This window comes from Gymnodraco acuticeps, unplaced genomic scaffold, assembly GCF_902827175.1.
Source record: "Gymnodraco acuticeps unplaced genomic scaffold, fGymAcu1.1, whole genome shotgun sequence".
NCBI classification, from domain to species: domain Eukaryota; kingdom Metazoa; phylum Chordata; class Actinopteri; order Perciformes; family Bathydraconidae; genus Gymnodraco; species Gymnodraco acuticeps.
This window is the reverse complement of record NW_022990015.1, coordinates 1,668,527-1,812,705: the sequence shown is the minus strand read 5'-3', so window position 1 is coordinate 1,812,705 and position 144,179 is coordinate 1,668,527. Positions and strand designations below refer to the sequence as shown.

The window sequence follows — 144,179 nt, the reverse complement described above, 5'->3', positions numbered from 1 at the left end:
TGAAAGCCGTGCAAACGTACAGAGCAACTACTCAGCAGCTAAAGATGCTCGTACGTTCCGCAGAGTATATGAAACCCGATGGAATGAACTGATTTCTGCCGCATCACTGAGAACCCTTCAGGAATCCAAGTGGAATGCTCCTCAGTTGCTTCCATTTACAAAAGATGTCCAGACTCTCCATTCTTATTTAGATGTGCAACAACAAGAAGTTCACATTAAATTGTCTGCAGATAAATCTCCCCAGACATGGTCACAGTTAGCAAAGGTCACTTTGACACAAGTCATTTTGTTTAACCGACGTAGAGCAGGGGAAGTTTCAAAAATGCCCCTATCTGCATATTTGTCTCAAAATCCATCACATCCTCAGGAAGATGTAAATATTGCCCTGTCAGAACTAGAAAAGAAACTATGTAAATACTTCAGGAGGATAGAGATAAGAGGAAAGAGGGGAAGAAAGGTCCCTGTGCTTTTGACCCCAGCAATGCAGCAAGCACTGGATCTGCTCGTCGGCACACGGCAGGAATGTGGGGTTCCTAAGGAGAACATTTACTTGTTTGCGAGACCATCTGCTTTCACCTGCTACCGCGGTTCTGATTGCCTTCGATACTTTGCCAAGGCCTGTGGTGCAAAGAATCCTGAAAGTCTCACCTCTACAAAACTACGCAAGCAAACTGGAACTCTGTCTCAGGTTCTTAACCTCACCAATACAGAGCTGGATCTGTTGGCAGATTTTCTCGGCCATGACATAAGAGTGCATCGGCAATTCTACAGACTTCCTGAGGGCACCCTTCAGCTTGCTAAGATCAGCAAACTTCTCATGGCCTTGGAGCAAGGACGCCTGGCAGAATTCCAGGGCAAGACCCTGGATGACATCAGCATTGATCCTGAGGGTAAAATCTTTTTTTACATGTTCATACATGAAATACCATTTCTGTTTCCAAAGTAATTGTACTTGTATATAAAAACATATTTTTCTAGGGCATTATTGGAGCATGTCAGACTACATTTAAGTGCATTGTGCTTTTACTAATTAATTCTTCATTCTCCTTCCTCTAACCCCAAACTTACAGAGAATGTGCACATGGACAGCGACAATGAGACAGCGTGTGAGTCAGACTCACAAGGTAAATATTATTTTTAAGTGGGACCATGCTATGTCCCATTCAAGTTTGTGGGATATGATCCTGATCTTTAGTACTGTACCATTTTGTATCAGCTGTATCGGCAAGTCAGATTGTTGTAATTACCATAATTTTGATTAGATTTTTGAGCTACTTCATAAAAATACATTAAATATTGCGTCATAAATACAAAATTGTAAGACTTAAATTACTGATGTGATATGAATGAAAGATTACTTTGATATTACAAACCAGTTCACACTGTAGAGCTCAGCTGTAAATAAAAGCAGCGTAGAAATACAAGTTTGTTTGGATAGACAAAAGGAGGGAGAACACAGTAAAGAAAGGATCAGATTTAGTTTTTAGCCATTATACACCCATTAAAAAAGCCGGATCAAATCTTCGAGTTTTAGCTCGGGATATATCTAATTTTCTTGCAACACCTAATTGATTATTTTGTATATCTGGTTTTCAGAGGGTCAAGTCACATCCACTCAGATGGAGAATAAAACATCAATGAGAGATGGGAGCAATACAGATGAAGCATCGCAACAGGGCCCTATGACACCTCCACCAGCCGCTCAACCACAGACCGAGAGAAGGCAAAAAGGTCAACTTTTTAGACCATACTTTGTTACTGAATGCTCTTCCATGGTTGATGTAATGTTTCATGGTTCTACACTGACATATTTTAGATCTGCTTGTGTATAATGTTAACTCTTTTGAATATATAACATTACATTTGCATCTTCTATTTGCTCTCTTGCATTTTCAGTTACTGGTTAGCAATTTTTCTTTGTTTCAATCCAATGTAAAGGGGTTATTTCAAACGCATTAGAAAATGTATACCTAGTTTACCACCAGGATTATGCAGTAGTTTTGGTACGTTCATGTGTGAGGTTTTGAGATATTCTCCTCTGAAACTTCTGCCACCATGCCCTTTATATCTAAGGTCAATGGAATCAGAATTATTGCTGACATTCTGGGAGAATGTCGTAAAACTACTTAATGTGTATTATTATTTATTATTATGTTTTGTACCAATCAATATTGATTTATTACAGAATCTAAAATGGAGACAGACATATATGAATAACAACAAGTAGCATAATATGTAAATAAATTCTATCAACTTTTTCTCTCAAATAACTTTTCCATAGCAGTTCCAGAAAAACACAAAATAATGTATTTGTCATTTTTATACAGGTCGGCAGCCTTTCAAGAAAAAGCTGTGGGAAAAGACGGAGATCCAAGCTGTTGAGAAGCACCTGATGTCTTTCATTAACACATGTCGCGTTCCGCGGAAAAGCGACTGCGATAAGTGTCTTAAAATGGAAGGAGAAGCACTCAAACAAAGAAATTGGTTGGCCATAAAGTTTTATATAAAGAATCGGATCACAGCTCTCAAGAGCAAAATGTAAAGTGATCATTGATGTCTGTTGACACCATTACTTTTTTTTGTAAAGTGTAATGCTTGCAAAAGTTAAATGTTTGATGTAAGCCGCTATACAAATATATAGATCATACTTTATTTCTTCTTTCACCCCTCATTGATGTCCTCTTAATACCTCCTTTTCTTTTATCTGAATTATTCACAATTTCCTCTTCAACCTTATCTATTTGATCTTCTCTTACCTCTATGCTTTTTAAATCTCATCTCTTTTTTGTAATCTTCCTTTTATCTGAACTACCTTATCATCTCTTCTAGTTTCTCATATTATCTTGTTTTTTTCTTAACACAATTTAATCTTGTCCCTTTTCACACTTTCAATTTCCTCATTTCTTTCAATATCATCTGGAAATACATTATTATATATATATATTTATATATATAAATAATAATGTATTCTAATGTATTGTATGTAATAATTAAAAGTCTAATAACGACAATCTCCTTGTATTTACTGGAAAGCTCTATAATAACATTGTATTGCTTAAATGGAAATTACAATGACTATTTAAGCAGAATACCCATATAAGCATGACTTGTATGGCTCCAATAATTAACACTTAGAACACAAACCCCTCTTTATTTAAAAAGAAGGAAACTGATGCAAATTCAGTAAATGTACTGTGAGTCTCATTCACGAGTTCAGACATCCCTGTGTCACAGTGGTTAAATAGACTAATAAAAAGCATTACTATAATAGCTTAAATATTAATTAAAATGCTATCAGTACATTAGAATTCAATATAATTGTGTCACAACAGAAGCTACATGTTGACACTAAAGGTGAAAATCCTTCTGCATCATGATAGCCCTCACTTTGACAGTCAAAGGTGTTGCATTGTTACCTAAAGTAAGTTTAGTAATAGTGTGCTAAGTGGCCCCACTAATGTTTTAAACCAGACAGTGTATTTTTGGAGCCCACACATGACTAAAAGCCAGACAGTGTGTATATATGGACCCCTCCTGTAACTCTGTACCTGACAAGACCCCATGAAACGGGTTATAGTCCGGTCAGTGACCTCTACTTTCTCTGATTGATAATTTGAAGTGAAATCTTTGTTTGAGTCCACTTCAGGATTCTGCCTGATTTTTTACAGTGCTGTACAACCTTCAGAAAGGGTGGACCCCAAAAGGGATGGTCTGGTCAGGTACCCCCAGAATGTAATAAAGACAAGGGGGTGTGTGTGTGTGTGTGTGTGTGTGTGTGTGTGTGTGTGTGTGTGTGTGTGTGTGTGTGTTCTGAAATGCACTTCAAATGATCACTTTTCTCTTGATTTCCCTTTGATATTTTCTTTAGGTACAGTGTTACTTGCAGCTAATTGATTGATTGTGTTATGGGTATTCTGTGTTGAGATGGTGCAAATATTTTTAATACATATCCAATATCTTTCTAATACATTTCTCTTGTGTTGTTCTTTCACATAACTAAGACTATAGAAGTGTAAAAAATAGGCTACGTCAGATTATTCCAAGGGACATACAAGTCAAATCAAGTACATTTTTATTTATATAGCCCAAAATCACAAATCAGAATGAGGGGGTCCTTGGTGTATTCTCTATCTTGTAAGGGGTCCTTGGCTGAAAAATAATTGAGAACCTCCGAATTCACTTTCACTATCCGATGTGTTTATGATGCGCCAGCGGACGTCATTTTGTGCGTCTGCTGCTGTGGGGAAACTATGGAAACTACCGTTTTCTATACAGCGGACTACAACATGGATGTTTAATAAGAACAAGGGACTACTGTAAACTCATCTAGAGACTCTGCACCGTGCTCTGATGCAGTTGCTTTATGAACGGGGACAACAGAGAAACATATTCTTCATGACCAAAGTTGGAATTGAAATAAAAAATGAAAGTGAAACTTATGCTCGTCACCCTCTCCCTCCGGTCCACATTAATACAAATGATCCCAATACGTATGATTGTATGAACTATGAAAAGATCTTAAAATCAATACAAATGTATTTATTATAAACGTTAGTCCTTAACATCTATCACTGTGTATATCACCATTCAAACATCTTTTAAAAGTTGAACAAACCCCACACAGCTCAGTGAAATGTTGACTTTATTTGATCATTTCAGTAAAAACTAACGTTCATATTTCTCTTTTTGATTATAATACTGATGAACGTTCAGAACAAAGCACTTTGGCAACTTACCACATACGTTTTAAAATGCTTAATAAGCACCGTAACTTTCATTATATAATTTCTCCATCATAATCGGTTGTTTCCGTGAACGGCCGACTGTTGTGTGACGCAAATGCTGCGGCTGCAAGGCATTGTGGGGCAGCATTTTCTCCTCTCCTTTCGGTTAGGGAGGTCCAGTGGTTCCTAAGCTAAAGGAGGTTATAAAGGAAGTTTGAAACCTCCTTTCCTATCATTCTAGAGAATTCGAATGGCACTTATCATGGCTGCCACTGAGGGACTTCCGGGTAATTTCACACGGTTAGGAAGGTTCCTAAGCTAAATGGACTATTCGACTTCAGCCCTAGACTCACATTTTTTTTATTGCTTCTCAACACATCCTCAGCTACACCTGCAACATGCGCCACACATCCGGAATATTGGGTAAACATTTTTTTGAAGTCATCTGTTTTAGTTTCTAATAATAATAATAATTCCTTACATTTATTATAGCGCTTTTCCAGATGCTCAAAGCGCTTTACAAATATAATATATTCTAGTCTTCTGTTTATGTGCATGACAGTTTCCGATAGGTTGATGATACTGAAGGAAACAATGGGAGGTTCTTATCCAAAAGATTAAAGCCCCCTTCGCTCCCTGAAGAAAGATCACCTTTACTCAGGTGGAAAAGCACTCACCAAAATCTGAATCTGATCATGACTTTTGCATCATCCTGGATTCCTTCTTCCAGTAGGTGCAGGCGATTGGAAAATGTTTGCTGCTGCGGGCCAAGAGCAGAAGGTCCTTCACGGCTCAGTCAAGTGTGCAAGTCTCCTCACCAGGACTGGTTGTGATTTTGAGTATGGAAAAAGACAATAATTTAGATATTTTTCCACTCGCTTTTTCCAATCTTCTGATGCCATGAATGGAGTGGCTTATTAGGTTACAGACTTCCATACCAGGTCTGAGCAGTTTGAGGATGAAAATGTTGCAGACATATATTCTTTCGTACTATACTCATGCCTCCCTATAGAAAATCATGCGCCTCTGTACATCAGACCGTTTCTATATGAACTATATACTGATGCATATATGAAAGTATGCCTCTGACTTCTGACACGGCTCCCATTTTGGAAATGCATTATGTGCCTGTCAGGATATGTGGTAGTGCAGCAAGTCTGGTTTCCCTGCCAGATAAACGGGCCCAACTCTGCATTCTGAAGAAAAGTGGAAAATATGATGTATGGAAATATTCTTCCAAATATTCACACAGTTTCTAAGAGGTCAAAGGCTCAATTGTGTTTCACTTGTGCATCCATTATGTGCTCACACGCTTTCTTTTTCTTGTAGATAATTGCAGGTCGCTCTGTCAAATTGCTGATAATAATATTAAATCATACATTTCAAAATCACAGAATTTCTTGGATCAGCTCTGAGGATTACTTCATTGCTGATTACTGTAACAGTCGTGGTTGCTGCTAAAGAACTAAACAATGTTTAAACTTCACATACTCCCACACATTGCAGGTGAGCAACATCTGTGCATCTTTCTGCATCTACGGAATAAAAACGTCCAAAAACGACATACCAGTCAGTTCTTTACACAGGCCAGGACCAATAATTCCTTTGTGAAAATGAGAATTACAACTGCAATATGATGACGTTTGATAGACAGTCCACTAGTTCAGCCAACTGCCATGTGGCAATCAGCAAATCTTTCTTTTCTGGAAAGCCCACGGGGACAGCAGTATTGTGGATGATGAAGCAGTAGGATTTAGGGGGACAGAGAAAAGAGACAAATATAATTCATCAACTCTAAATTTGTCTCAGAGAGCACAAGAGAGCGACCAAAAAGCTCAATGTGGTTCTCATTTTGTGTGCCTTTCTTTGTATATTTTTGGTGTGCACGCTCACTGTGCCTGTGCAAGCCTGCATACTTTATGTATGCAAGGGTGCTTAACGGGATGGATCCTCCATCTGAAAGATAAATAACCACATTACATGGGAGGATCAGGCATAAAGCTTAGAGCTGACAGCAGATAGGATACTAGACAAATCCATGGGCATTAAGCAAGAATCTGGCTCTGATTTGCCGATACAAAACACACAGATGTCTGCATCATAACTTTTTACACACTTTCCACACTGCTACTGCACCGTTATTATACTCTCAATATTTTAACAACTTGCAATGAAAATGTGCAGACTGGCCTCTGTTACACATATGCTCTTCTTTCCTTAAAAGACAAAGAAATATTTGTCATGGTAATGTTTGTCTGTGTCTGCTGAAGGCAAGGCAAGTCAAGGCACATTACTTATATAATACAATACATAAAACATCAAAAGCATTAACCCAAAGTGCAAAAAACACCACAAAAGGACATTCAAATACAATAAAACAATCAAAAGAGGGAAACAAATATGTGAAGTGAATATGTGACTGCATGCAAGTTTAACATAAAAAAAACTATGGCCTGAAAGTGAAGACAGTTAGCTTAGCTTAGCTTAGAGAAAGCAAGCACCTATAGAGCTAGCTGACTAGCTTACTAGATATCTTTGAATAACTTGTCATTTTACACTTTTTTTGTACGGATAAAACAAACGATATAATGTGGTAAATTGTGAACTTAAGAGATGCTGGTAGGTGCATTTTAGCTTTGGACAGAGCCAGGCTAGCTGTTTCCCTGTTTCCTGTCTCCATGCTAACTTTAGCCATCAACCGTTGGCTCTAGCTTAATCTTTATAGCCCAACATACCTTAGTTTGGTTCCTACGGAAGAGGATTAGGGCCACATAAAACATTTTTTTGTGAGGATTTGAAAAAAATATTATTATTTTTTGTTCTGAGAAAAAAGTCAGAATTCTGAGATTAAAGTCAGAATTCTGGCTTTTTTTCTCCCAAAAAAAAAAATTTTTTTTTGTTCTGAGAAAAAAGTCAGAATTCTGACTTTTTTCTCAGAACAAAACATTTTATTTATTTTTTTTTAAATCCTCACAAACATTTTTTTTATGTGGCCCTAATCCTCTTCCGTAGGTTTCCATTCATGTGTATCAGATTTTGAATGAACATTTGTGAAAATCTGCAAAAGAAAACGCAAATAAAAAAATGTTTCGATTAACTATGTTATGCGATAATAACAAGTTGGTTCATGATGATAAGCAGTAAACTAGGTTTGGTGCAACAAGAGGATGTCATTTGAAAGGCTTCTGTTTAATCTCAAATGTTTTACCTTAGTAAAGCTTGAAAACATTCTTGCAATATGTCGAGATATGTTCTAATTTAGTGTGCAAATTGTGCACATAAAAAAACGCATCAAAGCAGATGGATGGAAATACACATAGTTTCTCGTCAAATGTATCAGGAAGAATTTCCAGGAAGAGAAATGTCTCCAACAACAGCCAAAACTTAAACTACTCAAGCACACTTTACCCCATAGCCACCATTTTAGAAAAAAAAAGCCTAGCATTAAAATGCAGTCATCTTTAGCTTAATGATTAATACGCTGCCAACACATCAACATATACAATATGTGTTTAAACCTAGATACTTTTTTTTTTTACATGACAGCCGATATAGCTGACATCTAGAACATTTACTTTGACAAGCAAAAAACGTTTTTTCGTAAAAATGTTTACTTACCAGACCACAATGAGTATCTCTCTTTCACAGGCAATGAGAAATGGGTGGAGCTTGCATAATTTCTGGTCACTTGATTACAACTACTGTATAAGGCGTTGCCTGGTTACAGGGGGTGGTTCAATTTACCCTCTGGCTCAATTTACCCCCTTCTCGCCTATACATAATGGGGTCAGCTGTGGCTCAGGAGACAAAGACTAGCGGATTGATTCCCAGTTTTACCACTTCAAATGTCTCCAAAACTCTCCACTGGCAAGGTACTAAAGCCCTATTTACTCCTGAAAGCATATCTATCGTTGTCCATGAAGTCCATATACTATCCATTTACCAGGGCCATAATGAAAATACAAACATAACTTCAGGCTCAATAAGGTGTTTTATAACAATTAACCATATATAAACATACATGCAGCATTCTCCATTACTCCACCACTCCATCAAGCATCAAATGCAAAACACAGACCGGTCAAACAGGGAAAAAGGGGCATCCTTGACAACAGTTAAAACAGCTCTACTTACATAACACATTTATGACTAAAATCACAAAGCAGATGCACATCATGCTAAAGTCATTTTTCAAAGCCCTGACACACTGAAAACCGCTCACCTCTGCTTCATTTCAAGTAAAAAATCCAGCGTCATATTCGGTTTTTGAGGTTAAGACACATTTCAGAAATAATGTTTAATGGTGGAACATTGGCGGGCTGTGAGAGGGCAGCCGTGTACTACACAAGAGCTGAAGAATGGGTCAGTGTGCACACGGCAGAGAAAACACAGGAGATGTTCTGAAGCCAACAGATAAATTGTTTGGATGTGTTTGTACACATCGCTTAATTCCTTACCTGCACTTCATCGTTTGTGTTATTGTGAAAGTTGACACGGCACTTTTGTCTCTGAGAGTAAAGCAAACACTGAGATGACGTAACAGCTACAGTGTCTATTGTCCCTAGATGAACAAGTGTTGGCAAAATATAAGTTTAATGTATTTTTAATGTTTTCTTATCCCCAGGACAGTCACTTGACGACGGGAACATTTATTATTAGAAAGCGATTCAGTGAAAGACAGAAAGAAAAGAGCAACTTGTGATTGAAGTGTGTTTCTTTTCCTGGCTTGGTAATATGATTGTTCTAAAGCCTTCCTTGGTCTCGGCCCCCTCTTTGTTCCTCTGGGTGATTAAGCCAAATAAACCACGGGATCAAAATAAGACAGGATCTGGAAGACAGGAGGGGGGAGAGATTTGGACATATTTAGCTCAGCTCAGCTCAGTAGATGAAAGCAAACAGGATGCCAGTGCACTGGACTGTGGAAAATAATCACCCCACTCTACACCACATCATTTCACACTTACCGAACAAAATACACAGTTTACAGTAAATGATGTAGCAGCCTGAAAATCCACACTTTCTAAAGAAACGAATGGCTCCTTCTTTCCATTTTTCTAACCCTCTTTCATTTATCTGTTAAACCATCTGGACTGTGAGGTAGAAAAAAAGGGCTTTTCCAATGAAGAAATGTACTTGGATTTGAACCAGAGTGAATCAACATGTGACAGATGAAGTAAGAGGCACTATATGGATACACAGCAGTCCTTGTTCGACCTCACAGGAGATACATCTAACTCTCAACAGGTGTCTCTGTAGGGTTTCATCAATTCGTCTTGATGTCAAACAGTGGAAGTTTAGAGAGCTGGTTACTGCATTGTGTGCTGGCGTTCATGAAATGATAGATTGAGGGAACGAAAGAAGAAGAGACGGAGAGATTGTTTAAGCCATAGAAAACAATATTTAGACATGCTGTGCCCAGTGTGAAACAGAAGTATGAAACAAAGCACATTTGTTCCTAAGATGGCCCTAAAAATATAGGAAAAAGAAGAATCATACATGATTCTCTGCACATAATACTAAGATGACCTTCTCGTAAATACTTTATTTTAAATATCGAAACACCACAAACACTATGACATTGCTGTGTGAAGTTAAACCACCAATAGGCAGTAATAGAAAAAGTACTCTATCACATTCAGTGCAGAAATACTCTGTTACAAGTAACGTAACAGTCCTGCATGCAAAATGTAACATTTTTAAAAGTACAAAAATGAACAGCATCAAAATATTATAAAAGTACTTAAATTATAAATTGAAGTTCTCATTGCACAAAATTGCCCCTTTCAGATTAATATATATCATTAGATAATATATGAATGGATTAATGTGCACATCACTAATGTTGCAGCAGGTAAATGCAGGGCCAAATGTATTCTTTTATTAGATATGACTATATATATATATACTATAGGGTAGCATGTACATTTCCATCAATAGTCCTTTTGATTTAATTATATCCTGATTTATTTGCTGATTTATTAATTTAAATGTTGAAATTACCACAAGTTTTTTGTCTCTGATTTGGAGTGGATTAAAGTAAAAAAAAGTAAAAGATTCTCAGAATTGTATTTATTTACACATACTTTCGATCATTGCCCTCTGAGTCTCAACACACACTGGATGCAGGCTGAAGTCTAAGTGATGAGCTCATCAGGGACAATGCAAAGTTTTTTAAGTGAAAACACTCCTCATAAGCAGCATGTGAAGTGAATCAAAAGGACAGCTGATGACGATCCACTAAAGCTCAATCGTTGCTTGAAGCAGCATTCCTGTGGCAGAGGGAAATCCTCAAACTGACAGGGAGGCTCATGAGCCAGTGGTCTGCGGTTGTTTATTATGTTTTCAATCTCCCCTAATGACGAAAACACTCCATTCTCATCCACATGGACTCACATGGAGAGTGGATTTTCGTCTCTGCAGGGGAGGATTACAAATGATACAAGCTGGGGAAGAATTGGCTTCCTCGCCATGACCGAAAGGACTGGGCGCATTCGGAAAATGTTCAACTGATGGAACTCAGCACCATCCTGCAGCTTCAAGAGCAGCAACAAATCATTTCACAGAATGCAAATGGATGTGAGGGATTAGAGACTGTTTTACAGTGACAGCTAATATTCTGGGTTTATAAATGCTTTGCCAACTCCCGTGGTGACTTTTACCATCCTGCAAAGACCTTTACAGGGGGAAAACTAAAGATCACAGCTATCCTACCTCATGTAGTATAAACTCAAAGCTGAGAGCAATGACTCTTAAGTTATTATTAATTATTTGATCCATAAAAATAAATGACATGTCGGTGGTTCTGCATGTTTTACTCCATTAACTGCTGTTTTACTTTCCATTTTCCAAAGCACACCACAAGTTTTTTTTAATTGATTTTCCTCCTTTTCCAGGGAGTCGTTAGTTTCAGTTTGCTGAAAAAAAACAACTTGGAGAAACTTTCAATTTGCTTGAGATGTAATTCATCATGAAGAACATTTAGCTACCTCTACAATATTTTTTTTGGAAGTTCTCAGTAAGTTATGTTGACATTAAGTTTTACATCGTTTGTTAGCAGTAGTTGTTTTAAAAATGTTTCATCCAAGTTAAATTCTGGTTATACTATGCAATAAATTCCCAATATTCTATTCACAACAACTACATGTACTATTAGTAAATAAAACAACGATCACTACTTGTATCTGACAGTGATGTAACTCCAAGGTGCTCCTGATGCACAGTTAGGAAACCGCTGTCACCAAAAAAGGAATGAATTCCCCAAAAGTCGAGGCACATTTCTTCATACGAGTTTAACAACCCTTATTATGTGGCTTCATGTTTAGAAATCAATTCATATCCACCACACATTGGTCTTCCTCGGGGTGAACTAATCAGACACAGAGGAAAGGGATTAATGTCAACAACAACAATACCATTAACTTCATCCATCGTCAAGATGGAGGAAACACACGAGAAAACCATCAGAGATTCCTGGAACAAATCTACACTTCATCTAAACGTTCACAAGCTCCTCCAGCACCGAGCAGAGGAGTGAATGCTTACACACCTGAAAGGCTGCCCCAGTTAATGTACGTAGAAAAGACTGCAGTGAACTGCAGATAACCTGATTTTATGTGCAGCATGTGGGAGACATTCTCCATGGCAGCAGTCAGGGCCAGCTCTGTAACGACCATGCTAATGCCTGATTGCATTTAATTTGATACAAATTAGTACATTATCCAGTAATTTAGCAGGAGCCATCATTACATAATACCTCACTTTATTAAGAGGCGGGGTCTTATGACTGGCATGTCACATCCAAACACAAGTGTCCTCTCTCTCTCTTTCTCTCAGGGGATTAGATACTCTGCTGTGGAGAGTAGATGTGCTGCTAGCGTAATAAACATTGATTCCACGCAATACTGCTGAAAGATTCCCGACAGAAACAGGCCAACATCTAATTGGGTCTGGAGAAGAGCGAAGTTCTAACTCTCAACTCTTTTTTTTATTATCCATCCCTGTGTTTCTCATTAAAAATAGTTTCCAGCCATTGAAAAGAGGATTTGAAACAGCCAGCCTCAGGTAGTAGCCTACCTGCTGAAACATTTGCCAGACAGTCAGGCTGAACTCTGGACCCTGGTTCTGGTGTTGGACTCTTTCCAAAAACCTTATAAACTTTCAGCTATAAGTCTGAGTCTGTACCATTTAGTTATTTCTCTTTTTAATACAACAACCACAAATCATTCTGCATGAAAAAGAACCCTTTGTTTCAGAAAATGTGTGGTAATTATGATCCAAATCAGATAGTAAAAGTTGAGGATTACATTAATTTATTGAATCGTGTTAGTGAAGCTGAAAGAATGGTAAATTGATTGAATTTATACTGCGTTCTTATCGTCTTTACGACCATTAAAGCCCTTCGAAATGATGACCACAGGAAGCAAGGGATCTAATAAAAAAGCAAATCAATCAAACCTGGATTTGGAAGAAAAACTGATGTGAATGTATTCTCCCGATTAGTTTCTCATAATTATTATGTATGGACTACAATATGGCATTAACTAAAGCATAGCAGGGGCCAGTGGCTTACTTTGGGGATTCCAAATAAATTAGTCTTAATATTTATGCACTGTTATGACCAGCTCGTAGGCCACAACGGAAAGATGACAAGAAGTGCACGAGTTTCCAAAAACCACGGCACATTTATTGCGGTTGTTCAGTATAAAGTACAAGATGGATGGACGAGGGGAGAGGATCGCCGTGTTACTCCTCCTGCGGCCGGCTTGGAGAGAGTCAGGGCCGCCATGTGACTCCGGGCAGCTGGGCTTAATGGCACCTCGGCTCCGGCCAGGTGTCCGCGATCGCGCTGATTGGCCTCTTCAGCTCCACCCCACCGTAAGACCTGTAACACACCTGCACACAGGCTCTGGGGCCGTCACAGCCCCCCCCATAAAATCAGGGTCCCCATCGGAACCCTGGTACCTACACACAAACGAAAACACCCCACAAAGAACATGGCGCCCACAACACAGCTCAGCGTGAGAAACCGACCAGGGAATCTCGAGACACGTCACCCCATGCTGAGGTGAGGCCTTATCGATTTCAGCTGTGCTCATGACCTCTGTCTGCCCACGTTTCATTCCCTGTGTCACTGCGCATGCTTTAAACACTCAGTTTCGCTCTTGTCTGGCTTAATACTAACCAGGGGCACTAGCGCCATAATAGCAGGAGGTGCCCCATCAGCCCACACACGACTACCTGCAATGTCGTTACCCAGGATCATCGTGACCCCATCTATGGGCAGAGCGGGCCGCACGCCAACCGCTACTTCACCCTGAAACAGATCCGAACACAGCATCATTTTATGGATAGGCACCTGAAGAACATTTAATCCGATTCCAACTGTCGGAATGTACAACCCCATGTATGTGTCCTCTGACAATGGTAAGGCAGATGCCAAAATGAACGAATCAAATGATCCAGTGTCTCGTAATAGTTTCACCCGCACCTTCTCATCACTCCCCACCAGAGAAACAAACCCCTCAGTCATGAAAGGCAAATAAGACTGTAGTTCTGGGCTCGACCCCTGTGGTTTCAACTCACCGTCTAAACACCCAGTCACCTGCTCAGCGACAGGTGCCACGAACATTGCTGGCCTGGGACTACCACTAGTCCCTTCCTGCTCAGCTTTAGCCCTAAATGCATTGCAGTCTTTTCTCCAGTGCCCTCGCTCATGACAGTAATGACACACATTGTCAGGCTCACGTGCACCACGTACATACCCACTGTCCTGCCCAGCAGGTCTCACTGGACGACCAGGCCACGCTCCCACACCCGAGGAATTTCCACCGTGACTGCCTTGTATGGCAGCACCTCCACCAACGTGTGTCAGAACATAGTCTTCTGCTAACGCAGCAGCTTCAGCAGCTGTCCTGACTGCGTGCTCACTAATATACACTGCAATGTGCTCCGGTACAGAATTTTTGAATTGCTCCAAAATAACGAGATCCCTCAACGCCCCGTGAGAATCAACGTCAGTTGCCGCACACCAGCGATCGAAATGAGTGGAAATATCCCGAGCAAACTCGAGGTGAGATTTAACCGTCAGGGCCCTGTATTTTTTAAATGTTTTTAAATATTATTTTTTAGAATATCTTAGGCCCTCTGAGGGCCTAAGATATTCTAAAAAATAATATTTAAAAACATTTAAAAAATACATTATTTTTTAAAAATATATATTTTTAAAATATTATTTTTGTTATATTTTTACCGAAAAAACTTGATTTAATTGTATTTAAAATAAAATTTCCAAAGAAATAAATCCTTCGAATCTGCCTGTTCAGTTTCTGTTCGAATGTGAAGGGTTACATGAAAAAAGCTCGTCTGGCCCTCTATGCGATTCACAGAGGGCCCGCTATAGTAAAACAACGAGAGAGTAATGTCAAGTGACAGTACAATTGACCAATCATATCTTCCCTCTAAATGGGAGGGCTTTATTATCGCGGACTTTATGACAAGTTCCGCCCGCTGCGCTGCCAAGTTTATGCATGTGATATATCAACGGGTCAAGCTAGGCGGAATTAGCATACGTTCATTCACGATGGCTCACGTTAGTGATAGTAATGACATCGTTGCGAAACTACTAACCGAGTCTTTTTCAAGAATGAGTTACACGGATAAATTGGAGTTAATTACCAAAGGGCGACCAACACCACAGCTTAATTTGGTTCAAAAAACCAAACGGTTCGAGAGGCATTTTTAATATCGGCAATTACGCCAGATACAACTGGATGACCGGATCAACCAGGGAACAAGCTGTACTGCTGGGATTGCTTGCTTTTTGGAGCGGACAGTGGGTCATGGGCCAGAGATGGATATTCTGATTTAGGAAGTTTATCCAAATCAGCACATCGCCATCAGAATGCTTCAGGTCACCTCAGAGCTACTATTCGGCTTAAAACATTTGGGGACACCAGGATAGAGCTCCAGCTGGATGAGCAACAACGCCGGGGTGTCATCCTTCATAATGAAAAGGTGAAGAGGAACCGAGGAATTTTGAAACGCCTGATAAATTGTGTGGTGTACTTGGGCAAGCAGGAGTTGCCGTTCCGAGGTCACGATGAGAGTGTAACTTCATCAAACAAGGGGAATTACATAGAGTTGCTGGATTTAGTGGCAGAATATGACAGCGACCTGCACACACACCTCGCCACATCAACAGTATTTACCGGCACATCTTCAAGGATTCACAATGACCTGATCAGCGCTCTTGCTAGTGTAATAACGGATAGCATGAAAGAGGAGCTGAGGAAGGCACCTTTTGTTGCGGTCATGTTGGATGAAACGACAGACATTAGCAACGTGGCGCAGATGTCATATGTGCTTCGATATGTCACTGACGATGGGATAAAAGAGCGTTTCTTCAAGTACGAAGATGTGACAGAGGACAAACGAGCAGAGGCCATAGCTACACGGCTGCTGGAGTTCCTGAGGGAGAGTGGCTGTATTGACAAAGTGGTCGAGCAGTGCTACGATGGAGCAGCTGTTATGGCCTCTGGATTGAATGGGGTGCAAGCGAAAGTTAAGGAAACAATTCCACAGGCCCTTTTCATTCACTGCTATGCTCACATCTTAAATCTCGTTTTGTCAAATGGAGCTTCCAAGATAAGACAGTGTAAGGTCTTCTTCTCCCACCTCTCTGGCTTGGCCACCTTTTTCAGCCGCTCAGCAAAGCGCACCAAGCTACTGGATGATATTTGCCAGCATAGGCTTCCACGGGCAGCTCCTACTCGCTGGTGCTTTCATTCTTGCTTGGTGTGCACAGTGGCAGATAAGACCAGGGAATTGAGAGAGGTAAGATAATAATAACAATGAACGTAATGGAAATATTAACAATAATAAATAAATGATTTAGTGTTGGAAACTACCCACTCATAAAAACATGAAGGTAAAGAACTATGCTAGTATTACATTAAATGAAAAGCTAATCTTAGTGTTTACTGGAGGTCTATAAGTTGTTTTTTCTAAACTAAGCATTACTCTCGTAGGTGTTCGAGCACATCGTAGACCATCACACAGAGTTTGATGACGAAACTGTTCATTGCTCTGATGGATACATCAGCCTCCTTACCAGCTTCGATTTCAGCTTTTGGTTGAAAACCTTCCACGCTATCTTCTCCTACTCGGATGTTGTTTTTGAAATACTTCAGAACAAAGGTTTTGATATGCAGTTCTGCCTGGCCAGAGTGGATCAGCTACAGCGACAAATTGAACAGGAGAAGGGGAACTTTGACAGCGTCTACGATGAAACCCAGGCTTTGGTTGGTCCTCCGCGCGGCCGTGGAGCTCAAGGAGACGTTCGTGCACGGTACAGGGAGCTCCACTGCAGCGTAATTGACAGCCTGCTAACCCAGATTTCCAACCGCTTCAGTGACCACAAAAAGCTGGAATTCCTGGCCCTTCTGGACCCGCAACAGTTCGGGCATTACTGTAACTATTTCCCAACTGCTGCCTTGAACAGTTTGATGGAGAGCTATGGCGGATATTTCGACCAGCCTCGACTGCACACGGAACTCGCCGTGATGTACGGCATGTCTGACATTTTGGGGAAAAGCCCAGCCGACATTCATCAGTTTCTCCTCAAAAAAGGACTGAGTGAAAGCATGAAACAGGTGTACACCCTCTCATGCATCATCCTGACAATACCTGTGTCCACTGCCTCTGTGGAGAGGTCCTTCTCTGCGCTGAAGCGCATAAAAAGCTACTCGAGGTCCACGACTGGGCAAGTCCGACTGTCAGACTTGGCCTTAATTTCGATCGAGAAGGAATTGCTGATTGCTTTAAAAGCAAAGGATCACCTGCATGACGACGCCATCAAGTTCTTCATCCAAAAAGACAGGAGGATGGACTTTGTGTTTAGGTGATTTGATCATCAAAGGTAAGTCAAAGTGATTTTCAATGTGGGCCGCCGTGCCGACTTAATTCCTTTGTAATTGTTACTTGGCTGTGGGTGGGTGCCCTGTCATGATAGGTGTTTATATAAATGGTGTTGTTTTGTGTGGTAGAGGGTCGCTGTCATTGATGCATTTTGCACCCCGGGCCGCTGTTTTGATATTCCGCTGAAGTCTACTATAGGCTGTGACGTAAACACTTTTTCTTTTTTTTTTCGAGGGAAGAGGGGGGTGGGGTCAGAGGGCCTAGGTAGAAAAGTCACGGCTCGCCACTGGATTTAACACCTCTCTTCCAATTCCTAAACCGCTGACGATAAGCTTCAGGCACCAGCTCGTAAGCCCTGAGAACGGCAGATTTAACTAAATCATAGCGCAAATAGTCACTGGCACTTAAAGATGAATAAGCCTCCTGAGCCCTCCCGGTTAACACACACTGTAACAATAACACGCGAGTGGCCTCAGACCACCCCCTTACACCTGCGAGACGTTCAAACATTGAAAAAAAAATTCCGGATCCTTCTCATTAAACCTGGGAACCAACTTCAAATCATTTAAGTCATCCACTGACCTCCCTGGGGCCCCGCTTTGACTAGCTGAATAATCAGGTAACAGGACATCAGCCGCTACTTTGCCCTCTCTAATTAATTCCAGTTTCTCCCTCTGAAACTCCAACTTAGCCTGCTCAGTTTCCTGCCTCAATTTCTCCAAGGACACCAGCTCAATGCCCTGTCGCATCTTCTCCACGGCCAACTCCTTTTCCGTCTCCAACTCTAAGCGTAATCTGAGTAACTCCTTCTGTTGCTCGAAACCGCACTTTGACCCGCCATTTATTTTGTGCGCCCGGGGACAGGAGTATCAAACACTTTACTTTTCAACAAACAAGCCCTCAAATTCGCTTTCACCGACTCTTTCACTCTTTTATCGCCAACTTCAAACCCATAATACTGAGCTATGTTCACCAATTGATCCTTGGTGCACTGATCCAAGAAACCTTCAGAAGGTGCAGCCACAAACGCCCCCACAATATCCTCCATATTTACCCAATAATAGCTATTTACACAGAGGAAATGCAATTTCTTAGCCCACCTGTGCACACAGTAGGAATGAGCAGCCCCGCTAGCTGACTTCCTAATCACAAACTTACTACATAACTCCCCCCCTAGTCTTCATGAGGCGTAGCGGTGGGTACTTATGCACTTAAAGCCCGCTGGACCGAGAGAGGCGACCAGGTAATCGGCAACCCCCCTGAACCACGGAAGTGCTCCCGAGCAAGTTAAGGGAAAAGGGAAAGTGAAGCTCTAACCGCCGTACCTCAACACTATCAAAGCCCCCCCAGACGAAACCCAAAGGGGAAACGCCTCTTGAACCCACCAGGGGAAACACTCCTACAGGTATTGTATACACAGGCGGGACCACTACCTCCTATTTTTCAGCGAATATTCAAGAGAACAGATCACCGCTATCGGACAAAAACACATCTCATCAAATCCCACAAACCTGGGACCATACGCGTTCCAAAATAACGCCTAGGCACCCGTAGAGTGCATCCACAACACCATATAAGGCCACATACATCACACACTGTCCTCAGAGGGAATCCTATGAGGGAATCATACTCCTCCTGCGGCCGGCTTGGAGAGAGTCAGGGCCGCCATGTGACTCCGGGCAGCTGGGCTTAATGGTACCTCGGCTCCGGCCAGGTGTCCGCGATCGCGCTGATTGGCCTCTTCAGCTCCACCCCACCGTAAGACCTGTAACACACCTGCACACAGGCTGGGCCGTCACATGCATCAAACAGTCAAATCAAAGATTATTTAACTAGTCTAAAATCTAGTCCTAAACTGATCTCAAACTACATCTAGAGCACTACTGACAAGACTAATCAAAGCTGTATAAACCTTCTTGAAGGCTTTGAGAGATAAGATGAAGGATCACAAACTGAATAAGTAGCTCAAGAGGATACTCTGAGAGAGTTTTATGTCGTATTGAAAATAATGTGCTGCATGTTGGAAAGAAAAACCATAAAGCTAAATTCTTTGACGTAGAAGTGTGTTTCTGAGATGCAATTTATTGCTCTGCTTCCAGTCGGTGACACACGTCTGGACAATGATTATTGAGGCCGTAGAAGGAGAGAAAAAGAAAGACATCCAGGTCTAATTGTGAGCAGGTGACTGCCGGTGAACAGTCGACAATTCGGAAAAACTGCCCCCACTTTCAAATGCCACAGCCACACCGACTGGCCTGTTTCCCTCACAGGCCTTTTTAATTTCCCATAACATTCCTTAATCGACCTGGCCGACTCAGACACATGCAAACATACTGCACACACTTTCACATTTTGTAGATGGATATGTCTGGGCAGCTTTCACTGGTGCATGATGCACGCAAACATAGCGCGAGGCAACAAACAACAGAGAAATATCCACAACAATCAGAGAGTCAAGGACACACAAAGGGCTAAATTACATACTGTAGGTATTGTGTTACATTATGCATGGTTCAACATACAAGACTGGGTTGTTTATCTTCAGTTGACAGGTTGGTGTGTAAGCCACAATCTCTTGATTACACACATTGGTTAGAACCTTGAAAGACTTGTTTTGGTAACGGACCATCTGGTTTCCATATGTCTGTCAGAAGCAACTCTTACTTTTGGCGGGAAACCAAAAAATATCAGCATTGCTAAGCTCAGCACTTGGCTGAGGGGCTCGTTGCTTCCTGAAGAGAACAGAGAACCCTCTGATCTATTAAAAACCTATATACAGTCCATGTTAAAAACCCAACACGAAGATGGATGCTTCATGAAAGCGTTATTGCAGCCAAGAATTGATTTTAAATGAGTGTAGCTGAGCTTTAAAAAAAAAAGTCATGTTTTGCACATTATCTAACTCTGCACCATCCCCCATCAATTACAAAAGTTATTATAAGCATATGTTTTTCTATTATTGAGTGAAATGAGAACATTAATACAACTCTCATGTCTGTATGTTAGCTACTGTATAAAGCTACAGCAATACACTGGTTAGCATAGCTTAGCACAAAAACTGGCAACAAAGTGACACTGCTGGTCTTGGGTAGGTATTCAACACACTCTCACTCCCTAAACGTCCAGGAGCGACGTTTGGTCAGTGTCCGTGGCGTCCAGTTGTGACGCTCCTAGGCTCCTTCAGTGTCATAAAGGGACGCAAATAGCTTTCAACTGATTGCAATGTATTCCCATCTGCAGCGGGATTTGACGCTCATGGAAGCACGGCATTCGTTTGTGTCGGCTGCCCTTAAAGGCAATGTGAGCGTCCATTCCCCATTGGATAACGGAGAATTGTACACCCGGAAGTAAGTATTCCTCTTACTGTCGATTAATTTTACAGTGATATCTGCACTACTCATTGACTAAAAAACACCAAATTATCCTTGATAATTACACAACATTGATTGGTTTAAATTGTGTGCAATGTTTTTGTATTTTTCCCCTTCGATTCGGAGAAACAAATATTTTTTCGGAGTAAAGGATGGCAGAAGACACTACACTACCCAGAATCCCCAGCTATCGTTTGGACTACACCATGGGCTCTGTTTGACAAACCCCGTTTTTTTCACTATTCATTCCAATGGCTGGCGTCTATGTCATGTGATCTTCAAATTTCTCCCTGCAGAAAAAGAAAACATGGCCGAACTTCGTTTTATTCTCGGTGGAAAATGCCAATTTTAAAGTTAGTTTGGCCATTAAAATGCGTTTTGATGTCATTTGATGCGAGAAATATGAGTTGTTATTTCAGATTATGTGTGCAGTGGATGTCCATGATCTTTAGTTTGCTAGTTATTACGAAGATTACTTCAGGAAATCGCGACGTTTTCATTGTTACCAAGGTGGTTGCTAGGGACGCTGCTATCGATATTATTTCTGTTATGTTGTGTAACTGTTTAATGGTGTTATCTTTATTGCTACCCCCTTCCCCGTCAATGTATAGTGTTGGTCCACAGCGCAAACATATTAGTTTAACAAAATCCGCATCTAAAGATAGCCTACGTTATTTTCCCCTGTGCAATTTCAGTCTCACATCTCACATCACATCGTCATTAACAAATACCGGAAACAGACCGAAAACTTTTTTTAAAATAAAATAATACTTTATTCCGAGTGTGCTTGCTTTTCTCTTTGAAAGTCATCACATAACGGCATTGTAATACACGGTTCGGCTGCATTAAATATTACATATCTGCCGTAGTTCTGTATTTATAGAGCCCTGATGAGAAGACTTCTAGACAAACATGAGGAACTGAAAACGTGACGTGGATCATAAATATATCAGCCATTAAACAATATCTTACATTTCTTTTCACACAATACGTCTCCTTGCAGTATCAACACTAATTCGGCTGACTTTTATATTTGATCCAATTGGTAGATAGGCTGTATTTACACAATAAAGTTGCAGAATTTGTGTGATTATACTAAATGATTTACAAATAAACACCACTGCATATTTACAACTGTTACACATGCTGATGTAACGCAAATGTTCCAACTTGGGATCAATAAAGTATATCTTATTTTAAGCTGATCGATGGCTACTGCCATATTTGCAAAATGTGCCTCTGAACCTTGACAAGTGCATGTTTCAGGTTTATCAATGAATGTAATGTAATGTTATCAATTAACAACAGGGGTCACAAACATAAGACCAGCTGTTAAATAAAGCTCTTCTGACCTTAGCTGGCATGTGTGTATATATATTAATGCTGCCCATTATGGGCACAAGCAATTTTCACCCATTTATTAATTATATGTTTTCAATTTGAGTGTTTCCTATCCCCTAAACCTCCAGGGATGTACACAGTTTAATACTGGCAACTTCTTATTATGGGAAATACGAAAACGTCTTTTAAAACTACAACTCCCAGTAGAGACGTGCCATAGATAGAGAACATGTTGCGAAACAGAATAGCCAGCATGTGTAGTTCTGGGGATGGGGTGGGGGAGGGGGGGGGGACGCGGTGGACCCGTTCAAATCCAGTTTTGGACAGTCTGCCGTGCATGGTTCCATCCCATTTCAAGTGCTGTTCGAGAATCGGCGTAACCCTCGGAGCACACTCTCCAATCACAGAGCTTGAGGACTATCACGGGGTTTGTCAAACAGAGCACATGCCAAACGATAGCTGGGGATTCTGGGTAGTGTATTGTCTTCTGCCATCCTTTACTCAGAAAAAACATTTGTTTCTCCGAATCGAAGGGGAAAAATACAAAAGCATTGCACACAATTTAAACCAATCAATGTTGTGTAATTAACAAGGATAATCTGGTGTTTTTTAGTCGATGAGTAGTGCAGATATCACTGTAAAATCAATCGACAGTAAGAGGAATACTTACTTCCGGGTGTACAATTCTTCGTTATCCAATGGGAATGGACGCTCACATTGCCTTTAAGGGCAGCCGACACAAACGAATGCCGTGCTTCCATGAGCGTCAAATCCCGCCGCAGATGGGAATACATTGCAATCAGTTGAAAGCTATTTGCGTCCCTTTATGACGCTGAAGGAGCCTAGGAGCGTCACAACTGGACGCCACGGACACTGACCAAACGTCGCTCCTGGACGCTTAGGGAGTGAGAGTGTGTTGAGGTATTAAGATATTCCCCACGGCTACTTGACATGTTCAATAACAATAAAGTGTAAAAGAACACATTGTGGGTTTTGGGGGGATTATGTAAGATTATGTGTTGGGTTTTGGTTTCCTAGAAAAACAAAGTCACAAAATTCTCAGAAACTGTTTTTGCTTTCGTAGGTGGATATTGTTACCTCATTAAAAGGAAGTCCATAGACCATTACCAAGAACTGTCCATGAAAGTTGGACATTTAAGTAGAGTAAACAAATATGTGCCTTTCTGTAGACATATACTGAACTTTAAAAGGAAAACTAAATTGTTTCAAGAATCTGATTGTTTTGGCAGTTGAAAAATGAACACAGATACAACTTTTATTTTATTCCTTATTTCCATTAATCCCTGAAACAACACAAAGATTATTTGAAATCAATGATTCGTATGAGGTTAAGATTAGTTCAGGCACATGCTTTGAATAATATGAGTCGCCTCTGATCTCTAAAAGCAAAGCCAGATCTGTCCTCAAAGTTATCTGATTGGAGATGTCGTGTCACCCGGCCACTTGGACCTGAACACAGCTGGGAATGTGCCTGGCTACAATATCCTTTTAGACTTTTAAAGCCAGTGGAGAAAATGAAGTAGATAGGGAGGTTAACACAAGAATAGGAGGTAGAATAAGGGGTGAATCGGTCCAGACAGAGTTGAAATAAAACATAGAGCTCTTTGAGAAAAAAGCTAAGTGGATCAAGAGATTCTCTAAAAAGTAGTATTGTAATCGCAGATGATTTAAAACATCCTCCACTTGTGGCGCTGAAGTTTATTTCTGCTTTAGATTTGTTACCTCCTCACAGGGCCATGTTTCTAAAACATTATCGCTGAGGACCACAGATATGATGAATTGCCAAGCAAAACAAACTGAGGGAATGAAACTGAATAATACTTTATAATCCTTTTGGAGAGATTATTGTACTGATTACCCGGAGTCTAAATGCCTTCCCTTTTTAAGTATGTTTTAAAAAATGGTTTGACAGTTTGAGTAGTACAGTATGCATTGTCAAGAGTTTGATAAGAAGGTCTAAACCACTCATGTCAAATGTGAAGCTACAGACAGTTAACATAGCTTAGAATTAAGACTGGAAAAAGGGAAACAGCTAGTTTAGCTCTGTCTCACCTGTGAGTCATTGACATTTCACTTATTTTTACCTAACTTTTAATGAGAAAAGGGGCACAAAAAAACATTTGCTTTGCTTGTACTGTAGTTGTAGATTTCAGCAGAATATTGCCTCAGCTTATTAAGGTAGGACTTTAGATGCAGAACTATTTCTTGGCATGGTGCAGTGATTTCCTGTCTTACCATTATGTGAAAGGTTACATTTCCCTTGGAAAAACTCTTATAGATTATATATTATATATATATATATAATATAATTATTAGCTGCTTAAGGAGACAACAATTAGATTTTTATAACGTTACGAGTTCTTTCATATTTGTAGTTTTGGTTTATTTTGCCTGCATGCTTTGTAAAAGCTTTATGTCTAGTACATGTTGATGTAAATGAAAATCAGTCCCTTCTGTAACGGATTTATCACGAATTTGACATAACTCACTGTTATGTAAAGTATCAGATTGAGAAAACTTGGGTGTGGGTCAGTTTCAATCACTTTAAAATAATCTGTTCATGAGTATGAATAAATCTTATGCAACATTTTGTGTGGTGTACGACAACAAAGATAAAATACTGAAACATTAAGCAAAAACAGTCAGTGACCTAGCATCGCTGCAGAAACCTGTCTGTTATTGTATGTTAAATGTGATCTTTGAGGGGCCGTTTTACAGACGGCCTCACAGGTTTAATAACTGTTCTCAGGCCCAGAAAGCAGCTTGTCCCAGGAGAAATGTAGAGAAACACAATGTGACGTACAACTGAACTCTCCGCTCTATGATTTAACACAACTCAGTCTTTCAACCTGTCATGCCGTGGATAGTCCATTTTTTGGTCCTATGAGTAAAAGGCATTTACGTTTTACTAATTTATTAAATCTCACGCCAGTTGTCCAATATTATTTGGTTGGATAAACAGCTCAACAACCTGGGTGAGCAGTTGATCCACAACTTAACACCCTGGAGGATGCAGGATTTGACTCTTGACAAACATTAAAGATGCAATAAGAGTGCTTTTGACGCATGCAAGAAGAAACCCTTTGCTTGTTGAAAAAGATGTGTCTGTCCTAAGGCATTTGTAACTATTGTTTTACTGAGTAACCAACGTAATTGTTTTTCATTTCTATATACGATGCCTCAGTTGAAACTGTTTGGAGTCCCCCCTTAAGGAATCCTGTGTTCAACTTTGAAAATGTCAGTACTAAAACATACTGGTGGTTTTTCTTGTTCTAGCCCACTAACTATAAACAGTGTTTATCTTACTGTCTGAGCATGCAGGATTTCAGATTGGCTTCAATTTCAGGCACTGTTGTGCATTCATTTCATCATTTCAATTTCATAAAAGTGGAGCTCACGGAACCAATCGATTACAGGGAACATTTATCTGGCTTCATTTTTTGCCAAAGTTACATTGATGCTTGATGACACGGTTTGAGCTGGGATTGTTTTGGAAAATCTCCCTTGAAAATGCTTTCGAGGACAACATTTTTAATGCAAAAAAGCAACAAGCTCACATCATCATTTATTGTCTTTACTACTCACTGACTAAACTACATATAATGACAATGACCAATCATCTGTGGACTTCTTTATAGTCTTGTAATTACTACTGCTATAAAACACTTATTCAATCTACTCCTATTCAAACTATTGTAATCAAATGAAGGCGGTTAAGGTTAAGAACATTAAACTTCTTCAAAGCTGTCAAAGCATTAGGACAAAAAAGACAGAAACCCCCCGAAGACAAAAAGCCAACGAATGTCAAGAGGAACTATTTTTTTAGATTAAAACTAGCCGATTTCGACTGAATGCTTAAAATGTCATACATCAAGTAGCAATATTCAAAATTACAGAGGAAAAAATATATAGGATCCTTACAGGAAAAATATTTATAGAAGAAAAAATCCTGTAAACATTGAGAGGAAGTTGAGTAGAAACATATTGAGTCTCTGCCTGTTGATATTATATCCAATGGCGTTTGTGTTTGGTTCGACTTGTTGCTGATGATGAACAGTCTGATGGTCCTGCTACTGTCTGCCATTTACAGACTTACAGTAAATTAGACTTTCCAGCTGCTCCCTCCACATGAGCAGAAGGTCTCAGAGGGGCTTTTGGTCCTCTCTGGTTTCTACACCTGCAAGCTGTCTCAGACTGTTTTCCTTTTCCACAGTGTCTTTCTCTTCCAAATGAGGCCTTGAAACGTCTGCCAGCAGGTCAATCATCACACACACAAGACACACATCTGTTTAAAAATCTAAATGGTAGGGGCGCCCAGTAACTGAGGCTGAGATCTTAGAGGCCCGGTTTCGAAATCGATCTGCGGACCTTTGCTTCATGTCTTCCCCTCTCTTTCCCCCTTTCCTGTCTATCTATTGCTGTGCTATTGAATTAAAGCAAATCAAAGCCATTCAAAAATACTAACTCATACTTTATTTGGGGCAGAAGTTTGTACTATTAAGGTGACTTTCCGGGCTCTGTTCCACAAGTAAGAAATATCATTCAAACCCCATTGTTTTCTTAATATTTTTAGATAAAGGTGATACTTAAAACAATAACATCTTATAATTGTTAATTCAATATTTTAGACTTTTAGTGAAAAGTAAACCTCATTAGTTTTTTTGTATGCTTGCAAGGTCATAATTTAAGTTTTACCTCTATTATTAATTGCTGTAGTTGGTGCTGAATTGTCTCAGTGTATGGAAAGTAAACCCCAGCAGAAACACACTTACACATAGGATAATTGAATGCTGAATAAGAGATTGCATTAAGTTACAGAAGCTAATGCAACAGACGTAACACATGACGTTATGACTTCGGCTCTTTACGGTTTAGCGGGAGCTGCCAGTGTCAACAGCCTAATATTTGGGTCAATGTGGTGAACAAACAGCAGCTCGAGTTTGACTTTGACATCAAAGTTTCTAAAATGTGAAATGATCAGAGTACATTTGGGAGTGATTGAGTGTTGTTATTCGACGAAGAAAGACAACCAAAGAAAACAAGGGGAGACATTTATGACTTTGATCTAAATGTGTCCAGAATCCTGTCTTGTCTTCCCTCATTAACAGTCAGAACGAAGCAGGCAGTTATGCAACAAAAACAACAAAGGCTTCTGGATGATCTCACAAAACCAATACCATAAAATCATAAACACATAAAAAGTATTTATTTACCATAAGGGAGTCATTTTTTTCCTAAAAGTCAACACTGTGGCCACTAAAAGGGAATGAGTTTTGGAGCTCAGTGGATATGAGCAGATCCTTCCCAATCCAGAAAGGACATACCTGTCCGTCGCTAAATGCCAGAGTGTTGGCGGGTCAGAAGAGATTTCCCTGCTTCATTCATTCCCATGTGAAGAACTGTTTGTTCCCACATGCCCCTGCTGAGGTCTCTGCTGACAGAAGGTTTGGAACAAGACAGCTGAGATCATGTTTTTCACACATAGATTTAGCAGTTCCAGCGCAGTTATGAATAATGCTCCATTACTTTGAGAAATGAAGAGTGTTAATTTGGCTTTTTATTTACGTCAATGGGGACAAATGCCTCATCGCATCAAAGGTTGTTTCACACCGCCTGTCTAAGCCTATTATACTGGAGTTTGAGTGTTTGTACAACACAACAACAATCACCAAAACAGAGAGATAGCCAGCGCCAAAAATTAAACTGATACGAGCGGATACATGGCCAACTGGTTAGTGTTGCTGCCAAAGAACCTGTTGTGAATCTAGTTCTGATTAAAGAGGGATGACTTTATGGGCTGTTTTTGACTTTTAGATTTATTCTGCTGTATGAGAGCTCAGGTTTTGATTGAAAATGAGTTATTCTGCATGGAAATATATGACATCAACAACCATTTTGATAAAGGAGAAATACCTTCATGTAAGGTCCTAAATATCTGAAAAGTTGCTGCTAAAAATATAAATTACAATTGGACTATACACAACAATTGAGACAGCAATGCATGCACAGCACATTACAATTGAGTGAGCACAACAACGAAACTATTTAGCAAGCAAGCAAACAAAGCTAAAAATAGTTTACAATTTAAATGTTTAGCTAGTTATGGATTTACAGTAAAAAAAAAAAAATTATCTAAAAAGAGATAAAACACGGATTTAAAAAATTGGTAAAATAACAAAAAAATTATGAAAATGTAAATAGTTCTAAAAGTAATACATAGCTTAAATAAATAGCTAATAATAAATAAATGGTCAAATGTCAAAAAGGCCTCAAGTTAGGGAGGGGGGGGGGGTGATTGCCCCCTTGCCACCATCTCAGCCTACATTTTTAACTAAAACTACACACCTGTAAAGTTTTGTGACTGCTTAGTGCATAGTTGAGGCGCTATCGCAGTCACAAAATCTGTCCACAGACATAAAAATAAACACCTGGCAGAGTACTTAAAACATCCTCTGTGGTAGTTCCAACTACAGGAGGTGTCTCAGAAACCATATTTCAACATAATGACACACACTCACACTGACACCCACCCACACACACACACCCACACACACACCCACACACACACACCCACCCACACACACACACACACACACACACACACACACACACACACACACACACACACACACACACACACACACACACACACACACACACACACACACACAGACTAAGTGAAAGAAAGCGATATTGGCGTCGCTGTCGTGGCTTGTAATGAACACTTTGGAAAAACGGTGTTGTCTGTGAAGGTGGATGCCTACTTGAGTTTATTTATAAGGGCTGTCAGATAGAAAAAGGTTGCGGACCCTTGTGATATAATATAACTGCACTAACCTGCCTTTTCTCAACCAGATAGTCAGGAGGGTATTTTCCTAAATGGGGAAAAAAAGCTCTTTTCATTACGCTGCCATAGGACGTTAAGTGTTTCCCCTGCAGAATACCTTGGACAGCTCTGTATTGTTGCTAATGGCATCACACACATATATACACACACACACACACACACACACACACACACACACACACACACACACACACACACACACACACACACACACACATAGACACTGCTTCCCAACAGGATAACTGCTCATCCTAGAACATCTGTGTGGTATAAATCACCCTAAGAGAGGTTACCTCACAAACCACAAGGCCTCAGAGTCACTGAGAGAGAAGCCCTTAGCAGCGACCGCCAAGCAAGAGAAAGGAATGTAACTATCCTAAACTGCAATACATCATGTTTTAATTGCCAAAACACTGAAATTATGCTTCAAGTGGGATTAGGGAATGAGAAGTAAAAACATGCGGCCTGAAAGACGGGGTGATGCAAAGGCACGCTGAAATCAAAAAGCCATTACGCTAAATGTGTCACCAGAGGCCTGTATCGACCTGAAGATGTTAATCTGTCTGCACTGGATGCACAATAGGAAGTCCAACTATTCTACTTTGCAGGGAATTGATTGAAGTTTGTCTATGCTATATTACTTTTGTTGCCATTATTAATAAAAACAAGAATGAAATACTAAAAAGTAAAGACTTTTGTCTCATAAATGCAGAATAAGACATACAAATAAAACAACTTCCTATTTCCTTCCTTAAAATCATAAAAGATGAAAAATACATTATGAAAGGAAGGGCATTTGTAGAGCGCAGACCTCAGGCCATTTATTTTCTAATGTGAATCCGCCCTGTGATTCAGATCTTCTCGGTTAAATGTAATAGGTTCGTCTTTGGAAAATGCTACACCCCTCCAAGTTACACGACATTTTGCAATAGTTGTTGGATGTTCACTACTGCACAGACACTTTTGTCTTACCAAAGTTAAAGAGGACATATTATGCTAATTACCAGGTTCATATTTGTGTGTTGTGCCTCTACTGGGGCATGTTTATGCTTTAATGTTCAAAAAGGTCTTTCTTTTTCTCATACTGCCTGTGTTGTAGCACCTCTTTTCACCCTCTGTCTGAAACCAGAGCCCAGTCTGATTTAAACCTGAGTTAACTGAACGTAACACTTGAGGGCAGCACATTAAACTGTAAACAGAGCATTGGCGTATTGTTTTATTGTCTTAAAAAGAAAATAGAGAAACGTGAACATAGATCTGGAGTTTGTAATCACACAATCAAATATCCCTCTGTAACCACTCAATCGTCTGGTGATAAATGCTGAGTGTTCAACAATAGGCAGATTTGGGCCTATGAAAATGACTATCAGGCCAGTGGGACTTGGAAAAAAGCAAACGATGACTTGCAATCCTACCGGCCACACTGCTGGTAAGGCACGTGCACCGAAAACAGAGCAGTAATCCAGCCACGTGCCTACTCTGATTCTGTCTCCCTCGACCCGATTCACTCTCGTCTTCCATGCTGCTCCGTCTAATACACACCCACATAAAAAAATACTGGAGACATTAATGGTTCCACATCAAGCTTAGAAAGAAAACACATAGTCATAACACGATTTAAAAGGAAATGACGTGAGGAGGAGGAGTGCAAATAGAAAGAAAAGGAATGCAATAACAAAAAATAGAAAGAGATGAAAGTGAATATAAAATTATCATGGCAGTCATGTGTAATAAACTGTTTCTATAAAATATTTAATCAATTTAAGCTGTTTAAAGAGAAAACACAAACGTCCCCAAACAACTGCTGGGAGAAAAGTCCAACAGGTTCAGTGGTAACGACTTGCTGGTACAAACTGTTTTTCGTGCTACAGGTACACAGAGGTAAACATACAGTATTGTCTGCACAGCTTTACAGCCAGCTGGTCAGGGCCACCCCGCTAACTCTGTCATTCGTCTGCTCATAAATCAGCAGACTTTTATAAGATGCTTAACAAGAGTCTTCAGAGACACGTGAGAATGAGCCACAGACTTATTGAGATATCACATAACACCTCAGACGGCTTATCAGCATAATTACATGCTGTTGTTGAAGGAAGAGACAGGAAGACAGGAAAAGATGGAGTAGGGATTACTTCAAGTGTCTACACAGATTTCTACTCTTGATAAATCGTTCTCTCCCTCTGTCTGCCTGCTCACTTACACACAATCATGTCATTAAGACATAAGAAAGGTTCAAATGGCTCTAAAACATATTTGATTACAAATATTATAATGAGTACAATTTGTATAATAATAACTTTAATGCCCTGATAAATGGTATACTAAATAAAAACAACAACAAAAGTGAATTGTATCAAGGTGATATAGAGGCTTTCCTCTGAGTGAAGACAGATACATGGCCCTCTTGTGGAGGATCAGGTTTCAACACATCCATAACACCACATACTCCTCACTTCCTATAAACTGTGACCAGATTCCACGAAAGCGCATTTAAGTTTCTCTATATGAAATGTGACTCAATTTGTAACATGCAGAGGCAGAATCTGCTATCTATAAACACTCGACAGCCGCAAAAATCCATAAATTGTCAAATAATTTAAAGTATAAATACTGATATTCAGATGTATTAGTTATCTTGAATGCTTAAGGGGTATTTTTTGGAGAAAATAGTTAGTTGCAATACTGATATTTTTGTATTAAGAGCACAGGGATTTCTATTTTGTATAGAGAGAAAGACTGCCTGACAGAAAACAACTTTTTAGGGCGGCACAAGGAGGTTGTTGCTTGTGACAAAATGTACATTGCAAAACCCCTTACCCTCACCCAGAGAGAACAAATATGACAATTCAACATATGAAGGGGTTTTCCACCGACTAGTTGCACACAATTGCCATAAATTACACGCTCAATAACTAACTGGAGCAAACATCGACCCACCTGGTCAGAAACATTGCCATAAATGGGACTTTTCATGAGTTACTCACTCCAGAACGACAGTCAGTCTGTCAGCATGCAGTAATTATTTCCCCCCTCACTCAATGTTTTCCATTTATCACCCGCTGACTTCATGCAGGTGAAAGATCCAAACTGAGCCATTTAAAGCAAGCAAACTCTCCTGCTATGTAACCATGGTGTTTTAAACTTTTCTAAAATGTAATGTAATTGAATTAAATTAAATAACGCCATCACTTGTCAAAAACACACCCGCTGATCTCACCAAACCACACTAAATGTATAATCCAAACCTCTGGAACTTTGCTCGTTCTAAAAAATAACAAAAGCAACAGCAGCTGGATTTAATATAGTGCAGAACAGAGACAAAAAGTTCACAAATGTAGAATTTCACCAGAAACATGTTTACACAATGTATTTTACTCGCCACACCCTGGCATCTATGAGTGTGTGTGACGCAGGCTGATTACTAGTATGCACTATTTTGGAAACTGTTATTCCCACAGACGGGCCTAATCCATACCTGTTGAGACTAATCTGGATTATCTTGGAGCAGCTAAACATCTTGTCCAACAGCAAAATTGAAAAAGCTAGCATTTTGAGACCAAGTCAACCAAGTCTGTTCTCCCTCTTAGTGTTTTCTTAACAATGACAAGAAACATGTTTCAAGGTTTTTAAAGGAATAGTTGGACATTTGGAAACAGCTATGTTACGACCCCTTCCTTTAGGAGTTACAGGTCGACAGATTTTGGTATCTTTGGACAGAGGCTAACTGTTTTCATTTTTTGCAAGGCTTTATACTAAAATAGGCTAAGCTAACTGGCTACTGATGTGATATCATGTGACATCTTCTCATCTGATTTTCAGCAAGAAAGTACATTTTCTTCCAGAAATTGAACTATTCATTCAATTGAAAGTAAAAAATATTATTTGTAAAATATTCTTAAAATAGCAATTAAAGGTAGGGTAGGTAACAATGGAGAAACCACCAGCTAGAATTTGAAACTACACAGCCGAAAAAAATCTGCCCCTTCCTTCAGACTTCCTTACAGAGCCCCTCCTGCAATACACACGAACGCACACATGACCAATGAGGGCACGAGATAAGTTTGTGGACGAGATGGAAGGCTGACAGGCAGGTAGGCCATCCAGTTATTTTATTAATAATTGGCCGTGCTTTTTACAGCGCCACGGCTTCCACAGTTGACATTTTTTAATGTATTTATTGTCAAAGCATTTAATGTATTCATTGCTATCGGGATGTTAAGAGCATTCCATGGAATATAACAAAAAGTGTTTCTGAAGTGAATTACCTACCCCACCTTTAAGCAAAGATATATTTTACATAATTCTTTTTTTTTCAAGATTAAAATGTATTGTTGCTGGCCAATGTGGCTTTTGGGCAATTTTAATTTAATAATGAAACATCTTATTTTACAAAGTCGTTTAAAATAATCAAGTACTAAAGTACAATGGTGATGTAAATGTACCAAGTTACTTTTTACCACCGAGCACAGTCTGTATTTTACATATATGTTGTATTTTTGTAATGTTACAATTAGTTGTATTAGTTATTTACACAGCTGCACGGTTTGATAACACTGTTAAAGTGGTGAAACAGTTATCAGTATAAAAATATGTTCATTTATTGAAACATTTGAGACACACATGATTTACATCCTACAACTATCAAATATCTAATATCTTCAATGTTATTTACATGACAAAACTGTATGGGATGACTGTCCGTTTGTACAGGTGGCAGATGGAGGATGTTGACATAAACTGTATGCAGATACCATAAAAAAGCATGCACAAAAAAATTAAACTGACTGCAGATTGAAAAAGGCATGAAATTGTCACAAGAGTCTGCTTCACCGGTGTTTGTTGCTTATAGACCTTTAGAATAAGGGCAAAGGACGTGGAGTATGTTATGTAAACAAGAAGCTAAGATATAATCTATGGATCTGATTCTGATGGGCACACTTGCCGACAATAATCAAACAAACCTGCGGACTCTTACAAACTGCATGCTGCAAATAGTCTGTTGCAAGCTTTCAGAATGAACAGCAGGATCATAGCCAAACACGTAGTCACAGGATCATTTTTTTCTTTTAAAGGAATTGCTTGTAACCTTGAGGTTTTTTCAGCGGGAGACTTCAGCTTGAGGTTGTCATTCCAAAGAGTGCATGTTGTTTATCAGCCTGCTTTTCAGTTGCATTACATATGACATCTGAAAGCAAACCATTTCATCAGATCCCAGGGCCGCTTGCCCCGGAGCATTTTTCCACTGAAACGTGTTTTCACTTATTTCTGGATCCCAGAGCTATAGAGGGTTCATGCTCCCATCACCACTGTTTTCACTTTCTTATGTCTACTACGCCGTACTTTTACAAACATACACCAAAGCTTATAATAAAAGGAGACGTAAAAACGGCAGAGAAATCCCCTGTCAAAAGAAAGAATATTGCTGGAATTCGCTAAGATTGTGAAAGTGTGCTTTTACATTGATGATCAACAATAACACATACACTGCCACTTAATGTTGCTAACTTCTAGTAATAGCTTGACATTTGGGAAAATACCCTTATTTATAGAGATTTAAATGGGAAAATGTATTCCACTAGTATCTGTACATTGGCTCAAGCAAGCAGCTCTTAGCATAGCCTAGCAAAAAGACTGGAAAATTAAGAAAAGAAGGAAATAGCTAGCTTAGTTCTGTTTGAACATAACAAAATCTACCAGCACTAATAAGCATGATTGACACTTTATATATTCTTTGTAAAATATAAACTTAAGTATATGCAGATTTTGTTACATTTGGGCAGTCTAAGTTAAGAAGTTTGACCCCTGTTTTCAGTCTTTATGCTAAGCTAAGCTAACGGCTACTGTGAGACAGTCAAGATATTTTTATCAATCCTTTTATGTAAGTCACAACCAGAAAAGTCATCATAGACCACCACATTATGAATCAGAATAGCACCGTTGTCCTTAAAAGAGCAGCTCTCTCAGGGCCTTTCTGAGAAGACTTGAAGAGTCATTTAAGTTTTATAGAGACAAAAAAGAAAGTAGAGAATAACATCTTAACTAGCAAACAACCTCACAGAGACACTATTTACATATTCACAGTCTTTAAGTTGTTCCCTCTAAGAATTGACAGACATGAGTTGACAAAACCGATTGTTCCACTAAACAAAAGTACTACTGAAGACAGTATTGAGATGAACATTTCAAGTAGTAGGATGCAGTCCAGAGGGACACATCCAGTAGCAACACGTGATGTCACACACAGCTCGACCAGTCAAGAGAAGGCACAAAGGAAGGAGGAAGAACAGTCAACAGTTCGGGGAAATACGTAGAAAGAGAAAGGGGTCGTTGGTCGAGGAAATAAAGAGCAGCGTGCTGAATGAGTCCGTCTTAGCCAGTTCAGATTGTGAGTGCCATGATGAAGAAAGTGGAGTCTTCACTTTTCTAGCATAGAGGCATGTTTCTGTGCAGTAGGAAAAGGTGAGTGAGTATGCAGTGTCCACATTTTTTATGTATTAGATATACACACTAATCTTCTACAATCATATCCTTTTTTTCTGCCAACACAATGTCTCACTTGAATTTCTCCATAAGCTCATGGAAACACCTTTTCTATCTTGGCTTCAATATGCTGCGAGCCCACGAATGATCTAACTTTTTGTTGGAATTGTTTGGAAATACGTTTTGTTTTTCTTTTTTAAAGTGAGAAGATGCATACCACTCTCCAGTCTGTAAATATTAAGCTACAGACTGCAGCTAAGGTTGGCATGAGGGAACACATAGACACAGCTAGCCTGAATTTGTACTGGAAAATGTCTTGATATGGAGCAATTACTTTAACTGCTCCTCGCCAAGGAATAGTCTGGCACTATCCGTATATTTAAATACATTTTGTAGTTAGGTGTTCAAAACTGTTAGAGCTTAACCTCTTTTGCTATTTTTTTATATGCATTACATATTAATATGCCCCCTTTCCTTCAACTGTTAATGTACTTATTTATGTATTATTGTATTTATTGATTGCAGCACCATTGGTAATCTACTGTATTTGATATTATATCTGCCACCATTTTCTTTTTTAGAGGTCAATATGAACTTCTACCAGTCTTCCAAATCTTTGAGTACTGTTCCCCCATATTATGTATTTAACTTTTATTTAAACATAGTGTAGCTGGTATTTTTGACAAATATCTCAGGAGGACTAGTCATTGAAAGTATAAGCTGCTACACATTCTTCAATCAAGAAAAGTTACCTTATTCACAGGAGAGTTTCATGTGTGTGCAGAGGAGCTCTCTCTGCGTGTGTCCACAACACTGCAGAACATATAAACACACACACATTGTATTTCAGCTTTGTAGGTAAACCAGTGACTTTAGTTGATGAACGTACCCACATATTATCTCAGGTGTATCTGGCAAGAAGCATCTCTCTGGCATACAGATTGGGGATATACAGCCAAATAAGACTTAAAACAACCTCCACTTTTACACTCAGACGCATTGCTACTGCCAAACTGTTGGCAGACGGAGGAATGCCTGTGTCCACTAATGCTTTCTGTCTAATTGAATCAGCTCAGGGCCTGATTGGTGATGGTTCAAGAATGATAAATCCGTTTCCCAACTGGTTTAGTGTGGCTTGAACTCTTCGTCTTCCCCCAGCTCTGAACAAACAATTTAATCAATTTTTCAGCAGAATCTTGACCAGACTCCTGTATCTCAAACTCACTTCCCGTTTTCCTCATATACTGGTTAGTTTGGTCCATGTGTTTATCTCATTGCGGTACGATAGGAAAAACAAGAGAGGCACTTACGCTTGATGATGCCGTACAAAGTCTGCAAACTGTCGGTCCTTTGCGTAGAGCTCAATGATGCGTATCCTGTCTTGGATTTCCTGCAGAAACACATGGTATCAGTCGGGAGGGAACATTACATCACAGGCAAATAAACAGTAAACCGGCTGTGGCTGAAACAAAACGTAACATTTTACACTCCATAACAAGAAAAACAAATGAGGTTCCTATTTAATGGCAAAAATGCCAGTTGGTAATAGAACAAGTTTACAACCTGATATTTCCCAATTCAGATCCTTGTCAGGTCAAATATCCTTGTGGGACAGGATGTGCCCGTCTGGTGTCATTAACTACCATCCAGCATCCAGATGGCCTTGGCACATCTCCGGCCTGCACTTTGGTATAACTGTACTCAGTTGTGCTTCAAAAAGGCACTCAGAGTATGTTAGCACTCACAGTAACCATCTGCAAGTGGATGGTTCATTTTAAATAAGGCATCTTCTTTCCCTAAAATGTACCCGTCTGTCCAGACTAAACATCAGTTGTTGTACCCCAAACTAGTATGTATTAGTATATTTTGATGCTACTGTACAATGGGACAATTCCCAGTTTTTTTTCAAAAATAAAAGTTTCAAATGTAGGACTGTAACTTGTTAACATTTCTGCAACATCACATTGCTGCCTTTACTTAAGTTAAGAGTATTTTTTTCATCACTGGTCACCTCTTAATTTCTCTGTGATCGCCAATAAACCTGATCACCCACTCCAGTATTTTTGCTGCAGAAACTTAGTATGACATCTGGTAAAACAGTTCCCTTCATATTAAAAGTAATAAGAACAATTAAGTTCCTCAATGCTGCTTGGACATATTTTAAGTATACCCATGGGTAGCAGCCCACACACACACACACACACACACACACACACACACACACACACCTCCTTGGTCAGTTCACTGTTCTCGTAGATGTGTCGTATCTCGTCGCTGCTGAAGTCAGTGGAGGCCTCAGCGCTGGCACTGCTGTACACCGCAGCTTCAGGATAGCGGCGGTAGTAGTGGCTGTAGCCTGTGGTGGCCTCACTTTCGTACATGGGGTTGTACTTAGTCGCCCTCTCGAGAGACGGGACACTCTCTGCTCGCCTGCGGAGCAACACAAATAATCAGTTCACGTCACAATGTCAAGGAAGCCAGAAAAAAGGTGACTGAGCAGCATTGAATCTGACTTCAGCAGAAATTAACCCTCCTTAACCTCAGATAAGTCTTTTTTGTTTGTGTCCAGACCTTCGAGAAGCTATTGTGTAACTGTACAGTAGGTGTGTGAGATCAGCAGCATTTCTGATCAGATAACTGGCTTAGGTTATAGCACAGTGATTCTTCACGGACTGCTTTGGAAACCGTGCCAGGCACACACACGCACACAAAGAGATAGATGGTGAACAGATACTCTGTGTATCTTTGTGTCTGGATCAAAGCAGCACAGGAAGAGAAAGATATCCAGAAAAAGGGAGCCCTCCTGCCTGAAGTCTAGAGGAGTAATGGGATGGTGCCGTGGATAATTTTGGCCGTCTAACTGAGGATACATTCATGGGGTGTTTCAACTTATTCTGAAGAAAGTAACCAGGCTCCTTTAATCCAAAAAGGATTACGTGGAGGAGAGAAAAACTTCAAACACACTAAATGTGAGGGTTTCTGTTCACTATCAAACTGAAAGTAAAATTTGTTTATTTTTGGAGTATACACTTCACAGCTTTTGCTCACTATGGAAAAACAATCTGACGGGGTAATTTATCATTTAATTAGCTTTTTCAGGGTCACATATGTATACTGTTTCAGCTGGTGTCACAATTCAATTGCACATTTTGGATGTGAACTTCATATGAATGCATTTTTAAATGTTATTGGTCTCTTGTGCATTATTTTTTGTGCATACAAAATTGAGCCTGACATATTTGTAATCTTTGGAAACATCTTAGATCTCAAAAATAAGTACAAAGTAAAGTAAATACAGTGGATCTGTAGGTTAGCCACACACACACAACGTAAGCTGATTCTCCAGAGTTTAGGAAGTTGAAGAAGTATTTTTTTCCTGTCAGAACAATTATTTGTTTAGGTTACAATCACAATCATGGTCCTTTTGATTTCTCACCGTGTCCCTCACTGGTAAGTAAACATGCAAAATCTGTATTAATTGGATTAGTTGCTAGATCTAAATGATCGAGGGCTGTTGAGAAGTTTAGCCATATGGTACGTGGATTGTCTCACCGTATGGGGTCCTCTGACTCATCCTTGTCATACTGATCCCGTAACGTCCTGGCGAGGAAGAAGATTACTCCGGACGCCACCAATAGGAATCCAGCTACGGAGGCAATCGCTATGCCGACCACCAGCGGCTCAGACACGTACTCCTCACAGTGCTCTCCTCTGTACCACCAGTTCTCCCCGACACGACACCTGATGATAAAATGGAGAATTTGTCAGCTAAAATAATTTAATCACTCAATGATTCAAGAACATTATAGTCCCGATTGAGATGAAGGTATTATAGAATCTCTGTGATTTATTCCCTTTTTATTTTTGTTGTTTTGGATTAGTAAAGAAAACAATAATTTCCACTCTGAAACAAAAATAGGGTACTGGACACGGACCAATTCCTTTTTTAAATGATTTAAGCATTAGGGGAACAGCAGAAAAACAACGTCATAGTTCTTTGTTTTTTATTTCTAATGTTGTGTTTAATGATTTTAGTATATACAAAAAGAAAATGACTGAATCCTGAATCCAGTTTGTCTTGAGATCGTCGGCAACAACTATTATAATGTTCTGTATGTGTCATTAAATCCTTGTTTTGAAACAACTCATCTAGTCTGTTTCCTGTCTCGATTCAGCGACGCAATACTTTGGGTTGGGAGGCATGAAGTAAACAACAATCAAACAGCATCTGGAGCTGCCTGCGTGTTTTATGGTGTTGTGGAGAGAGTAAATCAAAGGTTCACATTCATCTTGGCACACAGCCGCCTCTCTGTCTGTTTATAATTATTCAATTTAAAGTGCACCACATACATCAGTTTCAACACAGCCAGAGAACATGTTGTGACTGATTGCGATTTCTGGCACGTCATGTTACACACATTGACGCGTGCATATGATTGTTTTGGACAACATGCACATGTTAAGACATAAACATTAACAAGAACACACACAGATGACCATTTTGAAATAATTGAGATAAGAAAATAAAGAGAAACGTTTTGAAACGCCACATAATAAGAAACACTTCACTGACCCAAAATGTGATATTTTGCATCCAGGAGTTGAAAAATGGATCACAATATTAATCAAATATACTCTGAGGTTGCTTATTGTTCTTCAGTACATTCAGTACCAGAGAGCATAGTGAAATAAAAAAAGTTTATTCAAAATGTTGACGTGAGTTTCTTTAAAACAATCTTGATTTAAGCCAGAAAATACAGTTCATTGTTATTTGTAGCCAACTACGGTGCAAATAAATGTTTATTCTATGCAGTTGGTTATGATTATAATTCATTAGGCTATTGCACATTTTACATCCCTAGTATAAGGAACCAAATAAAAAATATGCTTCTGAAACTCCACATCATCAACATACAGCCAAGCAACGTCAAAACTAGAAGCTAAGAATCTTACCTTCTGCCAAAACTGCTGAAAATCTGTTTCTGTGATTAAGATCAGACCTTTTTTTCCCGCACACACACTTACGCAGATCATTTCCCACTAATCCACACCCACCTGCAGATTGCTCCCTGGCCGGGGATGATGTCACACTTGCCATCATTGAGGCAGAAGTCAGTCTGCAGGTCACAGATGCTCTGACAGGGCAGGCTGTCCACGCTGAAGTATCCTGCGTTACAGACACACTCCGCCTCCCCCGACCACTTGTTCACCTTACATCCAGCGTACTCGTTACACGCCTGGAACTTACAGGGGTCGGCTTTATCACCTAGAAATCAAAAAGAAATAGTAGTGTTGACTTTTAATGGTTATCAGGATAAGCAGTAACACGCAGGTCGTCTACAGGTTGTTAAATTCTCATGTAGTGATCACCGTTTTAAAGAGGAGAGTATATTATACCCTAACCCTTTCTCAAAACATTTGAAAGTTCAATATATACACATATTTCTCAAAAGGTTAAATAACTTTAAATGACACCAAAAACAACAGCATTTTTCACCCTTTGAGTTCTGCTATGCACCTTTAGATTAACAGGGATATTAGTTTCTTCAACCCCAAAAAATTATTAAATTCAACAAAATAATAGTCCATTGTTGCACAAAAGACTCTTAGTATTTCAGATATGTTTTTTTTTGTAGAAGGATATTCACAGACACATACAAAGGTAATTCTTCCTTCCATTCTAATGCAGCCCTAATGCATGCTGGGATCCAGCAATGAGCGCTGGCAGTGATCAGACAGATTATGACAGCTCAGTAATGATTGTAAACACAACACAAGTATGTATCACTGTTATCATAAATTGCCCATTTCAAGCTGGCTGATGGTGTCACGCACAGAAGCCTGGAGACCGATACCACATGAGGAAATGCAAAAAGGTTTAAAGAGCACAGAAGATTTCATGCTTGCTCCCTAGTTAAAAAAATGGCAATATAATTCACACATGTGAAACCAGAGCTGCAGGCAGTAATCAGCCGGTCAAAGTGCAGTAATGATACATGTAAACTTGGCTGCTGTCCAGGGAAGCCTTGATCATCTCAACCCAGCTGTCGATACCAGTGTCACGACAAGGATCTAACACCTGCTTTCCCAGGCCTTTTGACACACTAGCATGTCATTCAACACTGATTTACTGAGATTATTTTATACAACAATGCGCTCCGATTACAGTTGTTGAGGGAATAGTTCATCATTTTGGGAATTACGGCTTCTTACTGAGAGTTAGATGAGAAGATTGGCGCCACATAATCTGCCTACCAGCACGTCTAAAGCTCCTTGGCGAACAAGTTATATCCGTGCAGATAAATATGTGCAGAGATTTTCCAGCTTTACAGATGCAGTGTGGCAGATATTTTCACCTTCTGACGTAGCCAGGCAAGCTGTTTCTATTAGTTTCAAGTCTTAAAGGTCCCACCCATGTCATGCTTTTCCGGTTATTACCCGTCCCCTTGTGTGTTATGTAGCTTTTTATGCATGTAAACGGTCTGCAAAGTCACAAACCCTCAAAGTACACCCTGTAGCGAGTAAAACTCTAACACAGAAAATACCTGTCTATGCTGCCCCAGAACGCCTCATTGGACATTTATCTTTTTCCATTGTTTACTTCCTGGGTACACTGACCTGCCCATACCCAAATGGACCCATTGGTCCAAATGGACCAATCCGTGGAGCCGTTACCTTACGTCACACACACACACACACACACACACTCAGGGTGAAGTCGAATAGTCCATTTAGCTTTCCCTCACTGGCAGCCATGATAAGTGCCGTTCGAATTCTCTAGATGATAGGAAAGGAGGTTTCAAACTTCCTTTATAACCTCCTTTAGCTTAGGAACCACTGGACCTCCCTCACCGAGAGGAGAGGAGAAAATGCTGCCCCACAATGCCTTGCGGCCGCAGCATTTGCCGTCACACAACAGTCGGCCGTTCACGGAAACAAACGATTATGACCGAGAAATTATATCATGAAAGTTACGGTGCTTATTAAGCATTTTAAAACGTATGTGGTAAGTTGCCAAAGTGCTTTGTTTTGAACGTTCATCAGTATTATAATCAAAAAGAGAAATATGAACGTTAGTTTTTACTGAAATGATCAAATAAAGTCAACATCTCACTGAGCTGTGTGGGGTTTGTTCAACTTTTAAAAGATGTTTGAATGGTGATATACACAGTGATAGATGTTAAAGACTAACGTTTATAATAAATACATTTGTATTGATTTTAAGATATTTTAATAGTTCATACAATCATACGTATTGGGATCATTTGTATTAATGTGGACCAGAGGGAGAGGGTGACGAGCAGAAGTTTCACTTTCCTTTTTTATTTCAATTCCAACTTTGGTCATGAAGAATATGTTTCTCTGTTGTCCCCGTTCATAAAGCATAAAACAACAGCATCAGAGCACGGTGCAGAGTCTCTAGATGAGTTTACAGTAGTCCCTCGTTCTTATTAAACATCCATGTTGTAGTCCGCTGTATGGAAAACTGTAGTTTCCATAGTTTCCCCACAGCAGCAGACGCACATTCATGACGTCCGCTGGCGCATCATAAACACGTCGGATAGTGAAAGTGCAGTCGGATTCTCTAAAGTACCACAGTCTCTTCTCCTAAGTCCTTTTGAATTCTCCTATCCACTATTCCTTAACCCCGTGACGTTTCACTCAGAGGTCAAGGAATAGACGATAGGGTTAGACGTTAGGAGCTGATTTTTGGATTATCCGACCGCAATCTCTATCTCTTCTTAGCTGCAGCTCCGCCGATCTTTCCTCCCTAAAACGGTGGAACGCAGCGAGGCTGTGAGTCGGTGTGTGAGCACACACACAAACTCCCAGCCAGGCTGCGGGTGTGTGTGTGTGCTCGGGCTGGTTTCGGGCTGGGTTTCGCTGTGTCTCGCTGTCTCGCAGACGGCCACTGGGCTCACAGTTTGAAACCCGAATAGTACTCCAACGAACGAATATTCGGGTACAGCCCTAATAGGCCCTAATTGAACTCTCTGCATAAAGCAACAACTTGTTTTTCCTTAAAGAAACATCTAAAACAAGCATTAAACAATTCATGATATCACAGTTGTCTAGATCAAAACACAGTGTATATATCGTGAGAACCAACCTGACTCTACGTCCAGTGAGTACTTATCGATGGCCAGGTTCATGGTCTGGTAGGCTGTGTTACAGAAGTCCTCCAGGATCAGATAGACGGTGGTGGTGACGGTTTGTGGAACAGGTTTTCCGAATTTCATCCGGCTGTTGACCACGATGCTCCCGTTCCTGAAGTTCAGGATCTCCAGGTTCTCAAAGTTACTCAGGTTGGACTGCAGGTAGGGCACAAGCTGGGAAAATATACCAAAAAAAGGGTTTGATGTTACAACACAACAGTGGGAATGCTGATAATCAAGTGCCGTAAATGACAGGAGTTTACCAGCTCTATGAATCGTTGCTCCAAAGCTTTGTATTCTGGGGATTTCTTATTAAAGAGATCCTCTGAGAAGATCATGTTGGTCACCCTCAGGCTGAAGAACACCATCAGTGCTCGTCCGGGGTTCACAGGCATGGCGATACTGACTTGGTCTGTGCCGTGTACACCAAACGGAAAGCCAGTGCTGCCCTCCTCTGTGTGGTTAATCAACTCATAACCATAATGGATCACATCATAGTCGCTGTCTCCATTAGTGGCACCTTCCAAGCCTCCGTCAGTGGTCTGGATCTGGGGCAGTAAAAAAGGAGAGACTTGCCAAGTTATTAACAAGAACCAGCAGTTCTTAAATCCCTTCTTTGGCTTCCTCTTGAATTTAGATGATGCTATAAGATCCTGCTGATTACATGTAAAAGCACTGATTGACCTAGCCCTGGTTATATGAAGTGCTCTATAAATAAAACTTGACCTATTTACATTGTACTTTTAACTGGGGACCTACAGCAATATTAAAGCTCAGATACGTTCCACAAAATGTTTTCTTTTAAGTTTTATCCGTTTAAATATTTCAAAAAATCATATATTCTGTTGAGATTTCGTAAAAACACAAACTATTATTATTATTGATCTATTTTTGAATGATTATTATTGTTAGTAATAGAAGTAGTAGTAACATCAATAAAGTATATGTTCTTATTGTTATTTTATTATTATATAAAATTGGGCATTACTTTGCCACTTTTTTCAATTCAATTCTTCTTGCTTTACCTCCACCAGTGAAGGGATGATGATGTCAGGTTGTTCCTCCAGGGCGGTGTCAATATCAGAGATGCGGGTGAAGGGCGACTCCTTCTCTGGGGACAGAGCAGTGGGTTGGACCGGGTTCAGAGAGTCCGTCACTAGTGGTTCTGGTTCATCAACGTTGACCAGTAGGATCTCATCCTCTGTCAGATCCTCTGTGGAGAGCTCTGGAGCTGCCGGGCCCTCTTCCTCCACAGGAGGAGCTTCAGGTGCAGCCTCTTCTACCTCGTTCTCTGTTGCTTCCTCCACGCCACCTTCTTCAGCCACAGGTTCCTCAGGAATGGTCAGCACCACATTATTGTCTTCCTCTTCGGCAGGTTGTTCTTCTGGTTGTTCTTCTGGTTGTTCTTCTGGTTGTTCTTCCACAGATTCTTCACCTGTTTCTTCTGCCAACGGTTCTGGTGCTTCACTCGCTTCCTCTTTAGTCTCAGGAGATGAGACCAGGACAGACAGGCCTTCTTCTTCTTCCTCTGTGGTATCAGCTGCGATTGAGGAAATCTCATTATACTCTGGGATTTCTGAATTTATTGCGACATCTTCCGTTCTCAGCCCATCTTCTGGGTCAGTCTCCTCAAGAGACTCTACTTCTTCTTCTTCTGTGGTTGCAGGTGGCTCGAGCAGGTTATTCAGGTCGTCTGTGCCCACTCCAGAGGCCTCTTCATCCACCGGGGGTTCATGAAGTGTAACCTCCGACAGCTCGGCTGGGAGCTCCTCTGCGGCGGGGGTTTCTACTGCAGGAGTCTGCACAATGTCCCCGAGTAACAGACCCTCCTCTGCAATGCCTTGGAAAAAAATACAGAAAAAAATTGTCTCAATCTCTCTTTTTATAGAAACTGGCAATCTAAGTAAAGATCCACAGATCTATCTGGTTAACATCAACAAAATGAGAAGTGAGAAGTGCAGAAAATGATCAGTTTCATAAGTTATTTCAATGCAAACAAAGCAGGAGGAAGTGCAGTCGAAGTGAAAACAATAGAAGTATCATTGTAGGGAAAAAGCATAACAGGGGGATACACTGCAAATGTTTATATTAGGTATAAGCACTTACTATCAGCTTCAAGTTCACTATCTGTATTGACAGAATCAGGAGACACAACTGCACTCTCCTCCAGGATAATGATGTCGTTTTCGTTGTTCTCCACTCTGTTGGTTTCGGAGACGTCAGGCAGGACGCCGACTTTGTCGACATCCTCTACGTCCTCTTCTAGGATCGTGACCTCTGGGGGCTCATCGGCAGCAGTATTCTGCATCACAAACAGAGTTCATTATCTAAAGGTATTGGCACTGTTGAGTGTGTCATGCAACAACAGCTACTGTGGCTGCTCTGTGGTTTCCATTTAATGTATAGTAGGTACAACGCTTGTGTCTAAAATGAAATGTTTAGGCAAAAAATGAATTAAATTTAAGGTAGACACAGGGAAATTGAATATTCGGAATCAGAAATACTTCAATAATCCCAGGGGAAAATTGGTTAATATAGCTGGGAAAGGTGTTTGTTCTGAGCACTATGCTAACCTAAAAAAACTAAAAGACTCTCACTCTACAAGAAAGTAACTGTAACTCTACAGATAAACATTATTATACATTTGAAATGGATTATTTAATAATTGAAATAATTATTTAATAACAGGCTATAAAGCAGTATTGGCAAGTCGACTGAACTGGAAAAAGTCTATAATTATTTTGGTGGCATGCTTCAGCCCCTTGTTTTTCTCAACTCAAAAAACAGCAGCTGAATTTAACTTGTACCAAATCGAACAGGGGCAGAAAAGTGCTTCGGTGGCACAGAAGCTCTGGGCTCTTGCCTGCAAATAAATTATTGGTGAGAAGTTTTCCAAACTCTCCCAACTCATATAATGAGTCAAATTAATCACTTAGGGAGCTGGGCTACAAAGTGAACCGGCAGACACATTAAGTGCAACCCAAACTCTGATTACTATCAAAGTGCACAGTCAACCACAAGACAGCACAGACTAAAGATGTTATTACTTGTCTGAATAAACTCATATGTGCTGTCTCGCCTCTTGACTCTCAGTAGTGCGGCGCTCTGTAGCTTTTTTCCCCAGAATAGCAGTGGATTATTATAGCAAAAGTCAAAGTAATCCTCAAAGCCTCGCTTCATCCTCATTGGTGGGCTCATCCCCTACCTGCACTGGTCCTGATAACATCTCCAGCCAGTTAAAAGTTTTCACAACATCAGTACTACAGGCGTCAAGCTTCCTTAAACAAAAGGGATTTATCCGCTCCAAGCAGCTGGATAGCCCCCAAAGAGAGATGCTGTCATGATAGTGGAGGTGACTTGTTAACTGACCGTGTCTCCATCTGCAGCGGTAGGGACCTCAGACACTGTGGAACCAGGTGGGGGAAACAAATATTAATACACACTGACACACAACATGTGCATGTGCCATATAGATAAAATAATCAAGGCTGCAGAAGTCTGCAGAATCCTTTTAACCCGATTCCATTTCAGCACTGACAGCCTTCGTTTTGACATTACCTTGAGGGGGGAAATATCTACAAATCAGTGCAAAAATCTGGACTGAATATCAGCCGCTGTGGGGCCAAGGCTATTACTGCATCTCCCCTAAAGCAGAAAAACAAAGCCAAGTGGTGCCTTTAGGTTCCCCAGACCCACATGTCAGCCATATGAGAGTGTTTAGCCATTATTTCACATTCAAAGCTTCTAATTAAAGTGAGCCTTAGCTGCATCTCCAGGGAAGCTCGCTAACACAGTAAACTAATGACACGCATTCTCTCCAAAACATGAGCAGGGAGGAATCACACAGGAGGAAGAAAGCTGCTATAGACATTATCAATTTCTTCACATTTCTGGAGAAGGACCTAGGCCAGAAGTAGGAGGTAGCTAACCTACTTACTGAGTAACTCTAACAGATGTCGAAGTTTAGATCTCCCTGTGTGACCATTTGAGTGTTTCTTTACTTGTGTGTCTTCTGGTGCCACAATTCTAACTTTTTCCTAATAATATTGTACATTATAAATCCGGTAAACACCTGAATCAGAAAGAGATGCTTGGTTTGAGCCAAAATTAAGGATTAAAGTATAGAAAAAGGCTCAGATTCCAAACATCCTTTCTTTTGCTCAGCTCTCCTCAACTTAATGAAAGGATTTGAGTGTAAATACATGGGTCCTGTAACTGATGAGTCTGTTTTTTGTTCATTAACTTCTGAGTTGAAACTCCTTTTAAATACGTTTCTTCTCTCCTCAGACAAATAAGAAACAGATGAGACTATTAAAACCCTGGAATGTTTTCTCAAGTGGTGTAGCGTATGTTCTAATGTCAATGTTGGGTCTACTGTGTCTGTATTTGATATGACATTTGGCCGATTGCCCTGCGCTGCACGCACTAACTCTGCCAATGTGTTCCCAGCTGCCATGCCAATTAAATAAATAGCCGTAATGGGGGCATTTGTGTGTTCGGTTACAGTGCGGGGAATACCAGCAGACGAGCTTTGGCCTCCGCTGGTCTTAACAGTGTCCAGCTCGTTGTTATGCAGGGCCTCAGTGATGATGTCTTTGACCTCGTTGATGGCGTACACCACAGTGGGGAGCTCCATGACTTCACGGTACGAGTTCTCCACCCAGTTGGATTGCAGCGTCAGGTAGTCCAGTTGTTCCAAGCTCACTCCTGATCCATCCACCACCACTGTGACAGCGTAGTCCACCACCACACCGCCCCTGCACAGGGACAATTCAATATTAATGCACATAACAAGTTACATAAGCATCTTCATATATATCTGTAGGTGTTACATTAATTTACATCTATGGGACTTCTGGACAATTCCGCACATTTCTAGCACAATATTAGTTGTTGAGTGAGATTAGAAGGTTTTAATTTGTCCAATCCAAGCGTTGTAAGGGCATTTCCCAATAAATACGCTAATTTCTAAAATGCACCTACACTATTTTTACATGTATCCTATAGCCACAATCCTATACACACATTTATTATAAGAGAGTATGAAAAAAAGTCAAAGAAGACGAAAATCATTCAAGCATTATTGTGATTTAACGTCGACCCTGTTAAAAGAGTTGTTTCGGGATCGCAGATGACTAACGACTGGGGTAATTTTCTCCTCTTTGGAATGTAGAAGCTCTACTCTGTAGGCCCCAAAAAAAGCTGAGTCAGCAGCATGATCAATATCATCATAATAAATAAGGAAACCTCATAATTGTTTCCAAGCCCTGAAAAAATCCAATCTTTCATTCTTCATTTGACAACTTGGAGCCCTCCAATCTGACCTAGTTTGTCGGGTTTCTGGCGGACGGCTGAGCACGTGCCTCTCGGTCCCAAGTGGAATTTTCCCACTTTAGCTTCATACAGACTTTTACATCTTTACTCTTCCTGTGCTGTGAGGTCTGCAGTTAGCAGCGAATTCAAGATTAATTACAGCATCACTGTAAGAAGGCATAAGTATGCACGTATGTTTGCAAACAAATGGCAAAAGTACATTTTTAGCTATTTATATATAATTCTAGCAAGCCAGGGTGGATTGTAGGTCAGTACATCTACTTAAGTACTGTGAAAACATGACAAATTGTAAAGATAAGCTTAGAAAATTACCTTCCTTTTACCTTCTGCTTCCCCGTCATTCATGCAAATGATGAAGTGCTTTATAAAAACACCCTAGATTTTACTTTCATTATACAGAATATTTTTTAACTGGATATTGTGGATTGCATGATGTTGCTGTACTTTACAACTACAACAATGTAAGTTATTATAATTGTATTGTTTCAAAACTTAAAACAAAAATGTAAACTTCATAACTTTATATAGTTGGTCAAATTGGCTCCACATTGATAGGTGAACACATTGAAATGCTATAGAGGAGTTTCTAGGTGGATTTAGCCTGATAACCAGGCAAGAGTTCTCCATCTGGCTGAGAAGACCAAAACAGCACACACCGAACCAACGGCGACAAAGCTGTGTGTGTTGCTTCCAGCTAGTGGAGGCTTTAATTTAGCCGGTGCGTGTCAGCCAGTGCCCTACATGATCGGAAGTTTCCAGTCTGTATGCTAAACTAAGCTAACCGGCTGCCGCTAAGCTAACCGGCTGCCGCTAAGCTAACACCCTACAGATGTGTAGATGTCATCAATCTTCAAAGCTAACTTTTTGCCAGAAAGCAAAAGGCTATTTCCAAAAATGTTATCACGATAGGGTATTGGTTGGTACCTCGGCCGTACTAAAGGATCTTCCACCACCAAGAACACATAATAAATTGTATTCCTTCCATTTATTTATATGTTTTTAAATTCCTGTCTTATGCTTGTCTTCACCTTTGCTCCCCTGACACATCTCTTTTACAGTATATCTAACCCTTCTCCTCTCCATCACTCCCTCAGAGGCTGATCGGCGCGGTCGTAAAGCCCGGATTATCTGCTCTATAGAATAGCACATGATCACTCCGGTGAACCCATCCTGATCCCACTTAACATGTGATTGACCACACTAAAATCAACAGGAAACTACTGAAACACCTTAACATGTGCCCACGCTCACAGGTAAATACAGTGTGAGAGGAAGGTGACTCTACACACACTCACACAGTGTGCCATAGCTAACGAATGGTTGATAGGGATCTGTGGGCTTAAATACAAGAATATTCCAGGTCTAACTACCACGGCCAGTAAAGATGACTCACCCTTCGTCGTCCTTCTCAGGCCTACATAAAACAAGGAGATTGAAATACTGTTAGTGCTACGAGTCGAGGTAGTTTTGGTCATTTATTTTGTCAAGATCCAGCAAAAACTGTAGCAAAGGGACTGACCTGAAGTCCTTCACAGACACACTCTTAAATCCAGGAAGCCCCTTCAGAGCGTCCTCAATCTGTAAGGACAAAAAAGATTAAAAAACAAGCCACAGGAGGAGTTTGTTTCTTTTTTTACAAGGTTACAATGGACTTGCTTGGCAAAATAATTCAGATTTGTTGTTCCCCAAGGACTCATTTTGTTCAAAGAAGCTGAACGTTTTGAGTCCTGTGTGCTGTGTCCCAGATTATTTTCCTCTGGAGGCAGACTGCTGCACTGTGGTCAACTCTTTTTATTGGTCTACAGGGCCCTGCTTCTAGGCACAAAGAAAAAACAATCCATACACTGTTCTGTTCTGCAGACTCACTAACCCACTTTATTTTATACATCGGAGAGAGGACGCAAGAAAATCCCCAGGGCCTTTGTCTTCTTGCTTGTCTTCCAATTTCCCCTTGCCTACATTATTTTTACTACCTTGTCCTCCACTACACTCACACTTATAACCTCTACAAGGCACGTCAGTTTATGTGTATCTATATCTATACTTATGTGTATAGCAGATATCCACTGGGAATTAAAAAAAAGTCAGGGATTAAGAGAAATGGCTTCCCTTTTAGGCATAAAATCAAGCTTTTGTTTATGATGCCAGGGAAAAGCACTGAAACAAATTTACTGAATTTTCCGAGTACCTGTAAAACCACTGAATCTGCTTCCAAACAGAGTACCTGTGCAAAAGTGTATCTACTCCCATGACACGTCTTAACACTGTATTTTCAGCACATAGCGTTTTTGAACTCTGCCCTAACAGTGAAACTACTGCTGCTGTTTAAATGTGTGTTATTAAAGCTAACAATGCATCAATCACAGACCATAAATAGTGAGCGCCGTTTTGGAGCCAAGATACAGTAGCACTAAGGGGAGTCGTAAAGTCAGACAGAGAAGGATAAGGAGCCAGATAGGAACCTTTTGAGCGAGCTGTCTGCTGAGTGTTTGGTACTGGGAGCTGGTCGGATTCTCCAGGTCGTTGCTGTACGATTTTCCGGGCAGGAGGATGCTCAGCTCCACCACCTGCTCCAGCATCGTGGGGGTCAGAGGCTGCACGGCGATGTCGTTGTTCAACTGTACCAAGAGACAGAGACCCAGTTACATCCAGTGATGGAATGTAAAAAAATAAAGTATAATTTGACACAATTGTGCTTTACTAGATCCCACGCACACAGAGGCAAATATTCTACCTTTCATCTTCTTCGTTTATTTAACAGTCACAGTTATCATTTACTTTTTACACATAAAGACATATGTACTTGTATGATAGAATGCAGTACTGTACTACTAACCTAATCAGTATTCTAGATAAATATCCAAAATTGGTTCCACAATGACAAACTATAACATTAAAATGCCCTTACATGTGTTTTGTTAGGGATGAAAACAGGATAACATAATATTCTTTTCAATGTTACAATGGTCTGGCTTATTTGAAGCAACTATATCTGCATCTTTCTTATTGTTCTGAGTGTGTATCTTTATTATTTATTGCCCTTATTGTAACAAGCTTTAGATAAAAGCATCAGCCAAATGTAATGTACTTCTTCCATCTATGGCTTATAGTTGCATGTGCACATTAGTGAAAGACAATGAATCTGTAAACAATGTGTGTGTGCACTCACTGGATTCTCCTCTACCTCTGGGACATCGGCGGCTGCTTCCTCCACCTCCTCTCCTTCAACTGTGTCCTCTGGGTGGTTGAGTTCATGTGTAAAAAAAGGATTGAATAAAGGAGTGCTTGTCTATTTCAAGCACTTTGGCAGGTGCTGTGATTCCTGATTAGACTGCCCTGACCCCAACCTGCTTAGCTCAATCTCCAAACACACAGAAGAGATTCACCTACGTTCTGCATAGAAAGCTGGAATATTGTAGGAATAATTACATGGAAACACACAAAAGATAATGGTTTGACCCTGTAGCAACAATGCTTTTGCACAAGTACAGATACAAGAGGATGCTTATGTGATTAAAGTCACATGACGTCCTGAAGCTGACAGTGTCACTGACCTAGCTCAGGAGCTTCAAGGGCTTCCGGTGTTCGCTGTGTCAGAGTGCTGTGAAAAGTAAAAGATTATTGAAACTGTGCTGATATTATATTACTAAATTATAATAAGCACACAAACACATACATGTCGACACACAAGTAGGGTCTACAAATGTGGCTACATTTATATATGTTATTTCATTTTTAATTACTTTTCTTTTTTTATTCCGTTGATAAGAGTTGTTTTAACTTAGCAAAAGGTTGATCTAGCTGCCCCCGGGTCATAGAAAATATGTAATTTCTTAAAAATATTATAAGAATAAAAGAAAATATACAACTTGGGAAATACAATTACACCTTCAATTTCTTTCTAAGAGTTAGATAAGCATATTGGAACCACTCTCACATTTATACGCTAAATATGATTTACAGCCAGCAACTCGTTAGCTTAGCTTGACATGAAGCCATGTGTAATAACAGACGAGTGACAATGTGGAAGAGACTTCATAACTTTACCTGCACATATGTTGCCAGGACCGGTTGGGCTCATCACTACTGAGAATGGGAAGAAAAGTAGCATTTACAAAACATAGCCTTAATGATGAGATCAATTAATGTATGATTGAAATGATAAATTAGTGGTTTATTTTACCTTTTCAAACCTGGCTCTGACATTCTCTAGAAATAGAAAAAAAAAGCAAAGTTATACATTATGTTCTGTATTTCTTAAATATACTTTAAAAAGAAAGCATCTTACCTTTTTAACCAGAGCCTGATGCTCCTCTGATTGGCTAAAGTGGCTGCCAATATATTGTGCTGTGATTGTGCCCTCCTGGCATTGGTTCATCCAGCTTTGGTACTCCTCTTGCTCGGGGAGGCGGTCCCAGAAGATCTTGAAAGCTTCCCATATTGTCTCCTGGCACACTGGACAGAATAGAGAAAGACAAGCTTTTAGAAATGTCAATCAAGTAATTTGGTCCAAATAACAATTTCAGTTACAGAGTTACAGAGATTCTCTTAAATAATGTTCTAAAACGTCAAAAATATCTAAACTGAAAACCTAAATGAACACAGAAAGTCATTAGAGTCATCATGTCTCAAGTCAAGTCATGGGTCTTCAATTGCATGTCCATATTAAGCCTTAAATAATTAAATTTCTGTCATGTCAAGTTGGAAGTCATCAAAAAAAGACCTGAGTCGACATAACAACGACTGTCAAGTCCACATCTAAGAACTCGTTTCATAGTTGTTTTTTAAATCCTTGAGGTTGGGGCGACACCTCAGCTTTAAACAAACAAATTCAATTATTTTGAAGGCGTCCTCAGGCAAGAAATACTTAATTAACAGTGGAATAAGATCTTCTTTAATTAATCCAAAAGATAGACCTTGATATTTTTGGCTGGAAGTTCTGAGGCCCAAACAAAGGCCCACATCGCTAGTGGCATGTTGACCTAAAATGTCAATTGTCAGCTTGTGGAAGTCGATTGTTTACTCCCCAGCCCATGCAATCCACATGTCAAAAGTGTCCTTTGGCAAGATACTCATCCTTGAATTGCTCCCTTTGAGTCTGCGTGTGAGAGTTATCTAGTGTGGGAGCCTCTGCCAACAGTGTATGAAGGTGAGGGTAAAGCTCTTTGAGTAGTTGCCATATAAATGGAAGCCAATTAACTACATGACATAACTCCCTTACATGAGTTACTGTCACTACTGGGCACTGTTCCAAGGTTGTCGATGAAACCTGTGCTCCAATCTTCTTCAGTAATCACCGTTGTCTGTCACCTGATACACTAGTGGTCACCTCCAAATCCAAATCTGTCTTACATAAGACACCTCCACTTTTCACAAGACCGTCACAGACTGTCTGTTGGCACTGACACCCTGTCTAGTCTAGCTGTCCAGGAGTTCATTGACAGGAATAACAGCTCGATCTCTGCCCACTCAAACGCACTTACATTACACCAGTGGTTCTCAAAGTGGGGGGCGCAGAGGCATGACAGGGGGGGCGCGAGAGACCAGGAGGAAAAATGGTTATTAAAAAAAAAAAAAAAGATTATAAAAAAAAAAAAAAAATCATATTTTGAAAAATTATTGATTCGAAAATAATATGATACAGTACTATTACGTCTGGGTCTCTGTGTTTCATTAAAGCTCGGCTCTGTGTGTGTGTGTGTGTGTGTGTGTGTGTGTGTGTGTGTGTGTGTGTGTGTGTGTGTGTGTGTGTGTGTGTGTGTGTGTGTGTGTGTGTGTGTGTGTGTGTGTGTGTGTGTGTGTGTGTGTGTGTGTGTGTGTGTGTGTGTGTGTGTGTGTGTGTGTGTGTGTGTGTGTGGAACGAGCCATTTTGTGTGCGTGCGTGAGCGAGAGAGAGAGATAGCGCACCGGTACCGGAGATCGTTGATGTTAGCTTCTGGTGCTAGCGAGCTACGCTAACGGATATAAGGAGTTTTTTTAACAACAAAGTGGAGGAGAGTCCTCTCCTGTCAGACTGAGAGACTCTGAGCTAAAGGACTCTCAGTGTTATCTCAGTGGGTCTCAAACGTTTTGGTCACCATTAATGTAAACAATTATTTCCGAGGCACACGTTTATATGATCATTATAGTTATAAAAAAATAAGAGAATAAATGAAAAACAGCTATGAAATAATATATGACAGTAAAACAAGAATAAAGTTTAAAAGAGTGATTTATAAAATATCCATAAAGAAATAGTAAATCTGTTTACAATTCTGTTTCATCTGGGTGTTGAGAGATGTATCCATAGATCTCTTCATTTTGCTCTCAAAGGACACCAGATTGATGCTTTCAACTTCAATATTTAAAAATCTTCCCGGGGGAGCATGCCCCCGGACCCCCCTATGTGAGGTCCACACACCACCTATAAAAATAGCACTTTACCCCTGCTTACACCTATATGCCGAGACTTGATATCGAGCCTTCATTGTAACAGTCGCGGGTACATAGTGTATGTGCGTGGGGAGTGTTGCAGTAGAAAATTCCACTGTAGCGACCGGTACATTAATGGGAAACCCTAAATGTTTGAGCACGCTCTATGAAAGGTCAAGCTACCCCACAGCACCCCCAAAATAAATCTCTGGCGCCGCCACTGAGCCTGACTATTTGTGTTGGGGGGGCCCGACTTTTTTTTTTCTCCAAAGGGGGGGCCTGACCGAAAAAGTTTGAGAACCACTGCATTACACAGTGTTTCTTAATCAGTAATGAATCAGAATGTTGGTTTTTAAAAATGTTCTCTTTAATATTTTGCTTCACAACTACTATCAACCCCTGGTGTACTGAAAGTATTTGTTTAGGCGTTAAGAACACAAATTACACGCACACAAACATATTTTCTTATCTACCAGTGGTGCATTTAATACATGTTCCATTTCTGCCCCCTGTTTTATGTCTTAATGTCTTGTCCTTATGTTTCTTGTTAAGCGACCTTGGGTTAATGAAAGGTGCTATATAAATTAAAGTTATTATTATTATTATTATGTTTCACTTGTGCCACATTAATATCACCATGTAAAAATACAAACGTGCAGGTACATATATGTAGTATAGTAAAAAAGGACACATTTTGTATCTGAAATGTACAGAAGTAATAGTATAAAGCAGTGTAGATTGAAAAATACTTTAGTACAAGCACTTCTGTACAGCATATGTATCATTAAATGAACTTAATTACATGCCACCACTGGAATCTAGCCATGCAGACTGTTTTGGTTTTATGTGTCCAGAGTTGGAGATGTCCACCTCTGCACTTTCTGCTACTACACCAGAACTATGTGAAGGACATTTCTAATATAAAAAAATGCATTTTGTCTTCCATTAGATGTTTAAGTGTTAAGTGAAGTATATTTGTATGTTAAACGTTTAAAACAGCACTGATTAAAGTACATACACACATAGAGCAGTATGAAATCTAATACAATTGACTCAAGTAGCCTAATGTCACGCAAGATAAAAAAAACTATTAGGGCTTAAAAATATAAATTTGATGGAAAATAATCTGAAGGTGTGGAGTTATGAAGAACAATTTAACATTCCTTTTGTAGCCTTTACCAGATTTTAGCTTGAAGCTAGCAGCTACATTAGCCACTGCTAGCATTAAACTAGCATAAAACATTCTTACAGAACAATTAGCATTTGAGTTGCATTTATTTTGAGAACTAAGTCCTCATTTTGAAATACTTAATCATTATTTTGAGAAACTATATTCTTATTTAGATAAAGTTTTCCATTATAGAGATTTGCAGGATCTTTAATTTGCATTACCTTACTTCTTAATGATTAGGAAGTGAGGTGATTGTTGTTGATGAGTGAGGACCTAACACAACAGCAGCAGTCCATCCACAGAACACAGAGATCCACTCTCATTCATGTTCAGTCTTACCTCTGAGATTAAAGTAGCTCAGGTGGTTTGCAACAACTTGCTCTGCGGTCTCTTGTGCGCAGAGTTTGACTCCATTTGGAAAAAGGATGTTCCTCTTCCGCCGAGAGATAACTTCATGGCCTTCATCAGAAACCTCCACATCGGGTGCACCAACAACTTCTGAAAGCTCCTGACTGTAGGGCACACTCAGGTAACCCATAGATGAACCCTCCATTGTTGCATCTGGGGTACCAAAAAAAAAACATTTAAGATTGAATGTTTGACCCTTGTTTGGGTGCTTAGTTTAAAAGTTAACTATTATACATACCTGTCCTTATGTCCAAAAATAAGACCACAAAACTAAAAACAACAGAGGAGAAAACACATCTCCTGAAAAGGTTGCTCATGTCTATTCCGTGATTGTGTTTAAATCCGTCTTGGAAAAGGATCAAGTAGATATGCACGTCCTCTCAAAAGCAGCTTCTTACAAGTTTGCATAGTTCATAAATCTCCAGACGCAGAAAAATAACAGAAGTTTGTGAAGAAATCATGTGATGACCATATGGCACAATGGTTTCCTGCTTTCTTCAACAGCTAAAATGAGGTGTAGGTCATGGTGCTGAGAGGACAGCTCCGAGGTAGAAAGGCAGATGGCTCTTGGAGAGAGGAGGATTTTTTAATGCTCTCTAATCCTGTTTACTCTAAACCCTTTAGAAGAACTTCCCGAGAAGTTACTGGAGCAACACTGTGAAGAGAGGTAGCTGTGTGGTAGAAACAAGGAGGTGACAAGGGCCACACAATCAACAGCAATCGAAAAGATGCATCAAAACATACAGATATTATAATTATTTACTAACTCAAGATTTTTTGGGATGTGTCCTGCAAGGACTGAGCACATTTCCAATAAAATAAGATTAATCCTGGTCCCCAAGTTGAAGGACAGGTCTTTAAACTTTTAGAGCACCCTTCTACCTATTTAGGCAAATGGCATTAAACACATCCAGGTTTTGAAGATCATAATGGCGTACATGTGTCTGCTACTCTAAGTGGAAGAAAAATAAACATCCATTTGAAAGCAATAAGATCAAATGACAAAAGAAAGTGCTTATCTGGCTGGTTAAAGAAAAGGGCATCACCTTAGATCTAATGTAGAAAGATGCTACTTACAAATACTTGATGCTTTTTTTGTAAAAAAAAAACAAAAACACAGACACACAGTCCCACTCCCTCACAGACATTACAGTGACGATGTGGTTGGCCATGCAGCTGAGGTGATGCGCTCAAGAGCGGCAATCACAATCCTCTCAGTTATGTATATCTTGACAGCAGTGAAAGTCATGAGCTTAGTCAACCTTTAACCCCACACTCTTCCTCCTACGGGGTTTATCCTGTTTTTAAAAGGGAAATCTGAGACCTCTATAAGTAGGGCCATTACGTATATGGAAGACAAGAGGGCTAACAAACCCAGGTAAAGTGGCTGACAATGGCCAACACAAATTCACAATGGCAATACTTACATGTTGGTGTTGAGCAGCTGAAATGTTTAAACTGTTCTCAATCTAAATGAAGTGTGTTAACATGCTATCCTTTGCTATCTAGCATTTAAAACATGTTGCAAGTCAGGCTGTAAAATGTCCACCAAAGTGGTGGACTGACAGACATTTTCAACTCAAGATCCGTGCCTCTAACTAGGCTCAAAAGTGTACCAGAGCTAGAGCGGATATTTTTAAATAAGAGATAGAAATAATTGACAACTATTATAGTTATTGTTTTGCAAGTATTTCTGTGTTAGGGTAATACAACTGTTCTACCTTCAGACATTTTCTGAAGTTAAAGGTACAGATAGCTCAGAATAACGTAGTCCAGGATTTATTACAAGACTGATTTATTAAACTGCATGGGTTTTAGCTAAGTGTACCTCATACATTGAGATTGAGTGTAAATGTGGTATATACACTGCGACACACTGCCATACAGAATGGGAGGGGGATTACTCAGGGTCAGACTGGAAGAGGAGATCTTAGCGGCTGAGACAGTAAATACACCTAAGCCGACCATGTAAACCTCTGAACAGATTATATTGGCATTTTATTGTACAGAACAAAATCAAGCCTATTAGCTTCTCTTATAAAAAAAAAAGCAGACCTGGAGCCAAAATAAAACATTTAATACCTAGAAAATAATACATCAGCTGATTAACAACACATTCAGTCTCTGTTTTAGTTACACACCTCTAATCCTCATCTTGTTACCAAGTAGGACAAGAAATCAGGAGTCAGGACCCCACACTTGTCCACTGGCACTAGAATACATACTGGGATGGCTTAATGCCGCTATTCTGGTTCCAGAAGAAAATAAAAACAAGACCAAGAATCGACAGAACAATGATTGTTATTTGGTTTACTAAAAGATATTTGGGAATCAGCTAGAGTACATTCATCCAGCACGATGTCTAAAAAACTAAATAAAATTAAGTGTTAAAAAGAGACAAACATTTGAACAAAAACTCATACAAGACTACTTCTCTGCAGAGAACAAATTAGGCACACACTGCAATGAGTCTTAAGGTAGGTTTTACATTTTAGAACATGACTTTTTTGCAATTTGTGTTTTTATTAAAAAAAATTCTTACGTACAACAAATATGTGTTATTACTGAATACAACACACAGCTTATTATTTGGGCTGCATGATGGGCAAAAATGTGTCCCAAAGTCCGATCCAACATATTACTTCTGAAGCTATATACTGAGACCAGTGGTTTACAATGTAGAAGAAACCTACATTTTCGACAGTATGTCAAATCTGGAAAATAATAAATGGTATTGCCAAGAAACCTCAAATGACTAGATAATTTAATAATGCCATATGAATATCAGAACTACGATTTGTATGCAAACGTACAGTACAAGTCGTTTATTGGTAGTCCAACATTATTATAGTGAATTATATGTTTCCAATGTATTTATGTTTAGTTAACGTCCGTTGTGACTTAAGATTTGTCATGTTGGATCGGGATAGAAAGAGTGTCACAGACAAATGTTTATGACAGTTTAGCTTTGTTGCAAAGAGACGTGAGTGATTGATCCTAGTTTATTGTCAGTATGTAAAGTAATTTCTTGGCACTGGATAACTGTGTGAGGCACTGAGTGACAAACAGAAATAGTTGTTTTCCTTTATCCTGAAAAGGGAACAGATAAACGGCTACTTCAAGTTTGGATTTCAGTTCCTATGGCTTAATGTCATTCTCTAATGGAAAGGGGAAAATAGGAAATGATTTTCATACTGTGCCTGTTTTCATCCTGTAAAGGTGTACCGATGCAAAGAATGCAAAATAAGAACAGTTCTGATTAGAAAATCCCTGACTGACACTGAAATAAATAACCTCAGATGTCAAACAAATATTGGCAAAGCAAATGAACTCAACAATAAAGGTTGACAATCTGCTGTACAAACTAGGCCTTACAGTGGTTCTACTTTAATCAAATTCCCTAGATACTAAATGTAAAATAAATAATAATAATTCATTAACAAAAAAAAGATCTTGCCACATAAAAACAATCATTAAAAGTTTCCCAGGGTGTACAAACATGTTCTGACATGATTTATGCTTTCATGTTCAATCAGAGGATCAACAGATAGCCAACGGTGTTTTGTTTGTGAGTGAATGCAGAAAACAATAAATCAATAACGGCGTTTTATGCAAATGAAAATGTTTTCAGGTAATCGGAAATGTCCATTGCTCAGTATGAGCAGTGATGTGTAACGGCTACAGGAATGGATGCACGGAACAGCAGAGTTCCTTCATGAGTCTATCAGTTACTATCCAGGTTCTGTTCTCTGTAAAGTCTAAGTACCAGATCTCTGATTTCGTCTCGTTTCCTCCGCACCTGGTGCCGTGGAAACCATCGTTGTAGTTGTAGAGGAAGATCAAAGTGCACCACAGGGTCCTGAGAACGGCAGAAGAATAATTAATGACTTTGTACGTGCACTAAAAAACATTTATGTCCCACTGAGTTCTAAACCTGGAAGGTTAGAGTTGTTTTTGATCCAATATCACGATAAAACATCTCCCTATATTTGAGCCACATGAAAAGAGATGCTGCCAACTTCTTTACCTTTAAAAAACTCTCAACATATTGCAGCAGGTAGAGGCCGCAGTCGCTGCTGTTGTCCTGCAGGGGAACGATACAGTGCGAGCTCTGCGTCTGATCAGAACTAAAGTCCCTCGATGAACCTCGACGGACTTCCCATTCAGACTGCAAGTACCTGAGGAAGAAATGCATATTAATCCATTTATAAAAACACACAAATGCAGCTATAAAGACACAGATAAATATTGTCATACTTACTCCCGTAAGAGTTTGAAGACGCGCTCATGAAGAGAAAGTTTGAGGGAATCCATGATAAGAATACATGGCCTACAGAGAGGAGAGTTACATCTGTCATTGAGTGTTTAAATCCACATAACACATATGCATTAAAAAAATGACAAACACGTCCACTCACCTCTTCATAACGGTTTTCTTCTGGAAGGTCTGTTCTGTGCAGTCCTACAACAAAATGAAAAGATTAGACTTAAAGGGGACCTATCATGCAAAATACACTTTGTGATGTCTTTTATACATAAATATGTGTCCCCGGTGCGTCGGGGAACTCACGCAGCATCAAAAAATGAAACCCTCTCTTTTCCTCCGTACCCAAATCTTTTAAAAACGGGGCTACAACGAGCAGATACAGATTCCATCCGAGCTGACGTCAGACCGGAATAGTGTCCGTTCACACGAGATGTGTCCGTTCTAGGGGTGCAACAACTAATCGACTTAATAGATTCAAATCGATGACCAAATGAGTTGCCAACTAATTCAGTCGTCGATTCGTTGGTGACGTCATCACGTGTGTTTTACGCGACGTTAAGGTCCAACGTTATCGGTATTTTTATCGGTAGTGGAGACATTTAAAAAATATATGTCATATGTATTATTGCTACAAAAACATTATATTGCAGTCTTAGTGTCGCCAACTCGTTTCTAATATGCAAAAAGACAAAATAATTCGTCTATGGTCGGTGTATTTTTGATCTTTCCATTCCAGACGAGATCTCTCTCGTGTGCGAGGGGGCGGGGCAGTTTACACACACACGGCTGCTACATGCATGCAACACACGGCGGGGATGGCGGAGAGAAGCGCTCCAAGGTGTGGTTAAATGCAGTGTTTCCCCTAGGATGGAGTCATAGCAGCGGTGCTAAGGCACGTGGGTCGAGCATAATGTGAGCGTGGAGCGCGTGGAATTTTTTAGTGTATGCACGTGCGAAGTGCGCCCCGCCAATTTGTTTCTATGTGTCTGCCAGCACAAGAAAGGCTCTTGAGGCCTAGTACCAGGGCCGGTTCTAGACAATTTGCTGCCCTAGGCGAGATTTTAGGCGAGATTTTAGGCGAGATTTTATAAATAAAGAATAAATGAAAAATCTCTACAAAAGACAAATACACTACAAAAACAGAAACTTATTGACAGAGTAATATACGTTAAAATGGCTTCGAATGTATTCAGTATTGTATGAACATGTTTGAATTGGGGGGTGGACGTCACATCCTCTAGGGGGGTCCGGGGGTATGCCCCCCCGAGAAGATTTTTTTTGAACATTTTAAAGTAAAATGCTTCAATCTGGTGCACTTTGAGCACACAATTACTAGAGACCTGATCTAGGGGGTACAACTCTAAAACACCCATATGAAAAAGATCGGTTTACATTTTAATTATCAAATAAGTATGTGAATGTGACCCACACAAAGTGTGTGATCACAATTTTATATTTAATATCATTTTAGAAACCTGTTTAACAATGGACAGCAGGGGGCAGTAGATGGCAGGGTAACACTGCCGTAAAGGAGTTTGTTGTGATTTGCGCCTGCCGTAAACGGACTGATGTGGAGACAGAGCTGCCGTTGGCTTGCCATTCTGGCAAGACCCGCCAAACGAGCAGCTAAGAATTTGATTGTTCATAATTTCTCCTGTTTTGCAGGTCAGTTTTGTGTACATATTGTCACAAGTGTTATAAATATCCACGGTAGTGTTGTGTCACGATGTCGTAGTGTTTGAAGTGGTGTTTGGACAGGGGCGGCGCCAGGGGGTAGCTTGGAGTTGCTATATCAACTCCAACAATTGGCCTAGCAACGGCTTAGCAACCCCATTGTTTTGTTATAAAAATGTATCTATATATACATTTTATACACATTCTCGCTAGATCTATCAGGGGTCGTTGTAAGTTAAAGCACAAACTGTTACTTGGCTAATGTTGTTATAATTCTCAGTATGTCAACACAGATCGAAAATGGAAAGATTTCTCACAAGTCAGCGTAAACGACCGCGATCCGTGTCCGTCTGTCTGTCTGTCTGTCTGTCTGTCTGGTGTGGTGATGAGGTGCAATGCCACAGCATGCCAGTTGAAACAGTGAACGATCGCTCGTGTACTTGTACGCTTAGGGTGTAATGGTATTATACACAAATATTGTAGGAGCACAGAAACAGTGTTCAAATTCTGCTTTTGCAAACTTATTTTGGTTGTGCTTGCCTTGCAAAGTAATGTTATAAGTGTCAAAGGAATGTTTTAATGTAAATATTAATGATAATATTGTAGCGTTTCCAAGTGAATAGTTATGTCAGTTATCAGATGTGCACAGTTTAGTACATTTGTAAAGTTATTTAGGCAATGTTGTTGGTGGGAGTTACCCCTAGTTTCCACCGGGTCCGTCTGCGTCGCGTAACGGCTGCGCCGCGGTTTTGGTCCGGCCTCCTCCGGCGTCATACCCTACCGGGCGCGTTTCAGAAGCATTTCAGAAGCATTTCAGAAGCGGCGCGTCTTGCCTGCCGGCTCGCAGTTTCAGTTGATTTGAGCATATTTCCTGGACAGACTACTTTGTACAGACAAAGTTAATAATAATTGTAATATCCCAGTTATAAACGACATGAATCAAAGATGTGTTGCTGTGTTTTAGTGGTAAAATCATCATAATTATTCTATATATATAATTTACACAGTGCCTGTAAACCGGAGGAGAACGCTGGCATTTCTCCTCCTACTTGAACGACTACGGAGGGATAGGGTCTGCAAAATGAGTGTTTGTGTGTGTGTGTGTGTGTATATATATATGCTATATATGCTCTGAACGTTCCACTTCCTGCCTGCCCGACCAGGGTCGGCTCTAGAACAAATCGAATGGGGGGGCAATCATTTACCAAGGGGAGGGCACACACTGCCGTCAACAACCAACACACAAACACCAACGCAACTTCAATTTAAAAAAACATGCTGTAAAGTCTATTGTCTTTCACACACATTGCAGGGGTGTAGTGCTATTGTATAGCGCACCTATGACTTGTGCATACATGCACGGTTGTGGCACGACCACCAAAACAGAAACATATAAGGACAGAGGGTGTCGTTTTCTCATACTGATATTCTGCACAAACTGTGCTGTTGTATTTGTTGTAAAGTGTCTTTACTGTAGGTTATTTTTTATTATATGTACAGCACTTTGGCTCGACCAAAAATCGTTGAAAAATTTGCTATATAAATAAAACTTGATTTGATTTGATATGGACATAGGCCACCATATACAAAGTGTGCAAATGTATTTAGTATCCTATCCATGTGAACATGTTTTAGGTGGGAGTGGACCTAACCTCTAGGAGGATCTGGGGGCATGCTCCCCCGGGAAGATTATTTTTAAAATATTGAAGTTAAATGCATCAATCTGGTGCACTTTGAGAGCAAAATGAAGAGATCTATGAACAGCCTACACCTCTCAGCATCCATATGAAACAGAACTGTACACAGATTTACTTTTTCTTTATGGATATTTTACTAATCATTCCCCTTTTAAACTGTATTCTTGTGTTACTGTCCAATAGTATTTCGTACCCGTTTTTCATGTATTCTCTCTTTAACAACTATAATGATCATATAAAGGTATTCCTCGAAAATACTTACATAAATGGTCACCAAACCGTTTGAGACCCACTGAGATAACTTAACCTACACTAAAGTGAACTATCTAAACACTGAGAGAGTCCTTACCTCACTGAGCTGACGTTATAAGATCCTCTCAGTCTGACAGGAGAGGACTCTCCTCCACCTTGGTGTAGAAACAGCCCTTTATATCCGTTAGCATAGCTAGCTAACCAGATGCTAACAACATTCCACGTTACCACTCGCGCACTCACAAAATGCGCTCGTGCCACACAGAGCCGAGCTTGAATGAAACACAGAGACCCATGTACTTGTACTGTACTGTATATCATATTATTTTCGATGGCTTTACTGTATAATCAGTATAACAGATGGACAGATCGCCACTGGGCTTTCATCTAAACACACAGCCACGTAATGATAACAAAAAAAAGGTCGGGGGTCATTGGTCAAGCAACACACCAATCAGAGAGCAGCAGCACACCTCAGGCTGTGTTTTATATTTGTATTCTTTATTTCTGATGTATTTCACACAAAAAACCTTTAGTAGAAACGTTTTCACTTATATGATTAAAAAAAGAAAAAAACGGCAAAGTGGCAAGGCTTGCCAACCCTGCGTTGGGGGGGCACAGTGACTCATTTGGGGGGGCATGGCCCGCGAATGACCCCCCATGAAGCCGACCCTGTGCCCGACATTACCTTACGGCTGCGTCGCGTCGAAAAATAGACTTCAATCCTATTTCGAGCGGAGCCCAGCGGCGAGACGCTTCTGGGAGGCTTCTGAGCCGTAACGCGGCGCGTCTGGTGGAATAGCACCCATTGACTAGAGTGGCCGCGATCCTTGCGGACGCCGCAGCGCAGCCGCAACCGGTGGAAACTAGGGGTTAGGGAGAGACTGCCCCTTCCAGGTGTGTGTGTGTGTGCGTTTTCCGATGTGTGTGGAGGGAGTACGAGACGGTAGAGAGGTTTCTCAATACTCTAATTTCCCCTCCTCGACTCCTATCCTCGAGACTTGGTGCCGCCCACAGGAGATGCGAACGGAGAACTGAGGAGGGGAACCGAGGAGAGAGGAGGGGAAATTAGAGTATTGTAGTGCAGAGAGATAGGGAGTCGGAGGCGGTGCAATGAAGGTATGAAGCTGGCTTTAATGAGCAGCAGAAACGGACATGTGGTCGGGTCGCTGCCCGGGAAGACAAGAGGAAGAAGCCAGGAGGGCACACAAATATATATAGTTAACCACATCAGGTTTTCCGCTAGGATTTTTTCTCGCCGGTCAAATGTCCGGACAGAATTTATTTTACCGGACAAATTTGAAACTTACCGGTCATGTTTCAATAATAAGAATTGTGTAGCAGAGTTTCCATTAGCAGGTAATTACCGGACATACTGATGTTTAAAACTCAGTTAATGGGGCTCATTTTTATATTGCTTCAGTTTATAATCGTAACGGATCGAAAAATTCAGATTAATTTTTCAATAAATGATTCCACAAACAACATAATTATTACATTGAAACAAACTACTTGTAGTAGATAAAGTACATTATTAAAAAGTTTACATCAACTTTGAATAATAACACGGGAGAAACGGATCCTCTCTTTTCTCCTCTCTTTCTCTCTCTCTCCTGACAGCCCGTCAGTTTCTCATGCAGCTCGCTAAACAGTGGGCGGGGCTTCAGGTGATCATTCAGAGCTGGTGTAGATTTTGAATTTACCGGTTTTTAATACATTTTACCAGCTAAAAACCAGTAATTACCGGCTAACAGAAACTCTGAACCACATATATGTCCGTGCGGAAACAATACCCCCAACCTGTAGTTCCATGTGTGAATTATGTGTCAGTGTGTTAATAAGTGATCACTACACAAGCCCCCGCAGAATTCAACCATGGGCAAAAACCTCGCGTCCGGGAGGAAGCACCACAGGGGCTGAGGAGGGTGGGGCCGCAGGCGAGGGCCGGCCCACGGAACGGGGTGGCAGGAGAGGACAGGGGCCCCAACGAGGGCGAGGGCATGCCCACCGGTGGGTGGGGGGTGGCCACGGAACGGGCTGTCGTAAGGGCGCGCCGTGGCGAACGAAGACAACATCCGCCAGACGCAGAAAGCTGGGTCGCTGTGCTGCGACGTGGGGATGGGCGTGAACATCCCGGTGGTCCCCAGCAGGAAGGAGCGCAGCCCGGCCGCGGCAGGCATGAAGTCCTCGGGAGGAAGGAGCCATGGACAGGGGAGAGGCCAGACGGGGCGCTGTCCAAAGCCACCGTCGAGGCGAGGGCAGGGTCCAGAAGCGCGCCACCCACTGGCCGATGAAGGCATGGGAGATGTCCGAAACCGCCGAGGACAGGGAAGAGGCCAGACAGGGTCCCGAAGCACGCAACCCACAGGCCAATGAAGGCATGGGCGACGTCCGAAACCGTAGAGTCGAGGTCCAGAAGCGCGCCAACCAGGAGCCGATGAAAGCGTGGGCGACGTCCGAAGCCGCCGTCGAGGTGGTGAAAAAGTGAGAGGGTCCACACGAGGCCGACCAGACATGATCGAACCTTCTCTCAGGCACCAGGGAAAACTCAAAAGGGTCGTACTGTCCACGGTCAAAAACAGGTGGGCGAAATTGTGAGAGGATCCACACAAGGCCAACCAGACTAGGTCGAACCTCCTCTCCGGCACCACAAAAAAATTGTCAAGTCAGATGTCAACCGATGGATGTCGATAGCCATTAGCAGCTAGTTGTTAGCCGTTAGTTGTCATTAGCCGTTGGTAGCTGCCAGCCGTTAGCTGTCGTGGTTAGCTGTTAGCCGTTGTTAGCTGTCGTTGTCAGCCGTCGGTAGCTGCCAGCCGTTAGCTGTTAGCTGGTGTCGACGGCCGCTAAGCGTTGTTGAGATCTTCATATGAAGTGAATACTTAAAACGAAAGTTAATTGAGATCATGGTATGAAGTGAATACTTAAAAAACGAAAGTTAATTATAAATCATACATGATCAATCATATTCTGGTATAAACCCATAATGAGAATGCTTCTTGACGGTTTTTGAATATGTATCTATGCTTACAATTTTTTCTGTTGCTATTTGAGAACTTTGCGTTTTGAAAAGAGGGTGTTGAGAGTTTTTCATAATATGTTTAATACTTAAAAACGAAAGTTAGTTATAATCAAATATAATCAATTATATTCTTGTATAACCCACAATGAAAATGCTTCATATTTTAGGTTTTCTATAGTTACAGTATAAACAAAACAAAGTGGTATGTTTAGGTTGAGTTTTCTTCCTCTCCTCTGGCAGCAGACCACAGGAAGGGGGGGCTTCACACTAAGGGGAGAAACATTAGAGGCCAAAGAGAGTTCATGTCCTTTTTACCTCATATGAAAGGGTGTCTTATCCCATAACAGCTATGGAACATGTTGAGGCATGTTCAGCCTTGTACATTATAGGACATGCGCAGTTCTTCACAAATGGGTGAAGAGGAGGAGTTTGTTTTTTTGGGTTTAGGATCCAGTTTTTTTAGCATAAAGAGACTGGTTTTTTGAGAGAGCGCGAGAGAGGGGGGGTGACCCCTGGTAGACTCTCTCCCGGTAGGCTGTGTGCTTCAGAGCTGGGTTAATAGCTCTCGGTAAGGTCCTTCTAGACGGGGTAAATATCTCTCGAATTTATTGGTTGTTGGCTGAATGGAATGATTTGATGAGAGAAAGTGTGTGAACCTTTATAAATACCGCGACCTGTGGGGAAATCTGGTCCCCCGAATTTTGCGGACAGGTATGGGTTTTTGAGTGTTAATCCGCCGTCTGTGTCGGAAAAAGTGTATGAACCTTTATAAATACCGCGACCTGTGGGGAAATCTGGTCCCCCGAATTTTGCGGACAGGTATGGGTTTTTGAGTGTTAATCCGCCGTCTGTGTCGGAAAAAACGGTATGAAACTGATGTGAATAAATGGGTGAATGGAAAGTTGAATGCGCTTTTTATTGTCACCGGTCTTTTTACGAGGAAATACCTCTAAATTCTATCGGGAGAATTTTAAAATGTCACAACTGAAATGGGCAGTTGAAATTAAAACATTTTGGTAATAAATGTAAGACTGTGAATTAAAGTTTCATTTGAACATGATCACAGCACGGTTTTTTTGTTAGTATGATTATAATGTTGTGAGAGAGAAGGTAAAAACCCTGTATTAGTTTGGACCTATTTTTCTTCAAATAAACTGAATCCCACCTGTTGGATTGGGATCCTTTAAAAGACACCTGTGCCCTCCTCTCCTGCGTCAAAGGTAAGATTGCACCCTGCCACACACACTTAGGTAGGAGCACACTCCATTTACTGATATCAAAATCCTTCGGGATCGCTTAAACAGATTAAAAAAGAGTTGTCTGAATTGAAACAGCAGTTAATTGAACCTGGTTCTTCGGGGGGGTTAGGAAGAGGTGAGATCTTGCTGACGTTGGTGGATCTGAGCCAAGCAGCAAACTTACATAGACTCAATAATCTTCGGAAAGGTCAATTAGGAGGTCAGAGTAATTTACCGGAATAAATTATCAGGACCTCTCAAACTCTAAACACCGTAAGCCGGCAGACATTAGTCGATGCCGTCGGCCCCGGAGCCTCTGCTAGGCGACGTGTCTCTACCAGGGAAGGTGCCGCTGCGTGTAGTGGCCAGCACATCAGGGTTAAATCGCCGGGCGGCCAGGAAGAACCGGCTAGCTTCTTCGGCCAAAGCGCGGGGCTCAACACTAGCCGTATTAGCTAGCGCAGCCTGGACATGCAGCCGCACGTCTCGAAGAAACAGCCCCATGAGGTAGAAATCGGGTTCTTCCCTACCTAGCAGGTCGTGCATCGTCTCCCTGTAGTCGGAAGGCTTGCTGTCTTCCAGTGCCGAGACGATGTGGGAATGGCGAGCGACGTCCTCAGCCATTCCGCGGGGGGCGCACCGAGCCTCAGTCCGTGTGCAGGTGGCAGCCACGGACGTCTCCAAAAATCTCCGGCATATCGAGAAAAACTATTTTTTTCCGCCATGTTCAGGTCAGTCCCGGAAACTTCACGAGACTTACGTCAGGGTCACCAATGTAGTGCCGAGAGATAGGGAGTCGGAGGCGGTGCAATGAAGGTATGAAGCTGGCTTTAATGAGCAGCAGAAACGGACATGTTGTCGGGTCGCAGCCCGGGAAGACAAGAGGGCACACAAATATATATAGTTAACCACATATGTCCGTGCGGAAACAATACCCCCAACCTGTAGTTCCATGTATGAATTTTGTTTCAGTGTGTTAATAAGTGATCACTACAGTATTGAGAAACCTCTTAGGAGTTGTGTTCGAGTGTGGGGGAAAGTCATAATGAGTGTTATACTATTGATTGGTTCTGTAAGGCGTGGCTGTGGCCGTCAATACCAGAAAATAAAGAGAATGTTTTCGACATTGAAGGCTCGTAATCTGTGATTTTGAATAGCGGTGAACGCTACAATATGAACAGGCTCGTGCTTGGCCCACTGGTATTGTTTGTTTATTTATTTTGAAAATTAACTAGCAACGCCGTGCTGTCATATAGCAACAGCTAAGCTACTGCAGCAAAAAAATCCTGGCGCCGCCCATGTGTTTGGACGTTATTTATTGTCTTCAATGCTGCGTAGGAGACTGCCTCGTGGTTGCTGTGTGCGCGCGTGTGTGTGTGTAATGGCGGTCGCTATTTTAAATGTGGCATAACTGAGCTCTTTGATCAAAGTGAATGCAAGTAAATGTAATTGTTTACAGCTCCTGTACATTTTGTACTTACATATTTTCCGGGTTTATATCCTAAGTATTTTGTGTGTGTGTTTTGTATTATCTGTATGTGTTCTATGGTCAGAGTTAATACATAAATGCTTGTTGGATGCTAATGCTAGCACAGATTAGATTCTGATGCTTTACCTGGGAAGGTATTTAAAAAGGTTTGATTACAAAATCAATATCTGAATAGAGAAATTCTTATTTTAAGTCATGGTGTTTATTTCAAATATATTGAAGACATGAATATATATAGACAAGTGTTTATATTGAAGACAGAAAAGGGCATTAACAATTGTGTGTGTTGTGTCAAATGGTTAAGGGCATTAACAATTGTGTGTGTGCCAAATGAATAATAAATTCTGGCAAGACCCGCCAAACGAGCAGCTAAGAATTTGGTTGTTCATAATTTCTCCTGTTTTGCAGGAATACTATCTGTCATCGCGCCCTGCATAGCGGGGCCTGTTACAGATTCTTGGGGGCCCGTCCGGGATCAGCATCGTTTGAGACGACCATATGCTGATCCAGTGATATTGGACCTAAAGGACCGGACTGACGACGTGTTGCCAGAGTGAAGGTGCTTCCAGTTAGCGACTCAAGAGGTAGAGAGACCAGGTTAAAGGGGATCTACGCCTAGGAGTGCAGAACTGTTTGCCACAGTTGCCCACAACAGACAGGATGGCTGACAACGAGAGGAAGAGACTAAGCTGGTCCATCAAGAAAAGACTTAATCAGCTAACAGCAGATGAAGCGTATGAAGTTGCCACACACCTCGATCCAGTGGAAGGACTTGACTCATCAGAGCTAAACAGGGACGACGAGGAGGGCTGTGTTGAGTATATTGCTGCGAATATGAACAGTATGACTCTATTAAACCTAGAAAATTAGGGAATGTCAATGTTGTTGTGTCTACAAGATACTGTTGATTTGATTATTGCAAACCGTAGCAGTGGTACAGTGTGTTCCAAAGAGGGTGAAATTGATACTTCTGTTAAGTCACCTCTGATGTTATCTGCTACTGTTAATGCTAACCAACAACTTGAGCCATTAGACAACCCAACTGAGACTGGCATTCATGACACAGATATACAGAAACTGTTAAGGGGCTTAGAGGAGGTGCAAAACAAACTTCAACACGGTGTCACCACATCTAGTTCAGATACACCGCAACCTCACTCTAGCCAACCCAGTAAGCAGCATACCTAACTCACCACATACATTTACAGAAGGACTCTCTAATCCCACCCGAGAGAGCATGATTTCCCTTAAAGATCTTTCACTTCTGCATAGAAGGGAGTTTAAGATTCATGGAGGGCAGATAACTGACACTTAGGGATGGGTATCGAGAACCGGTACTAAGTCAATACCGGTACCTGATTGGACGGTATCGGTATACCGTTAAGCCGCTGGACAAACGGTGCTACTATCGGTATATGTGTTACGTCTACTTCCTTAGTTTAACTTTAAACCATTCTGGTTGGTTGGGAACCCTCATCCTGTGTGATGTATCCGGTTTGAGACCCCTCTGATTGGCCACTGTAAATGCTACTCGTCACCTCTCTCAACACCAGCGCTCTTATTATTGTTGTGAGATTCCCGCAGGCATGGCGGACAGAGCGAAGTCATCAAAGGTCTGGGTGCACTTTAAAAAATGTAGTGGCGATAGTGCAAGGTGCAATCTATGTACTCAATTAGTTGCTTGTAAAGGGGGTAACACAAGCAACTTAATGAAGCATTTGCAAACGAGACACTCATTGAATCTAAAACGGTGCAGCGTATTTGACAGCCTAAACAATGTGGCTGCTAGCGATACTGCTAGTGCTAATAGTGCTAGCGGGCTTCAGCCGAGCCGTGTGTAAATGTGACCTGAGCGAAGGCTCGCAGGAATGTTAGCTGCTGCGCACGGGTAATATGTTTTGTTTACCTGAGTGAAGTCTTGCAGGCACATCGCCTTGTTTTTTTTTAGTTTATTAACACTGACAGTGTATTAATGTGAGCTCCTACACCTATAATAATTTGGCCTTTCATTGAATGCTTTATAAACCAGTTAAACTTACAGATGTCATTGTGAATTGGAAAACTGCATTTAAAGATCAACGTTTCAATGTATGGTTCAGCAATTGTTGGTCGTTTACTAGGAATTGACATATTTGAAGCTCAAATACTTTGTTCTATGTTTAAACCTTCAGACACATTTTGACGTCTTTCATTTTTTTGGTGATGATTTAAAAGTACAATCCAGAATATAATATACGTACTCGCCTTTATCTTTTTGCCATCTTAGCCTTTTTACCAATTTCTTCATATCACAGTTTTGCATGATGTCACTGTAGGACAATGTTTTAAGGATCTCTTGTCGAGCTAGGTTGTCAGTTTTAAATGTCTGGATGAAGATGTAACTTATTTACAAATGTTAAAAAATGTTTTTTAAAAATGCCTCTTTTCATCTCTGTCTGAGGGAAAAACCCCAAAAGCATGATAGGGCGAGCCAGGCCCCTTTAAGTTATTTTATTTATTTTTGTCCGCTTCTGAGAAGCTAATGTATAAGCTATACAGTTATTTCTGCAAGAAAATTACAATAAAATTACTGTTAAATCTTCACATCTTGTATTCATGTCTATAATTTTGAGCACCAAATTATTGAAAAGTATCGATAAGAGTATCAATACAATCCTAACGATACCCATCCCTACTGACACTTCATCGGACATTAGCTTTAACAGCTTATGTAAACAGATGAGGAGGGCTGCAGAGAGCAACACACTGCCGACGAGATCATTAGAGGGGTGTTACGCATAATAAATAGGTGGAAACTTTAAAGACATGCTGACAAACAAGGAAGATCTTACAGTCACCGAGCTGAAGAGTTTCCTGCAGTCCCACTTTGGCGAGAAGAGCAGCACAGAGCTCTTCCAGGAATTGATGTGTGCTAGACAACATGAAAATGAAGCTCCACAGCAATTCCTATACCGCATGATAGGACTGAAACAAAAAATAATGTTCACCTCCAGGCAGGCAAATGCACTTATTAAGTATGATGCATCTACACTGCAGGGTGTGTTTTTGAATGCAGTCTATCAAGGCATGGGAGAGAGACATGAGGATGTCAGACGGAAGCTGAAACCACTGCTTGCTGACCCCACTGTGTCTGATGAAGCTCTGTTAAGGCAGGTTATCAAGACTACGATGGAAGAAAGTGAAAGAAAGCGCAGACTGGGACGCAGTTTCAACTGCAAGTTAACTCAAGCACACAGCATACTCGCTGAACCTGAAGAGATACTCAGCAGTGTGGGAGAGACTAAAATCAAAAGTAAGGATAATGTCATCCAGAGATTGAGTGCTCAGGTTGAGGCTTTAACACAGGCAATGGAAACACTGAAACAGCTATCAACAACGACCTAGGTGCCTGAGGGGCTACATCAAACCACCCACCAGTGTTGCTCTGACAAAACCAGACCAGAGAAGAAGACCAGGAGACCGTATGGGTGCCCACAATGCATAGCTCAGGCTCAACCAAACTGTAGCCACTGCTTTTTCTGTGGGGAGGAGGGTCATCGTGCTATAGGCTGCTTGAAAAAACAGAAGCAGGCGGGAAACGGGCACCGGTCAGGGCAACGGGACGACCACTGACCGACCACTGACCGACCCAAAGGACAAGTCCCACCCCCAGGAGGTTGCAGCAGCAAGACAAAGCACTGGTCATACACCTATCAACATGCAGAAAAATAACGAACAACACCCAATCAAAAAGATAGCTTCGCTAATTGGCCGAAAGTCGCTATTGAGATGTAGCATGAACGGTTACGCCATAACCTCTCTTTTAGACTCTGGGGCCAATGTGAGCATAATAGACAGTGCTTGGAAAGACAGACTGGACAAGATATTAGACCCCTCAGTGAATGGAGGATGATCTCTGCGTGACGGCTGTCACAGGAGATGCAGTACCTTATGAAGGATGGATTGAAGTGGTAGTAAACCTGCAGGGAAACGATGATCCAGACGTATCTATTCGAGTGCCTTTCCTAGTGAGTCGAATCAAAATAGACAGACCGATAGTTGGTTTTAATGTCATCCAGGATCTCTTTAGGAGTCATGAAAGTAGACCCAAAGTGATATCTATCCTTGTCAACTTGCTTACTGGTGCTTTGGAGATTGACAGTGCTATGGCAGAAGCTATGGTGAGTTTCATAAAGACTGAGCAAAAACAGGAACAACAGAATGCTGCAGTAAAGATAGGCAGGAAAGAAGTAACTATTTATTCTGGCCAGGTAGCTTATATTAAGTGCAGGGTGGGTACCAGTAGATATTAGTGAATCTGACTCACTTGTGCTTTTCGAACCCAATCTAGAAGCTACACCACTGGCACAGCTGAGTGTTGGAGAAGGACTAATGGCGATCCAACAGACAGAGAGACCTTTCGTAAAGGTGCATGTGTCAAACCATTCCAGAAGTGCTGTGACTCTGCCCAGCTGTACTGTTCTGGGCAACATCGAAACCATTGATAGAGTGATAGAGACAGACAACCCAAGCAGCAAGGACAATCAAGCCCAGTCAAATATAGCCAGTTCTTCCACATCACCACACTAACAGCGACAAACCCACTTCTGCACTGTGGCACCCACCTGTGGATGTCAGCCACCTGAGTGATGAGCAACAGATGAAGGTGGAACAGATGTTACACGAGGAATCGGCAGCCTTTGCTAAAGATGATGGGGACATAGGTTGCATTCCCAGCCTGCAAATGTCCATCAACTTAAAGGACAACATCCCAGTTCAGCGCACATACAGTGCAGTGCCCAAGCCCCTTTATAAAAAGAGGTTAAAGAGTACATCCAAAACCTCCTTGTAAAAGGGTGGATAGTTAAGTCCAAATATCCGTACTCAGCTCCTGTAGTCTGCGTCAGGAAAAAGGATGGGTCCCTAAGGTTATGCATCGAATGTTAAACCAGAAAACAGTACCAGACCGTCACCCATTGCCTCGTATCCAGGAACTCATCGACACCCTAAAAGGCCAAAGCTGGTTCAGTATTTTAGACCAAGGCAAGGCCTACCACCAGGGCTACATTGCTGAAGGATCCAGACACATGACGGCGTTCATCACCCCTTGGGGGCTGTATGAGTGGGTGAGGATACCTTTTGGACTCTCCAACGCCCCTGCTGCTTTTCAGCGCAGCATGGAGGAAATGTTGGACTCTCTGCGTGACAACGGCTGTATCCCTTACCTCGATGACATCCTCTGCTACTCTGACTCCTTCACTAGCCATGTTGAGGGAGTACGTCAAGTCCTGAGAGCCTTGCAGTCCCATGGTGTCAAGCTTCGACCAACAAAGTGTGAGCTGTTTCAGAAAGAGGTCAGGTATGTTGGGAGGCTGGTCTCTGCAGAGGGTGTCAGGATTGACCCAAAATACATTGATGCCATCATGTCCCTGAAAGCGAAGAGGCCAAGCACAGTTGGAGAAGTGCGGAAGTTACTGGGTTTCTTAAGCTACTATAGAGCCTATATTCAAAACTTCTCAAGCATTGCAAAACCAGTTTATGATCTGTTAAAAATTCAAAAGGAAACTCTACCGTGACACAGGGGAAACATAAGGTTGGAAAAGGAGCTCAGCTGCCCTCAAGGACCCCTGTCCTGTGGACTGATGATCACCAAAGGATCCTTGAACCGCTTTCACACCCACCGGTGTTGGCCTATCCGGATTTCGAACTGCCATTTGTGCTCCACACTGATGCCTCTCAGCAGGGACTCGGCGCTGTGTTGTATCAACGACAGGATGGAAAATAGAGTCATCGCCTATGGTTCAAGAACTCTGTCTCCCGCTGAGAAGAATTACAACATGCACAGTATACACAGACAATAATCCCCTCACATACATGATGAGTACTGCCAAGCTGAATGCTGTGGGCCACCGATGGGTAGGTGAGCTCGCAGACTTTAGGTTTGATGTCAAATACAGGCCAGGAGACTTCCGGTTGGACGAACATGTGAGGGCTGCGTTGTCTCGTTCTCCCACGACTTTACTTTCTACATTTAATTTAAAACCACCGAAGTTGAGTTAAACCCGTATTGTGTGAACATAATTTGGACTATAAATCAGAACAAGCCGATGTGATGCCGAAACCTGCGTTGGAGACGAAACAGGCAAAAAACACCGAAACTGCTGTCTCAATTGCTAGTGAAGTTGCTGGCGCGGACATAGCTAGCATAATTAGCCTGCTTGAAGAGCACAGAGCTAGCACAGAGGGAGCACAGAGGGAGCACAGAGGGAGCACAGAGCTAGCATTTCAGCTGACTTCAAAGCTGCCTTTGCGGTACTGGAGGCGAAGCTGAACCAAACGCAGACCACAGTAGCAGAACATGGGGAACAAATAGACTCTCTTGAGACCAATGAGTTGCTCAAGGTGTGAGGCGCCGGGCGGGTGTGGGGATACTCACAAGTCCCTGGTTAGGTGCTTCGTTGTTGGAGTTTACCCCAGTGGACGAGAGGGTCGCCTCCCTACGCCTGCGGGTTATGGGGGGGAAAACTCTGACTGTTGTGTGTGCTTATGCACCAAACAGCAGTTCGGAGTATACGGCCTTCTTGGACACCCTGGAAAGAGTCCTGTATGGGGCTCCTGAAGGGGACTCTTTAATCTTGCTGGGAGACTTCAACGCACATGTGGGCAATGATGGAGACACTTGGAGGGGCGTGATTGGGAGGAACGGCCCCCCTGATCTGAACCGGAGTGGTGGTTTGTTACTGGACTTCTGTGCTAGTCATGGATTGGCCATAACAAACACCATGTTCGAACATAAGGATGCTCATAAGTGTACGTGGTACCAGAGCACCCTAGACAGAAGGTCCATGATCGATTTCGTTATCGTATCATCGGACCTGAGGCCGTATGTTTTGGACACTCGGGTAAAGAGAGGGGCGGAGTTGTCAACTTCTCTCTCTGCTGCTGCTGTCCTGGCTGACGAATACGTGTTAACCCATAAATCTGTGTTTTCTCCGGCTGTTGCTGAGAAATCTCGCCGTATGCCAGGTGCACCTGTTGGTCAGCCAGCGAAAGTATTTACGATGAACAAAGAGGAGAGAGAGTGTTACTATTGTCATCAGCCTGGACATGTTATTGCTAACTGCATGATTCTTAAGCGTAAGGAGCAGCCACAAAACATGACCCGGCCGAAAGGCATCGGCTTAATTAACACCGAGTCACTCAGTATTTCCGCATCTGACAATGATGAGGAAATAGATCCCTGTTTTAAGCCCTTTGTGTTTAATGGATTGATATCGTTAACAGGTGAGTCAGACGATCAGAGACCCGTCCGCATTCTACGAGACACTGGAGGCTCACAGTCAGTGATTGTAGCGATACACTAATCTCACGATACGATACACAATATTCAGCTCACAATACGATATATATATCACGATATTCAGCCAACGATACGATTCGATATACTTATATCATTTTCTGAAAGATTTTAAAGGGACAGTGTGATTTTGGTGACATCTTGTGAGTGTTCCATTGACTTGGATTGAATTAATTCAACTGAAAACTGAAAGCATCAATTATACAATATATGGCTCTGACAGAGAGTCTACAGCTTGCAAATGCTGGACAAAATAAATCAAAAGATGTGGTGAGAAAATTAGTTTAATTTATTGAAACAGTGCAAACTGTAGCTTACAAGCCTTTGAAACGTAAGTACATAAAGTGCAGTATCACAATGGAGAATTAAAAGGTGCAGCAGGTGGCGGAACACGGGGGATTTGAATGGGACTTGTTAGAAATTAAAATCAATGTTTTGATGGCATAAAGTACTTTAAACATACCGTCAGTTTAAATGCTGTTTTATACTGAAAAACCAGAAGTTCTTGTGCACAACCAGTTGTTAAGCTTTTATTCTGAAAATCCTTCATCTCCGGTTAGCATTTAGCATGTGGCTAATATACCATTTACTATAGAGGTGAATTTAGTAGCGATATGACACGGAGTGTTGCACACCGAAACCTACTGATTTCAACACTACAACTATAGACGTCGAGATATTATTATTGCTGAATATTAAATGAAGGTAGTTTATTTGAATACGTTTGTTTACAGACGTGGGTAGCATGAGACAACATCCGGAACTACCGGAAATGATACCAGCCGTGAGGTATTTTTGGAGTATTGATTACAGCGTTTTAAAATGTATTAAATGAAAAGTCATGAAAGAGATAAGGAGGAGAAAAGGCGTGTTTAGTTATATATTTAATGTACAATGTCTGACAACAACGAACATTGGAGAAGTGGAGGGCCGGCCCCCAGCAGCGCCAACCGGCCCACAGGGAGGAGCCAGCAGAGGATATTTAACAGCTGGAAAGGTGGAGCTCGCTCTCTTCCGTTCGCTCACGAGAGCCAGAACACAGCTGTTTTTCTGACTGAACCATCTTCTGCTTGTAACATTACCGCGCTTTTTATTAATTAAAGTATACATTTGAACCTTCTCAGAGACTCAATTAGTCTCCTTTTTAAAGCTTCTCTCCTGGACGCGAGAATAACGAACACACTTATCAGACTTAATGTATCGATACCCGTGGCTGAAATATCGATACTTTCTCGGAAAACTAAATATCGATATATATCGCAGGATCGATTAAATTGCACAGCCCTAATCTGCCCTGCCATTTTCTGAACAATCAGCGTGTGGGTATGGATCGATATTATGTGGCATTGAAATGGGTTATGTGCCCCGGCCCGTACACAATGTACATGTACAATCTAAGCTAATTACTGGATTTTTCCCTGTTGCTGTGTGCCCAGCATTACCTATACGGGGTATAGTTTTCCTAATGGGAAATGACATCGCAGGAGGTAAGGTAACTCCTGCACTTGAAATATTGGATTCTCCTCAGTCTGTATTGCCTGAAGTAACACATGCCCACATTTTCCCTATTTGTGCTGTCACTCGCGTGCAGGCGCGTAAGAGTGACTCGGAGGTGTCTTTAAATTATACTATGTTTGATACTATCTTTGAGTTCATCTCATGAAAAATGGGAGCAAAAACAAAAGTGTTGCATTTATATTTTTGTTCAGTGTAGGTATGGCCCTACAATATATTTTTCAAATATAGTATGATAGGTCCACTTTAAAGAACAAAAGAAGGCAACATTGTACTAAACAATACATTTTCTGTGAGATAAAGCAAAGATATTGATATTCCTGATGAGTACAGAACAGAATCATTTCTTACCACTCGATCAGGTTGAGGGTCTTTTTCCTGAGCCTTTTCTAAAACACAAAAAAAATACCTTTAGCTACAGCTCTGGAGTCAGTAACATGATGAGCCATGTATCGTTCAGTCTCATTTAAAAACGTACCTTTCTCTGTGTCCACACTGTCGAGGCGATTTAATGTAGGGGGTGTCTCTGTGATATCACTCGGGCTTTTGGACCCTTGAGCTGCCTCCTCTTCCTGCAGGTCTCCTGTCCCTCGCTGGCTCTTTTCAGAGTCAGGACCACTCCAGGTCTCAGTTTTTGATTCCTCCAGTCCAGGAAAGCAGATTACAACCAAATACCAATGAGCCCTAAACAGACAAAAAAAGCAATGTGATACATAATGTGATGTACCAAAAAAAAACACTATACAATACACCTCTTCATAATAAATGTAACTCACTCCTGATTGACAGGCACAAACAAGAAGTCCTTCTTGAAGATGTCCACATGTCGTGTCCATGTCTTCACCCGTTGGTGCCGCCTCTGCCTTTGACAGCTGGGTGCACACAGAAGCAAAGTTTTAACAAGGTTTTACAACCATACAAATAACTGTAGACACTTGGGTGCTAAGAGTGCTTGGAAATATATGTCTTATGTCCCTACTGTACCAGGTCTTTATACAATTTTCACATTTATTTTGATTTGAGATTTTATAAGTACATTTAAGGAGCATGGCCAGTGTTGAGTAGAGGTAAAACATGGTATTTCTTGATCACCTCCCAACAATATTAAAGGTAGGGTCGGTAAGAATGGAGAAACCAGCGCTAGAATTTGAAAGTACGCAGCCGAAAAAAATCTGCCTCTTCCTTACAGAGCCCCTCCTCCAACACACACGAACGCGCACATGACCAATGAGGGCACGAGATAAGTTTGTGCACAGATGGAAGGCTGACAGGCAGGTAGGCCATCCAGTTATTTTTAGCCGGGCCGGCTCAGATGATTGGTCGTGCTTTTTACAGCGCCACGGCTTCCACAGATGAAATGTTTTTCTGTATTTATTGTCAAAGCATTTCATATATTCATTGCTATCGGGATGTTAAGAGATTATTTGCCGCTTGATCGGCGGTGTGGCCGCCGTCGTTGCCTGCCGTGTGATCTCCCGGTGGGCCAAAACTCCCTTTATGGAAGGTTTGGCAGCGGAGTAGGCCACCAGAGAATACTACAGCTTCTTAGCTGTGGCTCTACAGCTGCTGGCATGTCCCCTGAACACAGTTTTGTGGGGAATGGAAGCCCAGCTGTGTACTGACAGAGTAGAGGGGCAAGACACTGAGACTGGGTTACTCACTCCAGCTTTGCAGCGTCCCTCCTCCATTCAGGGGCAATAGAGAGGCAAATCTATCATCCTGGGAGGAGATAGGTTTCCTTTCAACAGGAAGTCGAAAAGAGGCCCTGTTGCAAGAACGGTGGGTTACGTATTGTAACCCTAGTTTTAGAGTGATGTGTGTGTGTGTGAAAATGCATTTAGTAAAAACTATTGCATTTATCCCAGAGTAAGAGTCATCTCTCTCCACATTTCCCCATAATGTCTGTTTCAGCGAGAGCGGGCTGCGGTGCGTTCATGGACAGAAGAAGCTCCGATTAATCCCTCTTTCTCTCTAAAAGGCCCTGACACACCAAGCAGTCACCAGAGAACTCGCTGACGCCGACTGTTGCGTCGCCGTGTTCTCCTGCGTCTTGACATTGAAAATTGCATTATAGCAAAACGGCCCTTTCTGTGTCAGCCCCCCATGGGTCAAACGTCCTTTTATGGAGGGTTTTAAGGCGGAGTGGGCCACCAGAGAGTGCCACAGCTTCATAGCTGCGGCTCCATAGCTGATTGCACATCCCCTAACACAATGGAAAATCAGTTGTGTATTAACAGAGTGGATGGACAGGACACTGAGACTGGGTTATTCACTCCAGTTTTGCAGCATCCCTCCTCCGTTCAGTGGCATAAGAGAGGCAAATCTGTCTTACCACGAGGAGATAGGTTTCCTCTCGGCATGTGCACTCTCAAGTCAGAGAGAAGGGGCACTATTCCCTGTACTTCCTGGTTCCCAAGAAGACAGGAGAATTCAGGCCCATTCTGGATCTTCGATGCTTGAACCAGCACACTGCATGCCAAAAGTTCCATATGTTAACTATGAAACAGTTACTGGGACTGGTGCAGCCAGGCGATTGGTTCACAACCATCGACCTGAAGGACGCTTACTTTCATGGCGAAATTGCTCCAAAACACAGAAAGTATTTGCGTTTTGCCTTCCAGGGGGTATCCTACGAGTACAACAGACTGCCGTTCGGCTACTCCCTATCACCACGCATGGTCAGCCATGGCGCTGCAACCGCTGCGGGACCATGGCATGAGGGTGTTCTTTTATCTGGACGACCTCATAGTCATGGCCAGGTCCAGGGAATGGGCAATGTTTCACACAGCCCAATTGGTCAATTGGGAGAAGAGCTCCCCCATACCTCACCAGCAGGTAGAATATCTGGGAGTGATGCTCGATGCAGGCAGACTACGTGCCACCCTGACAGAAAGCAGACAGGCATCCCTGCTGCGGGCAATCTGCAGGCTGCGTCAGGGGGCGACGGTGACAGCTTTGATCATCATGCAGACTTTGGGTCTCATGACGGCTGCTCACTCCGTAGTGCCACTCGGACTGCTGCATGCATATCGCATGCAGAAGTGGTTTACCGGCCATCGTTTAGATCTCAATACACAAACGACATCTGGTGACCATACCCTCCTCAGTAGAGAGCAACCTCCAATTCTGGGGGTCCCCAGATAATCTGCGGAGGGGAGCTCCACTGGGGCGAGTGACCTCCTATATCACAGTCTTCACAGACGCTTCAGTGACAGGATGGGGGGGGGACATGCCTAGAGAGAGCTATAGGTGGTTGCTGGCCTCTGACAGGGGCTCGGCACAGCAACCTCCTGGAGCTGCAAGCAGTGATGTTGGTCCTACAGCACTTCAAACCCTTAATACAGGGCAAACATGTGCTAGTGAGCTCATGTCAAGAGGCGGACCCCTGCCAGACGAGTGGAGGCTTCACCCAGAGGTGTTGAAGCAGGTCTGGACTCAGTTCGGAAGGGCAGAGGTGGACCTGTTCGCCAATCGGCGCAACAGCCACTGTGCCCTGTGGTTCTCCCTGGCCCGGTGGGATAATCCGCCCTTGGGGGTCGACGACGCATTTGCACACGAGCATGGCCAAGAAAGCTGCTTTACGCTTTTCCACCACTGCACCTTATCCCCCCCCCGTCCTGGAGAGGGTGAGGCGGGAGCAGCTGTCAGTCATCCTGGTGGCCCCAGATTGCCGCCTGGCGCCGTGGTACACGGGGGTAACACAGATGATGGTGGGCCAGCACTGGGCTATTCCTCAGGTCTGGGGAGCGCTGTCTCAGGAAGCAAGTGCAATAGGGGCGTTACCCACTCTGGACCAACCTCTCCAGGCTTGGCTCCTGAGAGGGACAGGCTGAGACAGGTGGGGCTGTCTGACAACGTTATTCAGACTATCCAAGCAGCAAGAGCAGAATCCACCACAGCCTGTTACAGGCCAAAAGTGGGCGGGATTCTGGCAATGGTGTGAAGGAAGGAGTCTAGAGCCTCTGTCATGCACGCTGGGCTCTATTCTTACCTACTTACAGATACTGGTGGACAGGGGGCTGGCTCATTCCACAATTAAAGTGTATGCAGCAGCCATCTCGTCCTGCCATGAGGGATTTGGAGGCATGTCAGCCTTCAGTCAGCCGCTTATGGCGCGGTTTTTGGGGGGGTCAGGAGGCGGCGCCCAGTAGTGCACGCCTCCGCCCCGCAGTGGGACCTGCCGTTGGTGCTCGAGGCTCTGGTCACAGAACCAGTTGAGCCTCTGCGCAATCAGCCTCATACAGGGCTGGAGGCCTTCCTCACTATTGTCCATGCCCACTCTACATGGAGCGTGTGTGAGAGTGGGGGACGTGGTGCACTTATGTTTTCCCATGCTCCTGAGGGACCTGGGGAACATGGTGCGCGGTAGATCCAATTTTTTCCATGCACACTCTACACGAGGTAAGCGTGTGTGAGTGTGCCTTATCCAAGTTGCGGCCCCGACTTCTGCACGGTTACAACCGGATGGGATGCAGTGGATGTTAGCCAAAAGCCGGTCAGGGACGGTGTGGTGGGTCGATGTTCTCTAAAAAGTAGTCAAAAAAACAGGTATACTTACGGGTAGGGATGTCCCAATCACCTTTTTTTGCTCCCGATCCGATTCCGATCATTTGATTTGACAATCTGCCGATACCGATTTTTCCCGATCCGATCTTTATGCAATGCATTAAGAGAAAAAAAAGGTAACAGATAACGGCTGGTCATCCAACGCGATGAATTCAGCTATCTTGGCTGTTATTTTTTTGGCCTTTTCACTGTTCTGGGGCAGTTTCTCTTTCCTTTTAAAAGTCTCTGAAAGTGTTGGTTGTTTCAGTGCCGTTACCTGAGTGGCCGTTGTGTACTCGTCGTGTTGTTGTTGGTGTTTGTTTATCAGGTAGCGTATTAGATTGGTCGTGTTGAACGTAGCTCTGTTCTATTAGACACTGCACCCACTCTGTTGCCAGATTTGAGAGAAATAAGCAACCAGGTCTATGAAAACAAGCCCAAAGAAAGCAACACATACATGATGTTGTGTAATTTTAAACCAAAACTAAGTCCTCAGGATGACTTTAAGACGTGAACATGGTCATTTTTGTTTTGTAACATTAAATAAAATAATAAAAATATTATATAAAAAAATTAAAATAATAATAATTCCCGATCCCCGATTTTTTTCTCCCGATTCCGATCTTTTGAAAATCACGTAATCGGCTCCGATCCCCGATCACGTGATCGGATCATCTCTACTTACGAGTCGCTGGTAACGGTGCCTCCCTCACTGGCATTGTCCCTGCGTGTGAGCTGCTTGAAGAAGAAGCTGCTGAAGATGTGTGAGCGCTCGGCCACGGCAGCAGAGGCGTTCTGGAGGAGGTATCTGTTTCACATCACAGCAACACAATCTGTTCAAAACTGGATCTCTTCTCTACAAAACGTGTGAGAACCAAATTACATTTTAAGGCATTATTTACTTGAGGTAAAAGTCGATGATAACATCATTAAGGAAGATCCCTGTGTCGAGGCACTGCAGGTCCTCCATGGTGACGGTTATCCCTCCTTTCGACGGTGGGGGAGGAAACTGTATCAACCTGAGCAGAGGTGGAAGAAAGAACAGATGAGCCGTGTACAATGACAGTAGATGACAGGTCATGTATTACAGATATAGCTGTTGACGCAAAGAGCACATTTGAACTGATCATCATGTGAAATGTCCCTTCTGTTGATACCACTAACAACTAACATTTAACAAGAACAGATACTCGTTGTCCCTCAGAATAGGGCTGTGCAATTAATCGTATTTTAATCTCGATTACGAAAACGTAATTGAAATAAAACGATTATTATTATTTAAAATAAATGGATGTTTTCAAAGTAAATGGATAATCGCTCTCTGCTGGAACTGCTACCCCCACGACCCGACCACGGATAAGCGGGAGAAGATGGATGGATGGATAATCGTGATATCAATTATTGACCAAAATAATCGTGATTATGATTTTTGCCATAATCGCACAGCCCTACCTCAAACCACTTCCTTTGTTTGATTATATTACTTATATTTATTTGTATCTTTGTAACTGTTTAATGTGTGTGAATGCAAAGTTAGGATTGTTGTTTTTGTTGTACTTTGTGAAAAGACTAAAGAAATGATATTCTATTTACTCTATTTAAAGCACTTTGAATTGCCTTGTGTTGGAAAGTGCTATATAAATAAACTTGCCTTGCCTTGCCTAACTCTTAGTATGTTCTATCTTAGTTTGACAGCCTGTGCAGGGCAAGGCTCTATGAGAAGCAGCATATATGATAGTGCAGGTCACTTGCCTTCGTGCCAGTCCATGATGTTTAAATTTAGTCCAGCTGGAGTCCGGTTTACAAAGGGACACGTAGTAGGACTTGTTTGTTCTACGATGGCTCAGCGTGTATACAGGAGCGGGCTCCTCCTTTTTCTTCTGTGGGAGGAAGGTCATATCATAGGAGCAGAATTATAATCATATACCTTTGACCAATGGTTATCATCCAGAGCAGTGCTTCTCAAAGTGTGGTCCGCGGACCACCGGTGGTCCGTGAGCGCCCCCTAGTGGTCCGTGAGTATACTGGTAACATTTCACATTTGAAATAAATAAATACATTTAAGTTTTCCGCACTCTCGCGGGAATATCTCCGCAATGGAACGAGCTTAAGTTTCATGATTGCATGATAAAGCCCAGGGCAACACCTTCGTCACACATGTTGCTACTTGTTTATACCATTTTTAGGCGATTTATAATCTGTTCTAGAAAAACGATGTGTTTTGGGATATTTGTGGAGTTAGGTGGTCCACGAGTGTTTTTTTATTGGTTAAGTGGTCCTTGGTATGAAAAAGTTTGAGAAACACTGATCCAGAGGAACACAAATCTGAGGGGTTACAAGATGAATCACAGGAGATGAAAAGAAAAATCTGCTGCCAGTTATTCTGCTTATTTTCTTAGAATTCTCTCACACTTTTGAGGTAGATGCTGCTTTGTTTTACCTCAGGCTGTTGTTCAGGCGGTTGTTCAGGCTGCTGTTCAGGCTGCTGTTCAGGCTGTTGTTCAGGCTGTTGTTCGAGCTCTTGTTCTTTGCGACCCTCCTCTGGTTTGAGTTCTGTGTCTGGATCTGTTTCCAGCTTCAGTTCTGTCTCTTCCTGTAAATCAACCTCCAGCTCGATGTGTGGTGGGGTGCTTAAGTCTATATCAGAATGCAGATCATCATCGTCTGTGTCTAATCGAGGGTAAGAGCAGTCCAGGCCCAGCAGAGACAGCAGGGGAGAGTCCAGTCCAGTTCTTCTGATCAGCTCTAGGCTATCATCCAGAGAAAGAACAGGAGTGTTGAAGTCGTCCAAACAACTAAGTTTGTTGCCACTATCAATGGTTCCTTGAGCCAAACTGTTGAGACAGTCAATGTCCAGGAGGGAGCGCAATAAAGCCCCCTCCATTCCCACCACAGGATATCTCAGGGTCAGCAGGACAAACGGGCTCGCCTTGCCTATGAAAAAAATAAAATATAAATGTACAACCAAGGTCATCGTGCACCATGCAGATTATCATGTGACATAACAAACGTTACTTAAAATGACATAAGAAGTATGAACAGAAAAACTGACATTTGTAAATTGAAACCAGGACAATTTTAAGGACACAAAGTTGCCAACAGTAGAAATCTAAAGTGTATCTTTTTAAAAACAACACTTGTGCAACGCCTAACTCAAAGCTCTCTATTGGTCTCACCAGTGCTCGTCGCTCCATGTTGTTTCACACACAGCTTTTGTAGTTCTCGCTGTAAAGCAGCTGCAGCAGTTTCTGACACACATAACAGAAGAATGGCGGCAGGGAAAGGCTCCTCGACGTTCTCAAAGTGAAAATCCCGCTCCACCAGTTCCTGCTGCTCCCACACGCTGTACCTCCTCATGTCTTTACGGTCCAGAGATAGCCTCACCTCCACCTCTCCAGTATCATCATCTGGGGAGGATGAAAAGGTCAGGTGAACCTTGAGATCGCATTGTTGATATCAAATGATGAACATTGTTACTTCTTCCATAACCAAAGAAAGTCAACCGAGGTCCTGCACAGTTCAGATTTTCTTTGTAGATGTTGCAGTGCTCCAACTTAATTGAAATCCATCAAATAGTTTAAGAGATATTTCAGTTTGTGTAATAGATTGTTTTAATAGAAGAAAGTAAATGTATGTTTTCTTGTGATAAAATATGTAATGTGGTTAAAAAGATCATATATTACATTAGACACACAAAGATTGTATGGTATATAAATACTAAACTGTGAAGATAACTAATATTTACGTTTTGACATGTTCAATATAACATGTTGATCTTTGATCCACTTAAATGTCTGATCTAGAATCCTGAGATACATTGCTTTTGTTTGTCTCCACCAACACATTTGGGGTTGGCGGGTAATTCCCTCACTTGAGTAAATGTACGTGATGAAACACTCGTGATAATTTCTCCCCATCTGAAAGGAAAGGGGCGTAACGTTTGCAACAAAGAGGTAGAAAGACTGTGACTAAATGACCAACTGTACCGTCCTACAACATTTTACAAATATAGGTATCCCTCATTTACAAGATATCTAATCTCAGAATAATTATTTGAAATGTTTCACATCTGTCAATTTCTCATTTCTAAAGGTATCCTTTCAATTTGATTTGTGATCTTTTTTGGGTTAGGGTTAGGTGTTTTTCTTTTGATTTGTTTTTCCTTTAATATTGTTATAGCATCAGATTTTTATTAAACAATGGATTGCACAGCTTGACTGACTGCACTTTGAAATACCATGAAGGCTCGGGTCAAGGTTAATGTAACCAGCGACCTCTTTAGTCATTTGTTTTTCAGCCACAGAGGTTTACCTGCAATAAAATGTGTATCTACCCAAGAATACCGTTTTACAATGCAACTTATTTTTTTAACCAGACATATTTCTTTCACACAAACACGGTCTCAAAAGCTGAGAGTGCTCTAGGGCCTTGAGGGTCTAATCCAGTAACACACACATACTTTACGATCTGAAATAGACCAGTAAGCTGGGAGTGGATGTGTGTAGACAGCATGACCAAAACAAGTTCAGACCAAAGGGCTCAGGTAGGCCAATGCCTCTCAACAACACTGAGTTTATTCAAGCGTAATTAACACCAAAGGTAAAAACTCCTCTTATCATTACCTTCCAGTGGGATGATGATTTCTTGGTCTGCTATCTGTGAAAGAAAGAGTAAACAATGTGTTATACTCCTTCCCCTGAAATGTGATTTTAAAAAAAATCTGTGTTCAGCATCGGCAAATTAATATATTTATGGTTTATACCATGATTTCTCCATTTGCTCTCCCTCGATAACCACCACAGTGCAGCGTGGAGAAGGAGAAGTCTATACTGGGGTTTGGAGAAATTGTCACTGACACAGGCTCCTCTATAAGCACCTGCAACACAGAAACATACACACACTGTTGGGAAAGTCAGTTCAAACACATTGGTTATACACATTAACAGTCAAATATGTATAGAACTATTAAGACACAATATTTTTCCAGTTACAATATTTCTAACTATGTGTGGGATTTAAATCTTCCTTCTGTTGTCGCCACCTAGTGCTAGTAAGAAGAATGACACACTGACAGCTATGCATGCTGCTACTTTGAAACATTTCTCTCATAATATCTTGTTAGCATAAGATGCAATATGAATATTAATCGCTTGAGCTTTTGTGATTTAAGGCCAATATCCCCGGGCCCATAGAGCAACATGCTTTTTTCATATAGTGCTACATTTTTTTATGTTTAAACCAGGGCTAAAACTTTGCTAAAAACAAATAATGAGTTGAGAAAAAAATCTGAATGTTCCTTTTACTATATTCCAAGATTCATATATGCTTTGCTCTTATCAAATAAGAGACTAGATTGCGTTCCGACAAAGCATTATGGATCTTGTTATGAAATGTGTTCATTACAGAGATATGGATCAGTCGTAATACAGGGAGAAGTCCTGCTAACCTGCACGTCCTCTAGGTCAGAAGCTTCTTGCTCTTTGTCCTCAGCTTTCTGTGGGGATTGTATCTCTACTACTGCATCTTCCACAGTGACCGGTGTTTGGACCGCTAGGCTGCAGGGAGCAGCGTCAGCGCCCTCCTCCTCCTCCTCCTCCTCCTCCTCATCATCATCATCACTGGACAGAACAACTGAAATAAAAGCACATGGAAAACGCATCAGGCCCAGAGTGAATTTAAGCTAGCTAGCCAAGTTACTTTTTTCAAAAACAAGCACATCATGTCCTATATTGCATAAAGGAGTTGTAATGGGCTTTAAAAAAAGAGCAGGGATAGACGTTGTCCTAGATATGTAATATATGTAAAGCGTCTTTGAGCTTTAGGAAAAGCGCTATAAAAATCCCATGTATTATTACTATTATTATTATTATTATATGACACACAAGTAGGTTGTAAAGATAGAAGTAATAATCATTATAATGTTCTTTATTTATAGAACAATTTAGCTTTTTTTTGTTAAATAAATCAAATAAAAAGCAGTCAACAAGATGTTTAAGAGATTAGATTTTGTTTAGAAATATTTAGTATTCATATATACTATATGGCCCAGAAAAAGAAAGGAATACAAAAACAGTTCTAAAAAAGAAATACAAGACAGTTAATATAAAAAAGGGGGACTTTTATCAAAGTCAATAAAATAAATATCTTATTGAAAACATCTTTATCTGAGTTTTAAACAAATTCTCTTAAATGTTGTTAATGATATCGCCCACATGAATCCAGTACTGAGGCTCGACTGATAATGGAATCTAACTCACATTATTTGGGCTTGGTTTTGGTCTGGGAATAGTGTGGGTGAGTCCTGCTGCATTAGCTGAAAGACTATGTGATAATGTAGAAGAGCATCTAATTCTGTCTGTTCTTCATAGAGCCAGCTTCACTAACAGTCTACAGAAGCTAAGTGCTCAGCTTCACGATCAGATCATCTATTTACATATTGATATAAAACAACATGGCATTGAGCTGAGCTGCCTGAGTCACCGTTTTCCTCTTGGATCATTTCAAAGTAAAGTTTAGCAGTAGAATTAAGATACCAGTTTTTGAGGTGATCTTATCCTTTGTTGGGGTACTCACTGGGTTCGAAGGGGATGGATGTGGTCTTGTTGTCCTGGCAGGAGGAAAGACTTTGTCTGGGGGTAGCAACAGAGTCTCCGGCTTCTAAATGAGGACCGGGGGTCGGATCATCTCCTCCCACCGTGAACTGTAAAATAGTACGGTCTAGGCTTTCCGGATCTCCGTCTTCTTCGGGTTCCGTTTGACGAACACGCGTTGGGGACAGTCCTCTATCCTTCCCTTCTTCTCCGTTGAGCAGAAGCACACTCTCACAGTGGCGTTTGGGGCTGCCGGTTCCATTGCACGGCGATGCTGGATCCTTTCTTTTCCTCTTCTGTTGAGACAGCACAGAATGCAGAAACTCAACAAACAACTGGAGCCATGTTCAAGCGCAAGACACACAAATGTCTTAAGAGATATAACCCTAGAGGTGTCACAATAGCCCTTTTTACATGTTCTACACAAAATGGTGCTATTGGAGAAGTGATCCCTTTAGTGTTTTAAAACATAGCTGTCTTTTCTTAAAATATATGTGATGCATTGAACATGACAAAACATTATAGATACAGCCTCAATGCTATCATTGCTCGATGTTATCAACGAAAAGAGCCACAGAGGATTCTGATGTTAATTAGGGTCTTATATGCTCACAAGCTGCATTCAATTCTTTTGAATAGGTATTCATAATTCCATTTAATTGACATTGATGGAAATGTCTGAGGGTTTTTGTTGGAGTGTTATGGAAACAACATCCTGACTTTTAAGTAAAAGTTACATAAAGGCTTATTCAAAACATGATGCCATTTAAAAACACACTTACAAAATAGTCTGCGTTCCTGTTCTGTTGCTTTATGCCTTTTATAAGAAAGTTTGGATAAAGTTTACGCTTCTGTGAGACTCTCTGTACGGCACTCACCACACTGTTTTGCACTTCTTTTTCTGGATCAGACAACCTGCCCTTGATGAACTCATCACAACTTCCGGTATCATCTACAGGCTCCCATCTCACTAACACCCCACAACCTGTATCAGACGGAAAGATAAGCAAACAATCAGGCTGGAAAAACACATACAGTTCGGTCAAACAGAAAATTACTACTACTACTACTATTAAAAAGTAGAAAAAAGTATATCCTTGTAAGGGAAATGCTGGGTAAATTCAGCTTTGTTTCAGTCAGTAAAACACTAGCATTAACCCTGAAAAGGACATTTGACAGAAGTTCCGGTGGAAAGCAGGAAAATCTAAATCTGTCTTAGTCTTAAAATAAGAGATAGTCAAAAAGTCAAAAGGACGCAAAACAGCAGCACAATAGAAACTGTGATTCTGAATGCATTCATGTTACACACCTACAACTTCAGCGTATTTGAAGTCGTCTCCGTCGTCTTTTCCTATTATAACCTGCTTGCCATCTTTGTTTTGTTCTCTGTCCTCTTTGTCATCAACATTTTGTGACCTTCTGCAGAGTCTTGACCTGAAGACACAAAATAATGAACACAACGTTCATTTTTTAGCACAAGCAACATGCTGCAGTGTTACACTTTATATACTAAGAATACCTAAACACTAAACCTCTAAGACTAAACAGACAAAACGAACGCATAAACACATTTCTGTGTGCTATTATTCCAAATAAAATCAGCATGTTTTCTGCCTAAATACAGAGCCAACTCTTAAAAGGTCATTTCTCATTACAACGTAATACATAAAACCTCCTACTGGTTTTGTGGCTAATTTGGTCGGTTATTCACAGGTCTGTGCATGTGAACCATCACATTATCCTGTATTTAGAATTGTATTTTTCATCAGTACAACGTCATACATAAGCAGAGACATTTTCTTTTCTGCAAGTGAGACCCATTGTCTTATTATTTAGAGGTAGGCCCTTAATGGTGAGTAAAACTATCTTTGTGTCCATCTATGTGATCATTATTATTATTATTGCAAAGATGCTGCGAGTTGCCTCGGAAGTAAGCTTTGCCGTGAAGAAGCAAAAGATGGAACTGGAAGCCATTTGTCTCCCTGGAAAGACTTAATGCCATATTTATATTTAACCAAAAGGAGGATTGTTAAATGTCCTAAGAACCACTCAATTTCCACAAACAAACTATATAATATGAATAAGTCAGCTTTAAAAGTAGCTGGTAGATAATTGTTTTTACATTTTTCTAGTCTTTATGCTAAGCTAAGGTTAGCAGACTCATGCTATAGCTTTATATTTATGGTAAATAAATGACAGTGGAATCAATTCTCAAACCCTCAAAAGCACATTTCCTACATTTCTATTTCTCCATTTAACAGTTGATTCCTACCTTTGAGAAAGTGGGGTCGTTGTCTTTTGGTTGCTTTTGGGGGTTTGACTTCTGTTTTTAACAGCCTCCTTCTGACTGGACCTCCTGTCTCTGCAGATCAGAGGCTCCCCTCTGCTTCGCCCACTCTCCAACGGTGTACTTGACCCTCGTCTGCATTTCCTTGAAGTTGGACTCTCTGTTATTCTTTCCATATAGGCCTTACCCTGTTCTGTCTGTAGGACATCGGTCAGGATCAGACAGGGCTTCCTCCTACAGGATGAAACACAGAAGCAGTTATTCACAACCTTTCTAGAGCAACATTCTGTCTGCAACATTTTAATGTGTCCTGGCCAGCTGTGTCCATACCAGCTGATCAAGAGGGAGGGGTTTAGATCAGCCATGTGTGCAGTCAGGATAAGCTTGGCCTTGAGACATGGTGCATATAAGCAATCTTTATTTTTAAGTAGGAGCCAATTTGAGCAATGTGCAACACTGCTACTGGACACACAAACAATAGACAGCTGGCAATCTTTCAAATTCAGCATTGTAGACTAAACTTGGGAAGACGATGAACATACAAACAGTCTCGGTAGTGTGATAATGATGGTATTCATCACAAAAGTCACAAAGACCATAACTGCTTAAAGACATGTTTTTATGTCATGGTTTTAAAGTTTTTAAAAATTGAAAAAGGAAGAGGCCTACAAATACAGTACCCTCTCCCCAATTAAGATGATGCCAATCAAAAAAATATATAGTTCAAGCAAAGCAGAAAGCAAGCTTGGAACAATAACGTATCAAACAGTTAAGCTTAGCGTAGACAACACTACACATTTATAGTTTTAACTGATAGCAGAACAATAATCAGGTGTTTCTGTCTGCAAACAGCAGTAAAAAAAATCCATTTGTTCTTCTCACCTTGCCATTTCCAGTGTGACTATAGCAGCGTGCTTGTGATCAAGCAGCGTGGATCCATTTGTATGCTGTGAATCACAATGTCTGAGTTTGCAACCTGCAAATGCAGTCCAGGAAACCTGTGTGAAGGGAAGGTAACAGAGCCAGTCCCATGAAAATAACCAGAAAAATCTCACCACCACCATAACATTTGTCTATGTGGTCACACAGAGAAGGATCGCTGTACCTGTCTTTCTAACTTCCCACACTTTGGTGAGAGACATGGCATGGAGATTTTGAGTGGGTTTCCCACCTAAAATTAACAGGGTGGTTAGTTACTGTGTTTGTATAAATTAAAAAACAAAAAGTGCAAATAAGCAAAGCATTTAAGTAGGAATTGCATTATGTGTCTATGTCTTTAAGCATGTGCACTGGAATAAAGCAGCAATCATAACTCAGGAAATTGATAAATGGCTTGTAAGAGAATACACCAGCATTTCCCTAGTTCCAGCTCATCCATTTGAATTATTTGCTGATTATCTCTGCCTTGTGTTGATATATTGATTATTTTCGTGGCTTTGTCAGACAAAATAAGCAATTTGAAAACATCAACTTGGGTTTCACAGAGCTTTAAAATACATTACTTTAACATATCACATTTTATAGATCGTATAATTAACTTAAAAACACACAAACAATGAACACAGCAGCAGTTTACTATGGTAACTGTAGCATTGGCAAGTGTGCAGAAATAGCTATCTACAGCTTATCATGCTTCCACTGTAATGTGCGATCCATTTATTTGTAACAAAAGGGAAGTAAGCTCACAGATCAACATCATTTTACAGTATACCATTAGCAATCACAAAAGCAGGTCAGCGCCATTAAACAATACATCGCAATGAGCTTATGCTTTACATGTGAACAACAAATCTATTATGGCAGCCATAAAGCAAGCTTCCCAACAGCATTTCTCCAGTTAAGCAATTCATGCTGCGCACATGCATGTGAGGAAAACATGGGTCACACATACCAAGTTATTGTCAACATTAAATGGAATAGTTAAGGCTCTTCTTCGATCCATCATGGTTTACAATTTTGAGACACAGCAAGAACACTGAAAAACAAACAAAGAAAAATTATTAAGTGTCTCAATTAAAGCGTACATAATTGTAACATGTATTTTAAAAAACGAGTTTCATTCACTAAGCAATAACCAATGTGTTTTAAAAGTAAAAAGGTCGTAACGTCATTTCAACAAACAAGGTTTCACATTTTGAGTTTGTTCGAATCGACACTTTACAAAATGTTAACACAATGTTTATAACCATACCAAAGAAAAATGTGTCAGAAGCTGGCTGTGATGTTTGATTTATTATTTGGATTAGCAAGCAACAGTAACACTATTTCACAAGATATGTTATTCAATCAGACCATGTGTGTCCCCTGTACATAAGCAATGCAAACAGATACAAATATTTAAACAAAAACGAGGACAACATTACCCACTTATACTAATTTAATGAAACATTAAGCCTTTTAACTATGTTATTTACAAAATGTATGTAGCACAGATAGCACCCAAGTCACGTTAACGCTTCCTATTGATAACAGAAAACCCGTATTGCAGATATGTCAATGCCCACCCCAAAAATTACCACATGTCTAAGTTTAAAATGGATTAAAGTTACATTTCTCACAACCGAAAGTGAAAACAATCGACAACTAGCGTTAGCCGGCAGTGCTAACGTTAGCTTGGTGAATGCTACCGCTACCATGTCTATTATGCTAGCTAGCAGAGATACAGCTTACCGTAGACACGTGATTCTCTTCAGACCAACAGGTAATATAAGGAGACTGTAGGCCAACTATTTCCACATGAGCATTTCCACCAGCATTTTACAAAACACAGCAGAGTGACATTTTGTTGGGCTCAGTGCTGCTATTTGCGCTCCTATTCTCCTTAGCAACATCCGGTAGGCACCAGAAGTGCAACAGGAATAAAAGCGAGGTGCACAAAGGGCTGACATTTGTTCCCGGGAAGGATGGGTGAGCAAAGTAACTAAGCACGTTCAATTCAAGTACTGCATTTTTACAGTACAATTGTGAGATATGCAATTCAGATATTTTTAAATATAAGAAAGCTTTGGGCTACCACCACAGTGTATCACGTTTAAAGGTAGGGTAGGTCATTCACTTCAGAAACACTTTTTGTTATATTCCATGGAATGCTCTTGATTGATTGATTGATTGAAAAGTTTATTAACAGCTTGTATATTGGGTACAGTACAGTACAGCTCAAAACATACAATTGTTAAGGGGATGCAGACCAGAGAAAGACTTTCGTCTTGTTTACATCAGGGTCCCCCATTTCCAATTCATCATGTCATTTAAGACATATAAGACATATTTGACATACAGATGGCTTATTTACAATTTACATACAGGTGGTTTTTTACATACAGATGGCTTATTTACAATTTTCATTTTAGATTTCGTTCTAATACATCCTAACCGGACATTTAAGACATACCAAGTCTACAGATATACAGTTAGTAACAGAGTCTAAAATGCGAGTATATACATAGATGGGGGGGGGGGGGGAAGCTGTCCATCTTAACATCCCGATAGCAATGAATATATTAAATGCGTTGACAATAAATACAAATATTTCATCTGTGGAAGCCGTGGCGCTGTAAAATGAAAGTCCTATTAGGCTTGTTTGAGACAAGCGAGACCTGCGCAGTTGCGATCAACGTCTTGCTAGTGCAGGGGTCGGCAACCCGCGGCCCTTTAAGCCCTCTGCTCTGGCTCCCTTGAGTTTAGACAAAAATAAGAAGGAAATAAAATAAAAGCATTTGTAGGACTATTTATATTTTCTTGCATGGTTGAAAATGTTTCATATCTTGTATTTTGAGGTGATACTGTGAAACATAAATAAAAAACAAAACGGTTTTAATTAGGTCAACTAAAATATGCGTCACATCCTGCTACGGTCCCGCGCCAGCGCCTTTTCCTGCAGGCGAATAACCTGACCCCGGCTCGATGAGCGAACTATGGATAATCAAAGAAAAGTACCGGAGGAACACAGGATTTAATTCTGCGTGGACAGAGTTATATGCTTTCACAGCAAACGATGCTGGTTTACCGGTATGTTTGATATGTAGAGAGAAGTTGTCAAAGGTGCTGCAGCCTTTACATATCGAGGAACAACAAGGGAGAGGAAGACAGCTGACGATCTTCGGTCATAATTCAATGGGGTATGTCATTTATTTCAGAAAACACTTTTTGTTATATTCCATGGAATGCTCTTAACGTCCCGATAGCAATGAATATATTGAATGCTTTGACAATAAATACATACAAAAATTAATCTGTGGAAGCCGGAGCGCTGTAAAAAGCACGACCAATCATCTGAGCCGGCCCGGCTAAAATAACTGGATGGCCTACCTGCCTGTCAGCCTACCATCTGTGCACAAACGTATCGCGTGCCCTCATTGGTCATGTGCGCGTTCGTGTGTGTTGGAGGTATGGAAAGCCTCAAGTGCCACTATTCGCCCGTTAAAACGCGCGTTTTTTACAAAAAACGCGCGTTTTAAACGGGCGAATAGTGGCACTTGAGGCTTTCCATAGTTGTAGGCTTGTTTGAGACGCGTTGCGGCTCGCCTCGAAAGTAGACGAGAATAGCCGATCGCAGCCGGGGGAGGTCTCAAAAAGCTCGCCTGAAGTCGGACAGCTCCGACAGCTCCGAGTCGGCTTCTTCATCTTCTTCTTCGCCTTCTTCTTCTCTCGGTTTTTTGGCGGATTGCAAACAACTTTAAGGTGCATACCGCCACCTCCGGAGTCGGCTTGACTCGGTTTGCATTTATAAAGAATGCACACATGTGTTTAACATGTGTGCATTCTTTATAAATGCAAAGCGAGTCAAGCCAGATATGAAGTTTCATCTTGACTTTTTTTGGTATTATTCTATTTATATATGTCTCTTGTAATGGTAAAATCAATTTGTTAAATCATAAACATATTTTAAATAACAGTAATTTTGCACAGAAGGTGTGTCCCTCAACATGCGTTCAACCCATAGACTGTATATATAAATGGACGTAGGGTCCGTGACGTCACCCATAGGATTCTGCAGAGTTGCCGTGAAGCCCTTAGTAGGCGGAGTCGGCCACTAACGGCTCGACAGTGACGTTAGAGTTCAACTCCCGCCTTCTCCAAATAAGGGCAAAGAGGCGGAGCCGAGGTGGGACCTGCTGCCACCGAGCTGAAAGTTCCAGAGCTAGCTGAAGCTACCAAGCTAAGCTAACATTTACGTTTCTAAGGTAAGCGGACATGAAACTATAAATAATAATCTAAGTTATTGAGTTTTTAGCATAATACTTCAGAATCTTAAAACCCCTTAACGTTTGTATGCAATTGTGCTAAATTCAACACTGGAATCAAGCAAATATTAATATGTTTGCATGACATTAGTTATTTATATTTTGATATCACTTAACTATACGTTTAATACATTTAAGTCAAGCTAAGGTACATGTGATGGTAGCTAGTTAGCGCTCTTACCTGTGAGGCCTCCTCCAAACAGCATAATAAACAGACTATATCATTAAAACTAAGTACCAGTTCTAGATCATTGACTTTAGACAAACAATTCAAAAGACAAAATGTATTTAAGACCAATCTTTATTTGAATGTGCCTCTTAACCTGAGATATTAGTTATACAGTAATAGTATTGACAATCTAAAAAAACTGAGCAACTCACCAGTCAACTTTATGTTTCTTATTGTCTAAAGCATTTATTATTTTCATTTTCCCAATCTCATATTCAGTGTGGACGGATTGAGACAGTCTGATGTCCAGAGAGCTGCAGAGACTTCAGGGAGAAACCTCCGTGTGATGGACGTCCTGTCTGTTGGTTTGGAGAGGACTGAGAGTCTTTCCTCAGCGAGGAGGACTGAGGGTCTTTCCTCTGCGAGGAGGACCAGGGCTGATGGAGGAGCCCATGCTGGGCAAAGCTGATACCAACTGCACAGGCCTAGTCTGTCACTTTATTTGACTAAATGTGTTTACTTATACATTTAATAGGTTTACACCTTCTGTCCATATGTGCTTTTGGTTCACATTTCAATAAATTGTATTTTTATTTGCACTCCTTTTGTCCATTATTCTTACTGAAAATGTTAGATTACACATTCACATCTGACTGAAGATTGGCCCCAGATTATGAATGAACAGTATGAAGTTCATCAACATTGAAATATATGTTATTATCAAAATAATATTTAACTGTTATCAAAACGTAGTGCAACTGTAGAAGCTTGCTCTGTTGTCTCACTGAAAGAATAACTTTTACCACGTTTTTTACAGACAATATTGAGAGATAAATAGTAGCAGTTCTCACTATGTGTTAAATATCTTTGCCTTCAATACATTAAATTAGAAAGCTGACAAAGTCATATTGCTTGTTATCATCTAAATGTAACTTTTTGCATGGAAAAACCCCTCAACTTAACTGATGTGTAGGTGATCTAGTATTTAGTATTGTTTAATGGAATGTATATCAGTGTATTCAAGTCAATACTTCATTCATTTAAACCAATATCTTTCTTGATTCTTTGTACAGTATGAAAAAAGAGTCTTTGTACCTGTGCTGAAGTTCACTGCTGTGAGGAGTCCAGTTCTGTCTCTCACTCTCTGGTCCAGCCTGTCTGCATCACCTGGACACCTTAAACAAACAGAGATATATATATATATATATATATATATATATATATATATGTATATGTAAAGTACCATGTGTACAAACAATATAACTGATTCTCTTCTGTTGAACATGTTGGATTGTGTATTGTCCGAGTCAGGGTCCTTTTTATTTTACTGTAACTTTGGAAGTTGTGTTACCAATGCTTACTGTTTATTTGATACCCATTTGGTAATGCAATTAATACAAACTTCAAGGTTTGGGTTCGTTCTTCAGATGACTGTGACGTTAACGTGTAAGCTCGATAATGAACTCCAGCTCAACCAACCATATTGTAATATCTAAGTAATCATCTTGAAATATGACATTAATAATTGTAATATACACACATCTTATTGTGAGGTTGATTTCACATACACTACTTCGACATTAGCTTGTCTACATACTTGAGCATAGCCAATTTAAATTAACCTTAGATGCATACAGTTCTACCTATATAATAAAATATCTCTAAGTTACAAGGATGACCTTATTTTATCAACCTCAAACAGAAGCCGTTTGTTCAACAGTATTATCCCACTTAACACTTGTCTATTTAGTTTTAACCTTTATACATACAGTCTATGATTTTAACTTGGAGGCTACGATTACAATCGTTAGCACCGATGTAGCTACCACTAGCCACTAACTAACCCAAGCCTTACCATTCATTACGTAGCCGATTAAAATCATTAACACATAAATAAAGCACTCGAATTTCACTTACCGCATTCATGCACCGTCTGTTTTAACCGCAGAGTGAGTCACAATAGTCCGATATATAAGCATGAAGAACAAACAACCACGGCCGGCTACAAGTTGTGTTTGCTGGATGAGCTGAGCAGGCAGAGTCCCTGTAGCTAGCTTCACGGAGCAGCTAGCAGAGAGACAAAAAGCTAACAGCGGCAGGCACTTGACAAAGCCGTCACTCAATGTGACCACGCCCTAATCTATGCACAAACTTTAAGACCTAATATAAATAAAAGGGTCGCGTTAGAAAACAATTCACTCACAGATCCATAATTATGAAGGTGGAATCTAACTATATCACTAATAAAATGTATGGAGCCAGGGGTAGAAACATGTTTTTTTCTGCTGTAAAGTTGGGCATTTTAACATGGGGTCTATGGAAATTGCTCCTTTCTGCAGCCATCGCCTATCGGCCAATATATGAACTGCAGTGTGTGCCACTTCCGTATTGGCTTCCCGGCTCTACCCCACAGTTTGCCGCTTGGTTCAACCCTGTTACCCAAACTTTACAGTGTTGCCAACTCCATAGTAAGGAAAGTAGCTATTGGCTGTCCGAAAAGTCGCCAGAAGTCGCTAAATGACGTCATCGCCTAATTTGCATATCATGTAATGGCGGCTGTAGGCAAAAAACGTTCCCAACCCTTCTAGGATCAAAACTTGAAACCACCGGAGTTAAATCCAGACGACAGTAGATCAGAAATCTCTTTGCCTTTTGAGTATGTTTTGGGGTTTTAACATGACAGTTTGGCATAGAAATCCCCCTTACAATAAAGGCAGTATGCCGGTGTGTCATCTCCAATAAATGGCTTCAACCATCCTTTATACTCAGGGTTTGATTCCCACTCCTTTCTGTATTTTTGAGAATACAATTTAGACTGCCATGATGTTTAGCTTGTCACAGAGAGGCACACACACAGTGGACGAGGTGATTGAGTGACTGAGGCTGTGTGAGGCAAAGCAAAGCAAAGGCAGTTATTTATTATAGTGTGAAAGTGAGTGAAGAAACATTTACATTCAACATTTAAATCCCGCTCAAAACCAGGACGGCTTGGCAGTTGGCGCATGCGCAATTCATTTGCAGTCTCGACGCGGGGGAGTGTGGTTGTCGCCTCTCTGCTCTGACTGCAGCAGCAGCTCTGCTGCGGCCAGACAACTGTCAGTCTGAGCGCCTGTGAGTACTATGGGAGGGAGGCGGGGCTCACGGCAGCACCCGCGGCTCGTTAACTGCAGAACAATGTGAGTCTCCAAACACCAGAAAAGTCGCTAATAACACCATTATAAATCGCTAGATAAGTCGTTAGTCGCTTTTGACACAAATAAGTTGCCGGAGGGTTTGGAAATCCGCCAAATTTAACGAGAAAATCGCCAAGTTGGCAACACTGAAACTTTAGGCTTGTTTGAGACAAGCGAGACCTGCGCAATTTCGATCAACGTCTTGCTAGTAGAGCGTTGCATGATGGTTAGTCATTTTGTCCGACTTGCTCTGGAGGCTCGCCTAGATGAGACGTTGAAATCTCGCGGGACAAAGACGCCCGCAGCCTTGAGAGCGAGGCGCGAAACGACTCGCTGGTATCTCGAGCTGAGCGCTCATTGGTGGTTTTTACCACGTGCTGGTGATGAAACTCTCCAATTGGCTCGGCAAAAGTTTGTTGTTGTTTTGTGTCAGTTTTACGTCGCCCCCTCCATTAAACATTTTCATAATTGTTCCACAATGTTTATCATCATGAAATTAATATCTATGTTATACTATACTTGCACTGCTTACCGTTTTCATACTTTATATATCTTAGCATATTCATACACACTGTTCATACTGCTCACAGGCTGCTGTGTATATGCATACCCCTCACTGCTTATTCATCATTCAATTCATTCTATATTTTATTCTGTAGATTGTGTACATTACTTTTCACTTTACTGCTTGTTGCACTCCTGGTTAGAAGCTAAACTGCATTTCGTTGTCTCAGTACCTGTAATATGTGCAATAACAATAAAGTTGAATCTAATCTTGAGCAGGAACACATGTATTTGGGTCATTCCAGAATTGGAGGATAATTTAGACACCAACATTTTTGAAAAATGAACCTTTTACTTTATAATTTTTTTCACAGCAAGCCATGTGCTAGTGCCATGGGTAGACCAAAACTAAGTCCTCTCTTTTATTTTTAATATTTTTACAATAGGCTTGTTTTGAGACAAGCGAGACCTGCGATCAACGTCTTGCTAGTGCGTTGCATGATGGTTGTCTCAGTACCTGTAATATGTGCAATAACAATAAAGTGATATCTAATCTTGAGCAGGAACAAATGTATTTACTTAGTACATATCTGACATTAACAAACACGTGTGCATTCTTTATAAATGCAAACCGAGTCAAGCCGACTCCGGAGGTGGCGGTATGCACCTTAAAGTTGTTTGCAATCCGCCAAAAAACCGAGAGAAGAAGAAGACGAAGCCGACTCCGAGCTGTCCGACTTCAGGCAAGCTTTTTGAGACCTCCCCCGGCTGCGATCGGCTATTCTCGTCTACTTTCGAGGCGAGCCGCAACGCGTCTCAAACAAGCCTAATCTTTTCAGTCTTAAAAGAGTGTGGCACTCTGACCCACTCAACCCTGTTACTGATATTATCAGAATAAAGCATATTAATTTCAAAGTTATCTTTCTTGCATTAGATATCCAAGTTTGTCCTTGCCTTGGAAAGTAGCATTACATGCTACATCTAGCAATAATTCCTGAGGTTAAAGGCTCAAATTAGCATTGATTTTCAACCCTGTTACTATAATTAAAGTAACAGGGGTAATTCTTCATTGGAAAATATACATTTGATGCCTTAGCTGGGCAAATCACTGGTTTATGGTTTATTATCTGTTTTTCCTAAATACATTAAAAAAAATTATAAAGTAAAAGGTTAATTTTTCAAAAATGTTGGTGTCTAAATTGTCCTCCAATTCTGGAATGACCCAAATACATGTGTTCCTGCTCAAGATTAGATTCAACTTTATTGTTATTGCACATATTACAGGTACTGAGACAACGAAATGCAGTTTAGCTTCTAACCAGGAGTGCAAAAAGCAGTAAAGTGAAAAGTAATGTACACAATCTACAGAATAAAATATAGAATGAATTGAATGATGAATAAACAGTGAGGGGTATGAATACACTAGATATACACAGCAGCCTGTGAGCAGTATGAACAGTGTGTATGAATATGCTAAGATATATAAAGTATAAAAACGGTAAGCAGTGCAAGTATAGCATAAAATATATTTATATTAATTTCATGATGATAAACATTGTGGAACAATGATGAAAAATGTTAATTGCAGAGGCGACGTAAAACTGACACAAAACAACAACAAACTTTTGCCGAGACAATTGGAGAGTTTCATCAGCAGCATGGGGTAAAAACCACCAATGAGCGCTCAGCTCGAGATACCAGCGAGTCGTTTCCTGGTCGTTTCACTATGGAAAGCCTAAAGTGCCACTATTCGCCCGTTTAAAACGCGCGTTTTTACAAAAACCGCGCGTTTTAAAAACGGGCGAATAGTGGCACTTTAGGATTTCGATAACTATCTACCTCGCCCCGCGGCAGATAATTGGATGGCCTACCTGCCTGTCAGCCTTCCATCGAGTAGCATGAAGCTGCAGCGTCGGAAACAGCAGTTACAGGACTGCACTTGTAGAACGCATGGATGTATAATAAGAACGGCACACACAGGTCCGACGGAGCACGTCACGGCGGTGTCAGCATATAGATATATTTATATATATCTATGAGTAGCCGCGCCCAGAGCTATGACGCGATACGGTCATGCGGTACCCGGAACCAAATGGACCAATCCGTGGAGCCGTTATGTTACGTCCGTGGAGCCGTTACGTTAAGCCCCCGCTGATTGGTCCAAATTGACCAATCCACGGACTTCGTCACACACACTCAGTGCAGGCAGCTCTGCTGATTTCTCCTCTCTGGCTGCAGGCAGTGCTGGAATTGGGCCGGTACTCACCGGTACGCAGTACCGGCACTTCTGGTTCTGACCCATGGAGTACCGGCACTTCTTGCTCAGTACCGGCATGCTGGCGGTACTCCGGTACTCATGCACCGTGCCAGTACTCAACACTCTCCCGCCGTTCTTATTATACATCCATATATATATATACAGCCGCCCGGTACTCAGTAGATGCGTCATGAGGTGCCGAACGGACATTCTCATCGCTCTAACCGCTGGAGTTTCACAGCGGCTGTCAGCTGTTTACTCCTGTCATTCAAACAGAACGTGCTGGAGAGGGGGCGGGGCTTATCTTCTCCATGTAAATACTGTGGTGGAAACGACTATGTCAAAATTAACCTATTTGACCGTGATTTAATAGTAATACACGTTTCAAAATAATAATAATAATAATAATGCCGAAGTAACAACATACTGAAAACTGTTTAAAACATGTGTTAATGCTTTACAATTTACATACCTAGATGCACGTGTGTTGTGTTTATGCAGTGCAACTCCCACCCAGTGGGTGGCTATGTAGAGTGATAGAACAGAGCAGGCACGCCCCCGAGAGAAGGAAAGCAAGTCACGTCACAAATTAGCATTTCTAAAATGTTAGCGTGGATTAATAAAAGTGCAAAAAGACAGCGGTTGTCGCCGGAAGAAACTTCAAATACAGAGAATGCTGTGCCTGTGTTGGAAATTGTGTCTGATGGGGAGCTTTCTTTGGTTGATCCTCCTGCTCCAAGTTCTAGTGCATTAGCATTAGCACTAGCTCCGCCGCCTCCTCCAGAGCCTCTAACGTTAGCTGCTGCTGGCTCAACTGCCACCACCAACACCGGGCAAAGCGATGCACCTGACTGCTGGACAACGGACCAGGTGCAATATTTTTGCAAGACCAATGCATGGCTCCTTCTTAAAGATAAGAAGCTAGGATGTCGGATATGCAGAGATGTCAAATCTTTGGGAATACACACTGGACAAGGACTGAAACTGTCAACTGAATGGGGTGAGTGTGCAGTGTCTCATTTCGGTGTTGACAAGGGCAAACAACAAGCTAGCCTGAGAAAAAAAATCAAAGAACATAAAGAATCACAAGCCCATGTAAAAGCTGCTGACATCCTTACATCTGCTTCACGTGAAACTATTCAACATCAAGTGCAGTCTATGCATAAATCTGAATTAGACACCACTATCAGAGTTTTTCGAACGGCATATAAAATTGGCAAACATAGCCGGCCATTCACAGACATGCCAATTGATTTGAATGTACAGAAACTGAATGGGCTGAACGTGGGCAGGGTTTTGCACTCCAATAAAACCTGTGGCGAAATCATCGACCACATAGCTCATGAGCTGAATAAAAAAATGGCAAAAGACATTACAGAAAACCAAAGAAAACTCTGTGTTTTGGTCGATGAATCTACCACTATTAGTGGTAAAACGGTGCTTGTTGTGTGTCTACGCTCAGCATTAGCTGATGCTGAGCCCGAAACGTTTTTTTGGGAGCTGATCGAGTTGGATGGAACAACGGCTGATGACATCACAAAGGCGTTAATGGAGTGTCTTGGAAGAGATTTTAACGAGGACTTTTTAGGTCAGTGTTTCGTTTCTTTTGCATGTGATGGGGCTTCAGTCATGCTAGGGAAGAGAACAGGCGTTGCTACCCAGTTGTGTAGTAAATTCCCAAGCCTGTTTGTGTGGCACTGCTCCAATCATCGTCTAGAGCTGGCAGTTGGGGATGTGGTCAAGGAGGTCTCAGGGCTCAATCATTTCCAGATCTTTTTTGACAAACTCTATTCCTTGTTCCATGCCTCCCCCAAAAATCAGAGGCAGTTAGCGCAGTGTGTGCAAGCAGTCGGACAGCGTCTCCTGGTGATAGGGCGTGTTTTGTCCATCCGCTGGGTGGCTTCAAGTGAAAGGAGCGTCAGAGCAGTCTGGGAAAACTACAGAGTGCTTCATGATCACTTCACAAATGCTGCAAACGACACGAGCAGGGATTCCAGAGACAGAGCAAAGTACAAGGGCCTGGATGATGTGCTCACATCTGCAACGTTTGTCAGCAATCTGGGACTGATGTACGATGCGCTCACAGAGCTCAGCGACCTCTCTCGGCAACTCCAAAAAAGAGAGATGACACTGCCTACAGCAGATAGGCTCTTAACTCGAGAAATACGAGTTTTTGAATCCATGGTCACCATGCCTGGCCCACACATGACTACAGTTCATACAGCTCTAGCTGAGAAGTCCTTCAAGGGTGTTGCCCTGCGTGAGAATGGCAGGCTTGTACAGATTCATGCAGGTCAGTTTTTCCGCAGTATGGTAGAGAATCTGAGACACAGAATGACTTCCACAACCTCCTCTCATGTCAGCACAAGAGAAATCCCATTACATGGTCGGGAGGCCCGGGACAATCAGCTAATCCAGGACATGAAAGTTATCCATCCTGGAAGTTGGCCTGAAGAGGAGTTAGACGTACAGTATGGGGACGTAGAGGTGCTACGTTTGTGCGAAGTGCTGAAAGTGGACAGAAGAGAGACTGTTCAGGGCTTTCGCGAATACAAGGAAACCAGGGCATCCCGTACACCTGCTGCCATGGAGCCTCTACTGAAAGCAGTCCGAACCATCGCTGTCTGCACTAGTGAGTGTGAGCGGGCATTCAGCTGCATGAACGATATCCTTACTGCAAAAAGGAATGCTCTCTCTGTCAGCCGACTGTCCAGCCTGGTTTTCATTAAATGTAATGGACCATCACTAGGACAGTTCAATCCGGAACAGTATGTGAGGTCCTGGCTGGCAAAGGGAAGGAGAAGTGCTGATGAAAGAGCCTGTCCAGCTCCAGCCCCTGATACTGATGTCCCCAAGGCCTTCTGGAGCCTTTTCTAACAATGTGAAGTATATTGCAAAGCAGCTCACCCAGTGAGAAGACTTTTGGCATAATGTGCCGATTTGTACAGATCCTGGAGATAGAAGGACTTCAGACCAACCAGGGAGTTATCTGATCAGCTTGGTGTTCAATGTAACTCTTTACCATGGCTCAGACTTTGTTACTTGCAGTTACAGTTTCTCATTTTAGATTGTGCAAATTTTGCATTTGTTTTTACATGTTCTTTGTTCATGCTCTTTATCATTTTTCTGAGTTGGAAAGTTAGATTGCATCATAGTTTACTTTATACATATTTGTATTCTTCAGTGGTGAAGTATATTGCAAAGCAGCTCAGCCATGTGAGAAGACTTTTGGCACTTTTTCGTTTTTCGTTTTCTGAGTTGGAAAGTTAGATTGCATTCAAAATGTACAGAAATACTTAATTTTGTTAAAGCTTTTTATAAAAAATGCTTCTGACCAGAGCTTTGTTTCCTTGTCATTAATGTTGAACACCACCAGAGGGGCTCTCACCTGAAAGGTCTCTGCTTCATGTGTCTTCAGCAGAAGATCTAGACTTTGATTGCTATATTTTCAGTTAATATTGACCTTACTGAGCTTTAGCCATATCCGCTGCCTATCATAAAAAATGTTAAGTACAGTGAACCTTTCTAAAATATACAGTAGTAAAGAGACAAACCCACCAGCATTATAGTAGCCAAATTCTTGTTTGTGGGCTGTATATATAAAATTGACTTGAAAAAGTTGCTGATTTTAGAGTACTGGCACCTTTTTCATTCCAATTCAAGCACTGGCTGCAGGCTGATAACAGACAGTTCGGATCGCGGCGAAATTCTCTCTGCAGGCCTATTCTCACAGCATTTATCAACCTTTTTCTTACCCAATATCAAGCCACACTTATTGTTTTTACTTCGGCTGTGACTTTGTGTGTGCTCAGTATGAGTTTGGCTGTGTTTCGCTGTCGCTAAACAAGGAAACCACGGAGCTCAGCGCGATTCACGGCCCGTCCACACTACAGCGTCGACAGCTTCAATCTGCCCATTCCTTTGAATGGGGTGACGTCACGTTGCCGCTTTTTTTTGCCGAACTGAATTGTGGGTAGCATAGCGGTCCGTTTCCGCCAACGGGTCCACAATAGCAGCAGATAAGAAGACGGCTCTAAATGTTTATAATGCCTCTGAAACAATGTAAATATGCCAGTAATATAAGATAGAGAAACTATACATTTATTTATCATACTTTTTTCAATCATTGGTTTTAACCTTAATATTGTCCAGATCTTGTATTTATTACACAAGAAACATTTATTATTCACTAAGAGATGTTTATATATAAGCTTTATTTATTTTTCTATGATATGATAAATGACATCTCATTGGTCCCCCTGCCATACAGTACAAATATACCAATATTGATCCAGTTCTGGAAAAGTTAATATCACCATATCACTTAGTTTCCTCTGTTCAACAAGTCTTCTGTATTAATGTTGCTGAATTCTACTTCACCTCAGTAGCATTCAGTAAAGTCCTCTGTATCCCTGAGCCACGCATTGCACCTATATTTCCATTGTGAATGATGCAAGCCAGTCAGCAGTGAATATCAGGACCAAGTAAGATGTTCATGTATTTCATTGATGTGTATATACTAATAATCAAACAGAAATACTGACAACATGTACTTTCACAGCAGCTGTTACAGAAAGTATATTTGATTAAGATCATTGCTTTGCTCTATGTAACTTATAAATAGCTGACTCGATAGATAATAACATTATTTAAATCAATGTCAAATGATATCGGTGGATGTAGAATGTTGTAGATCAGGACTCAATGACACCACAAATTAACCAAAGATAGTGAGAAGAGCTGTGTTTTCTATTATCCATGTTGTAGCTGGTTGGCGTAGTTTTTTGATGAAATGCTTGTAATTCATTTCCTCCACAGGTATGAGTGGAAGTTCACAGGCCCATTATTGAGTTAGGTGTTCATCCTCAAATTCAGGGAAGATAAGTGATTTCCATGATGAAATGTTTAGCCTTAAAAGCATACATGTTGGTGCCTAAAACACCATTATCATTTCATATGTAAATCAGTCCTGTTATCCAAACTGATAATGTGTGATATCTGACAAGTTATCTGTTCATGACATGTTGATATTTAGATTTCTGTTATATTTACAAGATTATAGAATTCAAATAAAGAACGAATTATTATTATTTATTAACTTTATTATTTCATTTCATTTTATTAGATAATGTCTGCAAGAAGAGATGGAAGAGTCTGAGGGACAGGTTCCGCAAGGCAAAGAATATGGAGAAGGAGGCCAAAAGAAGCGGGGCAGGGTCTGCAGGGGGGTACAAGCCCTGGCGTTTCATGGCAGTGATGGGGTTTTTAACCCCATTCATCATAGACCGTGAGACGTCCAGCAATGTCCCCCGGCAGACCCTGCCTCCATCCACCCTGGTGGCAGAGGAAGAGAGCCAGGTAGACAGTGAGTCAGCCAGCCAGTCCACCAGCCAGTCCGCCAGCCAGTCCGCAGCAGTCAGCCAGGAGGAGAATGCTGAGGTCCGGGGCAAAACACGGGGGAGGGGGAGGGAGATGTCCCCGTTTGAACGAAGTCTGCTGTCTGCTGTCAGCAATTACCCAGCAATTGCCCAGCCAACCCCACCAGTGGTGGAGGAGGACGAGGACTTGCAATTTTTCAAGAGCCTCTTGCCCACCATGAGGCAGATGACAAGGGCACAGAGGGCAAGAGTCCGCCTCGGGGTACACCAGCTAATTTTTGACGTGGACCAGCAGGACAATTTATAATTTAATAATGTTTTCACACATACTGATCCACATTACATTTTTTTACACTCATCACACACACTTCACTCAAATTCACCAAATAAAACATTATTTCAAGTATGTTATGGCTATACTGTGTCTTCACTTGTTCATGTGGTTTGTCAGTTGCAACATACCAGAAGCTTCATGTATGTCGGTATATATAATGTGCTTTCTTCTGTAATTGGTCATGTGAAAACTTATTGAAATTATGAGTGGTTTATCAGTAAAAACAGGGCTGAAAGAAAAAGGTTGTTAGTCATATCATAATATAATAATATCAATTCAAGAAACATGTTTATTAGGAATGTTTGATTTTAAAATGGCTCATTTGGAATATTTGCTCTTTAAAGAAAATGGGTAGCTCTTAAAAGAGCTTTTGGTTTGGAGGAGCCATGGTGACCCTACACCACTTTATGCTGCCATGACACTACACCCTCGTCATTCAAATAGGAGCAGAAGGTCTCCCGCAGTTGGATGGATCGGCGTGTGGCGTTGTTTGAGCCCATCATAGGTGCATCGCGCAGGGTTGGAGCTTCATCACTCGACTCTGCGACGACAGGGACGACAGGTGTGCGTGATGACCTTCCTATTGTCTTCCTGCGGAGGAAGTTGTGCAACACACAGGTGGCCTTCACACACAACTCTGTTACCTCCGGGCTGGTGGTGATGACACGCCGGAACATTCTCCACTGAGATGAGAGGATGCCAAACGCACATTCAACCACCAACCTGGCCCGGCTGAGGCGGTAGTTGAACAGCCTCCTTTCACGCGTGAGCTGACGTCCAGGGAACGGACGCAGCAGGTTGTCCAGCAGCGGAAAAGCCTCATCTCCAACAAACACATGGGGAAGAAGGCCCAGCCGCTCTGCTCCTGGGATGACGGTGTCAGGTGGTAGCTGCAGACTGCCATCTCTGAGGCTCTCTCCAAAAGCGGAATTCCGCAGGCTCCCACCGTCGCTGCTCCTTCCAAAACCTCCGACATCCACTACCCTGAAGAGGTACTCAGCATCCACGACAGCCAGCAGTACCAAGGAGTGGCTGGACTTGTAGTTGAAGTAGAGGGACCCAGAATTTGCCGGAGCCTGGATCACCACATGCTTCTTGTACGAGTCACCGGTTGCCAGGTACCTGAGAAAAAAGTAATATACAAGATTTAAAACACACACATCACAGACACACCACAGGCACACACATCACAGACACACACACACACCACAGGCAGACACAAACACCACAGACACACACATCACAGACACACACACCACAGACACACACACCACAAACACACCAACAACATACCACAGACACACACACACACCACACCACAGACACACACATCACACACCACAGACACACACACACACCACCAGTGTTGTGCTAGTTACTGAAAACCAGTAACTAGTTACATTACTAGTTACTTCATTTCAAAAGTAACTCAGTTACATTACTAGTTACTTACACTCAAAAGTAATGCGTTACTGTGAAAAGTAACGTTTTAGTTACTTGAAAAAAAAGGGCTCCCATTAATGCCCTTATAGCCTTCATTTCAGTACTGTTATTGCATTGGAGAATAATACAATCTGTTGATCAACTTGACATGCATTATATGCAATCTGGATTGCATCGATATTAGCTGGCTTTCCATTTTAGTATATTCTTTCTCCAGGTAGTTGGAAAAAGATTTCCGTCCCATATGCCGTGTGCCGCCCGGACATGCTATCATGCTAACTAGCTCCCTGAAAGCGGGTGACTCCACTGTAGCAATAGCCTGCATGTGTTCTACAACATACCGTGCAATGGCTTTATCGACTTTTCCCTGGCTAGCAGTCCCTCGGTTAAAATCCAGCCGCTGTTGCTTAGGTGGAGGTGGAGTGGCGTCGGCTGAGTCTCTGTGGTCTTAGCTACTAGCTTCGTCCCAGCATGTTGTTTTTGCAGATGTTTTAAGAGATTTGAATTACTGGTTTGGGCAGTAGATAGGATCTTTCACCCGCCAAGACACAACTTACATTTAACTAAAACGTTCTTTTCTTTGTGCTCGACAAAAGTGAAATAGTGAGAATATCTCCAGGTGGAGAAACTAGACTTGAGCTCCGCCGCCGCCATGATAGTCTTGTTAGTAAACAACACAAACACGCCCACAGCCCGTCTCCGCATGTGACACAGGAAGTATCTAAGTACATTTACTCAAGTACTGTACTTAAGTACAGTTCTCATCTCTGTTCGCCTGGCTGTTGACTATATAAAAAAAACTAACGGAGTAACGCACCATGTAGTAACGGTAACTGAGTTACTGAATTTAAAAAGTAATGCGTTAGAGTACTAGTTACTGACAAACATAACGGCGTTACAGTAACGCGTTACTTGTAAGCGTCAGTATTAAATACAGGGTTTTAATTTAAAGCAGTTTTATTCTGAAAAACCCGGAAGTTCACACTAACTATTAATTTAACACTTTTATTCTGAAGATTCTTTATTTCCGGTTAGCATTAGCATGTGGCTAGCGTTTTGAAAACCGTGAAATGACATGTGATGTTGTACACTAAACACACTGGGATTAACACTCATTTATTGACGCTGGAATAACATTTTATCAGAATTATTTATATATATATTAATAATATAAGATATAATATGTTACTTTATACAGTCTATGGTAAGTACACAACACAATACGCAAAACAACTAGGGTCGTGGGAGTGCGGTCCTGAGAGTGCGGTCCTGGAGAGTGCAGCCTCCGACGCTGCAGTATGGGCATAGATATGTCTCATAATTATTTGTGTGAACATAAAAATAATTTGTGTGTAAATATGTGATTTGTAAATGCAAAACACCATCCACAAATGCATTTAAAAGATTTGCAAACTCACAAATAAATTTGCAAGTGTAAAATGGATCCGCAAATACGCTAAATATTTTCACAAATAAAAAAAAGATCTGTGAATATCTCTTTAACATTTACAACTTTCGATCAGGCATTTGTGAATCCATTTTGTATTTGTCGACCAAAAATGCGCTTGCGGAACTCAAATCTCTGCTTGCGGATCTCACATTTCTGCTTGTGGATCGTCTTTTTACACACACGGAATTTTGAGACATATTTTCCGCCGGTCTCGGCTAAAATCTACTCGTGTCACTCGGTGATTTTCGGAAACCACGTGATGGTCCGCTGATGAGGACATTTCCGCATGATTTCAAAGTAAGAGCATGATGGTTTGTTTAATGCGCTGTTTTTTATTATAATGAACAGTGTGGAACGTTAGATGCATTCTTACTTCACCATCAGTGGCGGATTTAGGATTGTAGGAGATCCGGGGCTTAGCCCAGGAGTTGTTGGGGGGGGGGGGGGGGGGGTAAAGTGCTATTTTTTTACAAGTGGGGGGTGGACTGAACATCCTTCAGGGGGTCGTCGCCTCCTTTAGGGGGGTCCGGGGGCATGCTCCCCCGGGAAGACTTTTTTTAAAATATTGAAGTTAAAAGCATCAATCTGGTGCACTTTGAGAGCAACATTAACCCTACCTTAATAATACCTTAAAGGGGACATATCATGCTATATTTGAAAAATATATTGTAGGGCCATACCTATATAAAGTATACAAATAGTTATTTTTTCTAAATACCAAACAGATCCTGCATTTTAGCCATGCCTCATTTCGCTCTATTTGCTCTTTCCAGCCCTGTTTTTGCAGGGGGCTGATTCTGTGAGCTGCACCACGCCCCCCTGCAGGAGAGGGGAGCGTGCTTTGAGATCAGCTGCTGGGCTGCAGCGGGGAGAAGAGGGGGAGCAAAAGAGATCTCCGTCCACCATGTTTTATTCTTATATGATTATATAGAGTCATTATTCATTTGTTTTAAAGCTCAATAAATAACAAAGAAGACCTTTGACCGGCACTTTTCTAATTTTGTCCGGAAGATTTCAACTTTAACGGACATGTTGACCGGCGGAAAAAAATCTAACTGAAACTCTGCATGCCGCACGGTCCCCTCGTTCCTTAGAAGAGGCGGAGAGGTGGGTGTTTGTCATCTGCTGGTGGACTACCGGAGAGAATTACAGCGAGGGAGGGATTGCATTGAATTACAGCAGCGGGAGCAAACGCTTGCCTCGGGGAGGGAGAAAAAGAGCCACAGCGGAGAATAAACAGAAGGGCAACCATGCGCGGGAAGTCTTCTTCGCTGCTTTTGTGGCAGACTACAGCGCCACTTACAGGCCTGGCATATGTACTACAGCGTCTCCAGCGCAATGGCCGGCCGTGGCCCAACCCCCCATTCCCCTGATAGGTGGAGAATTGACCACTAAGCGGAGTACCACTTCTGTGACGTAGAAAATAATTCAAATCTGGATCAGTCTGTATCAGATCCGTTGCATCCCCGTTTTTAGAGATTTGGGTATGGACGAAAAGAGAGAGGGTTGTGTTTTCTGACACTTGGTGAGTTCCCTGGAACACCAGGGACACATATTCATGTATAAAAGACGTACAAAAGTGCATTTTGCATGATAGGTCCCCTTTAAAGCGGACAAAAGGCACTGGAGAACACTTATTCATTAACACCCTTTAATGAAGCAAACGAATGCCTTAACTCACTCAAATACAGTCGTTTACTTATTTCAGTGAAACGAATGTGCGTAGAGTTTTAAAGGATGCGGATAGTCTCACCTTGATTCTGGCACATTGCTTATCGTTTTATAGATCTATTCTCATCCACCATCTTTGTTTGTGACGTAAAGAGTGTAAGAGTCACGTTTCTGACTGTTGCCTGTCAGTTCCGTTGCTATGGTTCCGTTGCTATGTGTACTGAAACGAGAGCCGGTATAATTCCACACGCGAAAACAAAATAAAAATTGGAATACGTTATTTTAGTGTCTTAAAAGTAGACTGAGGTATGAAGGGTTAACGTTACATCTTAGAATAATTTTTAGTCATGTTCTGTATACATACTAACATATAAGGGTATTGACTTGTGGTTTATATTTTTGTCGCTGCTTTTAATTTAAACTGAGCTGTTGTGTTCATCAGTAAATTGGAACTTCTGTGTGAACTATTCATATCTTAAACTGCACTGTAACTTTTTATTCATGTACTTTTTAATCATGTATTTTTTCTTTTAATGTTTCTTTTATTATCTTTTACTGTTTTTAAATGCCTTTGTCTGAATGTCTTTCATTTTTGTAAAGCACCTTGAATTGCCTTGTGTTGAAAGGTGCTATATAAATAAACTTGCCTTGCCTTGCCTTGGTTACTCCATGTTTACTAGCTATAAGATTAACGTTACAGTACATCACTCTTTTTCACTTCTTACTCAGTCAGCCAGAATGCAGATATCACCATTAGATTCACAAACCTGAAACATCATCCATTTATTCACTGCTGGCGATGACATTGTTGTCAGCTGCTGATACTGCTGCTGCAGCTTGTGGCGCCTGCTTCGATGAAAATAACTTTCTAATATCCATAACTTTATAGGCTATTACTATTAGCTTAAAACTCGTCAGGCACTAGGAAGGATCACTTCTTCTTCAGGACAGGGAAGGCTACGCAGTACGCAGGCTAATGTCCCGCACGGCTGCCTCTCTGGTGGACTCCGGTACTGCACATTACTCCCGGGACATTTAAAAAAAAAAATTTTTTAAAAAATTAAGTGAAACATCCGGGGCTTTTCAGAAAACATCCGGGGCTTGAACCCAGGTAGCCACCCCCAGAGCCATATAATAGAAGAGTTACGACAACGGAAGTCCAAAAACGGTTATCGTCACGTGGTTCATGTAGCAGAGGATCGTTCCCCGGAAGTTCATGGCGGGCAATGTGAATGCATTGATAACAGGAGATAGAACTACGATTTTTGGTAATTATTAGTGAATAAAGGTTTTGATTTGCAATATTTATACAACAAATCGATATGTGTATGTATTTACATCAATATGTTTTTAAAAATAAAATAGAATTTGCTAATATTAAGTGATAATATTAGGATTAGTGTGAACAACTAGTTTACATGTTATGCTAGCAGTGCCTTGGTTAAAGAGCCTGTTGCTGTTTATTTATAGCTTTGAATTCTTTAAAACCAATATTATCTTCTTAAACTTGTATGGTAGTCAGGAGCATCACTTTCTAATGTTTATTGATATATTTAGAGGGAGGGGATCTAAAGTAATGCTTTAAAATTCAGATTAAATTAATGTCTACCATTTTCTTAAATTCATGGTAGTTTCAGTAATCCCATGGTAATTGAGGACACAAATTATCTAAATGACTAATGTCATCTTTATGGCTTTCAGAAAGGACAGGTGACTATCAAAGGACTAGCAGCAGCAGCATGACGATGATGATGTTAAATGTGTTGTTTTAGGAACATCCATTGCAAATACATGGAATTCATTAAACATTGAATAGCATATCATGCAGTTTGTCTGTGCCTTTTCCTCCTTGTTGTCCTGGTTTGCTGTGCTGCCTCCTAGTCGCCACCATGGTTTGCTGTGCTGCCTGGGGATGCTCCAATCGCTCAGAGAAAGGAGTACGAATGTACAGCTTCCCCACTGACACAGAGCGGAGAAAGCAGGAGCAATTTCACGACCAACAGCAAAAAAATATGTGATTTATATACAAACACTGCATTTGCACTTTTTCACAAAACGAAAACCACACCATTGGGAAAGCTTAATGTTTTGTTTAATACAAAAAACAGGGAAAGGCTTGAAAAACACAGAGTTGAGACTCAGGGTGCAGGGTGAGGGTCTCAGTGCATGTATTCAGGCTCCATTGAATCCCCCTCTGGTTCTTGTGCTGAAAGAGGGATAAACAGACAGGAGAAAGGGTTATACACACCTATATAGCACACCTATTGGATGGGAAATTGCCTTGGGGAGATAAGGTGTGGTCTTTGTTCCCAACTGAAGTTATGGAACTTTATTATTTGTGAGTTTAACAAAGTATGACAAATGGCATCAGTAACATATGTGATATGAATTTCTATAAAGTTGTCTCACATTCTTGGTCATATTGTATATACAGTATGTAATGAGTATAACATGTCCAGTAAGTATAAAGTGTTTCCTAATACTGTGTATTCAACCACTATGGAATATGTATGTGGGCAGACAAAACTGAGTTGTTCTGTGTGTGAAGTAACCTCAAGTCACTCCGCAGGCACATTTTGATGCAAACCAGTTTGTCAAGACAAAAAAGGGCAAGACTAGGCTGAGAGCAGGGCCCCTGCACCACGATTCACCCCGGGACCTGTATCTACAAAGCCCATAGCTCATGATCACAGCGATAGTGTGAAAGGTGACACAGGTATAATAAGTATGAACTCTTAGTAACAAAAGTAATATTTCTTATTTTTAAGTGGTATAATATTTTAAATGTTCGAACATTTACAGTGCCATGTCTTCTACTTACATTAGTCTCAAAGATTGAGGGAAGAAGGGAAGGGATCACTGCCCTCCACCTGCCAGAGGAGCGCAAACAACAAAAACAAGCAAGGTGTCCCGTCATGTACCTGGAAGTTTGGGTTGGCAAAATGGAGTAAGAGAGGGACTTGAAAAACCTTGGTGGCTGTCTACTCATGTTGTTACAGTTGTCTTGGTTACAGCTCTCAAGTTTTTTTTTTGTGCCATTTCCACATCTTTAGAAAATATGAAAAAATTGAAGTGAAATCAACCTCATCTCTGGAGAACAAACTTCGATTTCTCTGTCTTGTGAGTTTGCAGTCTTGCAGTTTTGCTCCTCCACCTGTAACATCACTGCCCCTCCACCTGCCATACAGTAGGTTACGAACAAGATTACTTATATAATACAGTGATATAATACATGTTTAGTATGCTTACTTATATAAAACAGTAGTATTAAACTTACCTTGTGTGTTCACTCTCACTTAAGTTCCTCTCCCTTTGCCATCAATCCAAAATCAGCTGAGCTGCAACATTATACACACAGGTAATAATCAACATAATCACAAGGACACAATATGGCTCTGCTAAAAACACTCACTCTTACACGCACCAAAGATATATTTATCTAATATTTAACTCCCTCCACCCCCGCATACAATCCCGTTTAGAAGCCCCTCTTCTCTAATTCAACAACGTTGGACCAAATAGACATTAAGAGAACGGAATTTACAATTAAAAGGCTGTTCAACGTGTGTTGCTAACTTGCTTCGGTATCCTAGCTTGATCTGTTATCTGTAAACGTTCCCTAAATCTACTAATTTAGGGATAATCCACTGACATCCTTTAATACACATGTTCAATTGAATCAGATGTACTGATAATATCCGCAATATAAATCTTTAAACTTCTTCTTACCTTTAAAAATCCGTCACGAACGGTCTATTATGCTGCAACTCCACAGCTCTGCTAGCCTTGGCGCTAACTTCCGGGGAACGAATGAGAGGCTCCACGATCCGCCATTGCTGTAAAAAAGTGGTCCATTGGAGTGAACGGAGATGTCATAACTCTTCTATTATATGGCTCTGGCCACCCCCTAGCGCCGCCACTGTTCACCATCATCATCATCATCATCATCATCATCATCATCATCATCATCATCATCATCATCATCATCATCATCATGTTATAGTGATACAGTTAGTTTGTGTTAGTTTATTGGTTCAATATAGCATATATCGAGCACTTTCGTTGATGTTGAAGTACAGGCTATATATAGCCTACGCCACTTTCGGATCCCGGGGGAGCAGCTGGCAGCCCAGATAAAACTCTTTCTTCATTGTGTGTTGTGTATTCAGTCAAGCGGGTCAAAGTTACAAAGCACTTCACATTTTATTAATCGGCCTAATTTTACCTTACCAGTGCAGTAATAAAGTAATCTGTAGAAAAGCACCGTATTTAGGTTAGCCTTCAGAGTAAGGCTACATTAAATGTTATAATATTCATCGTGTCCTTTCTACTGTATATGCAGGGGTGCACATAACTGGTACGCAGGTACGAATGCCTGGCAACAATCTGAAATGCGTACCGTCACTTGTGTCACAAAGCGCATTTGCGAAGCTTTTCCAGAAGACGGTTAGATCACCGGAAGACAGAGTCGGTCTCCGTGTCAGGGCCGTTTCTTCCTATATGCGGATTATGCGGTTGCATAGGGCCCCGGCGGCCACTAGGGGGCCCCGAGCTGAAAGTTCAGATTCAGCCGCGGCACGTCAGTAGAGTAGCGAGCGTAATGGGATAATCATGGCTTCAAAACGGACATATCCCTCTGGTTCAGAAAAAAGAAAAAAGAAGAAAGCTGAAGAAGAAAAACGCTCACATGATGAGAATAAGGGTAAGGCATTTGTTCATGGTGTAAATTCACTTGTGGGGTGGAGGGAGTAGCTATAATGTTAGCCAATGTTTGAGCAAGTTTGCTACTTTTGAGCAAGTCATGCTAGCTGCGCTAGCCTCAGCTAGCTCCGTTAGCTTCAGCTTAATTGATAAGAGCTAGTTGGCTAGGATTGTTTGTATTTTGTAGGCGAATAAACCCACTTTAATACAGTGTTTGCTTTACGAAAAGGCTCAAATAAAATTGTCATGCAAAATGGACTGTGCTATGGGAGTGACACCTGCTGTGTTGGAGGCTAAGTCAAAATCACTCCCAGTCTGTTTTTCAAGAGAGGAAAACTCATCTCTTTCGACTCCACTTCGAGCAATACAATTGCTAACAAAGCACTTATATACTAATAAAGGCTTATCTAAAGCCAGTTGAGTAGCACTTGAAATATTTTGGCTCTATGAAACCTGATGTACTTATATGATTCTGTTTTCTTCAAGGTTGTATCTTCTTGGTCGAATGCACTTATTGTAAGTTGCTTTGGATAAAAGCGTCAGCTAAATGTAATGTAATGGAAAGTTAATAGGATTCAAGAGGTTTGTACGTTTATTTTTCAAAAAGCTAATAAAGAAATCAATATAATATGTATCTATTGTTGGGGTTAAATTATGGAACAAAGCCAATGTACATTTAAAAATGTACCTTTTTTTTGGTTTTCAAGATATTGTTTGTATTGCTTTTTTGGGGGATACAAATGTGAATAATGTATTTGTTTTGTTTTCGATTTAATTATAAGAATATAGGATATTCATATATAAGCTTTTTGCCAAAGCCTTTTCAGTCACTAATTACTGTTGTATAAGTTTACATTGTGATATGTTTATGATTAATGTTTGTATGATGACTGTTTAAAAATAAACAACAACAAAGTTTGCTTGCTAATTTAAGGAGTGTTGTCTTTGCAGGGACAATTCTCAAGTACTTTGTGCAAGCAGAGCCAGATGCTGCAGGTCCATCCTCCTCATCACGTCCTGAGCCACATGCAGGTCCATCCTCCTCATCCTTCTCATCACGTCCTGAGCCACATGCAGGTCCATCCTCCTCATCCTTCTCATCACATCCTGAGCCACATGTAGGTCCATCCTCCTCATCACCTCCTGAGCCACAAGCAGGTCCATCCTTCTCATCACCTCCTGAGCCACATGTAGGTCCATCCTCCTCATCACCTCCTGAGCCACAAGCAGGTCCATCCTTCTCATCACCTCCTGAGCCACAAGCAGGTCCATCCTTCTCATCACCTCCTGAGCCACAAGCAGGTCCATCCTTCTCATCACCTCCTGAGCCACAGGTAAATCTGCTCCTCCTGCAGACTTACAAGCAGAGCAGCCAGCTTTTGGTCCACCAATAGATCCAGCTGATTGGCCATCAGTTCGACCCGATTCCTTTAGGACCGATTTAGTAGGTAGAGGGCCTTTTCAGGTTGATAAACAATTCACTTTTCCAAGAGAAGATGGTAGGAGCTTTCACCATCATTATTTCCACAGAACAAGATAAAGCGGACCTGGCTTATCTACTCAAGAAAAAACGATGCCCTTTACTGCTTTTGCTGCAAGTTATTTTCAAGGAAGGACTACAAATTAATGACAGAGGGACTATCAAACTGGAGCAGCATAGGCATGCTTCTGAAAAGTCACGAAAGTAGTCCAGAGCACACAACCCTTATGGCAACCTGGAAAGATTTTGAACAGCGTCTACAAACCGGAAAGACCATAGACCAAGCTGAAAGGACACTTTTAGAGGCTGAGAAGAGGCGCTGGAGAGATGTCCTAACCCGCCTGATCTCTATAATGCAATCTTTGGCTGAGAGAAATCTTGCATTGAGAGGTTCAGCGAACACATTACACCAGCAACATAATGGAAACTTCTTAAAAGAGGTGGAGCTTCTAGCTAAATTTGATCCTGTCATGAAGCAGCACATTGAGCGTGTGGAGAGTGGCCAGTTCAGTCATTCCAGCTATCTTGGAAATCTGATCCAAAATTAACTGATTGCTTCAATCAGTGGGAAAATGTGACTGAGATTAAACAGTCCAAATATTATTCAATCATTTTGGATTGTACCCCTGACGTAAGCCACCAAGAGCAGATGTCAGTCATCATAAGGACTGTCATAATGGACGAAGCGCCCACAATCAAGGAACACTTTCTAGGATTTCTTGTGGCTTCCGAAACAACAGGTCTTGGTTTGTCATCTTTGATTTTGAACAGGCTTAAGGAGCTTAATATTCCATTTGATGATTGCAGAGGTCAATCATACAATAATAGTGCCAACATGAAGGGGAGGAACAGAGGGGTTCAAGCAAGGCTGCTCCAGAAAAATCCACGTGCACTTTATGTTCCATGTGTGGTGGCTGATGCAGCAAAAGCCTCGACAGATGCCATCAGCTACTTTGGTAATGTACAGAAACTGTACACCCTTTTCTCAGCAGCCCCACAAAGATAGGCAATCCTAAAGGAACATCTGACTATTGCACTTAAGTCTTGGAGTGACACACGGTGGGAGAGCCGTGTCAACAGCATAGAGGCAGTGCGGTACCAGGCCCCTAACATAAGGGAGGCATTGTTGGAGGTCAGGGACAAAGTGACAGATCCCCTGACCAAGGTTGAAGCACAGAGTTTGGCAGAAGAGGTTGGGTCATACCGCTTCCTCATTTGCACAGTGGTATGGTATGACATTCTTCACCATGTGAACCATGTTAGCAAGCTCCTGCAGTCTGCCACAATGCAGCTTGATGTGGCAGTTGACCTCCTTACAAAGGCAAACATGTCTCTGACTAGTTATAGAGACACTGGCTTTGCTGCAGCTCAGGCCACTGCTAAAGACATGTGTGAGGAAATTAATGTGGAGGCTGTGCTGAAAGAGAAGAGAATGAGAAGCACAAAAAAACACTTTGCCTATGAAGCCCCAGACGAGCCTATTGCAGATGCCATGAAGAGGCTAGAAACGACATTCTTCAATGTAGTTGTTGACACGACTATTGAATCCTTAAAGGATAGATTTGAAACTCTGGGTGAAGTGAGAGCCAGATTTGGAGTGCTGCTCAACTTCAAAAAACTGGATGGTGTGGAATTATGCAACCAGTGTGACAAGCTCTGCAGCACATTAAGCACTGGAGATGGAGGTGACATTGATGGAAAGGAGCTGGCTCTGGAAATTACCAATCTGCCAAGCCTGCCTACATGTGAAATGACTGCACTGGAGCTCCTCGCTTTCATCCACAAAAAAAACCTGAATGAACTGTATCCCAATCTGTCGATTGCCCTGCGAATTGCCTGCACTCTTCCTGTGACTGTGGCCTCAGCAGAGAGGAGCTTCTCAAAGCTGAAGCTCATCAAAACCTACCTGAGGTCATGCATGGGACAGGATCGCCTCACTGGTCTTGCCATAATCAGCATCAACCATGAGATTGGCAAGCAGCTGTCATATGATGACATTATTGATGACTTTGCTTCTAAAAAAGCAAGGAAGCAGAAGTTTTGAGGAGGAGGAAAAATGTAAAGTAAACATTTTTGAGAAAATGCTGCATCTCTTTCATTTGACATAGAGGAGCCTCATTGTTTACCTTTTTTTAATATCATTTTCTGTAAGTTTCAATTGCTTGGGTCAACTTGAGATGTTCAATTTGAATTTAAGAGAGGTTTTCGTTAATTTAGCCTGTTTTCCTCTTAAAGTGTAACAGATTAATGCATCTCCACAGATCATCTTAAAGGCTTTGTAATCCTCCCAATGTAGTTTGACAAAATAGGGCCCCCAAACAGCATCTTGCATAGGGCCCCCAAATAGCTAGAAACGGCCCTGCTCCGTGTGCACAGACAGGGCTGCTGTTAACGTCGGTCCGTACAACGGAATTGTGCCAAAACTACGCCAACCGGCTGCGGAGGGAGACACTTCCCCCCCTTCACTGGAGAACTACGCTAAAACAGCTGATCACAACGTTCACGCTCTGTGGTCATGAAGTACTCCACTAGCCCCCCGCTGCCAGCTGCTCCCCCTGGGATCCGAAAGTGGCGTATAGCCTGTACTTCAACATCAACGAAAGTGCTCGATATATGCTGTATTGAACCAATAAACTAGCACAAACTAACTATCACTAAAACATGATGATGATGGTGATGATGGTGAAGTAAGAATGCATCTAACGTTCCGCTGTTCATTATAATAAAAAAACAGAGCATTAAACAAACCATCATGCTCTTACTTTGAAATCATGCGGAAATGTCGTCATCAGCAGGCCATCACATGGTTTCCGAAAATAACCGAGTGACACGAGTAGATTTTAGCCGAGACCGGCGGAAAATATGTCTCAAAATTCCGTGTGTGTAAAAAGACGATCCACAAGCAGAAATGTGAGATCCGCGAGCGCATTTTTGGTCGACAAATACAAAATGGATGCACAAATGCCTGATCGAAAGTTGTAAATGTTAAAGAGATATTCACAGATCTTTTTTTTATTTGTGAAAATATTTAGCGTATTTGCAGATCCGTTTTACACTTGCAAATTTATTTGTGAGTTTGCAAATCTTTTAAACACATTTGTGGATGGTGTTTTACATTTACAAATCACATATTTACACACAAATTATTTGTATGTTCACACAAATAATTATGAGACATATGTATGCCCATACTGCAGCTTCATACTATTGCTTCCATCTCGTGCACAAACTTATCTCGTGCCCTCATTGGTCATGTGCGCGTTCGTGTGTGTTGGAGGAGGGGCTCTGTAAGGAAGTCTGAAGGAAGGGGCAGATTTTTTTCGGTTGTGTACTTTCACATTCTAGCTTACTCTAGCTAGTTTCTCCATTCTTACCTACCCTACCTTTAAGTTAAGGTACACAAGTAGCATATTAGCATGACAAAGTAGCCTACCGAAAGTATAAGTAGGCCTACATTATTAAGAGTAATGTAAAATTGGGTAAAAAGTATTGATCCATTGAAGTGTTGAAACTAGTTTCTTATATCCTAAACTCTAATCATGTATTAGATGAAAATATTATATTTTTAAAATGTGCTTTTTTCATCATTTTTGCATTACACCTTTGCGTTTCTTAATCAGTCAAGTCAAACTAGGATTAAAGGTTTTATTTCTTATCTCTATTTATTTATACTTTATACTTAACCTAATAACAATAACCTTTTGCAAGATTAAAGACAGCAACTGTAGCAACTTTTTTTTAATCGTTTTATTTATTGTAACAGCAGAAGAAACATCAGGCCTGCTCAGCCCCTGGAGAGAGGTTGGTGAGTTGGCCTTCATAAACTGCAGTATACAGGCTTTTCTCACAGAAAACATGATGACTTACCAGGTACTAATAACATACAGTTTGGATTGCATTCAGGTGCCTGTTTTGTGAGTTAGCTCATTGTTATTAGTTGCTCCTGTTATTTTGCTATGGTAAGACAAAATGTGCTGTGAAAAAGGATGTGTGTCATTAGCTCGATATTGGTCCCCGAGTACAGCATAGACACTGGAAAGAAGTCCGTAAGGGTCTGTTTGTACAACTTTAGTTTGGCCAAATATATGTTGACCATAACATGTAAACGGTTCTGTATATACAACATTGAATTATCCATTATCCCATTTTACTGTTATGCCCAAATCCACTGCGGAGACCACAGTTCCAGTGTCCAGCATGATATTTAACGTCAGGAAGAGCCAGAATTTTGCACAGACGTTCCTGAGGACGTCATCAAGCATGTTGCTCCACCAACACCTTCCTCAGGTGCTGGATTCAGAGCGGCCGCAGTAATGCTTCCTCTTGACTCGTGTCCAGCTAAGTGGAAAATAAACATCAATATGAGTTAGTTACTTATACAGCATAATACTCCTTATGTAGCTATACTCTCATGGATATGTTTCATGACATAATGGTAAGTCAAATCAAGCTAAATTATGTCTGAACATGTAAAAGAAAGATCAAGTTTGGCAAATAATATTCTTAAATTAGATTTGTATTATTTGATCGAAAACCAAAACTGTCCCATTCAGTAACATGGACATGGGGCACAGTCAATATTCCACAAATAGCCTATCTGAAGAATAAACAGTAAGATGACTGAAAAAAACAAATTATAGCAAATATCTGTAACTATGATATGCAGGGATCATACAGTTAAAGAGTTGTCAGTTCATTGTTCAGAGTATACACAGGGTTCATTATGTTCTAGAAGTTATTTCTCTTTCCTTTGCAGAAGTTGTAGTAGAGGAGGTTGTCTTACCGCTAGCACTACATGGTGTTGTGATGGGCTTTTCCAGTTGCTCTCCTGCATCAATGGAGGCCCGGATCTTCCTCACCACGTAGATGCTAGCTGTGATGTGAAGCCAAACGATAAAATAACTGTTAATAGGTACAAATATAGCACATATACCTTACAGGATCATTATTAATACTACATTAAGAAGTAGAAGTAGTATTCAGAAACATTTTACAGCAAAAAATACCTCTAATTTCAGTAAATATAAATATTTCCCTGTGAAATGTAGCAAAGTATGTGTAGAGTAACTTCAAATGGATACTCAAATAAAGTATAGGAAGGCCTTTTTCAATAAATGAGGCCTGCTTCCCACCACTCCATGTAATTAACTTAGGCTAATAGTTTTCATATTTCTCTCTCCTCGGCGTGAGCGCGGTCATAAAGGTTGAATACAGGGGGAGAAGAGAACCAGACGAAAACAAATCCTACCTTTTATTATCAGTCAGACCATGGTTGTTTCCTTATTTGTATCTATTCGGTATAACCTAACATGTAACCTCTTCCGTTGCAGATAAACGTCGCTGTCTGCACTCTCCAATATTGTGTTATAAAACCTGAGCTGTTACAAAAACATTCAGCCAATTACATTCCGCGGATAATAACCGAGGCGGGGCTTAAAGCTTGTACACGCATTCTGATTGGCTTAGCTGTTACACAATTGCATAATATGAAGCGCATGATACACTTCCGTAAAAGAGAGCTTTTAGATGAGTCCAACAGCGCAGATAACCTTCCTGCTTGAGACAGGCTCATCTTAGAAAAATTGTAAGATAGGTGCAGTAGTGGAAGAAATATTCATTTACTTAAGTATAACATTAATACCACAGTAAAAAAATACTCCATTACAAGTAAAAGTACAGGTGAAATACTGGATCATTTCAACAGTTACTTAAATTATAGTAATTTTGAGGTTAGAGAGCAAATGTTCGCTAGGGGTTTTAATTAACAACTTATTTGAAACATGACATCAAACTACACAAGTATAAGAGTTCTAATATTTACAAAAAGGTTAAAGGTTATTTTGAAACAGTAAATAATTGTTTTTTTCAAAATTAAGCACATGCTTGAATGAATGAAAGGAAACAAATTGGGGTGATCCACGTAATAATTTATTGTCAGGCATTTTATTGCAATTGACAGCTTAAATGATCCTTGTCCAATCTTAACAACCATCATAATGTAAAGCAGGGTGAAACCTACCTGGAATAAACACTGCACCCATCTTTTTCACAATAAGAGTACAGCAGTTTCTCATACAGTTTTCTTTGTATCTTCAATATATACACATAGATTTCATTTAACTTAAAACAGCTTCACACAGCAAAACAACCACAACAAGTTCACACAGACGCATTCTTTCATATCATTACACTATTTTTTACAATAAAAAATAAAGTTGCAATCACCAGGGAAACAAACAAAACATAGTTAGTGAGGAGTCAAAGTCGGAAGGAATGAGCTGAAGTTGAAGGGAGGAAGGGTGAATTGGTTCAGTGTCTACATCAGTGTAGGAGGATTTATTTATGTGGGCAAATGTAAGAACAAATACTGAAATGTCAATGTTTTTTGTCCGTTATCATGTCAGCATTGTCAACAAAGAGGTGACTCCATATTAAGCCCTTCCTCCCCTCAAGTTGTCACATTTTGTTTCACTAAACAAGACCTCACAAAACACACAAACATTCACTGGAGGGATTAAAGAGGACAGAGGGAGTGTTGATGGGTCAGGACCTAATCCATCCTGATCTTCTGGTTGGTCATCCTGTAGATGATGCTGTCGTATCCTGGGTCCATGTTCCACAGGTTGTATGAAGTGACGATGACGGCGAGGGCCAGAGCGATCATCAGCCACAGCACAATGTTGAAGATCACAGCATACTGGAAGTTGTATTTGTAGGCCAGGTTGTAAGGGCTGCCGGGGTTGCTCTATAATGTAATAAAAGTAGACGCATTACTTAAATAACAAACCTTCAACCTTTTCATCTTAATCACTTTGCATGCATTGCAACAGGATGTACTAAGATCTACTAACTATTAGGAATCACCTCCCACCATCTGACTCCCATTCCCTTTAGCCTTTTTAAAGAGTTGCTGATCAAAGCATTCCTTGTTTCCAGACCTATGTCATAAAAACTAAGAAGCATGGACTAGAACGGTAGTAGTAGTAGTAGTAGTAGTAGTAGTAGAATAACCTTTATTTAGCCAGGTAAATCAATTAAGAACAAATTCTTATTTTCAATGATGACCTGACAGGAGGCAAAAGGCTTCCTGAGGAGATGGGGGTTGGGAGGAAGAAAATAAAAAGACAGACTCCGGGCACTACAGAACCCAGGAGACAACACAATGACACAGAGCAGAGAAATAAATACTAACAGTGTAGGTTGTCATTTCAGTGTCATATTTCTCACCATTGATAACATCACCCCAACACCAGACATGTACGGTACTTTAAATCATCAATAGAGCTTTGTCATGCACTTTTTAACTTTTTTTATAGCATCAAAGGCACAAGGGAAACTATCAAGACCATGAAACCAGCTCAATAGAAATGCAGTTTATGATTTCACACATGGCATAATATGCAAACACCATAAACTTAAAAGTAGTTGCCAGTTTATTAAGTAGAACTAACTCAAACTAATGCATTCTACAGGGTTCATACACTTTTTCACCAATGATTTTCAATGACTTCTCCATGACCGTTTCAGTACCACTGAAAATGGTTTATTTTAACATGGAACAGGAAAATAAGATCTGAAACATGTTGTGCCTATCTAAAACAAATCATATAGTAGGCTGACTAGCTTCTATAGCAACTGAAATCTCTCACCAGCAAAATACCTTGACAGTTAAATGCCATTTTACGTTTCATTACTATACAATACAGTATTTATTATCATTATAGTATTACTATTTCGGCGATTAGCTAAAATATAAATTATATTTGATGCAACTTTAGTTACATTTACATGACTTTTCCAAAACTTTGGGAAAAATATTGTTTTCCATAACTTTTCCAGGGCCTGGAATTAGCATTTCAAATTTCCATGACTTTTCCAGGTTGTTAATGACCGTAAGAAGCCTGATTCTAATACAACAGCCCTGCAATAAACTTTGTTTAAATTAAGGTAGTAGTGTGACGTGCAACAAGTAATCATGACTTACGATCTGTTTGGATTCCAGGATTGAACGGGACTTCCTGGTCAAAGGAGCCTGAAAGGTCTTCACTGTAACCACCTCCACCACAGTGCTGTTGCCATATAGACCATACACATCCTCTCCAAACTACAATGAGAAAAAGTATTATTATACACAGATGACAGATTTAAAATAAAAATGAGGATGTAAAAGTAAGTAAGGCCAATTTAGACTGTCTACTTACTTTCTGCAGAACGGTGGCGAGGATGGCGGTGGCGTCGCGGTACTGAGGAGAGTCCTGGCCGTAGACCCTGCTGAGCTCCTCCAGGCCGGACAGCTCCAGAGAGTACAGGTCCGGAGAGTGATCCTTCGCCAAGTGTTTGTGTCTCTGCAGCTAGAAAACATGTAAAAGACAAAAGACATCTTAGCCTTAATCCAAGAGTGTGATTAAAAATGTAAGGCTGATTTAAAGGTCGGTCCCCTATTATACTGTTTTTCATCAATATATTATAGGTCTCAGATACAAAACATGTCTCTGAAGTGTTTGTCTCCAAACACCAAACAGATCATTGCAGCATTACCCATAATCCCCCCTGTTTCAGCCCTGTTTCCAAAGTGCTGATTCTCTGTCTGTTACTTAGATGAAAATAAGGAGCCACTCCCCACGCCCCTCTGAGAGATATTTGGTTAAAAAGAACACAATGGTGCTCTAGGAGGAGATTCAGGTGATAAGGGGGGGGAGGGTGGGGGTTACCTTGGTTGGTGATTGGCTAATGGTTACACACAAGCCAAAACATCGTTATGACATCACAAAGTGGCCAAAATCTGATCAGCTCATTTTCAGACAGGTTTTTATAGAAATGGATCAGGACAAAAAGAGAGAGAATCTTTTTTTCCTGGAACTTTCAGAATCTCTTTCCACAGAGGGGACACATGGTGATGTAGAAAATACATGAACATGTGGATTTTGCATAATAGGTGACCTTTAAGCAAAACCGGACAACTTACCAGAGCGGTGATATCGTGCAGGACTTGGACCTCAGACAGGAAGAGCAAATCAGCCTAGAAAGCAGAAACAGTTAAGAGGTAAGAATAAACAAGAGACTTCCAGTGAGACGAACATAGTTAACAGAAATAGTTAAAATCAGGTAAATCTAGTCACTTTATTTGAGGAACCTTCAGGAATCAAAGGTATTTTGGTGCTATATATATTTTTTATTAAGTGTACCAACAAGAATACAAAAAATGATATCTGTTTTTAATCATGCAAATATACATAGTAAATAAGTATATTAAAAGGATAGTGATATTCCAGTTAAAGTCAGCCATCATGTTGACGCAGATGTGTCTCTAAAAAGTACATGGTGGTTGTTAACAGCCAGCATAGCCTTGAGTGTGTACGGTGTTGCCCTTTCAAACTCACCTCTGCATTCCTGCTGAGGGAGTTGAGCGGCAGGGAGGCTAGCACCGAGCCGTCCTGGGACAGGCGGGCGCGGATCTGCTGCAGGGTCACTGGCAGGTCCTCGAACACAGCATTGGCTTTGCCCAGCATATACAACCTCTGTGAGACACAACAAACACATTTAAAAAATCTAACACATGAGTGATTGCACACATGGTGAGTATTCCCTGTACAGTCTCAGTATATTTTCATTACCTCCTCACTGGGGGCCAGCTGCAGCACTACAGGAGTGTCCTCAGCAAACAGAGAGTGGACTGTCTCTGCAACACTGTCCAAGGTGAAGGGAACCGGCTGTGAGAACAAAGAAGAAGAACCACTGAATAACTAAGCCAAATGACATTGGATTGTTCAGAAATATATGATATCTGATGTGCAAAACATCATAACTCCACAGTCCCGTCTGACTCACATTTTCCAGGGGGTAGGAGGCCACACTATTAGGCATGTCCAGGCTATCCACTCCTCTCACCACCACCAGGACGTTGGCTCGGGGACGCTGGAACAACGGACCAGCCTTAAGGCCAGGCCAGGCCAGATCCTGTGCAAATGAACACACATTGTTAAGGTGAGCTCCGCATAATCACAAACTTACACATGCAGTAAACTGGTTTTTCTGGCCTTTTGCGAGGCAGCCGAAACAACTTGTCGAAAAAACCTTTGGTCTCCATCAACCCCTGAGGGTAGGATCCTTTAGCTGCTAAATCCTCTTTTGTTTACCAGCTAGAATTTAAGTGTGTCTGTCTGCAGATGGTATAGAGCAGTGGTTCTCAACTGGCGTTGGACTGGAAGTACCGGAGACCATAAACGGTTTTGAAAACTTCTGTCACGTAGTGATCATCTTCTCAATAAAACATCTTTGCTGATGTTTTTTTCGAGTCTTCTGGCCAATCAGAATCAAGATTGTTGCCGGAAGTCCCCACGGAGAATAACTTTGCGGTAGAACTATTCTTTATACATCCATGGGTACAACTTCAGATAAAAATGAACACAATGAAATATGCCCCCCGGTTTGACGATTGACAGGTGACAGGTCACAGAACAATGGGGGCTATCTACCCTACCCACAATTTAAAGTAATTCACACAGACTATCTCCTCTTTACTCTTCTTTCTGTGTGGAGCAGTAAGTTCAGCTGTCAGAACAAAGTGAAAAACAAACAATGGCATCAAATATTATGAATATGTCGGGTAGTAATACATTTATTTAGAGTGTACCAGAATGCGTAGTTTATATGTTAGTATTTCTAAAAATCTGCTGGGGGGAAATCCCCCCCATACCCCCCTTCTGGGGTTGGGTTTTCAGCATGTGTGCCTTTTTATGTTATACAGTTCAGCTTTGATTCCATCATCTCATTCAACCTTTTTTTAAAGCATACTTTGGTTCTGTGAAGGGATACAAGGGATATATGCCCTGTACTTCACTTTAATTAATATTGTATGCTGAAAAGCATATACATTACAGCACAATTTTTTGTTTTAGATGTGAGTGGTTCAAAATGTCGGGTCACGATCTATTGACAAAGGAAAAAGTGGGTCCCGAGGCCTGACCAGTTGAGAACCACTGGTATAGAGGCCCTGTGGAGCCTTTTAGCTTTAGACTTTAGAGGTTCAGTTCAGACAGTCTGAAAGACATTATAAAGAAAGAAAGGGATATTACCTCGCTATAGTTTTTGGCATTGTTATTGCATACATTATTTTTTATAATATATTAAGCTTCTTTTGAATAGCAACTAGAAAATAAAGCACCTCTTGAACAGAGAAGCCCATGGTTAGAGCCACCAGGTCAGGGATCTTCTCTCCAGAGATGGGCCAGTCTCCTTTCTGGAAGGACACAAAGTCTGGAGACTGCAGCACCGTTAAACTGTCGCCATGTACACCTGTGAGACAAAATGAGAGGACGTTCAATCCCAGTAAAACATGTGGAAAATGTAAGAATTAAATATTAAGTCACTAAATATAGAGTGACCTATCATTTATTTATTATATAGGGAATAATAATAACACGCAAAGTCAGTTTCTGCCTAACTACCTGAACATTTATTTTCAACTAATTTTAGCGAAATCCAAAACATGTATTCAGTCAGACATACAAATGGACAGTGACCTATAAATGAGGACATATCCTGTACTGCTATTACCAACTGACCTTATTTCATAATAAAAGTCTAATGTTTATATTTGTGCCATATATCATTGCAATTGACTTAATGCCTTCTAACTAAATAGGCCTAGGTATAATATAATACATTTATGTTTGTCTTGAACGGATTCCAATAGTTTAGTGCTGTCACAAATATTGTTAGAGTGGGTTTTTTATGCAGAAATAGCAGGAAATGGTTTTGTTTTGTCTCCCAAACATAGACATGTCCTGCTTTTATCTTATTGATCCTATATTAAACGGAATATATTTGGCTTTGGTAATGACAAAACCCATTTTGAAAGACATTACTGTGGACTCTGAGAAACTGGAATAGACATTTTACATTGTATCTAGACGATTTATCAAGTGACCTAGAAAACGGCACCATAATTGATAATGAGAATAAACGTTAGTTGAAGTGTTTTAAACTGAAAACGAAGACTCAAACATATTAATGTCATGTCATCTGTTGTTTTGCTATTTAAGACAGCAGGCCCTTTTAAATGAGAAGCCAATTCCCTTGTGTCAGTGTAGTGTTATAATTAACTCTGCTATGTTAAATTCACATTACAGCAAACAGCCGTTTTCTCCACTGGACTTCACAGGTCACAGTAAACTGATCCCACTGTAACCAGCAATACAGCTCCGTGCACTGAGGCATTAACTCGTGACAGAGAGCCTGTGATAAGTGTTAAAGAGGAACTAGCAGTGAACAGCCGGTCACATGACAGCACAGCCTTGTGTGAATTACTAACCAGCAACAACGGGGAACCAAATGTATTTCTTTATATTTGACATGTCCACGAATAATCTGTAAAGCCCAACAACACACATCCTTATCCTCAATGCTTTGCTAATGCGTTAGCAACAGGCTATCAATATGATATGTATTTAAACCCTTGTTGAAAGCTCAATCGTATTAGATACTCCAATTATACCCGTATAACAATATGGTTGCACACATTCCTATTAATTAACATCACAGTATTACACCTAGCTTTAGGTTGTATTAGAAAGCTAAAGGCGATGCTAACGAAGCTAGGTTGCCATTTGCAAAAACGGTGGAGACATGACGCTATTATGTTATATTTAAGAAGAAAAGACACATCCTAAAAGACGGGAATCGTGAATGTCTTTCTTCACACATTACTTACCGCTTGTGATAAAGAAACAGAGGACAAACGCCACGGATAAAACCGCCTCCATCCTTCGGCAGTTTGTCAGCGACATCTTTCTCCTTGGTGCAGCAGAGATCAGCTGACCCGACGTCGCGGAACCGCAAAGGATGATGGGAAAATATCTGTCACTGAAAGATATGAGGAACCAGAGCCCTAGATTTCTCTACAGGAAAATAAATGTTCGCGGAGCTCTCTATTTTAAATTGTTATCGTTTCCTCAGTAGAATATGTGTCCTTTTTTAGTATTCAATTGAAAATAACATGGCTTCTCACATAAACATGTGTAATCCCAAACCAATTGAAAGAAAAATCACTTCACACATCTCCTAACATTTCCCCTGGTGGTTTTACTACCTTAATAACATCTGGTTAATTAAGGTCTAAAAGCTTTTGCATCAAGGATTTATATTGTATTGCATTTGCTTAATGTTCGTGATTATTCTTTAAGCAACCCTTTAGGACACAACATCTAGCAAAACATGAAAACTCACACAGATAATAAAGGAAATGAAAACACAAAAGTCCTCTTTGTGGACTGTTTTTGTGTATGTTTCTTTCTTAAAACAGCAAACAGTAATCAAAATCTTTGTCCCCATTTAAAATAAATAAATAATGTAATTGTTATTTTAATTGGTTGTTGTTGCCAAACATATTTTCATGCAATATTTGTTTAAGTTTTAAATAAACATTTTTTTTAAAGTAATGAATTTAATTCTTATTATCATCACTTTATTTTATTTTTTTTATTTAAAAAAATCATATAAATATGTTTATATCTTTTTTTTCAAGTTAGTTTTTATGATTGTATTATTGCATTTTATTTATTTAATTATCAATTAATTGTATTATTCTATTTATTTAATTATCATTTTATTTGTATTTTTATTATTATTATTATTATTATTTATGTATTATTTTTCACGTCCCTCGCAGGTAGGGGGGGGTCGTCTACCTAAGGCTGGCCTCCAGTTGTACTCTGTACTCTGTACTCGTGTTGACCGCCCTTTACCGCCCTCCCAACTCATGCGATCTTCACCATTCACCCCACACACACCATCTTGCCTCAATTATTCCTGTATTCATGCATTCATTTATTTGTACTCGTGTCATGTTCTGTCCGCTATACCTGTGTGCAGGGCCGGACTGGGACAATAAATCAGGCCGGGAATTATACACCCAGCCAGGCCACTACCAGTTTTTTGTGCCATTTTGCTGGATTTATTTGTCAACTTTTACAGCGTTGCTGCCCATAGTGATAGCCCTCTAAATCTACTACCCAAAAATAAACATATGGACATGGGTTACTATTTTTTTTAAAAAGTGCAAATCTATTTAGGAACCTATGTGAACATATTTTAAGTGGGGGTGGACCTCAAATCCTATAGGGGGGTCCAGGGGCATGCTCCCCCGGTAGGATTTCTTTTTAAATGTTGGACTTAAATGCATCAATCTGGTGCATTTTGAGGGGGAAATAAAGAGACTACACCCATATGAAACATAACTGTATACATTTAAATAATCATAAAATCATAAGAACATGGCCATAACCAATAACATACCATATCCAATATGAAAAAACATTGAAACTTGATTATTTATTTGTTTTTGGTTCATTTATAGGTGTGTCTGTGCTCCTGAACCAGCCTCACCTGTCTCTCCCCTGCTCCTCTTTGAGGCAGCAGCAAAGACTAGTTTTAGCTCTCAAGTTTTAATAGTTTATCCTACCTTTTTTCACCTAGTTAAATTATTATTATTTTTTATTATTCATGCATTTTACTAATCACTCCCCCCTCAAATGGAAATATGTGTTTACATAAATGGTGACCAAACCGTTTGAGACCCACTGAGATAACTTAGACTAAGTTAACTATCTAAACACTCCTTTACCTCACCTGAGCTGTAGTTATCAGTCTCTCAGTCTGACTGGAGAGGACTCTCCTCCACCTTGTTGTTGAAAAAGCTCCTTATATCCGTTAGCGCAGCTAGCTAGCACCAGATGCTAACAACAACAATACACGTAACCGGTGCACGCGCTTTATCTCACTCGCTCGTGCCACACATACACTAACACACACCCTCCCGAGCTTGAATGACACACAGAGACCAATCGAGGGCATTAGTATGATCTGTATGAAAGTGGCCATGTCGGCAGGCCACATCATGTAGACAGCCAGTCACCCTCTGTGAGGCAGAGTCAGACCCACATTTGCGCAGCGTTGCGTTCACAATACATACATACAAAAAAAAATCCTCAGGCCAGCAGGCCACTTAGCAGGCCAGGCCCTCGGGAAACCTCCCGGTCCTCCCGATGGCCAGTCCGGGCCTGCCTGTGTGCTCGTTGTGTGCATAAAGGTAACAATTCCTTCCAAATCACATCACAGCAAGACCTATAATCGGGCGTTCATGGTTATCTGTCTAGCAGTCTTCTTTTTCTTTTCTTTTTTTTGGGAGGGATGAAACCCTCTTTATTGGTCACACATGCAGAGCACACAGCACACACAGTGAAATGTGGCCTCTGCATTTAACCCATCCTAGTACCAGGAGTCTTGTACTAGGAGCAGTGGGCAGCTACAGCGCCTGGGGAGCAATGGGAGTGGGGGGGAAGGGGGGTGTCCGGTGCCTTGCTCAAGGGCACCACGGCAGGGCAGGAGGTGGCCTCTCCAAGTAGCAGTCCACACTCAAAGTCTGAACCGAACCTCAAAAGTCTGGGTTGTTTTTTCAGCTAAAAGGCTCCACATGGCCTCTATACCATCTGCAGACAGACACAATTCTAGCTGGTAAACAATGGAGGATTTAGAAGCTAAAGGTTCTGATATTACCCTCAGGGGTTGATGGAGACCAAATGTTTTTTTGACGGCTGCCACCCAAAAGGCCAGAAAAACCAGTTTAATGCATGTGTAAGCTTGTGATTATGCTGAGCTCACCTTAACAATGTGTGTTCATTTGTATAGGGTCTGGCCTGGCACATTGGTCCAGAGGTCTATGTACTGGTTTTTCATGCAAGTGCTTGAGGTTCAACCATAGGGTTCAACACCCAGGGGAGGGACATCTTTTGTCTTCTGCTATGCTGATGTTAAATTTGGAGAAATTGTCCACACCACTTTTTCAAACAAAGTGACGCCCATGCTGATCACAAACACTTTTTTAAGGTCCACTTGCTAACTTTCTTCTGCATTTGACTGACATTAGTAGGAAAACAGAGTGGGTGGTAAGCATGCAGTGTAATCCTCACAGAGGCGACTTTTTCACCTAGAGGCTTATGTTCTGAAATTACATCCTGCTGTTCAGTAAAAAGGGATGTTAGTCAGGAGAGGAGCTCTTGAGTGTTTTGAGTGTGGGCCTCCTGCACCTCCTGCCTCAGGACATGACTCTGACTTCAGCATTCGTTCTGAGAGGGTAACTGGGGTCTGCCAGGCTCAACTCTTTGCAGCATCTCAATTAGCTGTCTGACAGCCTCTTGTCACTCCATAACCTTTACCTGGATATGAGAAACCGGCAAATGTCTCGCTGCCTGGAGACAGCAGCTGAAGCTCAGACTTCACTCCAGTATGCTGTTGGCCTCAGATAAAACAAGGCGTCTTGGTTTTCAACATTAAAACACATCTTAAGATCGCTTCAGAGCCTGATGATGATTTTAGTCTGCTTTCCCTTTCTTAGAGGATTCCTCCAGGGGTTTATTTTTGCCCCGAGGGGCTGGATTGGCCATGGACCTCTCTAGAGCTCCATTGTTAGCTTGTGGATCAACTACCTCAGAATTCAGGGCCTTGCTCTTGGCTTCATGCCAGCGTTCTCTTTGCACCAATGCTGCAGAGATAGGGCAGTTCTTTTTGAGTATATCTGCGTTGTATAACTCCCTTTACTTTACCTCATTTGCATCAGTGTACTTTACTCTACTTCAGCTTAGTTGAAACTTGGCCAGATCGTCATGCTGACACACTTGGCTGCTAATTTAGTGCGCTCCGCAGAGCCTCACAGACTGATGTGTTTCTCTCTGCCACAGTCCTTTACGGTCACTGAAGCAAAGATCAAACGCTGATCCATACACTCTTAAACAAAGCGTATTCAGGATGTGATGCAGACCATCTCTGAATAAGCCCACTGAGGGGCCTTGGGTCCCCACCTAAGCTCACGGTCCTCCCACTCTCTGTTCTTTGTGAATGTACCCAGTCACCCTCTTGATATCTGGGGAGCCTGGAGCCCCATTTCAACCAGTACTCCAATAAATGTAAAACTACCTGGCCTCAGGTTTATCCTGCTTTTTTTTAAATCTTGTGGTAATTGTTTTTATAAACTGTTCATATAATATATGTTTGATCTCATTAAGAATCATAAATGCATCCCTTTTCTTTAAGGCTCTCATCCCAAAAGACAAGAAAAAAAACTTCAAAAAGGTGTCAGGAATATATCTTTTCTCTAAAAAGAGTCTACATTATGAAAGTTGGACATTGTAGTTTTATGAAAAGTTGTATTAAATTTAATTGTGATTTTGTCAGTGCGACAGGTTAATTTCTGTGCTTTTGGACAATGATGGAGGACAATGGAAAAGGGCAATACAATAAATCTTGACACTATCACTACTTCAATCATTTGTACATTATATTTTGACACACTCATGTGCAATATTCACTCTTGCATTACCAGTTACTTCTATATTTTGATAATGGTCAGTTAAAAAAGAAAAGAGTACTGCTACTTACGTTTTGTAAATTATTAATAAAATGTGCAGGTTTTTTTTTATATCGCATGTAATTATACTTGTTACTTTAATCTGCACTGTATTGCCGTTGTAATGCCGTCAATTTCCCTGTTGCAGTTAAAATAGAGGTATCTAATTCTGATATAAAGTAGGTATTTTCAAATTTAAGTGATCATGCAGATTTTTTGTAGAAATACAATAAATAAATACTTTTACTAATTCAATGTAAAAAAACACCTTCTAAAAGATGTATTTATCATTGAATACCCGTTATGTTTAATATAATAGATGTTGCACACTGGGGGGCGCTGCAAGCCACAGCTTTCCAGCAGAGGCAGTAAAGGGACATCGTGAGGTGTTCCATTATGGCTATTGCATGACACCAACAATACACACATATTCCAAGAGATGGCAATGTAGGATTGTGTTGATCACACCTCGGTGACATCCAGGAGTAGAAAACGATAATTAGAGAAGATTCAATTTGACAGAGCAGCGAGTAACACTTTAGTTTTCATAGCCCATTTTAATTCAACTGTGACTAAATAAAAAGAACGGAACACATGCTTCATCTAGCAGTTTGTATATTTATTTTAAAGCAACTTCTTTGTAAAATATAAATACAAATTATGAGATATTTTAATTACAAAATTAAAACAAAAATGAACACACAAAAAATTACTTTACTGCAGTAGCCTCCCTGTTATATACAAGCTCTGTGCCGAAGGGGTAAATATCAACATTATCTTAAAACTTTATTATACAAACAATTTTGAAGTTTTGCATGTTAAATTACAGACTAACAGGAAGCAATGTGAACATTTAAAAAAAGATACAACCAAATTGCTCCCGAGGCTCAAGCTAACGCTCAAGTCTGAGGAGAAAAAAAAGACAGGACATCATGTGCTTCCTATCAACACAAATACCACATTCAATAGCACAGTCTCAGTACTATCCTGTACAGCTACACACATGCACATGTGCTGCATGCTCACAAGCTCCATCCAATCGCTGACAACACAATACACTCTGTTGTCATACAAAATCTTTCAGAGGAGTTGTGAGCAACATCGGAAAGAAAGAAAAATCTCTTGATATTATATATATATATATATATATATATATTTATTTATACATATATTAATTTATAAAAATAAGACCATTATTATGTCTGTAGAGTCACAAATGTGTTGATTCTCAGTTAATGGAGGGACGCGTTTCAGAAGCCAATCAGCAGCAGGTCAGTTCATCTGTACAGTGCTGGGCCGAAGCGCAGGAACTAAAAGTCAGGCTAAGGCAAATCATCAAACCCTCTGGGGGGGGGGGGTCGGGGTCTAAAGAGACTGCAGTCGTTTAGGATCAAGGACCAGGGTGCAGTGGCTCAAGGGGTCAGGAGGAGCCCAACTTTCCATTAGCCTTGATTTTGTCCTTCAGTTTGTCCCCTGGATGGTCCCAGCGGTCGTCCAGGCACTCCAGGGTGGAGCCGAGCAGCGCCGCCAGCTCCCCGCTGTCCTCCACCAGGTCTAACAGATCCTTGCTGTCCGCGTGGAAGCCCTCCAGCTCCTCTGGGCAGGAGAACAGCTGCGACAGCGAGGCCTGCCGGTAAAACTCCGCCTCTGCCACCGTCACCACCTCCATGTGTGGGAAAGCCTGTCGGAAACCGCGACCAGACATCCGCAGTCTGCGAAGCACGTCCGACAGAAGCAGCCAGTTTCTGGGCCTGAAAAGAGGGAATCAAGCAATGTTTAGAAATCAAGGCCAACAGAGAGGTTTTTTTTCTTTTTAAAATGGGAGTCTGCTGTTGAGATCAAAGCTTACCCCTGAGAGAGGGACACCTGGATGTTGTAGCAAGGCAGCAGAGGGCGGTCAGAGAACTCAAACTCAAACACCTCCCTTTTATCATCCTCATCCTCGTCCTCTGGGCCCGGGGGGTCAGCCAGGATGTCATAGACACCGCCCTCTTCGCTCAACTCTGAAACACACACAAGAACCCACATGAATAATGTTTACTTGGCATCTACATAATCATAAAAAAAACACTCAAAACTAGATGGTATTGAAGATGTTTAAAATGACTTGGTAAGCACTAAAACAAACAGAGTGCTGATCCGTACTCACCACACACAGCGCTGCCATAGAATTCCCAATAAAGCCCCGGGTCGTCATCTGAGCGGCCCTGAAGGTCAGCAAAATAATCTATGGAGAGAAGAAAGGAGCGGAGCCTGTTATTCAAGGGCTGGAGCCTCGGGGACAGGCGGAGAGGCAAATACAATTGCCCTTTAAGACTACAGCAGAAAAATGGATAAAGAGCACGGTAAAGACGAAGAGGAGGAGGGATGGTGTCAAGAGAGAAAAGAGAAATGAACAGAGCCCAATGTTCGCGGTGGGGAGGGGAGGGGGGGGGTGGTGGGTGCTGATGGTCAGGGGCCAGCGGCTGTAACACGGGGGAGGAGAGCGACTGTCTCCGCCGGGTTAGAGCTGGCTCAGCTCAGCGCAGGGCTGCCAGGAATCAAACAAGAACCACACACAGTCACTGAGTACACACACACACACACACACACACACACACACACACACACACCACACACACACACACACACACACACACACACACACACACACACACACACACACACACACACACACACACACACACACACACACACACACACACACACACACACACACACACACACACACACACACACACACACACACACACACACACACACACACACACACACACACACACACACACACACACACACACACACACACACACACAGAGAGCTGGATAAGCACACACAGCGAGTGCAAAGTGTGTATTCAGCACGCGCTTGCACACACACATTCACAGAGTGAGAGCTGGGCTTTGTGCCAGTGCTGAGGCGTCTGGCGTGTGTTTGGAGGGATTAACGGCCTCCAGATGAGTGGGACCAGGTTTGGGGGGGGGGGGGGCAGCAATCGCTCGCTCTCACTAATTTTCTCCGGTGCGGCTCGATCTCCCTCTCTCCCCGCTCCGTCAATCTCGCAGTCATCGATCCGTCCAGCCATGTTCTTTTCAAAATGCAACACCATCTTTCCAAGCATCTACATATAAATCTCCCTTTTGCACTAAACCTGAGCCGACCGTGAACTAACACCTGTTCATTTTCACCCTGATCTACCGTCTTTTCTCCCGCGGCTTGTCTCTTTTAGTAAATCCCCTGCTGAGTCGGAGTCAGATAATCGGTTTTAACTAGCTGCATGTTCATGTAATATTAAGCACCTGGCTGCAGGAGGAAGCGTGTGCCTGTGTATGCTCTCATTTCCTCCTTCTGTACACAAACTCGCCGAGTCTCCACTTTCCTGCAAACATCCAGACGAGCCCTCTGACACTCACGCACCGAACACAGACCACGTCACACTCATGCGTGGCAGCCTTGTGAAAAGACTCTCACACACACAAAGGCAGTCTCCAGCCAGAGCGAAGCCCATTTCCGCACGTACGCTGAGCAAACACAGTTGGCGTTGCTTAGTAACCAGATAGAGGAGCTCAGAGGCTGCAGCATGCACCCCGGCGGGTTGAGACTCCCTGTCTAACAGGTGGTCGAGGGAGGGGGGAGAGGAGCAAGGGGGGAGGGCGCCGGAGGGGAAATGGGATGACAGAGACAGACATGTATTGTAGCGACGGTTGGGAAGAGGGTTTACAGAAAGAGACTCAACAGGTTGCACAGAGGTCAGCGCTTTGAGAGAACAGCAAACAGTGGATGAGTCAAGATTGGGGCGTTTGGGAACTCTGTTGCAGACTGATCTTTTCCAAAATTAACCCTTCCTCCACCTCCAATCTCCTGCTAACTGGAAATCCTCTTATACTCTTATTAATTCACTGCTTTTTTCCAGCATGAATGATTGACTTTGAATACAGGAGGTACTTTCAACGACTGCACTCGTTGCAAAACAGTTAACTGCGCTGCCATTATTGGAATTCAGGTAATAAAACCAGTCAAATCCAATCATATTACAAAAGTAAAAATGGGTCATGTCCTCTATTTGTAATTTACAGATTTTTAGATGGAACTTCCAGACCATTAAGTATTAAAACTGCAGGCCTGTTTGTAAGCCCTTTTTCCCCCAAACTCAACAAAACTAGCTCTATTGCTGCTTCTGATTACTTGTTTATTATCCTAGTTCATGGATTAACATTATTCCTGATTTACAAAGACGTCAAATCTCTCTCAAAGTCTTTTTTTTATAGCCAGGAAATTCCATGTCTACTAACTGACCAAACAAGTACAATCCAGGTTCAAACTTTGAATGAAAATGACTGAAGGGGAGAAAAATACTTTCCACAGTAGTTCATGTTGCTCTCATGATTCACAGAGTTTTACTTTGAAGCTTTCCACAGGAGGCAGGAGAGGATATGGATTACAGCTAGTAACATCAGTGTTTCTATATTGCTGACTAAACCCTGTCTATGAATATAACGTAGAGCCAGCAGGATCTTACCGCTGAGGAAGCGCTGCATGCCGTCACTGTGGGTCATCTTCAGCAGGCCGCGGCCGGAGTATGTGGCCAGGGTGGGGTCAGCACCATAAGAAAGCAGGACTCGAACAACGTCCAGATGGTCATTCTCCACAGCGTCGTGAATCGGTCTAGACACACAAATGTACAGAGTTTAATATGGTGATGGAGTTTCGAAACAGCATTACAAATATAAACCCCTCTGAGTAATTTTGATACTGTGATAATTGATGGCTTCTTTGTCATTTTTGCAGCAATGTTTCTGGTAGAATTATTTACATGTACGTTTTCTTATTAACTATTTTGTCTGTTAAAATGCTGCTGGTCCTGCATGTCTCTAATATCGCTCAAAAGCAGCATTACGTTTTGGAACTCTAGAACACTGCATGTTGCAAATCTTTTTTGCTGTTAGTCATTGCCTAAAATAAATTCAAATAATGCAAAGTTATTTTTGTGGTTTTTTATACCCGTCTTATTCTATTCAAGCTTCACTTTCCATTTGCTTGGCTCTTTATTGACTTATTGCTGACATTTGCTTTATTAATAAACGTATCTGCCACTTACATGTACACAAAGTATATGCAATTTATATATATAGGACACTTTTTTGATTTTAGAAATGGCAGCACCATTCTAACTCTAAAACCACTAACGTTGCAAATCTGGAAATGCTTTATTAAAAGCTGCTACACAATGCACCGTTGAGACTGTGCACAGTGTCCTAGAACAGACCCCCTACTGTACATTTTAATAACACAGCAACAGAATCACTATTCATTCCAATTTAAAACTGCAGCTAATCTCTCAAATCACTGCTCTTGCCAAACGAATGTAAAATCAATCCCAGAAATGTTGCTATGAGCAAACTCAAGTCACTTAATTGATGACTAAGTCCGACTCACCCCATTCGAACAAGCAGAAAAAAACCGGAAAGAAAAGTTTGTTTGTTTATGCCAGTGTGATTTTGTGTGCATATGAATGATGTTTACCTAGTGCCATCCTGTGCGCTGCAGTTGATGTCCGCCCCGTAATCCAGCAGGTGTTGGACTATGCTGAGCCAGCCGCGGGCGCACGCCTCGTGCAGAGCGCAGTATCCGGCATAGTCTCTGTGATTCACCTCACTTACTCGGTTTTCCAGGCAGTACAGCACCACCTCCTAAAGAGAGCCAACACAGAGGGAGAGAAGGGTTTAATGCGTGAGATTGGGAGTGCTTGGATTTATATGTGGCGACAACCCAAGCAACACAAGAGCAACACACGAGTCAGCCGGAGCAGACGCAGACGCAGACGCAAACAGTCCTTCCCTTTACAGTTCCTGTGGGGGAGAAATTAAGGAAAGGAGGAACTGAG

At 41.2% G+C, this 144,179-nt stretch overlaps 7 protein-coding genes and 1 long non-coding RNA gene across 12 annotated transcripts in view; 2 read left to right on the top strand and 6 right to left on the bottom strand.

The window, feature by feature from the left end:
• The window catches only part of LOC117544532, a 4,857-nt gene extending 1,064 nt beyond the window's left edge, over positions 1–3,793 (top strand). The window contains exons 1-4 of the mRNA XM_034213654.1: positions 1–890; positions 1,071–1,124; positions 1,597–1,731; positions 2,328–3,793. The exon at positions 1–890 is cut by the window's left edge and continues 1,064 nt beyond it. Coding sequence (XP_034069545.1) covers positions 1–890; positions 1,071–1,124; positions 1,597–1,731; positions 2,328–2,542 — 1,294 coding nt within the window. The 3' untranslated portion in view covers positions 2,543–3,793. The remainder of the gene's footprint in view (positions 891–1,070; positions 1,125–1,596; positions 1,732–2,327) is intronic.
• Positions 3,794–12,989: 9,196 nt separating this feature from the next.
• On the bottom strand, positions 12,990–18,235 carry LOC117544479. The gene is made up of 2 exons (XM_034213526.1): positions 17,932–18,235; positions 12,990–14,800 (listed from the first exon to the last, which is right to left on the bottom strand). Exons 1-2 carry the CDS (start codon positions 18,147–18,149, stop codon positions 13,852–13,854), a joined length of 1,167 nt encoding a protein of 388 aa, XP_034069417.1. The 5' UTR covers positions 18,150–18,235; the 3' UTR covers positions 12,990–13,851.
• An 11,868-nt stretch (positions 18,236–30,103) lies between these two features.
• Positions 30,104–58,298, bottom strand: impg2a (interphotoreceptor matrix proteoglycan 2a). The gene is made up of 23 exons (XM_034213532.1): positions 58,257–58,298; positions 57,418–57,850; positions 57,111–57,332; positions 53,478–53,644; positions 53,373–53,398; positions 53,237–53,275; positions 52,744–52,790; positions 52,359–52,426; positions 51,652–51,807; positions 50,709–50,767; positions 50,583–50,603; positions 48,374–48,612; positions 47,225–47,259; positions 45,962–46,157; positions 44,881–45,695; positions 44,119–44,403; positions 43,810–44,029; positions 40,755–40,965; positions 39,252–39,440; positions 37,928–38,129; positions 37,010–37,089; positions 36,452–36,512; positions 30,104–30,750 (listed from the first exon to the last, which is right to left on the bottom strand). Exons 2-22 carry the CDS (start codon positions 57,494–57,496, stop codon positions 36,470–36,472), a joined length of 3,399 nt encoding a protein of 1,132 aa, XP_034069423.1. The 5' UTR covers positions 57,497–57,850; positions 58,257–58,298; the 3' UTR covers positions 30,104–30,750; positions 36,452–36,469.
• An 850-nt stretch (positions 58,299–59,148) lies between these two features.
• On the bottom strand, positions 59,149–95,927 carry LOC117544480. Of its 5 annotated transcripts, XR_004568694.1 has the most exons (24): positions 95,762–95,927; positions 94,983–95,066; positions 94,197–94,262; positions 93,974–94,089; positions 93,077–93,325; positions 92,114–92,238; positions 91,683–91,789; positions 90,788–91,100; positions 89,661–89,845; positions 88,977–89,090; positions 88,837–88,870; positions 87,391–87,621; positions 86,655–87,148; positions 85,967–86,094; positions 85,117–85,233; positions 84,900–85,022; positions 80,446–80,541; positions 80,148–80,353; positions 80,021–80,058; positions 76,369–76,550; positions 76,023–76,226; positions 61,598–61,641; positions 61,441–61,509; positions 61,233–61,357 (listed from the first exon to the last, which is right to left on the bottom strand). XR_004568694.1 is itself a non-coding variant. In XM_034213527.1 (23 exons), exons 2-23 carry the CDS (start codon positions 95,034–95,036, stop codon positions 60,904–60,906), a joined length of 3,195 nt encoding a protein of 1,064 aa, XP_034069418.1. In that variant the 5' UTR covers positions 95,037–95,066; positions 95,762–95,927; the 3' UTR covers positions 59,149–60,903. The 5 variants fall into 5 exon arrangements, 4 of the variants coding, with proteins under 4 accessions (XP_034069418.1, XP_034069419.1, XP_034069420.1 ...); XM_034213527.1 differs by lacking the exons at positions 76,023–76,226; positions 76,369–76,550 and adding an exon at positions 59,149–61,038 and having other exon boundaries at positions 61,207–61,357; XM_034213528.1 differs by lacking the exons at positions 76,023–76,226; positions 76,369–76,550; positions 94,197–94,262 and adding an exon at positions 59,149–61,038 and having other exon boundaries at positions 61,207–61,357.
• Positions 95,928–120,650: 24,723 nt separating this feature from the next.
• LOC117544522 lies at positions 120,651–122,976 on the top strand. The gene has a single exon (XM_034213642.1). It carries the CDS (start codon positions 122,180–122,182, stop codon positions 122,936–122,938), a length of 759 nt encoding a protein of 252 aa, XP_034069533.1. The 5' UTR covers positions 120,651–122,179; the 3' UTR covers positions 122,939–122,976.
• Positions 122,977–124,626: 1,650 nt separating this feature from the next.
• On the bottom strand, positions 124,627–126,294 carry LOC117544510. Its single transcript, XR_004568699.1, has 3 exons — positions 126,143–126,294; positions 125,678–125,767; positions 124,627–125,232 (listed from the first exon to the last, which is right to left on the bottom strand). It is a non-coding gene; the product is annotated as an uncharacterized LOC117544510 (long non-coding RNA).
• A 506-nt stretch (positions 126,295–126,800) lies between these two features.
• Positions 126,801–133,735, bottom strand: atp6ap2 (ATPase H+ transporting accessory protein 2). Its single transcript, XM_034213520.1, has 9 exons — positions 133,607–133,735; positions 132,059–132,189; positions 130,723–130,851; positions 130,509–130,604; positions 130,275–130,412; positions 129,860–129,913; positions 129,096–129,245; positions 128,879–128,998; positions 126,801–127,639 (listed from the first exon to the last, which is right to left on the bottom strand). Exons 1-9 carry the CDS (start codon positions 133,680–133,682, stop codon positions 127,445–127,447), a joined length of 1,089 nt encoding a protein of 362 aa, XP_034069411.1. The 5' UTR covers positions 133,683–133,735; the 3' UTR covers positions 126,801–127,444.
• Positions 133,736–138,893: 5,158 nt separating this feature from the next.
• bcor (BCL6 corepressor) overlaps positions 138,894–144,179 on the bottom strand; it is a 34,391-nt gene continuing 29,105 nt past the window's right edge. Inside the window, 5 exon segments of the mRNA XM_034213519.1 lie at positions 138,894–140,046; positions 140,145–140,298; positions 140,445–140,522; positions 142,815–142,960; positions 143,819–143,985. Of these exon segments, the coding sequence (XP_034069410.1) occupies positions 139,716–140,046; positions 140,145–140,298; positions 140,445–140,522; positions 142,815–142,960; positions 143,819–143,985 (876 nt within the window). The 3' untranslated portion in view covers positions 138,894–139,715.

Excerpts from the sequence above, each read along its gene's own strand:
- LOC117544479 (XM_034213526.1), bottom strand. The coding sequence starts at position 18,149 with ATGTTTGAACGTCTCGCAGGTGTAAGGGGGTGGTCTGAGGCCACTCGC. Across the intron at positions 14,801-17,931 it reads AATTGGAAGAGAGGTGTTAA|ATCTCACCTCGAGTTTGCTC; the intron begins ATCCAGTGGCGA and ends CCTGACGGTTAA.
- impg2a (XM_034213532.1), bottom strand. The coding sequence starts at position 57,496 with ATGAGCAACCTTTTCAGGAGATGTGTTTTCTCCTCTGTTGTTTTTAGT. Across the intron at positions 48,613-50,582 it reads CCTGAGAAGGACGACGAAGG|GGGCGGTGTGGTGGTGGACT; the intron begins GTGAGTCATCTT and ends GTCCCTGTGCAG. Across the intron at positions 39,441-40,754 it reads GGCCAGGGAGCAATCTGCAG|GTGTCGTGTCGGGGAGAACT; the intron begins GTGGGTGTGGAT and ends TTTTATCATCAG.
- LOC117544480 (XM_034213527.1), bottom strand. The coding sequence starts at position 95,036 with ATGATGGATCGAAGAAGAGCCTTAACTATTCCATTTAATGTTGACAAT. Across the intron at positions 91,790-92,113 it reads CAAATACGCTGAAGTTGTAG|GTTGTGGGGTGTTAGTGAGA; the intron begins GTGTGTAACATG and ends CGTCTGATACAG. Across the intron at positions 87,149-87,390 it reads ACATGGAGCGACGAGCACTG|GCAAGGCGAGCCCGTTTGTC; the intron begins GTGAGACCAATA and ends TTTTTTTCATAG.
- LOC117544522 (XM_034213642.1), top strand. The coding sequence starts at position 122,180 with ATGCAGCTTGATGTGGCAGTTGACCTCCTTACAAAGGCAAACATGTCT.
- atp6ap2 (XM_034213520.1), bottom strand. The coding sequence starts at position 133,682 with ATGTCGCTGACAAACTGCCGAAGGATGGAGGCGGTTTTATCCGTGGCG. Across the intron at positions 130,852-132,058 it reads TGGGCTTCTCTGTTCAAGAG|GATCTGGCCTGGCCTGGCCT; the intron begins GTGCTTTATTTT and ends TCATTTGCACAG. Across the intron at positions 129,246-129,859 it reads TGCACGATATCACCGCTCTG|CTGCAGAGACACAAACACTT; the intron begins GTAAGTTGTCCG and ends CATGTTTTCTAG.